Here is a 144,179-nt window from a genome sequence, read left to right as displayed (position 1 = left end):
CCGCCCGGGTGGTCTTGGAACATGTGTTTCGAGTCCATGGTCTGCCCAGGGATATTGTGTCAGACCGAGGTCCTCAATTCTCTGCGGCCTTCTGGAAGGAATTCTGCAACCTTCTTGGGGCCACCGCCAGTCTGTCATCGGGATTCCACCCACAGTCGAATGGTCAAACGGAGCGCATGAACCAGGAGCTGGAGAAGGCACTGAGGTGTGTGACCTCACGCAACCCCTGTGCTTGGGCCCAACATCTTCTCTGGGTAGAATATGCCCACAACTCACTCACCAGTTCTGCCACCGGACTCTCCCCCTTTCAATGTGTTTATGGATATCAACCCCCTCTGCGCTCGCCTATGCCCGCCGCTGCCACCGCATATGGGCCCAGGCTCGCGCCACACTCCTGAAGTCCAGTGCAAGCTATGCTATCGGAGCTAACCGGAGGAGGACCCCAGCACCAGTTTACCATGTCGGACAGAAGGTCTGGTTGTCGGCTCGAGATATACCACTGCGGGTGGAGTCGCGGAAACTGGCGCCTCGCTTCATTGGACCCTTTCCCATACAGAGGGTCATCAGCCCTACGGCGGTCCGACTACTGCTACCCAAGACCATGAAGGTACATCCCACCTTCCACGTCTCCAAGCTCAGACCTGTACATGAGAGCCCACTGGTCCCAGCAGCACCACCGCCTCCTCCTCTGCGCTTCCTTGACGGTGGCCCCGTCTACACGGTCCGGCGTGTGTGTGTGTGTGTTTCAATAAATCCTTGATCTCGAAATTGCGCTCCTGGGTCCTCGTCTGTCTGTCCTGACAATATCGGGAGTCACTTAAAATATGTGTTTATCACTACAGGTGATTCTCATGCGCCGCTCTGCATAATATACAGGCTCGCAAATGAGGCAACGAACCCTTCATAAGGGCTTCGCCAGCACCCGGCATTAAAAGACAAGTCCTTGGAGTTTTTTGAAAGAAAACATGAACAAGAAGGACATAAACAATTACTGATGGTCACCACATCAACACATGCGAGTGCACTGAGAGGGTCATACTTAGTGACTAACTGTATCGCTAAGAGAAGAAACCTTTTACTGTTGGTGAAGAATGTATACCCCTATATTGGACCGGCTCTTTGCAGAGACACAAGCTCAGGGCTCACACTCATTCAGCGTAATGGTGAGTTTGTTATGCACTTTAGATTTGTTTTTATGCACTTTATATTTGTATTCCGTCATATTTATCCCCCCCCCCACTTTGAAGGCCGGTCCGTGAAGATATTTTCGTACATGAAACCTGTCCGAGGAGCAAAAAAGATTGGAGACCGCTGCTCTAACTCGCTCTCCAAAATTGGCGTCCATTGTTGTGCACACCAAAGAGCGAACATATGTTTAAACTGCCAGCTCTCAGCTCTCAGTGATCTCATTGGGTACATTGGGTGTTTTCACATGTGCAGTTGACTAATAACTGAGTGTGTTAATTCAGTGGCAGTCAGTGTTTAACACACACAACACAGAGGCTTTTAGTTTTGAATGATGTGTCTAATGTAGATAAACATGTAGTTATTTAGTGTAAAGCAGACTATGTGCTTATGGTTCAGCATACCTGCTCAACAGATGATAGGCTACATGAGTTTCAATAATTGCCACAGTTATGCCACAACTACCAATGTTGTGTCTTGACAATTGTAAAACACTGTAATTAAATGTGTGCAATACAAACAGTAACTAACGTACTGAATAATACTGAAATAAAAGTTTGTTTTATGAGAGTAATTGATTATCAAAAGATTTTTCTGTCAATCGACTAATTGATTAGTTGACTAATTGTTGCAGCTCTAATGTACTGCTAATCCTGAGTAAAGCGAGTATGATGTATGGATCAAAAGCCATGTGTCATCATTTATCTGTCTGTCAATGTGTGTGCAGTGCACAAGGTCAAAAAGGTCAAAAACAAAACTCAATGAGGAGACAACAAAAAGTGCAAAATATACAGAAAACTATGGTGAGTACTGGAGGGTTACCAACATTTAAATCAGCCGTGTGGCAGCAGGTGCAGCCATCTCACTACCAAACACCATGGAGTATTGAGATGTGATGTTGAACATCCTTATTCACAGTTCAGTCCTGTATGTCCACATCAACATCCTTTCCTCTGTCAGATTTAACTTTCAACAAAGAGAAGTTCCTGCCTCATTGCTACCTGGTTGTCGATGCATCTGAACTGCCAGGTCCAGCGTGTGTTATAGAGGAAAGGGCGGTGGTCAAAGCGGTTGTCATCAGGGCTGTAGCTCTCTGCGTGGTAGGACGGCGTCACCGTGGTCATCTTGTGGCGGTTCACTGAGTACATCCGGAAAAAGTGCTTCACCTTCTGGGCCACCTGAAGAAAGGCGGTCAAAGTGTTCAAAAGCAGCTTAATGCACAACATTTATTATCAGTGTAGGGTTGCTGAAATGTCTCATTCAACTTTTAATCATTTCATATCAGGGTTTCATGCTGCTCAGCTTGGAAGTGCTTTACAGCGGTCACTAACATTAAAGCAGCTAAAGCGTAGAGCTGTTAACTGTTATTAGGAGTTATCAGACCAAACATATAACAATATAGACACAACACACTTGTCTAAAACCAGCAGTTTTTATATATATATATCATTTATTTTTATAAAGACACTTTGTATTGAGAAGATATGAATGTAAATATTTGAGTATATTTGAATACTATTGAGGAATGTTTAGTTTACCAGTACTATCTAAATACATTTCTCCAAAGAAAATGAGTTTACTCAGTTGACTTTCCTATGAATATATCAATTATATTACTTTATCTGATTCTACTGCAGAAAGAATTTAAATGCATCATTATTCTTGCTACAAGTACACCACAGATTAAGGCCAGGAGTCCAATGTATAGAAAATAATTGCAATTTAAATAGTTTTCCCAATATTGGTCAGGAAAATAAATTGCAATTAGATATTTTCCTCAAATCGTTGAAAATCTGCCTCTCTTCACCTACAGATCAGAAAGTTCATGAAGGACACAGCGATGCCATCCACACCTGGCCTGAAAGTGTCTGCTCAGAATTTTTCTATGGCTGAGTTTATAAAAAAAAAAAAAAAAAAAAAGGACACCACATTATTCCTCTAGAGGCCGACGACACTCTCCTTAGCAGACTAGCACAAACATGTGCCACACTGTGAAGGGGTGAACTGACCTCTGTGGGTGAGAGCGCATCCTTCCACATGTGAAGGAGTTTACAGAACATACTGAAGGGGCCACACTTGGAGATCTTCCTCAGTCGTCCAATCACAGATAACTCAGAGTAGGTCATCCCCATGTCTACCTGAGGTGTGGGATGGGTTGAAAAGATGGATGAAAAACAAAGCAAATGGCGGCCTATGATCCCATGTGCAGAGTCATACATGCCATCATGATAACAATAAAGCTACATGTCCGAGGCAAAAGGTCCACATGCTCTCCAGTTGATGTTCCATGTAGAAGACATAGAAATAAAGCAACGGCATTCAGAGCCACCTGAGTAGTTTGCAACGATGTGTAAAACTATTCCTGGTCAATATCTTAACAATACTAATATAATATGTATAAAATAAAAAACATTTGATAAGCCTCCGGGGGCTGAACGTCACATGGCTTTATTGAAGAAGCAGCTCCTGTAATGCTCCACCTATTCTATTCTCATTACTTATCCTCAATCCTCACCCACATGGTGCTTAGGTCTCACTGTTGCAGTCAAAACAATATTCCCACCCACAAAGTAAATCAGAAAGTCTGTTACTGATGTGCATTATATGTGAAGAATCTTCCCCGGCACCCTGTACGATGACTGTTTGGTTCTTTTTATTGTGAGTCGGTAAAAGATTTACAGCTACATTTCCATTTCTCACCTCATCTGTTTGCGACACCTGTCCGTCTGTGAGAGGCTCCAGTTCCGCTGTGGGCGGAGCGGCCAGGATGCTGCCGAGGGAAACAAAATCACAAAACATGTTCTGTTTGAAGTTTGTAGTGTAGGACAAAGTCTTTATGACCGGTGCATGAAACCTTAACAAACATACACTGAATATAAATGTGCTGTTTGTATTTGTAAACACATGGATCATCGTCAATTATATAAAAGTAAAATATACTTAAATCATGGCCAAAAGCATTCAAGCCGATATCTCACGCTGGTGTTTCTGACATATTGCCCATAAATCCTGGTGCTGCTTTCACTTCTGCCTCTGGAAGTTTTAGTTTCAGTAAAGAGGGTAAAATACTGGCCTGATTACTGCTTCAGCCTTTTAATCCTTGTTCTCAATGCCAACAGGCACATTACCCAAATGTCTGTCAGCGGACCTCACCCTGTCAGAGCGGAGAGCTGGAAGTGCTCAACACAGTAGAGCAGGAAGCTCTTCAGGTCCGTCTTGCTGATGCCTCCTATTGGGTTGATGTCAGCACTGGAGCAGTCATACTTTGTGAAGTACCCTGTCAGACTGGGCAGGAAAAGTTGTTTAATATGAGAAAAGTTTGGCCTTAATTATTCTCCACAAAGAAAAAGAACACTGTTACCAGGCGTTGAAACAGAAAGCAGAACTGTTAAAAACACAAGTGCTGTGGTGGAGGGCGCATGTTGTCTCAGGTACTGGTAAATCAATGAAATGAGGGGCTCAGTTTAAGGAACATAAACCTTCAAACTCGTATAGATTCAAAACTCTACATGGCAGTTTATAATTGAAACAGGATTTTACACGTTATCACTTTCGCAATGGTTTTATCCTCCCCGCGTAGTGAGATATGCTACCAGATATGCGTGTTTGCATGTATTTGATTGTCTAATCAGCGTATGTCATATTGCTTTGTGGCAAAACTTGAGCCAAGTTCAACTTTTTGGTCGGCAAGTCAAAATGTTATTCCTGTAGCATCATTGAAGTGAATGAGGAGGCTGCATTTGTTCATGCAGTTCATGTACTTCTCTCAATTGGAGGCGAGTCAGATTGTACGATGAATGTCTGTCATGTAAAAAGAGAAAAGGACATGAGAGCAAACATGAGTTTGCTTCAGCTCGTATGTTTCCAAACTGCAGCAGAACAATTATAATGTATTATTATGACCATGTTCTCTTCCCTTACTCACACAATCATATACATGTGTGCCATATGTAATACAAAATGGGCAATTACACTCACCGTTAAGTAACAGTAATGTTAATTTGTTATGTTTTATACATGTATTGTGTCGAGTTCTGTACGTCGCCTTCTTTTCTTTATTGTTTGGACTTTTTTACTTTCTTTGTTCCTATCATTGTTGCAGCTGTAAAATCACTACCGTTTTGTTTTGCACTAATAAAAAGAAGAACAATAATCAATATTTAGCCACAGAGCTGACGCTTATATGCAGTCAACTTATTTTACATTTCACCTCCATTGTTAAGGTTTCTGTGTGCGTTTATTCTCAATAATAGCACTTACATATGAAATGTAGCTCTGGCCAGTGTATTCTGTGTGTGTATTCATGTTGTATTGCTTGGTTGGTTTGTAGCAGCAGTACTATTGTAAGAATTTGGTCCTAACTTGAATAATTTTGATGCAGGTTGTCTTTTGTCACCAAAGCTCTAAATCAACCGTTGGTTGGCGTGTCTCTCAGTGCCCAAAGACTTTCCCACGTTTCTCTCACAACACAAAACCACGGCGTGTAACGGGGCCTTTAGGGCCTGGGTCACTTAATTACAACAACATTTTTAGAAAACATTTTTTACAGACACGTCTGTGGTCACGTAAGAGCTGCAGTAATACCTCTCATCTACGTTGGCTGAGCCCAGAACCAGCAGTCCACCTGGCTTCCCCCGGGCCCACAGGCTCAACTGGGCAAACAGGTAGGCCAGGACCATCCGAACTCGAGCCTGGACACACACACACACACACACACACACACACACACACACACACACACACACACACACACACACACACACACACAGTGTGAAGACTGTGGTTAAACTGTCATGTTGTTGACCGAAACCAAGAGTGAAAAGTGATAAACTGCATCACGGAAAGAATAAAAACAAAAAAAGAGTAGTGGTAAATAAACTGTCATGATAAAGCAGTATACTGACACAGAAACAGAGAAATAGACACACACAGAGACACAGACACACACACACAGATACAGACAGAGACACAGACACAGATACAGACAGAGACACAAACAGAGACAGACAAGAGACAGAGACACAGACAGAGACACAAACAGAGACAGACAAGAGACAGAGACACAGACAGAGACACAAACAGACACACACAGAGACACAGACAAACACACAGATACAGACAGAGACACACACACAGATACAGATACACAGAGACACAGACAGAAACATAGACAGAGACACAAACAGAGACAAGAGACATACACAGAGACACAGGCACAGACAAGAGACATAGACACAGACAGAGACACAGATACAGAGAGAGACACAAATAGAGACACAGATACACACAGAGACACACACAGAGACACACACACAGATACAGACAGAGACACAGATACAGACAGAGACACAAATACAGACACACAAACAGAGACACAGACAAGAGACAGAGACACACACAGAGACACACACAGAGACATAGACAGAGACACACACACAGACTCAGACAGAGACACAGACAGAGACACAGACACAGACAGAGACACAGACAGAGACACAGACAGAGACACACACACAGAGACACAGACAGAGACACAGACAGAGACACAGACACAGACACACACAGAGACACAGACAGAGACACACACAGAGACACAGACAGCGACACAGACACACACAGAGACACAGACACAGACAAGAGACACAGACACAAACACAGACAGAGACACAGACAGAGACACACACAGAGACACAGACAGAGACAAGAGACACAGACACCAACAGAGAAACAGACACACACAGAGACACAGACAAGAGACACAGACACACACAGAGACACAGACAGAGACACAAACAGAGACACAAACAGAGACACAGACAGAGACACAGACACAGACAGAGACACACACAGAGACACAGACAGAGACACACACAGAGACACAGACAGCGACACAGACACACACAGAGACACAGACAAGAGACACATACACACACAGACACAGACAAGAGACATAGACACAGACACAGACAGAGACACACACAGAGACACAGACAGAGACACAGAGACAGAGACAAGAGACAGAGACACAGACAGAGACACACACAGAGACACAGACAGAGACAGAGACACAGCGACACAGCGACACAGACACACAGAGACACAGACACACACAGAGACACAGACACACACAGAGACACAGACACACACAGAGACACAGACACACACAGAGACACACACAGAGACACAGACAGAGTGTGACAGATCGTGACTGAGTGTCTAACCTGGACATTCTGCAGAGCCAGGTTTTCTCTGTGGCTTCCTCCATGGGCACGAAATTTAGGCCAGCTTCCAGTCACCACAGAGAAGATACCCAGAATGCCTTTCACTGCCATATCTATGTTAATATTCATGTGTGTACTGCAAACCAAGAGAGAAATGAATGAAAAGCAACTTTAGGGACAATAATTCTCCAGGAAATAATAACAATACTAATAATAAAACTACAGCTATGTGTTCATCCACACAACTCTGAACCGAACAGAACAAGGCCGACATATATACTACAGTCCTTATTCTGGTTTGTACAGGTAACTCTGTTTCCAGGCCTTTTACTTTTATGAAGCTGCACTGTAAAGCATACCTTTCTGTGTTAATAAATAAACTATGATAAGATCAAGATTCAAACCTTATTTTGAATTCATAAAATGAATAATATAATGGCCTTATTATATATTTAACATATTCATACATTCTTTATATAAACATGGATATTACCATTTGCAGATATGAATAATTGTATATATTCATATATTCCCTTCATGAAATCATATTTATATGATATATATATCTTGATACCGACCGTAGCATCTGACAATCTCTTTTAACAAGAAGCCCTTCAGGTAGAATCCAGCCTACCTGCCGATCTGATTGGCCAGCTCTTTGGCCCTGCTGCAGGTGTCCTTGGAGGAGTTTTCACTGGCCATGTAGCAGGTGGTGAAGATGCGCCCGCACAGTTCCTTTGGGTGTTCAGGACGGTAGGAGTCATCCCCTACCACTCTGCGAACATCCTCCAGTACCTGGCTGTCTGATGGATGGTGAGAGAGAAGAAAGGGGGGGGGGGGGGGGGGGACTTTTTAAAACATCTGTTGTGTTAGAGTGAAGACTGAAAGGAAAGATTCCCAGGCAGGAAGGTATAGTTGTTGCTTTACAAAAGCCTCATTCAACTTATCCACTTTTATTATTTCTCCTGTTACTTTAGCGTGCCGGTTTCCAACATATTTTAGGATTATCTCTGCCAAGGAAGTTATGTTTTCGGCTCGGTTTGTTTGTCAGCAGGATTACGGAAAAACTAGCGTTCCTTTCATAAAAACTTAGCGAAAGGGTTTATGTATGTAGTGTGGGCCGAAGAAGAACCCATAATGTGAATGCGAATCACGGGGCGGATACACAAATTATGCATCGCTTGCATTTGTGCTGCATTCAGGTGGTGTCGGAATAATTGGACAAATTAGTTCCCAGCAGGGAAAATTCACGTGAACAACCACTCAAGTCGGAACAGCAACTCGGAAAGTCTGCGAAAATGTTGGAATACACTTTCTTACTTTTCTACCTTGTCTGTGGCTCCCAGGCCTCAACAAAATAGTGTTTCCTTTTGTGGAAATTCCTAAAAGAGTGGTTCACTGTATGTAGTTAATCACACTCAAACAGGAGGAAATGGTGCATTTGTTGGAGACTATTTTTAGTAGTGGATTAATCCAAATGTTATGCTGTAGTGAGTATTTGTGGCAGCAGGACACTGTATGTGGGATTGAGTCAAAATAAACTGCAGTGCACACACAATATTTGTAAGGAGATACATTCATTGTTGGTTTGCGTCTGAACAGAGAATAGAATATTACCAGCCTTATCCTTTACAAGAACATGTGAAGTCACATTGAGATGAATTGAAATAAAAGCAAACTGAACACAACTCACTGCCGTCCTCTATGGCTTGGCAGAGCAGCACACACATTGAGTGGACAACACAGGCGGTGGAGGAGCTGTCGACACCTCCGCTCAGAGGCAACAGGAAACCAGCCTGGGACACAAATCAGAACATCATAAATACCAAAGTCTAATAGCTTCTTAATTTCAGTTATTTTAAGGCCTAACATTCTAAATGAAACACAAAACATAAACCATTTCTTTCAGTGTGTTCCGCCTCACCTGTCCACTTCTCCTCAGGTAGTCCCACAGCCAGCAGGCCGGCCCTAGACTGAACAACACAGGGAACAACTGCTGTTGTCATTTCTGCACAGGGTCTTTCTGAAGATATTGGATGATACTGGTTTTCTGTTCATAAGAAAGCGCATATTTTGTACCAAAACATTTTTTAAGTGTTTGTACCTGATCTCTTCCTCTGGTGTATGAAAGGGCCATGTTATTGGTTGGTGGGTAGGGAGGTAGATATCATCACCACTGGATAAAGAGAAGTCAACCTTGACCCTGTGGCAAGTTTTGTGTTCACTTTCCTACAACAGAGAAGTACGGGAGGAAACAGGGAGACAAAGGATCAGAGATCCGAAATGGAGAAAGGTGCTCTCCGCTGAGTCCATCTGAAGTGTCTCTACAAGCGTACAAACTGTCTGGACCAACTAAAAAGTGATAGAAAGTAAAGAGAAACTTCCTTTTGTGGGCTGGAAACGAAATGAGTTCAACAAACATACAAACAATACTTATTACCAATCATTTGTAGCTCTGGATTTATCTAGTTTTGGAAACATTTGGGATAATGCAAGTACACAACTCAACAAAATATATTACATAGGTCTAAAATGTTTTTACACCTTTTAATGCGGAAATGTTACATATTATACGTTTAACTGTCCCTGATAAAACAAAGCTAACCAAGGGTTAAACTGGAGGCCAAGAGTCACACAAGCAGCTGTTTGAGGCTGATGGTTGGAGTCTGTATCTGTTCAGCAGATATTTAGAAACCAAAGTATTGGACAAATTGACATTTTAACCTGGTACGACATGGTAATAAGTGAGCTTTAGAGGTGATGGAAGGACGCAATAAGTAAAAACAGTAAGTCATGATTCACCAACTTTGTACATTACAAAGGTTAGAGGGTCTCACCATGTCTGGCTGGCACGCTTCTCCTCTGTAGCTGCGCACATCCTCAAGGTCAAGAGTCGCTGTTATCACCTCCTACAACACACACACACACACACACACACACACACACACACACACACACACTCACATCACTGATGATTTCCCGTTACATAAAGACTTATTTCCAGATGAGCCGGTTCTGGTTCTTCTCAGGTCCATACATACCACATCATTAAGTGAGAACTGTGCTCCCTGTGCCACGATGTCTCCGTTGATGGCCACCATTGCACAACCATCATAATAGACACGGTCTCCATCGCAGCCCCTCTGGTTGGCATACAGATAGATACCTCCACTCTAGAACAACACCAACAATAAACTTAATGCAGAACTGATTACAGAACTAATTACAGAATAGTTTACAGTACTGATTACAGTACTGGTTACAGTATGGTTTATAATACTGATTACAGTACTGATTACAGTATGGTTTACAGTACTGATTACAGTACTGGTTACAGTATGGTTTATATGTACTGATTACAGTACTGATTACAGTATGGTTTACAGTACTGATTACAGTACTGGTTACAGTATGGTTTACAGTACTGATTACAGTATGGTTTACAGTACTGATTACAGTATGGTTTATATGTACTGATTACAGTACTGATTACAGAACTGATTACAGTACTGATTACAGTACTAATTACAGAACTGATTACAGTACTAATTACAGTACTGATTACATAACTAATTACAGAACTGATTACAGAACTGATTACAGAACTAATTACAGTACTGATTACATAACTAATTACAGAACTGATTACAGTACTAATTACAGAACAGATTACAGTACTGATTACAGTATGGTTTACAGTACTGATTACAGTACTGGTTACAGTACTGGTTACAGTATGGTTTACAGTACTGATTACAGTACTGATTACAGTATGGTTTACAGTACTGGTTACAGTACTGGTTACAGTACTGGTTACAGTATGGTTTATATGTACTGATTACAGTACTAATTACAGAACTGATTACAGTACTGATTACAGTATGGTTTACAGTACTGATTACAGTACTGGTTACAGTATGGTTTATATGTACTGATTACAGTACTAATTACAGAACTGATTACAGTACTGATTACAGTATGGTTTACAGTACTGATTACAGAACTGATTACAGTACTAATTACAGAACTGATTATTACAGAACTAATTACAGAACTGATTACAGAACTGATTACAGTACTGACTACAGTACTGATTACAGTACTGATTAGAGTACTGATTACAGTACTGATTAGAGTACTGATTAGAGTACTGATTAGAGTATGGTTTACAGTACTGATTACAGTACTGATTACAATACTGATTACAGTATGGTTTACAGTACTGATTACAGTACTGATTACAGTACTGGTTACAGTATGGTTTATATGTACTGATTACAGTACTAATTGCAGAACTGATTATAGTACTGATTACAGTATGGTTTACAGTACTGTTTATAGTACTGATTACAGTATGGTTTACAGTTCTGATTACAGTACTGATTACAGTACTAATTACAGAACTGATTACAGTACTGGTTACAGTACTGATTACAGTACTGATTACAGTACTGATTACAGTACTGATTACAGAACTAATTACAGTACTGATTACAGAACTGATTACCGTACAAATTACAGTACTGATTACCGTACAAATTACAGTACTGATTACAGAACTAATTACAGTAAGGCTTTGTGTCAAGCTATTGCATACTCCGAGCAGAGTGTGTGCTAAGAGCCCAGGATGTTGGCTGTGTCTCAATTCAGGGGCTTCGGAGGCAGCATTTGTAGACCGATTACGTCACAGCGGGCGCGATAGAAATGTCCCATTTCGGCGACTCCTTCAAATGCAGCCGACAAATGCGGCCTTCTTTTCCCGGATTTGGAGGACACATCTGATGTATCCTACACGTTCGCAGGTATCCCAAGATTCATTGCGCGCCCAGAGAAGTTTTTTTCTGACGAAAAATGGCGCCCCTCGACCCGCCAGTAACGGCAAATGGATATACTTTTAAATGTAAGTATTGGGTTTCAACTCTCTCAAATAGCTAACGATACAAATGTTATAAAATCAAAGGACCTTAAAACATAACATTTTCGCTAAAATGACGGTTAAGTTACGGGACGTTAGTGCCGATGCTAGTTAAGCTAGCTGCTCAGCAGCTGTTAGAAGCGGCTGCTTGGCTGCCGCCATCCGACCTAAGTTAGCCTTTTAAAGTAGAACTTTTAAGACCTTAACTTTCAAACCTACGAGTTGTAAATGTTGATTTATGTTTTACATAGATTGTGGCGACTGTATAGATAATGTATACTTCATATTACCTGCTTGGTTTTGTGACAGTTGAATATCACTTAAAGTCCAGTGCAATGGTTCGGATTGATTATACATATTTTATTATTTATATTATGTGTACTTATTTTGCAACTTAATCTGCTTTTGTTTAGTGGTGTAGGCCTTTAGCTAAACCTGTTCTAACATTTTGTTTTAGGGAGAAGGAGACAGAGGCAGTAGAGAGGAGAGGGTGGAGAGCAGGGAGAGGATGGACAGACTCTTCTCTCTGCTGGAGACACTTGTTGACAAATGAAATGTAAATTAATTGAAATAAATAATATATATAATGATGAATATATATATATAAATATTTAATTTACATGAACTATAAATGAAAAGTAATGAAAACTTAATTGATTTCAAGGTTCAAGAAGGATTTATTTTGTACATATGATTTATTAATTTAGAAAACTACCTATCAATGAATGGAAATGATCGAACAAAGAAAATGATTGAATGATTATTATAAACAAAAGTATTATAAAACAATATAACATTTACAGTATATACAGATAAAGTTTGCTGCTGGACTTGGATGGGCTGCCACAATAAAGCCCATGGTGTCTCCTGATGGGGGGCATCATATGGGGGGGGGGGGTCTCCAGAGTGTGTATGAGGTGCCCCTCCACCGTCTAAAATACATTATCGCCGGTGATAAAGAATATCTTCAATCAATCAAAAATAAAAGTATTATTTCTGGTTCCGTTCTCTGGGAAAATGTTAAAGTAAGCCGTCAACTGCACTTGATAACTTCTGAGAGTTGCTAGGCGACGGGAACGGCAAAAGGTAGGGGCGTGAACAGCTGGTGACGTACCAGGAAGTCCCCCGTAGACCGGACCGTCTCATGTTGTAGACCGCTCGGTTCAGCCTTCGCGGTTTACGGAGGACCCGGCCTCTAAAGACCACGAAGGCTGCAGCCCCTGAATTGAGACACAGCCACAGTCGTTATGGTGGTACTGTGTCCTGTATTTGTGGTACAACACTGCCCTCTGGTGATCTCTGCTTTGCATTGCGAGTGTAGTGTAGCAAGTACAGGTGGGTGACCAAAAATAAATAAGCCGACATGGAGTGTGCTGGTGAGATGCTGGTAGAGCTGAATGAGTTTAGGAATATATATTATTGCTCATTTTCTGACAATTATGGCAATTTGGATTTTTTTTTTTCAACACTTGTAAATGAAACTCTAAACCTATATTTGTCTTCTACATAATCTACTATGTTTCTACTGAACAAAGTCACCAAGTCTCCATATCTTTGTGCGAATACAGCTGGTTAAAGTATACCTTGGTGGTGGCTGACTTGATCAGGTTGACCCTCTGGTCAGCTTTGCGGAGCTCGTGGTGGCTGGCAGACGCATTAGTGAAGATCTCCACCCCATCCAGACCCATCTGAATGTGTGGGCTGAGAGAAAGAAAAGAAAAGTTCATCAGGAGTTATTTCAGACAGTACACAGCAAACAACAACATCAATGCAATCCTTATACAATCCTCTGTTGCTCTACCTTCTGGAGCTCCAGAGCTCGGCGCAAATCTCACTGCCAATGCAGGTGTCGTTTGTGGACAGCACACAGTCACCGAAGGGGACTGTATCCTGATGAACACAGAGAGAAAAAACACTGACCCTCTCTTTGCTAATGTTTCCTGTGGAGAACAAACAGCCTCGGCTTTCTTTTAACTGATTTAACTAAACACAAATCATGATTTTTCTTACCTGCCCTGTTACCTCCTGGATCATTCTGGGCAGGTAATAGTCCTCCACATGCCTTGAAGAAACAAGCAAAAAGTACTTTCACTACCATCCCTGTGATTTCACAAAGATAAATAAAATAACTTTAGTGGCAAACAAAATGTTCTTATTGAAAAACATTTTTAAACGACCTCAATTAGCTCAAAGGCTACAATCATGGGGGAACTGTTGTAGCTTCTACAAAGGTGAACAAATACACCTTTCAACAAATCAGAATAAAGCCATCTTGTGTATTTAAGTGAGATATAGAAAATGAGATATTGTGGTTTTAGTAGCAGTTAGCATCAGATAATCCTGTCCTGGTGGTGGGTTTGTCATTACATTATTACATTACAGGTCATTTAGCAGACCCTCTTATCCAGAGCTCACAACCATCCGGTGTTGTATTCGGAAGCCGTAGCACTACAGACCACTCCATAACCCCAGATTGTCACGTGTGATCACCGTCCCAACTCTGACTCAAACGCAGCTGACTGTTGAACTGTTGAATGCACTGCAGGTGACTCGCCTGCCGGCCAACAAGCTCCATCATGTACAGAAGATGGCAGCTTTAAGGTTGTAAGAATGTATATCTTTAAACGTTTAGGTGCCAACGGTTTCTCCATGCTGCCAGTCTTTGTGTTAAGTCAATCTAAAGCCATGGTTTCTGTTTTGCTGGAATCACACTACTTCTTCTCCCACAGGTCAACACACAGATTGTGTCTCTGATTAGTTGACTGAACTTCCTGTCAAACATCTTTGTACTGCCATGATTATACTGAATATCAGGTGTAAAATTAATTTGCAAATAAAAGTAATGAATATATTAAATAATTTGATAATATTATCATATATCAACAAGTAGTGTTCTCTTAAAGATACACAGAGACTTCTGAGTGCTGACCGACCTTAACTGGTTCCAAGGGGAGAACCAGCGCATCTCTCGGTGGTTCCCGTTGTTGGCCATCATCATTTTAGGTCTGATCAGCAGTATCTTTCTACAAGATGGAGAACAAATGCTCAGCGATGAAATATATATACATGCACAGTAAAGTTATATAAATGCATACAAATAGGAAAAAAACAGCCTATCATTCATGAGTCGGGGGTGGTGTACTGACGTACCTGTTGAGGAACACGACCCGACAGTTGTAGCGCACATTACGATGCATGACGGGCCTGAGGGGAACACAATGTGTCACCAAACCAGACTTCCAGCCACACAAGGTGAGATTAAAGGTAAAAATAAACTTGTCCTGTCAATTTAAATCTGAGCAATCCTCTCAGCCAGGAATACTGACTGATTTATTTTTAAAGAAAATAAGAAGAAAATAAATACTTCACAGCAATTTGCAGCAACAACTGTTACCGTTCATGATTTATGGGATACTGAAGCCCTTTGATATGAAAAAAAACACTTTAATTATCTGCAGACCTGCAAAAAACTATGTGCTGCTCTGTTTACACAGGCCTGCGAGACTGAATGCTGCTTTAGGGCTGGTCTGACTGTTTGAAGGCGATACCCACATCCCCACGTCACAGATGATGTCCTGAGTGACAGGAGATTCTAGAAGCTTCCTCAGGACCTGAAAGCTGTGGAGCAATGTGTCCGACTCATGGAAGTGGTCTGCACAGCCATAACCGCTGGAAAACATGGAGTGAATAGCTTTTATTTCAATATGTGAACAGACTCATGTCAGTGTGAAACCTAATGAATGTTTTCCCATCATACCATATCTCCAGCTCTGAGCCCAGTCTGTATCTGGCTCCATGAGCTTTAGCAATCTCAATACCTGCAGAGGAACACACAGGCACACAAAAGGCAGGATTGTTGTTACTTTGTCAAACATCAGTGTTGCTTTTGTGTGCATTGACCAGTGGTTGAAGCAGACTTCAGGTCCTGTACTAGTTAGGGGTTTTCACTGATTACGCATTGAATTTGCGCAAGTTAGGAGACTTTGTGAGAGAGCGATAAAAAAAGGTCACAATCCAAGGGTCGTTGGGGAGTAATTTATTACATGTAACGGAGTTACATAATTAAATTGCAAAATAAATGAAATTGTAAGCACGGTTACTGAGAAAACATGTAATTAAACTACAGTTACAACTGAATATATTATGTTCAGTAAAAAGCTTATAAGTGGAATATAACATTAATTATGTTGCTCTGTTCCAATCTTAATTCAAGGTAAATGAAAGAACGTTTAATAAAAGTTGACAGGGATCAGTGTTGAGTAATGTGAGGGTTATACTCCCTGGCTTTCACTTAATGTTGTTAGGACTACAGAAAAGTAATCCAAATGATTTAAATGTAATAAGTAACAGACAGTAGGTTGATTGTTGGAAATGTTCAGGGAAACCTTTTGTTAGTTCAGAGCGCAGAACCAGCTGTCAGCTCCTATGATCCAGTTGGTGATCAGTTTGAGTTGCATTGTGGGATTTGGTGACAGCTGTGCAAACTGAGGACTTTGGATAGAATATGCATATTTTTCAGAGAAACAAAAGCTAACCGGTGAGCAGAGTCTCTCTTCATGTTCCTGTGTTGCTCATCAATAATACGTATACAATCCTGTATTGACACTTTGTCAGGAGCTAAGCTTCACCTGTGTACACTGCTGACATCACATATGAGGTTATGCACTACTGCAACACACCTGGCATTACAAACAGTAGGTTGAGAGCACATGCTGGCATTATTTATTATATTATTAATAGACCCAGAAACCAGTGACAGTCTATACTTGATACATTACAGGTGGAATAGCTTCAGACACCACTGTCTGTTCAGTAGTAACGGTAATATTCTGACTTACTCTTCAATATTCTCTCCAGGTTGCCTTCAAAGTCCAAAGCCCACTGATTGATTGAGCAAGTAGCGAGAGTTACTTTCCGCCCCATGTTCTTAACGCAGTCTGTGAGTCCGTCTCGTGCACAAACCAGGCGGACAATGCTAATGATATGGGATAGAACGTAAAACCTGCACAGGTGTAGCTATATCCTGTAGATGTAGGTGTATGTCCAACTGACTGTTATATATTGAGGTGACTCAACGTCGTTTTGATCTGGAGAAGTACAGTACACTGTAGTAGTACTTTCTTCTTCTTCTTCTTCTTCTTCTTCTTCTTCTTCTTCGTTGGCAGTTTAGACGCTTCTGAGCACGGTACTGCCCTCTACAGGATAATGGATGCACTACTTTAGTCACCGTGCAAACTGGAGAACACCTGTAGCTGCATTTGCAATCAGTGGCTCTGCATGCACTCAACAAGTAATGGACCATTGCCTTTCACCTGTGGAGGGAATGTAACTAAGTACATTTACTCATGTACTGAAAAATTTGAGGTACTTCCAAGATTTTCAGCTTCATACTTCTACTCTGCTTCTACCAGATGCAACTATTGTACTCCACAGCTTTAGTTACTTTTCAGATTACAGTTTTTCTTCCCCTTCTGTCCAGTGAAAAGCATGTAGGATATAATAGTAATAGGGGCAACATTACATACCATAGCATAATATAGTATATTATGATATATTATGGGATATGAGACATAGTAGGCCTATAAGGTTTAGTAGTGTAGTAAAATACAGTATACCATAATATATAGTATATACAACAATATAGTATAATATAGTGTAAGATATAATATATTATGTTGTAGTGCAGCAATATATCATTGAATAGAGTATAATGTTGAATATACTAAAGTAGTGTCAACAGTAATGCCAGGTACATGATCAGTTCAGCAGACAGATGAGTGTGAACCAGACACTGTGGAGGAATGGGTCTATAGACGTAATCAGAGTTTCGGGCTTCCGGTGGAATCGCAATGCATGCTGGTGTGGCAAGCCTAGAAAAGTGAGAACCAAATCTACAAGGGCTGCCATATTGGATTTCTTCTCTACGTGTCTACATTGTATTTAGCTTATTCTTCAAGCGTTTTTACATTGTATTTAGCTTATTCTTCAAGCGTGTTGTAAACAAACCTACTACTCTACAATGAGTTCTGAACTCCTTTCTTATGATGAGGTTCAGATGTGGAAAGTCGAAGCTTTGAAAGTATTTTGCCGCAAGCGGAATTTAAAGGTTTCAGGAACAAAACTGGAGCTTATTGCCAGGGTGTTTGCTGCATCAGAGATAGGCATTGAGGAGCAACCAACAGCTAACGAAAGACTTTCAATCACAGAAAAAGAAAAGACTAAGCTTTTGGAGCGGCGTTTCAGTGCCTGATCCCTTGACATTGCAGGATGGCTGGGTCAATGAAAACAACAGCATGACTTCTTGGCCGCCGATATACCTCAGCGATACAACATTATTTTTAATGTCTGACCACCCAGGGAACGATGTCGAGTTTCATAAACGAACTTTGAACGAATACAAAGAAGGCAAAGCATTTAGACTGTTTGACTCTGGCTGGTTGAAACAAATATCTTTCAATCCTCTCGCAGATTCTGAGTATTGCTTTTTGAAAGCAAAATGTTCTCATTTAATGAAAGTTTCCCAAACGCCACATTCGGCATGGATCTGCGCAGTCAAGAAAACTGACGATATCATAAGTGCTTATTGCAGTTGTGTTGCAGGGTAAGCTATTATAAATATATTCCTAACTTGTGTTTGTTAATTATTATAAAACTCAATATATAGAAAGTACATTTGTCAATATATAAATCAAGTAGATAGACTACATACCCCAGGTAGAGTTCAGGATCAGGGAATTAATTTGTTGGTTTTCCTTGCATGAAATGCTCACTGCAAATCCACGGAGATTTCTTGGGCTCCCAAGACTTCCCATTGTAATCCTGTCTCTTTACAGCTTTGGTCCATGCTAGCCTTCTATCATTGTTCTTTAGTGCTGTTGGAAATGGAAATAGTTTGAACGGGGGCTTGCAGTCGCAATTTTTGCAATCGTGAAGCTCACAATGAGATTCTGCCCATTTATTTATCTTTCTCCCACTGTTTGAACATCCTTTCACCACACAATGTCGGTGTCCAAATCCCATAACTAGAAGAGCGATGATTACACACTAAAAACTAGCCAAATACAATGTAAACACGCTTGAAGAATAACCTAAATGCAATGTAAACACATAGAGAAGAAATCCAATATGGCGGCCCTTGTAGAGTTGGTGCTCACTTTTCTAGGCTTGCCACACCAGCATGCATTGCGATTCCACCGGAAGCCCGAAACTCCGATTCCGTCTATATGTGTGTGGTGGGGGGGTTGTAGTCTGTGGTTTTCACTGCTGTTGTGCAGTCTGATAGCGGCAGATACAAATAAGTGCCTGAAATGCTCTGTTTTGCACTTGGATGGGAGGATGCAGTGGCTGAAAGTGGGTCTTTGGTGAAATGCTAAACAGACACCACTTTCTAGTAAGGGAATCCTTAAAAAACCCCACTGTATTTTATAAGCTTATCATATGTTTTTATTCCAAATGCAAAGTAACTAGTAACTACAGTTGTGAAATAAATGCAGTGGATAAGAAGGTTCAATATTATTTTGTGAAAATAGCAGAAGTAGGAGAAATACTCAAGAAAATGACTAAATGCTTTTTTACTTACCACCACTAAAAAACATGTCCATATTCTAACTTATACTTTGCAATAACTTTAACAATAATACAATATCCTCAAAGGTATTTAGGTAATTATCGTCGTCACAGGCAAATGGAGACAGCTGCAGCTGGAGACCACCGGACCAGCTGGAGTTGGACTCCATTCAGTGTTCTCATCATCCACACCTTGTTCCCACTGGGCTGAAGTCCCCCCTGGATCTGCTCACCCCTCACTTTCCCTATCCTTCTCACTGACCATGTTCTGCTCTGTGTGGGAGGGCTCTCAGCACTCATCTTTTATTTTGTAAGTAGTTAGAGTTGGGAAAGATACTGAAATGTCAGCCCTTCATGGACAAGTTTTAATATTTTCAGCACATCATAGAGGCATCAGTAAAGAAAGTCATGCCATAAGTGAGTTGTACTGGCTGGATATGTTCTTGCTAACAGCAGTATTTACAGTAATATTACAGTAAATCTTTTTCTGTGCTAATCATAGATTTGAGGTCAGTTTTCTTCTCCATCACACAAAATGTATATATTTCAGGATAAGGTTTGGTGTGAAACTACATCAGATCAAACTTTGACATATTTTATTTATTTTACATATTATATCTTTTAATGTTATTTCAGCAAACTTGTTAGCAAATAATTGATTACTTAAACATCCAGCATACATGGAACAACACGAACATTCATTTTAAGTTGTACTTTTAGCCACCTGCTGAAAGTTTAATATTCTCTGTGCTCTTCGCTCTGTTTTTGGTCTCCACCAACTTTTGATATTAATATTTGGCTCTGTAGCTGCTAAACGTTTCACTTTGTTCACCAGCTAGTCTGTAACTGTGTCTGTCTTCTGTTTTGTGCTAGGCAGGTAGTGTACAGTAGGTTTATCAGAGCTGTTTCTCTGAAAACAGCTGCTGCCAATTAATGAGATCAGTGAGACTGAACCAAAACAATAAAGTTACGGGCCGTAAAACCAAAACAATGAGATGCCAAAAAGCTCTGTAGAGCTAAGGATGATTGCAGCGTTGCGTTTTAATTCTCTGTTCATCTGTCACTAAAAGCAACATATTTCATTAATTTATTGAAAACGTACAAGCTTTTACATTAGCAGGATCTGTAGTGGGGCTTTAATGCCACCCCCAAACCATTGAATCAGTTGAAACAACATATGAGCATAGACTCAATCTTTCAACTTTATGTCCAATACTTTACACGTGACAGTAGTTTAAAAAAAGAAAAGGCAAAGCATTAACTAAGTCACATTCAATGGATTGACATCACAATGGAGAGCTACACCGTTAAGTAATGGACTTTATTTTTCTACAAAACATGCACTTGGTGTGGACAGTGTAAATGGGTGAAAACATCTTGTGATCCGTTACAAAGCTAAGAGGAGGTCATAGCCATTGATGAGAGCTGACAGTACCAGTGTAATAATCACAAACATTGACTTTAACCGTGCTCTGCTGCTAGAAAACTGTCTTTCTGGAAGTTTCCGTCCTTTTCCTCAGACATTTCCATCAATTCCCTCTTCCACTTAGCACTCTGTTGTATTACTTATATAACCAGAGGGGTGTTTTACAAAGCAACATCACCAGTAAAGCCAGACTCACCTCAGTAAATCAGGCTTATTTCCAGGAAATTATATCTTTTAGAATTAGGTTTGGCCAGCTCACCACTTTGGTCCAGACAGAAGTAACTCAACAAATATTGGATGGATTACCATGACATTTCACACAGACATTTATTATTCCTGTGATCCTTTTTCATCTTTTCCACCAGCAGGTCAACGTTTCACTTATTCAGTAGAGTAGCTCAAAATCTGTTGGATGGATTGACACAAAATGTGTTCTGGACATTCATAGTTCACAGGTGATGTATCACACTAACTTTGGTGAGCCTCTCTAGTGCCACCTGCAGGTGGACATTTGTGGTTTAGAGTGAAGTATCAAATAGTGGAGGGATTGCAAGGAAATTTGGTAGAGACGTTCATATTCATACTGTTACAAATTTGATCATCTCTGAATTTTCAGCACCATCATCAGGTCAAAATGTAAATAGGTCCAATACTTTGGTTTATGACTAAATATCTGCAAAATAAATAGCATTCCATCGGCATCAGCTGTACTTTGGTGCTGATTAGCACATGTTAGCATACTAACATGCTAAACTAAGCTGGTAAAAATGGAAATGAATACAGGTTAACATTGTTATTGTGAGCTTTCAAAGCATACTGACATTATCAATAATCTCAAAGCACTGTTCTCTTAGTCTTAGAGTCTAACCTTGTTTAGCTTTAGGCTGTTCGAGTAATGCAATGTAATCAAAGGTAACATGTTTGACCCACAGCTGTAGCTTTAGTGAAAGTAGCTTTTTCACCATGTTCTCTTGTGCAAATTAAAGAAATGAAACACATACCCAGAAACACTCGCTATCAAAACACTGGAGACAGACAGCCAGTGTAAAGATATTAAAAACTTTCACCATACCAAGGCTTTTATGTCACAACACTAGTACTGTAGCCTAATTCAACTGAATTTTTCTTCATAATATTATCTGTTTAAAATGTGTTGCTCTGCTGCTGCAAACATCAGTTGTATCTTTATATGCGTGTTTACATTGTTGGATTTATCTGTGCTTGATGTTTGAGGTCTGTGTTTCAAAATCACTACCGAGCTGTTCTTGATCCAGCCTTAATTTACAGTCTGACTTCATTAGATCTGAGTTGTCTCTATGAAACAGCATATTCCTGGTTCAGTTTGTTGAAGTCATTCAATAATTTTCACAATAAACTCTGCTTTTTCTGAGCCTACTTTATGAAACACCTCTCTGTAGGATGATACAGTTTCTTTACAAAACAAACAAACAAAAACAGCAGCATGGCATGTGAATGTGAATAATCTAAGGCCAAAAGGATTCATGCTGTGAGAGGGGACGGTGCAGAAGATAGGATGGAAAATGCTCTTGTTGCTCTCCCAGGTGCTGATGAATGTGTGAAGAAGTGTGGACCGGCTGTCATTTGCTTGTTCAACATTACAAGGTACAAAAAAGTGGTGCCTGCAGTTTCAATGAACACATGTTCCAATAATCCCTCATGTCATGCTCTTTCTTTCTCTCTCTTTCTGTCACACACACACACACACTCACACACATTCCATACAAAATAAATAGCTATATGTACAAAACTCAAGTTATACAGTATGTAAGCACACAAAACACATCTACACACAATACACAAATTACATCATGTAAACACCAACAAAATGCTTAGCCCTGTCATGTTAAAATGACATAAAAAAAAAAACGAAACATGAAATGTACAAGGATTCCAGCATTAATCAAATCTAGACACAATCCAGATACGAGGCATTTCACAATGGTGTAAAGGTGGTCGGTGTGTTCCCAGACGTCACATTGCTGTGGTAAAGTCTCCACTGTCATATTAACAGTCTTAAACCCTTATGACAGAATCAAAAGGCAGCAATCAAAGAATATCTCCCATGTGAGCACACAGTTGAGAAATGATGTTCTGGCAGCCCGTCCTTCCTGGCATGCTAATCATCTTCCTCCCACCACTACCTCACCTCTAAAGTGAAACTAAAGGAATAGCTAAGTTCTTTGTGAGACAAAGTGTAATAGAAGGCAAAGAGCTGCCATGATGAAAGACAACAGGATCTTTTTTTCTGTTTTTCTCATCTGACAGCCTCCTGAAATAGTCAAACAGACAGTTTGGGGTAGGCAGGGTCGGTAGGAGTGAAGTTTAAGGTTACGATGGTAAGGCTGAAAACAAATGACCCTAAGAATCCTTCATGTTGGAATGCCACAAGAAAATGTAGGCAGATGTGTTTCCCCGTACACGGGTTCAGTGACCTCCACTAATTGTGATACATTTTGACCAAATACTGCATTTATGACTTCCTCATATGCTAATAATGCTACGCCCCCTTGTAAATGAAAACATTATTGAAGGACAGTTCTGATTTCTTACAATTTGGTTCTTATTTTTATACATTCAGGAATGTTTATCTATTCATGATTTGAATCTTGTTCTAACTAAAATCATTAATGAGATGTCGGAACGTGGCAACAGGGCAAAAAACACCTTGCATTTACATGATCAAAGGGAAAACTGTTAACGCACAATTATAGTTCTGCTTGGGCCTAAAACTGAGAGCAGAACCCACCTCTTACATGCGTCTTTCACACCTGACCTAGCTGAAACCTACTGGTCCAACCGGTCCTTGGAATGCACCACCACATCATTGAACCAAAATTTCACCAAATACGGAGATGTTTTTATCTGGCATGAAGAAGAAGAAGAAGAAGAAGAAGAAGAAGAAGAAGAAGAAGAAGAAGAAGAAGAAGGAGGAGGAGAAGAAGAAGAAGGAGAAGAAGGAGGAGAAGAAGAAGGAGAAGAAGAAGGAGAAGAAGAAGAAGGAGAAGAAGGAGAGAAGAAAAGATAAGAATATAAGGAGCACGCGACTCAGCAATGAAGCGCCTCTTCTAAGCTCTCGCCTCCCATAAGCACGACTGCAGCTCCTTCTCAGCTCCTCCTTCTCCTCTCTCCTCCTACTCCATTCGTCTGCCTCCGCCTTCTCCTCCTTGCCTACACTCCGGCTCCTCCTCCTTCTGCTCCTCCTTTCTTCTCCTCCTCTTTTCCTCCTCCTCCCCTTCCCCCCCGCCTGCCTTGCTCCTCCCTCCCCTTCTCCTCCTTCCTCCTCCGCTATTCTCCTCCTCTTCGCCTCCTCCCCTCCAATCCCTCCTCCTTCCCTCCTTGACGACGGCAATCAATAAGAGGGAAAAATAGAAGATTACTGGTAGAAATTATGGGCAAAAACTGAATTGAAATCCAAGTCTCCCAGACTAGTTTGACTGAGTGCAAGCAACACAAAGGTTTAAAATAGGCCGCATATATGAAGCTAAAGGAACCCTTATGTCTGCTGATTACACTGTTATAATATCAGGACTTCTCTTTCATGGTTAATTTCTTCCCTGTTGTCACATTATAGGGTACTTTAGTGGTCCAAGTGCCCTTCAGGTTGGCTCAAATATTCCTTGCAATAATTCCTTACCCTTTGGGAGGAAGAGATGCCCCCATATCATTTCCACCTACGCCCTTTAGAGAGTCTGTGGATGCCAATGTTTTTCTATTCTTCTCTTGTGTTTCAGTAGAGAATTTACCATTTCAGTGTTTAGTGTTTTGTATTTTAAGTAATAAATAAATTATTAGGAAAAAAATAATATCTGGCATTCAAGGGGTCATATGTAAAGACACTGAATATCAGTTATTGGCGGGTACAATCTAAATGTATCATCAGTATGGGCTTTCAAAAAATCCCTCTCTGTTGACCTTCGACACTGTAACGCCCTCTTCCACTTATAACCCTTGAATAACCTAAGAAAATAAAAAGGTTGTGCAAATATAGCTCAATAGAAGCATGTGGCTACTAGGAGGTGTACTAGGATACATCCCAGAGAACGTCTGAAGCTCTGAGGGTGAATATCCAGTTGAGTACAGGATCCAATCCATAAAAATGAATCGATCACAGTTTCATTCCAAAGTTTCAGAACCTCAGCACAGCGAACAGATCCAGTAACGGCAAAGTCACATCAGTTATCAGCAAAATCAAAGGCAATGATCCAGACGCGGACAGTGCAATTGTCAAGTGTTCTTCAGACAAATGTATCCGCTGACACTGGGAACGTTCCACAAGGGAATCCTAGAAGTCAGTGTAATTCCAAGGATAGCACAGTCCATGTGGTGCTATTAAGGCACCATGCAGTCCTGCTCCACGCAGTATTCAATGTAACACACTGGGCCCTATTGACGTGAATCCCATGGCAGCCATTTGGAAATTGTGTCACTCTTGGGATGAGAAACTCAAGCTACAACATCAGATCCAGCATTGCTAGTCTACTGTATATACATTATATTAAAACATTTGAATTTTAAATTCCACTTTAAAAATCTTCCAAATCTATCCAGGTAGCTTGGTAACAAGATAGGTTTATATGAAAAGACTTTAATTTGCCTCAAATGAACTAGGTTTTATGATGTATCATTAAATACAATGCAAAAGTGTTTATATCTGTTCTGAATAAGTCATACAAAATATGAAATTGATGCACATTTTGACAGTTTCTCCCTAAAGGCATTCATGTTGTTGCACTAGGTTTTACTCATGAATACTGACAACAATTCTACAGATTTTAGTCGCTAAAGTGTCCAATTATGAATGATTAATATGTTAATATTTACTTGACTTTCAATTGTGCATTTCTTTTAAGGAAATTCCTATTTTCCCTATTATTAGGACCAAATTACATACGTCTCTCCATGGAACTTCCTAGTGAAAATGATTAGGTAATTATTCAGAATTCATGGACCCGTAAAATTCATTGTTAAAATGTTTTTATATATGTACACTATAGTAAAATCATAAAATCATTTTTCATGTGTTCCGCAAAACCGAGACATTGACACAAAAAAATCCCCACAAATTGTTCTTCAAGGCGTTTCACCCTTTTGGAGAGTGGCCATTCAGAACAGGTGGAAACTGCACAATATATAATACAACCTAGGTAGTTTAAATCATACTGAGAGCCTTCAGTCCTTACTTTAAACAGTAGGCAACATATACCAATCTGCCAGAGTTTCTCATCCTGAGTGTGGAAAAACGTCAAATATTCCCCGTCTACTGTGGAATCGTAGGAGCTGCAGTCGTGTAAGGAAGCTCCATCTCCTTGAAGTCTTTTGCTGAATTTAGTTTTCATCTCCTGCTTTCTGCATTCAGCATGGTCTGTTGGCCAGTGTTATTTCCACCTCCAACATCTCCTGTGAGGTGTAACGTTGGGCTGTGAAACTAATATGAGGAGGGACTGTGTGTTTCTTTCAGTGTGTGTGAATTGTTTGTGCCTGCATGCATGTGGGTACGTGTGTGTTTGTGTCTGTCCACATCTTCTTCCGTGTGTATGTGTCACTGTCCAGGGTAGGTGGGGTAGTGTGTTGGGGAGTGTGTGTGTATGTGCGGCTGGGACTGTGCATGTGTGTTTGCCATGGGCAGCGTGGCATGGCGGTCAGGAGGCAGGCAGGAGGACAGCAAGTCGTCTTCTGCAGCATCACCTGCAGATAGAGCAGAAATATAGTTGTTACTGTAGCAAACCACACACTGTGCTCATTGATGAGCTTCAGAAGTGCTCATATGTTCTTTGGACAGAACCAGGATAGCTGTTTCCCCCTGCTTCCTATAATGTTGCTAAGCTAACTATGTCCTGACTTCAGTTCTGTACGTAATACCCAGACATGAGATTGATATCGCCCACTCTCAGAAAGAAACCAATGAGTGCAAACTGTTGTACTATTATTTTAACACTAAATATGAGATATTTAAATGGCAATCCACAAGTTTGTTGCTTTAACTTATTATGAATATCATTATGAAGTGAATGTTGATGGCACAATGTAATGGCTGTAGAATAATGACACATCGGCTTTTAGATTAGTTATCTACTATAAGCCCCGCTTTCAATATACAATTATATCTGCCGGGGAAATTAAGGCTTGATATGACACAAAGCCGTGTAAAGCAAAATGCAGTGTGCTCTGTGCAGTGACTCTTTTCAAATGAAAGTAGCTAGCACTAACAGTTACCAGAAGATGTAATATTCTCATTTTGGTAACGTCATTGAGCAGTCATAAAGCATCTGTAAAGCTTAGTGGTTGTGTCGTTAAAAATGTGACGAATACTACTTTAAAGTTTTATCTTTAGTTATTTTAAATGATTGCTACAAGTTGTTAATCAACTGAAACACTGAAACAAAAGGACCTTCTTTTATTCTATGAGACGCTGTGAATCACATCATTGGTAAGAATCACCCATTGATGTAACCCAGCACACACTCTGCTAATTCTATAAAAGGCTGTATCTCAGTTTCTATCTCAGTCTTGACCTGATGGTAAAAAGTATATATTTGGGTGTATATATAACATGAAAACATAAAAATGGACTGAGAAATAAGATGCTTTTGAACTATGCATATAATATACAATATAATGCCTTTATAAGAAAAAGAAAGATAAAAACTGTCTGCAGGTCTGTGTGGATCCTTGCCTGTCTGGTTTCCAGTGATGTGGTGCCAGTAGACGGACCGGGGCAGGATGGCGGTGGGGGTGCAGGGGTAGGAGCCAGGCTCTGAACCCATAGACATCAACTGGGAGTCATAAACACGCAACATCAGGAATTTAATAAAGAGGACTGTATATAAGTCATTTCAATTCAAGTATCATGTACTGGAATTGAGCATTTCTATCACTACACTACTGAAAGCATTATCACAGGAAGCTTAATGTTGTGTTTTGGTAACACTGCTGAACTAGAGATGAAACGGTGTGAAAATGTCACATCAGGACCAAGATTATCACGGTCATCAGTATTATCGCAGTGTTGGGAAAATGTGCTGAAAATGTTCAAAAAGTAGGCCTACTGAAATTATTTAAGTTTTATATCGAGAGAGACACAGATAATGATCAGATAGTAACTGCGATGAGCCCAACAACTGACATATAAAAACAGAGGAGTCTTGTGTCGGAGTATATAATGTTTCTCCTTTTACAACCAATTTGACGACTGATGGATTTTAAAGGAACAAAATGTTTGTTTGGGTGATTGAACTACGTAACAGGCTATCGCTCACAATGCCTGACTCATACAGCAGCAGAACAGCGTGGAGTGTTTCTACAAGATAAGAAAGCTGTCACTGCCACTGTGATGCAAAACAACAACTTTGGTTGATGCTGAGCAGTATCTACTGGGACTTTTTTGAAAAAGCATTAATCATACACTGTTTTAATGCAAATTAAAATTGGAAACGGTATCATTGGTAAAGAACTGTCATGGCTGAATGTAAATCACTCGTTGCACAAACAGGATGCACATGTACCATCAGGGACATTACCCCCACCCCCCTACACTGTTACCATCAGGGACAGTACAACGTTTTTCACTGCATTAGAATGTAATTCTTCTAAATATGGCTAGTTTAAACAGTTTTGGGCCTTGGGAGAAGGAAATGTATATCTTATTTACACATACAGCAGAAACAGAGCAACATTAGCATTCATTTAGGGTCGTATTTCTAACCACCCGATAAATGTCAGGCCAACATTCACTCTCTTTCAGAAACGTGTGTGTGTGTGTGTGTGTGTGTGTGTGTGTGTGTGTGTGTGTGTGTGTGTGTGTGTGTGTTATCCAGGCTCTCACCCTGCTGTTTTTCTCCATCTCCAGCAGGACCTTCTTGTGCTGCTCTGCGATAGCCAGTGTAGAGGAGTGAACCCTCTGGTAGATCTGCTCCCCCTCTCTGGTCTGGAAGGTGTAGAGGCCTTCACCGCTGTCACACATCCTACACACAACAGCAACTCAGTATGAAGCCAGTGTACTAAACTGCACTGGCTAACATAATGACCAATACAGTATAACTGTAACCCAATGCTCCTTCTTATAGATGTGGATCAATGAGGGATTTTAGGGAGTGATTCAGTGTCCTCTGATCTATATGCAATTTCATCCTGATAAGAATATAAAATATAATGGAAACAAAGAGGTATTGTAAGTTTTAAAGCCATTCAGGACGAAAATTGTGACGGAAAAATGCAAGTGAAATGGACAGTTTTGGTGATGTCATCATCAACACTTTATGTATCGACGTGGGAAAAGGATTTGTTTTAAAACGCACACACACACACACACACACACACACACACACACACACACACACACACACACACACACACACACACACACACACACACACACACACACACACACAGGTATCCTTGGACTGACCATAACAACAAGACAAGACTTGACAAGAACAAACACACTTTGGTTGGGAGTTCCAATAAAGGAGCGTTTCATCTTACTGTGTAAATACACACTGCTCTAACAAATAATGTGTGGTCTCTAATTTTGTATGTGTGTGGCAACCCATGATGTACATAACCTGCATCTATCTGGGGACAGTCAGCAATCTAACATCTCCCCCTCCCCCACCCAGCCTTCTCATTCCAGGTCTCACCGGCCGGCTTCGAAGGTGAAGCGGGTAGCGTCACGTCCGTAGCGCCGCAGGGAGCAGAGTGGCCAGGTGACTAGCTTGGTGCGAGGGTTGTGAATGTCCCACAGGTAAATGTTCTCGTGGGTTATCTGCATCATGCACTCCCCATAGATGTCCAGGTTGGGACAGGGGAGGAGGAACACGTTGAAGCGTTCTGAGGAGACCAAGAAATAACAGGAACAATGTCAGAGATTTATTGACAGTGTAGTTTAAGTCAATAAAACAGATTACATGTGAGAATTAAATTGGAGCCCAGTTACAGTGCAGTGTAAGATTTGAATAAATCCAAAATTGAAGGTAATAAAAAGAAAACTGTTAGCCTGATCTAAGTTACTGACAGTTAGAGCAGACCTCAAGTTTCAGATAGTAAACTATATACTGTATAAACTGTATAAAACTCAATGCTGCTTCTCCAAGTTTAGTTTTGAATCTGGGGACAGGAAGTAGATTTGTCCCAGATGACCTTAGACTTCTGTGTGGCTAATTTGGGCCCTAACCATTCAGTACTGCTTTTAAAGATGCTTAAATCAATATATTTACTTAAGATATGGGTCAAATGACTATGTATAATGTGAAAAGGGTTGTTTGTAGGTGACAAACCCACAGAGGATTATAATCCAGCTCTACAGTTCCTCTCAGCTCTACGGAGCGCTTTAGTGTCTCTCAGTTTATTATTTTGTTTTTTTACGGCCCACATCTTTACTGTTTTATTTCAGCTGTTTTCATTACAAATCCTTCATACACAACATGCCAAGCACCAAATGACATATTTAGCGACTAGCTGGTGAACCTTTAGCAGCTAAGAGCAGAGTGAATGTTGGATTTACATTCATCAGGTAGACACAAACACCCAAATAATGATAATGATGTTTTGACCTTTGTGTTTGCTGGATGTGAAATAGGCAATTTTTTTGTGAACATGTTCACTATAACAATTTTATATAATAATATTGCAAAATTGTATGTTCACATGCTTTAATGTTAAAACAAAACACCAAGTCACGTCCCAAATCTTCATAAGTAAGTTGCAAGTCATTCCTTTCCTTTCAGGTCTTGGAATGCTGTCTATTAAAATGACATTTAAACATTTTATTATTTCTGTTTGACTAATTGTGTTATATACATAGCCAATTCCTTTTTGTGGAGATGCCGAACAAAGTTCAAGGTGTGGGGCTATGCAATGCTCACCTGCTGCTGTCTTATTTAATTGGTGCTGTTTCAGGATTTTAAATATTATTGCTCTCAGGTCTCAAGTCAAGTCTTTGAGGAGTCCAGAATCATAGTAGTAGTAGTAAGTCAAGTCTCAAATCCTAATTTTTGTAACTCCAGTCTGACTTCAGTCCAAGTCCCATGTCTACAGCTTTGTCTACTAATGTACTGGACAGTAACTTTTGAAAACCTTGTTAGAGTATTCTAACGGCAGTAGAAGATTGCTGTCATCAAATTCAGCACCCATGAGGCTTTGTTAGAGTTTCTGCGGTTGACGGGAGGCTCATAGGAAACTATGTTGAAAATGGCCACAGATGAACCACCAATACCACCAATGAAACAAGGATGAGATCCCTAAACCGCAGATCTGGAGTGGCGGCAGTAGAAGCTTAAAACTTAGAGATGGACACTTTTACTCTGCATGTTTGATTTTGTGTGTTTCAGTATGAATTACCTGTGTGTTCACACTGCACTCCAGCAGCCAGGAGATCAGGCTCCCCCATACTAATGTCATTGAGCCGTGTGCCCAGACACTCAATTGACAGCGTCTTAAACCAGTCCTCTGCTTCAAGCTCTGTAGAGAGAGAGAGAGAGAGAGAGAGAGAGAGAGAGAGAGAGAGAGAGAGAGAGAGAGAGAGAGAGAGAGAGAGAGAGAGAAGAGAAGAGAGAGAGAGTGATAGAGTGGGAGAGTGAGAGAGGGAGAGAGGGAGAGAGAAAGACAGAGAGACAGAGAAAGACAGAGAGAGAGACAGTGAGAGAGAGACAGAGAGAGTGAGAAGAACAAGGAGTCAAATGTCGGCCTTCTATACAGGCAGGTGTTTAGAAACTGACGATACCCTGAAAACTGTTTTATCTGCTGGGTGCAAACAGTTCCTGATGGCCAAACAATGTCCCGGAGGAAGCCTGGGGCTTCCGTCAGGAGCCTGGCCTAGAGGCAGTGCCCGACAGCGAGCGCCTGGTGCCTGGTGACCACCCTGCGCCTACGGGTTTTGGGAGGGAAAACTCTGACTGTTGTCTGTGCCTATGCACCGAACAGCAGTTTGGAGTATTCGGCCTTCTTGGAGACCCTGAAAGGAGTCCTGTATGGAGCTCCAGTAGGGGACTCTGTAGTTTTGCTGGGAGACTTCAACACGCACGTTGGAAACGATGGAGACACTTGGAGAGGCGTGATTAGGAGGAACAGTAACTCAGGAGGGGGAAGTGGGGAACCATCCAAGCTGAGTCGAGCAAGGGTGTTACCCTGCTGACTGAAAAGGTTATCGCGCCGTGGAAGGAGCACTTTGAGGATCTCCTGAATCTGACTAACACGCTCTCTATGGTAGAGGCAGAGCTGGAAGCTCATGGGGGACCATCGTCAACTTCCCAAGTGGAGGTCACTGAGGTAGTCAAACAACTCCACAGTGGCAAGGCCCCAAGGGTTGATGAGATCTGTCTAGAAATACTGAAGGCTTTGGGTGTGGAGGGTTTTGGTTGACATGCCTTGTCAACATTGTGTGGAAGTCTGGAAAAGTGCCTAGGGTGTGGCAGACCGGGGTGGTGGTTCCCCTATTCAAAAAGGGGGACCAGAGAGTGTGATACAGGGGTATCACACTTCTCAGCCTCGCTGGTAAAGTCTACTCCAAGGTGCTGGAAAGGAGGGTTCGGCCGATAGTCAAACCTCAAATTGAAGAAGAACAATGCGGATTCCGCCCTAGCCGTGGAAAAACGGACCAACTCTTAACTCTCGTAAGTATCCTGGAGGGTACCTTGGAGTACGCCCAACCTGTCTACATGTGTTTTGTGGATCTCGAGAAGGCGTATAACCGGGTCCCCCAGGTGATACTCTGGGAGGTACTGCGGGAGTGTGGAGTGGGGGTGACTTCTGAGGGCCATCTAATCCCTGTATGTTCAAAGCGAGAGTTGTGTCCAGATACTAGGCAGTAAGTCGGACTCGTACCCAGTGGATGTTGGCCTCCGCCAGGGCTGCGCTTTATCACCAATCCTGTATGTGATATTTATTTACAGGATATCGAGCCATAGTCGTGGAGGAGAGAGGTTGCAGTTCGGTGGCCTGAGGATCTTACCGCTGCTCTTTGCAGATGATGTGGTCCTGATGGCATCATCGGTCTGTGACCTTCAGCTCTCAGCAGGAAACTGGTGGATTGCCTACTCCGGGTAGGGAATTAGTCCTTGGGGTTTTGTTCGTGAGTGAGGGGACGATGGAGCGAGAGATTAGCCCGAGAATCGGAGCAGTGGGGGCGGTATTGCATATGCTTTACCACACCGTTGTGACGAAAAGAGAGCTGAGCCAGAAGGCTAAGCTCTCGATCTACCGGGCGATCTTCGTTCCTACCCACACATATGGTCATGAAGGTTGGGTCATGACCGAAAGAACAAGAACGTGGGTACAAGCGGCCAAAATGGGTTTTCTCAGACTTAGAGATAGGGGGTGAAGCTCAGCCATCCGTGAGAGACTCGGAGTAGAGCCGCTGGTCCTTTGCATTGAAAGGAGCCAGTTAAGGTGATTTGGGCATCTAGTAAGGATGCCACCTGGGTGCCTTCCTAGGGAGGTGTTCCAGGCATGACCAGCTGGGAGGAGACCCCGGGGAAGACCCAGGACTCGGTGGAGAGATTATATCTCCTCACTGGCATGGGAATGTAGCCCGGTAAAGGGAAGTTTGGGGTTCCCTACTGGAGCTGCTGGCCCCGCGACCCGACCCTGGATAAGCGGTAGACGATGGATGGATGGATACACTTGTGTTCATTATCCGTGTCACACACACGGTTTGTGAGCGAAAGTGGTATCGATACAATCACGAGACTAGAAGATAAAGGATGTGTTTTGTGATGTGGTGAGTGTTCAAGGTGAGTTCAGGGTGAAGTCCTGACAACACAGAGCTGTCAGTCTGTTTGTGTGTGTGTGTGTGTGTGTGTGTGTGTGTCCATACATTACCTGATTCACAGGTGAAGGTGCGTGAGGTGTCGTCTGTAAACACAATAGCCACTGCCTGCCGCTTGGTATCTCGAGGCAACCGTGTGATATTCTTCACGTTGCTAATCTCTGTCACCTAGGTAACAAGTTGAAGGCAAAATGGTTAAAAAAGTGATTATCAAGGCTGATTATGTTATATATTATTGTTTGATTAAAGTGATGACAAAAATCTGCTATGTTTAAGATGAAATAGTGACTATACAGGTGGAAAGGAGGATCAAATGTGATGGTTCGTTGTAGAGGAGTAACTGAGTAACCGGGAGATTCCCCAAAATATCACATTCATCAACATGGTGATGTGGAAAATAATAAATGATAGAGTTAAATTAAAGCTTCAGTTGGAAACTAAAATGTTTTTGTCATATTTGATGTATCACTATATCTTGACAGTAGTGCATGAGACATATAATCTGTGTTCCTCTGCCTCCCTTAGTGGTAATAAATTCATTTATAAGATCCCACCGCGCCCGAAGGGAAACAACCAATCAGATTTGAGGAGACTCTATGGCAGTATCAATCACTTATTGTGAATCTATTTCCTATAAAAATTCAAATAAAAAAGTTTGTGACCTGACCACCATGTTATAAACAGTCGAACTGGCCAGAGCAAATAGTCAATGCTGCAACAGAATTTTGATCAATATTTGATCGGCACTGCCTTATTTGGCAGTTTGATCTGGGTTCTGGAGCAGTGATTGACACTTCGTTAGATTGCTTGTTTTCCTTTGGTCGCCGTGGAATCTAGACATTAGAACCACTAGGGGGAAGCAGAGGAACAGGAAGTTTTCACAGATGCTCCGTGTCCTGCACTACTGTCAGGATATAATGACAGTTTCAGCCAATATGACAAAAGGGTATTTTTAATAAAGTTACCAACTGCAGCTTTAGAGTGTGAGGAGTATATATATATATATATATATATATATATATATATATATATATATATATATGCTTATATTTCAGCATCAAGTAATTCTCTCTTCATTGAGGTGACTTGAAGTTGGAGCACTTTCAAGGATTAGTCAGTTCTTTGGTTTGTATGGAATAAAACTTTTGTTTAGTACAAAAGGGAAACCTTCAAAATAAAACACATTCAAAACACTGGAAAAAGAATATAAAAATACAGTAAAGTCACTCTACAACGTAGACGTTAACGTTAAATAACATTAAATGAAGCAGTGCAAGTAGAAGGTCAAGTGAAGGAGAAGTGAATAAGATGAAGAATGAAGTATGCGTCAGTTCTGAGAGAGAGAGAGAGAGAGAGAGAGTCAAGAAAAAGAAAAGAAGGATTGTTGATTCTCGCTGAGCTCATAAGTAAAAGAATCAGATTTGATTTTAATGTGAAGGCTGACTGCTTTCATCACTGTCAGTGTCTGCCTGTCAACTCTTTGGCTTTGTTTTCTTTCCTGGAGAACAGAGGATACCTGTCACACACACACACACACACACACACACACACACACACACACACACACACACACACACACACACACACACACACACACACACACACACACACACAAAGCTACCTTGGGAAAGGCTCTGATGTAGGCAGACTTCTCGTCAGGGTATTTCTCCAGACGACGAGGTCCTTTGCTAGATGACTTCTTGAAAACCAGCCAGCAGCGCCGATAGATCTGTAATATACACACACACACACACACACACACACACACACACACACACACACACACACACACATACACAAACACACACACACACACACACACACACACACACACACACACACACACACACACACACACAGAAAAAGGATAAAAGTAATTAAATTGATTTACTTCTGTCAGAAACAGTTACTTGATCAAAACCCAAACCTTATGTGACAGAACAGAAATGAAGCACATCAAACCAACATGCACATGCAGCATCGGGGATTATTGTAAGACAAGGCCACTGCTAACTAGTTACAGAGATAAATGCTATCATATGTGGACTTTCTGGCATGATGCAATTTGTTTCCTCTTTGACCTCATTCATAATTAATTTATTGTTGATTTAGTTTTTTATTTTAGTTGTTTTTAGATCGGCTTTATGAATATGGTCATGAATAATAAAAATGTCAAAAGATATTCTTGAAAAGTCCACACACAAAGTCCTAAACAGTTAAGAACTAAGTGCTTCGAGGGAATTCCCATCTCCACTGAATGCAGCAAAAACAACACACATGTGCCCTCAATACAGTCAGCGGCATCATAAATGTAAAAGGATGTACACAGAGAAATCATTTTGATAAACCACATTTTTAAACTGCACTTGATGTTACCACCAGTAGTCAACAATGAAACTGGAATGGAAATCCTAAAAAGCCTATTTTAAAGGAAACCTGAAGGTTTGACTTCACAGTAACTTGCAGCTATTAAAGGGAACATATGCCTTTTTACTCTGATATTACATCTGTGATGATGGTTTATCATTTTCTTAACTGGTGATCCATTAATCTCCTTTGTGCCTCCCCAGATGTACCCACATGAGCCTGAAGAGCCCTGAGAACCACGCTGTGAACTTATTATTTCCGCTTTGGGTTTTATGTGAAGGCGGAGAGAGCAACACGGGGAAACCTTTTCCAGTGAAGAGAAAGTGACTCGCAGCTCTTTCTGAAAACATTGCATGTCCTCTGTCTGCATTGCATTCTGCTCTGTGATGTCTCTGAAAACACTACAAAACAACAACTGAGCTCAGAGGCGCATGAATGAAATGCAACTTTTCTTTATCATCTAAAATAGAATTAGCACATTTCATATTACTTTTTCGCTTAAATTGAGGGATTCATACAGGGTAAATGTGCAAGGCAGGACCTAACATGATTCTGAACCAACAGATGTCGGCCTATGTATAAGATCGGCATAAAAAATAAATAGGCTACATTTATTTTTAGCAAGGAAGCTGACGGATTTGGAGATTTTCAGAGTACTGTCTTGTGCGGATGCACACTGCTGTAACAGTGACTCACCCTATAGTATGCAGAGCATGAAAGGATGGAGGGGTGTTAAAGATGAAATATAAATAAAACAGCTGTAATAATGTATCACATTTCATCTAGTGTCATTTTTTTCATGTGAAAGCTACTCGGAGCACACACATGGGCTGCTAAGAAATGATATTAAGTCATTTTAGTTAAACTAAAGGGTAAATGTGTGATGAAGAAGAAAAACAGCTGACCATTATTCAGAATGCCCATGTATACATTTAAGTTTACTGCCGACACAGCACTCCAAGGTTGCACTAACGCCATGCCTGGTGTAATAACATAATTTCTGCACGCTTTAATGTGAGCAAACCCCTCTGGAATAACAGTAACTCCAAACTGTTTCACATCAGTTTCATCTTTGAAGATGTGAGAAGGGAGCAATTAGCACTTTCCATCTTTCCCCTGCCTCCCACCTCCTCCTGCCTCCTCTCTTTAACTTCACTTAGCGCTCCTCACAGCTAGTCTATCTGTTGAGACCCGATTACTTCAAACACAGGATGGTGAAGCGATATAGGGAAAGGAAAGATGAAGGGGAGGAGGGAGATGGATGATGTGCTAAAAAAGAGATAGTGCTGAGTAGACGGAGTAAAACAAAAAGTATGGCTTCCAACACACATTAATAAATACACATATTCTTATTCTCCCCCTAAAAGGTCCCCTTCATGGTACCCAACAATCCTAAACCATGAAGAATGAGATTGACTGACATTCTTATTTTATTACATCAATAACAAAACTGTTAAAGCAGCAATAGATGATATACATGTTAGCAAACAATCCAAATAAGGTAAGGTAAGGTACTTTGTAACAAAAGTAAAAACGTATATATATTCATTTTGGTCGTGTGTCTCCCGCTCTGACAGTTGAGCGGCTGTCTCCATCCTACCACAGCTACGCAGATGGTCTTAAACACAGGAGACACAAATCTCTCAGTGGATGTCTGCACACCACTTGAAACTCAACCTCAACAAGACCAAACTGCTTTTCCTTCCAGGGAAGAGCTCTCTCAACCAAGACCTTACTATCAACATCAACACCTCGGTTGTTTCCCCGACTCAGACTGCAAGGAATCTGAGTGTGACACTGGATGACATAATCATAAGCATATGTAATAATCAATACAACAAAAGGCTATAAACAAGTTCATGGGAAACAAAAAAGAAGAAGTAAATTCAGCCTGTATATGTCTTCACAAAAGAAAAGCAATGCAGTTGTAGCCTATAGTTCATGATTCATGGTGATAACAGTTTGTCAAGGGTCCTTCTCTCTGCTACTGTCACCAGGGAGTCCAGTACAAACGACTCTGCCCTTTCTTATGAAGAGTGTCCATGTTTGCAGTCCAGTCCAGCTTGTCGTCCAGCTGCAGCCCCAGATATTTGTAGGATCTGACCACCTCCACGTCGACCCCCTCGATGGACACAGGTTGCAGGTGTGGCCTGATCCTCCGAAAGTCCACCACCATCTCACAAAGTCCTCCACCAGGTTCCTGTACTCCCCCTCCTGTCCATTCCTGACACAGCCAACGATCACAGTGTCATCTGACTATTTCTGCATGTGGCAGAGCTCAGAGTTGTGCTGGAAGTCAGAGGTGTAGAGGGTGAACAAGACAGGGGAGAGTACCATGCCTTGTGGTGCTCCAGTGCTGCTGACCACAGTGTCGGAAGTGCAGCCTTAAATGCAAGCCTTAAATTAGAGACAAAGCGACAAACAAAGACCCCAAACATAAAATGCACCGCTTCGTCCAAATCACCGCCAGAGTAACCATCCCCAACAATATCACATTACCATAGCATGTCCTCTCCTCACCTCCATCACACCCGGCACACACGGGCCACCCCCAACCCATGTGTGCAAACCCAATGCAGCAACACAAAACCCATTCCAGTTCACAAATCAAGAAAGGGAGAATGAAAACAACGACCCACGGCAACCAAAAACAAGATATTCAATGAACAACTGGAGCACCAAATGACCAAACAAATAGAACCCCAAAAACACAGCAAAGCCGTGCACGAAACAACACCATAGGCCAACACGGGTCACCCTCGACCCATGCCGCGCCCCAGAAATGGGTTTGCATAGCTTGGGTATCAAAAGGGTTAAAAGAAAAAATTAAAAACTATCCAATAAAAACTTGTGCAAAGTATAATTCATAGTCACTGACGGAACAGATAATATTTTTAAAACACCAACGTTGTTTAAAAGTGTCTATGTCTCCTATATGTTTATAAAACCTGAACTCGAGCCAGAGTCTTGCTCTAATGTTGCACAGCCACACTGCTTTCGCCTCCTGCCATTTTCTGTTTTGCATTCTGTTCTTTCTTCTAATGTAAATCGCCGTTTTGGCTTCTCCTGAGAGGAAGTTTAGGAGCTGCCACTATTCTTAGTTATCTTCTTTGTAGGCAGCTCCCATGATAAAAACACTCTCAGTAAAAATAACATCAAAGAGACTAAAAACCAATGTTAAAAGAGATTAGAAACTTGTGAGTCTCTTACACTCAGTGAAAACGTGGAAGACAGTCTCACGTAAATTACAAAACGGACAATTGTTAAAAACAGCACGATTAATAACAGAGATAAAAGAATTCTGCTTTCTCCACCCAGTCTGTTGCTCCACACAGTGGAGGGTCTGCTGCACAGGCCTTTTCTGCAGATGCTTTTTACACAGTTCGCATATAAAGTTGTTTTGTCTGCTCTGTGCAGCGACAGTTTTGCCGGGTAAGTGACCTTGAGCAGGGGGCCGGTCAGTTATCCCAGCCCTGGGCTCAAGTAGATTTCTGGAAATGGGTCCGGTGGGTCTGGATCAGTCTTTCCCTGGCTGTAGTTAATGAGGAGGCTCCTCTCCTCTCCAGAGAGCCAATGGCTCCAGAACTGCAGGATCCTCTAACCTCTACCCGGCTAGAGGTTAGACCCAGCAGAGAGCCCAGGGCCCGGGCATTACTCAGTGCCGGCCCCACTGCATCCACCAGCTGTTGTAAGCACAGGGTCCTCAACCTGCACAGCGCCACCATCAGGCCGGGTGTGTTGCTGCTGCTGATGTCCAGCCTGGCTCCGTGAATTAGAGGCTCATTTAACAACCAGTGCAGAGAGTCCGACTTTGGGCACCTTTTATGGTTAAAAAGGGCCCAAGACTCAAAACACCCTGATAAAACGGAGGTAGCTTACTTACCTTTAAAACATTTTAATCAATTAAAAACATTTCCATTTGGAAATCCTCCCCTCAATCTTTTCAGTGATGAAAATATTCTCTTTTCCTAAAAACACACCTAGATATATTATTCCATCTCTTCTCCAGGTGAGGCTCTGGGGAAGAACTGGGAGACCGCCACGCCACTCCCCGACAGCGAGGGCTTCACTTTTCTTCCAATTCACCCTCGCTGCCGATGCTGTGCTAAAATCTTTTACAATATTGGTTAAAATATCTGCTTACTTCTGGCTTCAAATGACAAAAATGACATCATCCGCATAAGCTGATAAAACAATGCTGCTACTTAAACCAGGTAAAAACAGACCTTGTAGGTTGGAGTGTATTTTTCTGAGGAGAGGTTCAAGGGAAAGCACATAGAGCATTCCCGACAGAGCACAACAATGCCGGACACTTCTACACACTCTAAAAGGAGCACACAGACCACCATTGAACTTCAGCACACTCTCAACTTCACTGTACAACACCTTGATCTTAGCTATGAATCCAGGGCTGAACCCAAACTTCTCTATAACTTTCCAGAGGAAGTTGTGCTCAACCCTGTCGAAAGCCTTTTTCTGATCTAGAGAAATCAGACCAGTATTAATGTCCAATGAGCTGGCGACCTCCAAAACATCCCGAATTAGGTAGACATTGTCTACCTGTGCACCCTGTACTTTAACATCTAGCAGGTTGGATAAAGCCATTTATTTGATTTTGAGGATTTCAATATATCGTCGATCTCTTGTTGACTCACTGAATTTTTCTAGTTCCACTATATCATCCTCCAGGTCTTTCATAGATCTGGTGATGTCTTGTGTGACATTGAGGGTGTGCTGTTGACAAAGCATTTTTATTTCAGTCTTACTGTGGTCCCACCACTACCTAAGACTGCTAAAATCACCCTTCCTCTGTCTAAAAACACTCCAGAAATAAATAAGGACCTGTCTAAAATTCTTATCAAAAGTTAAAACTGAGTTAAAATGCCAATATGCACTTTTTGGCTTAACGTTTCTAATAAAAACATTACATAAAAGCAAGGAATGATCTGTAAAACCAGCCGGGACAATGCTGCACATTTTAAAAATATTAAAATGATGTTTAAAACAATAAATACGATCCAACCTGGCTGAGGAAATCCTATTATCTCTCATAGGGGACCATGTATACTGTCTAGCATCTGCGTGCATCCTCCTGCACACATGCACCAGGCCATGGGAGTGGACCAGCTGCCTCAGAGCATGCTGGGATGCTCTGCACGGTTGCGATCTAGAGATGCATTTTCTGTACAGTTAAAATCCCCTCCCAAGAATAAAAAAATCCTCCAAGGCACAGCCATTTAAAGCATCATTAACTTTTTGTAAAAACAGCTTCCTCTCTGCACCGATTGTTGGAGGTACGTATTTATAAAAACAGCTGTAAAAAGGTCAAACCTTGCTTTAACTACCAGTGAGACTGGAGTAAAATACTTGCAGAAGAGGAAGCCTACTCCTCCACTGAGATAAGTGTTATGGCTTAAAATGACTTCCCATTCCCACTCTCTCCACCAGTCTGTCTCATTAAAACTGTTGCTGTGCATTTCTTGTTAAAAGAAGCTCTGGCTCCATTCACATTTAAAACACCCACTATAAAAGTATTTATAGCAAGTGAGATGTTAAAAGCAAAAATAAAAACAAATAAATCACTTAAAACACACATCATCAATGTTCGTTTGTTAAGTCTAAAAAACTCTTGGTCATTGAGGCCAGACTCCTCTTTTTGACTCATATGGAGTCTGGCCGAGGTATTAAAAACTACCAAATCTGGAAAGTAATCCTCCACCTTTACCCCATGTTGGTTTTTAGTTTGCTGGAGGAACACTTTTAAACTTTCAGCCATGTACATTTTTTTTTCTTTCTTGCCTTCTTAGTGTCTGTCCCTCATCCCCAACTTTGCAGTTTTTTTTTCACTTGATGCATCTTTTGTTTCACTTCTGCGTTTTGTAGCAGGCTTTTGTTTCATCCCTAATGTTGTCGCCTCCTCGATCTCTGCCTCCTCGACCTGTTTGCCCCATGTCATTTTTTCAACAGTATCATATTCCTGTATTTCACCTGCCTCTCCAACCTGTGTTATACTGACTTCACCTGTCTCCTTCTGTTTTCTTATTTGTTCTTTACCATTTTTACCGGTTTCTTTGCCATTTTCTTCCCAACATTACTTTCTCCTGCCTCATCCAAAACACTCTTCTCACTTTCCTGTACATCATTATTAGTACACACACCCTTAGTGCAATATCACCACCTGCCTCGTGCACCAGGTCAGGACAGCAGTGGCGCAGCGCGGCGAGGTTCGTGGAGCCTCCACCCGCCGCCCAAGCGAAGTTATCGTGTCCGCAGTAGTGGCCACTCCCGCGGTTCAACCTCCGACAGGCTCTCACGGTGTGTCCCTCCTCTCCACAACCAAAACACTTCATAACTGATGAAGTTGCAAAAATCACATAGTCATAATCATCTACTTTAACATAGAAGTGGAGGTTGAGCTCCACATCCCGGTTATTGAGTATCATATATACCTGTATGCGGTGAGACACTACATGTTTCAGTAACTGAGACAGAATCTTTTTCACCGGGGAAACAACTTTCCCGTGTCTGGAAATGTTGATGCTGTGCTTACTCGTGAGACACTGGCAAGAGAAAACCCAAGTCAACTAAATCAAACTATCACCAGTGAATTAAATTAAATTAACACGCATTCTTAACAAAATAATAAAAAAAGAAGAATCGAAAAGCACACGCTCAGCGTCTCACTCACACACAAACTCCCAGCATGCACTGAGAGAGAGAGAGAGAGAGAGAGAGAGAGAGAGAGGGAGAGAGAGGGAGAGAGAGAGAGAGAGAGAGAGAGAAGGAGAGAGTTAAATGGTGAAATGACGGCCTATTCTACTAGTCATTATACTTAGTATAGTAAATTGACTTATAATTAAAAAGCCCATTAAATTCCGTCTGAGGAAATACAGAGAGGCTGCGCAAGGGAGGAAGACAGAGAACAGAACAGAGGACAACAGCAAGAGATAATGAAACAATAATGAAGGAAAGAGGAATAAATACATGCAGTATGTTCTGGTACAGGACTGCAGAGGAGTGCAGGGGGAGGTTTGTGACTGAGAGGGAAGAAGGGGGATAGAGAAGAAGACAGTGGTCAGGGTATAAAGATATACAGTATATCTCAAAAGTGAGTACACCCTTTAGATTTTTGCAAATATTCTGTTATATCCTTTCAGGGGATAACATTATCCTACTGAAACTTTGATATAACTTAAAGTAGTCAGTGTGCTGCTTGAATAACAGTATAGATTTATTGTCCTTTGAAAATTACTCAGTACACAGCTGTTAATGTCTAAACAGCTGGCAACAAAAGTGAGTACACCCCATAGTGAACATGTCTAAATTGTGCCCAAAGTGTCAATATTTTGTGTGACCACCATTGTTATCTAGCACTGCTTTAACCCTCCTGGGCATGGAATTCACCAGAGCTGCACAGGTTGCTTCTGGAATCTTCTTCCACTCCTCCACGACGACATCACGGAGCGCACGGATGTTGGACACCTTGCACTCCTCCACCTTCCTCTTGAGGATGCCCCACATGTGCTCAATTGGGTTTAGGTCTGGAGACATACTTGGCCAGTCCATCACCTTAACCTTCAGCTTCTTCAGCAAGGCCGTTGTCATCTTGGAGGTGTGTTTAGGGTCATTATCATGTTGAAAACTGCCCTACGGCCCAGTTTCCGAAGAGAGGGGATCATGCTCTGCTGCAGGATGTCACAGTATATATTGGAATTCATGTGTCCCTCAATGAAATGCAGCTCCCCAGTGCCGGCAGCACTCATGCAGCCCCAGACCATGATGCTGCCACCACCATGCTTGACTGTAGGCAAAACACATTTGTCTTGGTACTCCTCACCAGGGTGCCGCCACACACGCCGGACACCATCTGACCCAAACAGGTTTATTTTGGTCTCATCAGACCACAGGACATGGTTCCAGTAACTCATGTTCTTGGATTCATTGTCTTCAGCAAACTGTTTGCGGGCTTTCTTATGCATCGGTTTCAGAAGGGGCTTCTGTCTGGGGCGACGGCCATACAAACCGATTTGATGCAGTGTGCGGCGTATGGTCTGGGCACTGACAGGCTGACATCCCACTTCTGCAACCTCTGCAGCAATGCTGGAAGCACTCGCACGTCTATTTTTGGAAACCAACCTCTGGATATGACGCTGAGCACGTGGACTCAACTTCTTTGGTCGACCCTGGCGAGGCCTGTTCCGAGTGGAACCTGTCCTGGAAAACCGCTGTATGATCTTAGCCACTGTGCTGCAACTCATTTTCATGGTGTTGGCAATCTTCTTATAGCCAAGGCCATCTTTGTGAAGCGCAATAATCCTTTTTTTCAGCCGCTCAGAGAGTTCCTTGCCATGTCCAGCATTCAGAGAGAATTGTGCCCAAAACACCAAATTTAACAGCCCTGCTTATCATTTACACCTGAATCCTTGTAACACTAACGAGTCACATGACACCAGGGCGGGAAAACAACATCATTGGGCACAATTAGGACATGTTCACTATGGGGTGTACTCACTTTTGTTGCCAGCTGTTTAGACATTAACAGCTGTGTACTGAGTAATTTTCAAAGGACAATAAATCTATACTGTTATTCAAGCAGCACACTGACTACTTTAAGTTATATCAAAGTTTCAGTAGGATAATGTTATCCCCTGAAAGGATATAACAGAATATTTGCAAAAATCTAAAGGGTGTACTCACTTTTGAGATATACTGTATACAAGGTGCTAAGACAGGCGATACAAGCAATACAATATGGTATGTAAAAATTCCAATTTTAAATGTTTAATTTATTCATTACAAATGTCTATAATAAAGACAACAATGACAGCTTTTTACAAGGTAAAAGAGGTATTAGAAATTCTGGTGTGGATCATATGTGTATGGAAATGAGTTTATTCAAATTAACAGCTGCTGTATGACATGCAAACTCAGGAAATGTGACACCACAGGCCTTATTTTGATTTGTTGAAATACAAATATGAAATGTGAAAGGAGTTATCACTAAATAAAAGGCATCTTGCGATGGGATCACACCAGGGGTGTAAAGTGGCCCCTTCCCCACTTCCTGACCTCCTACTTTCGCTGCCCTTGTTTGGACCACACCCATCTGAGAAGCTGGCCTTTATTTTGATCGCAACTACACACCTGTAAAGTTTTGTGACTGCATCTTGCACGGTTGTGACACTATCACGGTGACAACATCCACAGACAGACATAAATATACAGTAAACATGTAGCAAAGTCTACTACCACTACCACAGAAGCGGTGTTGATTACACCACGTCTGTGGTAGTTCCTGCTACAGTTGGTGTCTCCAGGAGCGCATGTTGCCAGGATGACACACACACACACACACACCTATTGTTTCACAAGGTGAAAACAATACCATCGTCTTTGTCACGGCTCGTAATGAGCCAAGCTGCATTGCAGGTCACATGACACACACTTTTCCCAAAAATATATTTTCCCTTGGACAACCATCACAAAAAGAAACAGCTGTAAAGGGAATACAATTTTATAAGACTCACAAACACCCAAATGACTCTGTATTAAAGGATCATTTTCATGCCATTAACTGTGAGCCAGCAGGACGTCTCGAACACAGCTAAACAATAGATCTGTTTGCAACTTCATTAAGTGAGATGTTGGATATGAACAATGAGTCAGACGAATGACAAATAGTCCTCATAAAAAGTGTTCATAGTGATGTCTGTAGGTTGTGGTTGTGGATGGGAGGCAAACAAACCCAGAATCAAAACAGCTGTATGTGCACTGGGACACTGTGTTTGAAGTGGAACATATAAAGACAGGGACAGAGAAAGAGAACTAGAAATCCAGGGTCAGGTCAATTATTTCTGACCTTCTCATGAGATCAATTCGTCATCTCCCACCTCCTGCCGCCACAGTAACCACTCCTCCTTATGCTGCCACGGCAACCAAACCATCCCGCTGCCACAGCGTCACAATCCTGCTGAGTGCGCATTTCTTCATCAGCCCATCTGACATGGACAAAGTGAGAGTTGTGTTTGTGTGTGTGCTTAAAGTCCAACTGAAATCACAAAAGTAATCCCATTTTTGCAGTCAAAAATCATGTCAATGTGATTCATGAGATTTCATGAGTGTTGCGAAGTCCAAGAGTCAACATTTATTGAAAAAAAGATAAATGTAATCATTTCCAAAATTCACAACATGTTTTTTATTTAATAATATTCTGCTTCAATACATAATTGTTGAGTTAAACCTTTAAAAAAAATGTTTTCACTGCATTCGCCCTTTTTTTTTTTTGGGTGAAGACATCATAAATTATCACAACAGACATTTAAAGCTTCATTCAAAAGCCTCAATAGAAGCTTCAAATGGGTAAAAGCCATATAATCTACTATTTTTTAGATAAGTACTAATAGACACACCAGATGCTCCTTTAGAGTGTGTCCCTAAATGACATTAGCTAGAAATCGGATTAGGATAGTGGTTCAAAGCCTGATGATGTGTGTTGGCTGCTGTCAGTTAGATGACGTTACTACTTTTGTTCTTTAATTCAAATATTTCCACACATTGTCATCCTCTGCAGCAGCGAGAGGTGTTGGACATCCATGGTTCTGGAAGATTGTTTGGAATCGCTGTAAAGAAGTGGAAAATGTTCCAGCTGGTGATGTGTGATACTACTGGACTCATGCTGCTGACAATTGTCAGTGTGAAATTACAAACATGGTGTAAAATGTGTCTTCGGGTACATTAGCTGTGTTCTGAAGGAACTTTATTGTTGACCAGGACAGGTATCACCACACATAACATTTTATGTTTTAGAAGGCAGTGTGCCTGAAAAATATAATCACGGTCATGAAACTGATGACCACATGTCTCACATGTCTCACATCATGCCTGCTGTGTGCAACACATGCTGCTTTAAAGAATCCAACAAAACCCACATTTCCTGGCATCAAGCTAATAGGCAAATGTTTGTCACTGCTATTTTCTGACCATTTAAAGACTTTTAAATACTATTGTTAGTAGTATTGCCCACAATGACAGTGTTAACATGCAGGTAATGTTTATGGTAAACCACCTTATAGTAGTTAAGCATGGAAGAATGCTGACATTTCCAGAAGTCATCAGAATATACAGTTGTCAACAAAACCTTAACTCAAGATCCACTCAATAGTACTCTCGTGTCAATATCTTTGTAGTCAAAGCTATTTCCCCAAGGTTGAATGAAATTTCGTGCTCAAATAAGGATTCATCCTCTGCCGAACTTAAATACATGTATGAAATTGGATGCAAATCCATCTAATGGTCGTTGAGACATTTTCCTGAACCATAGTGGTGGACCGACATCTCCATCCCTAGAGCTCGGTGGAAGGGTGTAGCATGGGCCAAGAAAGAACCCATTAAATTTTAGTGCGGATATGGATCAAGGAGCAGACACATGCATTATCTTTCACTTATGGAAACGGCCTTGGCGCAGGTCTGCGCTCTCAGAGTGCCCTTCTAGTTTTGAATATTTTGAAAAGATGTTATAGATTTAATGTGTTGCGGTAAATTGCTTCAAAGGGAGTCTTAAAACAGAATTCTTCTTTACTAGTTCCTGTAAAGACGAAGGGAACAAACAGGCAGAGCTGATAGGAGTGCGTTAGAAAGTAACGGAGGTATATGGCTCTTAAGAGTGCTTCAAAAATACTAAAGTGAATGACTTGAAAAAAACATTATAAACCAATGAAATTTCTGTCTGTCAAATACAGGCTGTAGGCTTTGGCAGTGTTGGAAGGAGAATAATGGAATAATCTTCACCCGGTGAACCTTTTTATTTGTTTTCATATCCCCAACAAGCAGTTCAGGCTGGTTTTGGTGAGATTGAAAACTAAACTTTACTGAGAGACCAAAGTTCTTCCATAATCAATCAAGACAATAAAATAACATTTGTATGTAAAAACAACAAAACTATTTCTAATCATTAATCTCACACAAATAAATTAACAATATAGATATACAGTAAATAGGTTGATTCCTGCCTTGGGACCTTTGTTGCATGTTGTACCTCTCTCTCCCAATGTTCTAGTTTCTGTCTCTTCACTGTTAAATAAAGACAAATATGCAACATAATATCTAAAAAATGAAAAAGAAGACTGCTGCGCAACATAGAAGGCGGATCACCCGCGCTAGTCACAAAAAAACATGTCCTGCTATCATTTCAATCTGTAAGCTTGATGAGAAAAGGGAATGCATTTCTTGCCATATTTTAGTAGTACAATGGTAGGGTCGGCTGAGATTGAAAAGAAGTTGATATGAAAAGGTTTACTAGATTATTACGCTTCCAAAGCTGCCCCCACCCTCCCACGTCAAAACTCATTCTGCCGCTGTTGTCCTCTAGTGCATCTTGATGGTAGTTTCTGAAGAAGACAAAAGCACCTCGCTCCTCATCAGCACTCAGCCCGCCAATCACACTAGAGATTGGGGTTCAGTTCCCAGACAGGGAGGCGAGCTGCACAAACAAGTGCGACCTATTCTTATCTGATTAGACACATCTTTTCCCAGCAGGACAATCAGCTTTGGGCACGGCAGATCGATCTGCTGCTGCAGTGCCTCTGGGAATGCTGCGTCCCTCTCTACCCCATGTCAGAGGCATCATTAAAGATTGATGTGATCTTATCTTACCTGCTTCAGTAGGCTTTAGGCTCCCACCTATGCTGCACGGCCCTAACGCCTGCAGAATAATGGCAGCATATAACTCCTTTCAGCAACAGTGGCTCTGGAACAGTCCAGCTGCTATTTTTGGCAATGACTTTGGCCTGCTCCTCTCGGAAAGTGAGGTCAGTGCTAATAGCCACAAAGATAATGATTTTGAATGATCATCTGGGTGCTTCACTTATCAATGTGGAGGTGGAAAACGCATTCAGAGTAATTTCAATAGCTCCCATAACTATTCCATCATATGTGGTTGGCCAAAATGTGCTGCACATCACTGAGTAACTGCTGATGCATTGTTGACAGCAGCATCATCAGTCTGCACAGGAGAATGAGGAACGCGCTGCATCATGGGATGTGGGTCACTCAAAGACGATAGAAACAGTATGGGACATGTCACACCAGCTGCAGTGCATGTTGGCAACCACAAAACACATATTCTTTAAATGACTTTTAAAGTTATGAAAGAGAAAGAAGTAAACACACATTCACTCCCTCCACTGGTTTCTAGCCATACACAGAGTTTTGCACAGTTTTAAGATATTTCATATTTTTCAGAAGAGCCACAGTGTAGTAAAACTTAGCTGTTCTGTAATCAGTAATATGTAGGATAATATTTATTTAACTAACGTCATCCCCAGCCGTCCCCTTTCCACAAGTAAGATAGCACACAATTTGACAATATCATTTTTAAACATCTAGCGCTCACAGTAACATAAGCATTCATTTGAACAGATTTTTTGTCTAAGTTCAACAAGCTAGAGGGCGCCGTCACTTCAACACCAACACGTGTTGTTTTGTCGCTGTCGTTCTTCTATGAAGATCAGTTTTGTGTAAGTATGTGCACTTATGTATCTGAATGCAGAAGTATGTACGGCACATATATAAACCTATAATACCCCTACAAAAGATATTTATAGTGAATTCTTTTAGGAGCCAGAAGTTGTTGTTGTTAAGAAGACATAAGTGCAAAAGTGTGTGTGTGGGAGTGAGCGGGCGAGAGGCTGACAACCCAGTGTGCATGCATTCACACATGACATCTCAATTTTATAATACATGTATAAAGATTTGTAACAAAACATTCTGACTGGCTTTTTTTTGACCGGTCAATCTTCCATCGTATGACATGAGTTTTATGGTGAATAAAGTGTCGCCATAACAAATGAGCATCCTGACTGGCACTGGACGTGCATGTCACAGGACAGGAGGGCTCTGCAGCGGGGCATAAAGAACGCCTGGAACATTATTGGTACCCATCAACCGAGCATTAGGGATGTTGGGGAGAAGAGCTGCCTGCGCAGAGCCCAAAGACCATTAAAGGACAAAACAGCTACAGCCTGTTCCCCCTGCTGCCATCTGGCAAAAGATAGAGAAGTATCTGCCGTCGTACCACTAGACTACAGAGCAGCTTCTTTCCTCAAACTCATCTCTATCATCAAACATTTAATTTGTTTCTTGTGTAGCATAAAGTGAGCACAAGTTGCATTTTGTTGTGCAACCCTGTGTTGTAGAATGAAAATAAATGAACCTTGAACATCATGCTACGTTCAGATGCCTGATAGAAAATGTCAGAAATACAAGAAGAGTGCACATTAACACTCTGAATGAGAGCATCGTCACTTTGTGACAGCGCGGGTTGTCTGCTCTAACTCGCATTCTTACTTACAATTTCTTTCAACATGAATCAGTTGACTTCAAAGTGGTTCCCGAGACTCAAACTTCAGTGCTGAGTACTTCAATCAGAGTGAAGGTGAAGGTACAACTCACTGGAAAACATTTCACCGGCACATTGAAATTACATCTTTCATTCAAAACCAATATTTGTATTCATTACGAGTCTCTCCCAGCATAATGCCTCACAAGGTTCCAAAAGAAAGGCCTGCAGTCATATTTCTTTTTGTTTTGTGACATAATGAGCAGCTGCAAAGATAAATGTCATTTAGTCTGATCACAGCCATATAAAGACTCATGTGTCTCTGATCTTTGCAACACCTTGTGCACATTAATATTTGCACTTATACATCTTAATGCAAGCCAGCCAAAGAAACACGTTTCGGAGCAAAGTCACGACAAAGAAGGTTGTGAGAGCTGGTTAGAAATGTGCAGTTAGATTTCAAATTCCACTCGAATCAGTAAATTCTCTAATAGTGGCCAATAGTTGCCTTTGTTTACCTCAATTTCAGAGAGGCATGTCGTTCAAACTCTATGCATTATGTTTTATGTTTTTAATCATATTTAAGTTTGACATTTCTGTCTAAATTTCCCATATGAGCTATTGTATTGTGAAATATCTGTATTTGTTTGTGCCAGCTTATTGTGCCAGCTTATTATTTAAAATGTTGGCAATTATTTGAATATAAGCTTTTAATTGAGAATTTGCAGTAATGTTTTCATTTAATATTTACTTATGTCTCAAAAAAGGGAAGATGATACTGTGTTCTTTCTTAATGAAGTCTAAAGTCTATATCTGTCCAGACCGAGCGACCTGAATTTTCCTTTCGATAACCACGGCGCAGTCTCTGAAGAAAAGAAAAGGAGCACCAGATGAGGAGGAGCAGTAGCAGCGTGCTCAGCAGGAGCGGAGGAGGATATTGTGTGTGGAGGAGCAGGGGGGTCAAAGCGCCTGCAGCCTGAGAGGAGAGGTGAAGCTGAAAGCCACATCAGGGAGCTCAGACTGGATAGTGCAGACTAACCTATTAGCCTCAGAGGGCTGCTTACACCATGATGCCTTCAAGGTATATAAAACACATTTACAGGTTCTCTGGGCTGAATAGGGAAAGCTGGATGTGGCAGTGTGAGATTGGACTTCATGTACTTTAAATGTTTTTTTTCCTGCGCTCTGACTGATACAAACACTAGTTTTTGTGTGCAGTATAAAGGTATGTTAAAGATGATACCAAGTCTATATTAACTAAATGTTTGGATTTGATCATTAATGCTGAGCCTACTATTTAAGCTACACTAATCAATATTTTGATATTAAAATTGATTAAATGAATAAGCAGCTCCTCTCAGCTTTATGGAGTATTTTAGCATCTTTCAGCTCATTGTTTAGCTCCTTTGAAATTAGTTTTTTGTTCTTCAAAAGTCAGAAGAATGAAGAGACAAGCTGGTAAACATAGTGGAGTGTTTAGCAGATATATAACCAGATATATCTCTCAGGAGTTAGAGACCAAAACAGAGCTAAAAGGAGAGGGGATATTTGGTTTACATTTATCAGACCGACACACACAGCTCCAAATGAATAATTCTGCTGCTTCACGTCTGCTGGATGTAGAAATAAACAACTGAGGAGTTTGTTAATTTAACTTTATATAACTGAAACTTAGATGTATTTGTTTCTAAATAAACCGAACTGTCCTCTAACAAGTGGCCATCACAGATTCTTTTTTTTTTGCTTTGCACCATAGAAGCATACACACAGATGACATCACTGATGTAGGGATAGAGAATATAATTAGGAAATTGAATTTGAAGGACATAAAGTTGATGTATTGATGATGAATACTGATTCTGGGAACATGTGATAATCCGACCCCTGAAGATCATCATCACTGCCACAAACTGGTGCTGCGTTTGCAGACAGCTAAAGGGATTTGAATGGAAATAGTGTCCAGTGTGCGTGACTGTGAAACTCATCTCCTTTTCTTACAGATATCTGTGCTGGATAAGCAGAGATCTGAGGAGGCTGAAGTGATATATCCTGCTTGTTAACTGAGCTCTCAACTATGCATGTGTTGTCTCTCAGTTTACTCAGGCCTCAGGCAATGTCACATTTAATTCCCACTGTGAGACTCTTCCAGGACTCCAGGGCACTGAGGTAGGTGTTTCTCCCTCTATTAATCCATGTAAATAATTTACAGTTTGTTTTTGTAAACATAACATATATCTGCAGAGAGGCAAGATATAAAAAGGTATCAAACTAAAGTGTTGGAATCATAAAGTATAGCTGACCATTTTTGCTTGGTTGGTGAATGGATGCATTATTCAGGGTTCTCGCGTCTCTCCAGAATGTGCCATTACTGGAGATGATGTTCATGAACTACTTGGATGCTGGTGTTATGCATTAAGTAAAGCTCTCTCCATATTCCAATACACACCAAGGAGTGTTTATTTTACTAATCTCAAAGTTTGGAATGCATCCAACGCTTCACTTTGTGGATGCAGGACGGGAATGTATTTTACTGCGACATGCAGAATGTGTGGGGAAAACTACACAAGCATGTGTTTCCTCATGCACATAAGGCACACCCAAGCATATGGACAGATGGTACAAACACATCTCACATAAGCTTCTAGACTTGATCATTAGCAATCTTAGAGCCGTGCAATGACTGCATACTTAATAAGTGGGACAATGCTTATGGAGGGTGTGGGGTTTGAAACCGTTGAAACATGCCCAGAGGCCGATCAATATCAATCCTATCAATACAATAGTTCATTATGCTCAAAGGACTGTTGTAATTATAAAGCAGGAAATAGAAAGAGTCGTCGCGTGGAAACATTAGGGCTGCATGCAAGGTTAGTTTCTGTCAGTGTATGCTGGGATTTTGCGTGTCTGCGGCTTTTTCCTTTGGCTTCGTTGTTCCTGCTGAGGTAAATTAAGCATGACTTGGGTAGTGTATCTACCCAGCCTTGAGGGGGACCTCAGCTGTGCATGTCCTCTCTACCCTGAGGATGCAGAGACTAACTCAGATAATTCTTTTACCTCTCTTTGTATTCATGCCCTGCTCTCTACCCCCGTCTCTCGCCTGGGTTTTCTACAGCACCCTATTAACTCACTGACTGAAACTGCTCCCCCTCCAGGATATCGGGACAAATCTCAGGCTTATCAAGACTTTGTTATTGCTATCATAACTTCAATGTATCACCGATTCAAAAACAAAAGCTAGCACAACCAGAATGTTTTTTTCCATTTTAATGCTGCACTAATAAATATTGGGTAAAATGGCTATGTGTAACGGAAAGGTGTTGCTCATAGTAACAAGTCTTTACAGAGATTTTTTAGCATCTTTCAGCTCATTGTTTTGGTTTCATGGGACCACAACTTCACTGTTTTGGTTCACACTCAGTGCTCTCATTAAAGGTCTGATTGAGAACATTGGTGAGCTTATTAAATACTGTTTGATGTTCCAGAATCAAACAGTAGACAGACACAGTTAGTTAGTAGCTGTTATGTCTCGTCAGTTATGTTAACTGCACATCCGTCTCGGAGTCGTGCTTTTGAGTTCACCAATCTTGTGACAGAGTTCCTTCACAGTAGCTGGTTAACATAGTGGAGCTTAGAGCAGCTAAAGAGGCAGATATTCACCTCTGGAGTTGGTGAAGACCAAACCAATGGTAAAAAGAGAGTGGATGTCTTAAATTCATCAGTTGGAATGTACGGACTGTATATAAGCAGTGGACGTAAGTCACCATGACGTCACCCATTGGTTGGTGGACTACCAATTTTTAAAACCTTGAGTTTGGCGGTTTGGCCGTCCCCATCTTGTTGTTTTTGCAACCAGAAATGACATGAGAAGGTGGAGCAAAGCAAACAACCAAACGCTGATTCTTTTGTGTTTGTGTGTGATTGAGACCATAAACTTGTTAAATGTTTACTGAGGTAATAAATCAAGTGAAAAGTAGGGTAATTTTCTCATACACTTCTATACAACCAGACTTATTTCTGTCACCGGTGGAGTTGCCCCCTGCTAGTTATAAGAGGGCCGGAGCTTGTCAAACATGACTGATGAATGATAATGTTGCTCTGTGTCTGCTGGAAGAGTAAAGAGGCAGCGGTTGAGCATAGTTTTGTTTGCAGCTTGTTTAACTGCCCTGACCAAAGAAAAGCAATGAATGCAGCTTTAACAGTGCTAATGAACATTAGCACACACTGTATTCACGATGATGGCAGAACGGGGAAAAACAGGAAAACCTCTGTGATTCCTTACTTGGGAGCATTTGTGCATTGCTAGCCTTGTAGTAATTGAAATAAGATGCTTTTATTATGTTATATGTGTAGTGTTTGTTCACAAGTGAACACAAACAAAGTGCAATTGTTCATGGTTCATAGATGTCAGAAATTCTTGATACTCTAATATTAATAATTACAGCTACTGTAAGAGTCTTTAGCAGTTGTTTCCACTCCACTAAGTATTTACAGTGTATACCAAATTAAAGGAACACAGCAATAAGTATAGCAGGAACATGGAATCCAGTAGTTTTCAATATAACAAATAATATAAAGAGTTACTGACTTTTAATTATTATTGTAAAACCAGTAAGAAGCTTTGCATATTCAAAGCATGGCAAATGCATTTCATTGATGCAAAACTGTCTCTGTTTCACACATCACAACGTATGAGCAGACTGCGAACACAACTGGCACAGGGAGAAGATGGATTAAGAGAGCAAATGAAAAAGGGCAAAAGAGAGAGAGAGCGAAAGATGACACGGTAAGAATGTGGGGGAAGGATACAGATAATGAGGCAGAAAAGGAAGAATGAGATGTGAAGAATCAGCGCTCTGGGCAGAAAACCGCAGAGGGAGGAGAAGAAGACACAGAGCAATTAAATGACAGGGCCAGTGTGAAAACGAGGGGAAAACAAGACGGGGACAAAAAACAAAAGACTTTAGTGTTGAAAACAAAAAACGAAAAGATTCCCAGAGAATTCTCAGCTCAAATGTACGGTTAATAAGAATGAGTTTATAATATGTTCTATGAATTACATATTAAAAACAACGCTGGTGATCAATAATGCACTCATGTTCATATGTTGTCCTTATTTGTTGCACATTTCATGGACCAATCAGTTGGATTTCAGAACTCTTGAAACTCATCTAAAAGGGATTAGTGCTACCTGAGAAGGAAGATACAAATGGGGAAATGAACAAAAGCAGACGGACTCTTAGACCTGCATCCCTCAACTTCATGATGACAAAAAACAATCATCGTCAGAGCTAGACAACTTATAGAACTGTAGACAAATAGGGTTTGATTTCCTGTAGAGATTATAACTTTACCAAAACAAATGTATCATAAATTGCCACAAGTGGACAAAGATGTGTATTGTACAAGTACAAGTCCTGCATTCAAAATTGTACATAAGTAAAAGTACAAAAGTATTAGCAACAAAATATACTAAAAGTAAAAGTACTCATTCTGCACAACGCCCCATACAATACAAATCATATTATTGTAATATAATTATTGATGCATTAATGCGTCACTTTAATTTGACTATATATACTGCTGTGTAGCTTGTGAATTTCAACCGGCAAAAAATACATAATTTGTAATATTAATCTGAATCTGAATCCTCAAAGTAACTAAAGTTACCAAATAAATGTAGTGGAGTAAAATATTTGCCTCTGAATTGTAGTGGAGTAGAGGTATAAAGTAGCAGGAAATCCTCAAGTAAAGTACAAGTACCTCAAAATTGTACTTAAGTAAATGTGCTTACTGTTTACCACTATAAATATGTGCTCTACTCCATTTGTGGTCAAGTTTCATTCACAAAAATGTCAGTAAAGAGAACGTGACACTGCTGTGAGTCAAATGAAACAGTGTGTTGGAACAATCATCTAGTGAATGTTGAGATATGTTACTAGATAAGTGAAAGCTTTCAATAATGTTATTAGCACTCATCTTCTGAGGACTTTGAATATCAGTACAGAAGTTCATAGCAAACCAACATTAGTGACTGTGGCACTGGAAGAAAGAAGTCAGAGGATCCTCCTAATCCCCCAAATCCATCAGGATTCATTCTCTGGAGAAAATGAAGGTTTGTACAGAACTTCACAGCGAGGCAGCAAAGGTTGTTGAGATGTCTCACTCCGGACCAAAGTGACTGACTGAAAAACCACCATTGTCTTCACACACACACACACACACACACACACACACACACACACACACACACACACACACACACACACACACACACACACACACACACACACACACACACACACTGCAATCACCTTTGACTACCTATCCAGTGATAAGGTTTGGATCTGCCAGTAAAAGCAAGGATAAAAACACACACATATTAATTCTTCCTCTTACACACAGTTGTACACAAAGCACTTTAAGAATAAGCAGAATGGTCACTGTAGGTCAAGCACTAAAAAGCAAGAACATTATTTCCCTCAGGCCACATTAACGAGCTAAAACTTAGGGACAAGAAACTTTATTTTGGTAATATTCTGTGCTGAGTTCATGCTGGAACGGGAATGTCATCCGTCCCCTCAGAGAGCAGCGCTGTTCATTCGGCAGCGATAAGCAGAGGAGACCATTATTTGAAGTGAGCTGATGAACAGAACCTGGCTCAAATTGATTTGTGTTCGTTTCAATACTATGAGTCATGCAAAGTTGAATTCCTCTGCCTACGCCATCTGAATGTGACTCAAATTAACATTCCTAATGCAGCTCAAGCCACAGGCAGAAGTGTACGCACAACCGACAGTGTTCAATAAGAGGTCATACAAAATATACATCAGAAGGTCATTTTGCAACATACTTAGTAATGAAACCTTCGTATTCATAAGCCAACTGAAAACATATCAGCCTGCTTGCAATATGCTTAAAAGATGCAAACTTAATTAACTCCACATGGAAGGATCTTCTAAATGAAATATATGAATTAGAAAAAAATAACCATGAGAATTAAAAATCAAGTCTATATCCTGGAAGGAAGACGGGAAACATGTGTGAGCTATACAATGTGTGTGTGTGTGTGTGTGTGTGTGTGTGTGTGTGTGTGTGTGTGTGTGTGTGTGTGTGTGTGTGTGTGTCTAGGCGTAAAGAGATACTGACCAGATGTGTGATCGCTGCCATGTTGTTAATTCTTTATTGGTATAATGTATACTCTGACTTCAATTTATCAGCTATCATTCAACTATATCCTACCAACTGATATAGTATATATATGATATAATATAAGCTGTCATTTTATTTACTTTTTTCTCTCCTCTGTTTCTCTGATTCAAATTATTATTATTATAAAATATAATTCCATAGGCTCTGTAATTTTATAATTTCTTACAATGCAACATTTTTTTAAACAATATTAAACTAAATATGACTGATCTGCTGTATTAGCCTTGTTTCAAGACATCTATATCAATATCATACTTTTTATTATCAAAAACATATTTGTGTTTTTGGACAAAGAAAATCTAAATGAGTGTAATGTGTTTTTTGTTATTTAGATAACATTAACATGTGTCATCATAATGCAAGTATATACAGCTGATAAGTGGACAATGATGAATATTGTAAATATCAGTGGAGCTTGTTCTGTGCACAATGGCTGAAATATAAATACGTTATTAACGATGTTATTAGGGATTGCCTTCAACTGTTAAAACTTCATAAAGCATGACAGTTATTCAAATGAAAAGTCCTTACATGAGTTGACACATCAACGGCCTTCGTCACACTGTAGGAGTGGATACAAATCAAAGGAGTCTTTAGTAAATATCTTTCCGGATTATTCTATATGTGTTGACTTGTGTACAGCTCAGACTGTCCTTTCTTGATTGGTGTGATGAATGGAGAGACAACAGACGCTCACACAGACACACACTCACCCCCAACTTGCGGCTGCGCATGCGCACGTAGCCCTGCTTGACGATGTCGTTGAAGTTGGAGGCCATCTTCGGAGGGGGGGTAACCTGCTGGCCGTCGCTGTGGAGACCATCCAGATGTTTCTTCCCTCCCTCAGCCAGCCCTTCGCTTTCCCTTCCTACCTCTCCCAAGCTTCCAGCTTCTCTGTCCTGCGTGGCTTCCTCTCTTTCACTTTCAATCCTGTCCGTCTCTTTCAGGACTTAGTGTGCTTCCTCCCTCTAACACTTCCTGTTTCTATCTATCCTCGACTCCGTCTCTCCTCTTTCATGGAGCTCTTCACATCTTCCCCACCCTCCCTTTTCTCCTGCTTCTGTTTCCCTTGTGTTCACCTCTGTTGGAGTTTTTCTTCTCCTCCTTTGCCTCTTGCTTGTTTTTCCTCCTCTCCGTCCTTTTTTCATTCACTCTTCACCAGATGGGTCTTCCCTCAACTCCCTCTTTGGCATCTATAAGAAATGTACAGACAAAGAGATAGAGAGAAAGAGAGAGAGGCAGAAATGGATATATACTGTATATATATATTATTCATTGAAGGGTGAGGAGCACAACATTATCGTCCATTATTCATGCTGGTGGCACACGCACTAACTATTATTTCGGGCAAGTATTTGGGATTGCTTGTGACATGTCACTGTGCTGTAATGTACAGTTTACTGTATGTCTAGTTATTTTTCTTTGTCCTGAATTGAAGTAAATGAGCAGATGTAAGAGCTTGTGTCTGTGGCATAAAGCTGTAATGCTCTACCAAGGAGGCAGCGTCAATTAGAAAGTGCTGTATCCAGGAAATAAAACTGCATGGGGTTTGATCTGTTCTCTAATACGAGCTGCTTACCCGACACTGTGTTTCCTGCTTCCATCTAGTTTCATTTCCATTTCAAACACTCTGATCTCTTCATCCTTTCCTCAGAAGGTATTGTGTTGTAATGTCGCTGTAGATACAAGGTTAAAGTATTAACACCTTTGTGAGAACATGGATTTGGCGCTCATTCTGTTCCTCATTCGTTAAAGCTGCACCTTTTTGTATGTTAACAATCACTGTGTGATGTGAGGTGTCACTCAAAACTCTGCCGATCCCTCAGCTTTCTGCAGCCTTTCATCTCATTTTAGCGCGGATAAACCCACTGCAAACAGGCGGTAAAGCTGCAGGCCGTAAAACAAAAACAATGAACTGAAAGACCCCAAACCACTTGGTAGAGTTGGGCACCAAAGTCTGTTCTACCGAATACCAATTCACGTTAAATAAATCGCTGCCCAATTTGGGTAGCTGAGAGTGCATCTGGGTATGACAGTATGAGCCACTTGTGTGCACGGCAGAAAAGAAAGAGCGAGACTACGTCAGCTTGTACAAGAGAGTGGCAAGTTAAAAGCTCTTTTCTTTTACTTGACGCAGACAATGCACGCTGCAATATTTGTAATGCAAAATGAAAAACTGTGCTTCCTCAGACAGACTGACACACAGGAGGTTGTAGGGATAGGTTTGGGAAGGAAGAGGGAGGTCGGGAGGGGTTATATTTTGTGTTGTGTGTAAAATTTTCTAAATAAATAATGTTGACATTTAAAATTTGTGATTTTTGAAAGTTTGGATTTTGAAATTACATGTTTGTTATTACTGAGAAAGCACAAAAACGTACCGCTCAGAACCGGTACCGGTTGTACACCTAAACCATTAAAGGATCGGATCACATTTGATCAAATCTGGTTTACATGACATGTTAACTCAGGGGTCGGCAACCTTCACTATCTAAAGAGCCGTTTTGTCTCTTCCACCAAATAAGATTTGTCTGGAGCCACAAAACATATTAGATAACACAGCTTATAGCTTTATATATAGTTATACTATATTTGTTGCATTTATGAAATTACAGAATGACAATAAAAGAAACTGTTGAGATCTTATTGCTATTTTTATCTGTTTTAACAAAGCAAAACAGCAAACTCTTGTGAAGAGGAGGAAAACATACAGTGGCATGTTTAGACAGACTTTGAAAGACATTAACAGAACTATGCAGTCTATTTCAGTGCTGTCCATATGTGTTAAATCAAATCAAATGAATATAATATAAAAGTACCGGTACACAAAACAATAAATAAAATCTAAAAATGAAATGAATAAAAACAGAATCCCACTTAAAATAAAGAAAACGTATAGCTGCAGCCTAATATCTTAAAACGAGTAAACATAAAACAATCGGCCAGTTTGTATTTAATTATGTCTGTTCGTGTGTTTTCATCCACATGGTGGTGGTGATCATTTCTTTGGCTTTTAAATCATTCACAACAGCCTCACAAATGTCCCACAACATGTCTTTCAACATCACATTTTCTGTTTGCTCATTTCTCTCCACATATGGAGCACGCAGGTGAGCCAGCATTGTTGACAGGGAAAGCAAACGTATCTGTCCGCACAATTAAACAATTTTCCAAAACTTATCTGCTTTTGGTTTTATCCATGGCATACCGGGTTAGGCGGGGGTCTGCAACTCAAGAGGAGCCCCCTGCAGGGGAAGGCGCCGCGCCCGTAGACGCAGTAGAATGTGACGCATTCTTTAGTGAACAAAATGTTTGAAAATATATTTTATTTCAGCGTCACAATATCACCTGGAACTCCAAGATAAGAGGAGTTCCCTTTGAAGGATCGTCCACTGTGCAACAACACATACATGTTCCATGTTTGTTTTGTCAAAGCTACAGGGAGCCACTACAGAGAGGTTAAAGAGCCGCATGTGGCTCCTGAGCCGCGGGTTGCAGACCCCTGTGTTAACCCGACACTAGTGATGTTGATATGAGATTTTGATATAACGATTATTGTCAAAGGAATTACTACAGTTTCACATTTTCACAATTATTCATGAGGAAAGATAAATTATATCCCTGCAAGAATCCGAAAGTAAACAGTAACATGTTCTGAACTAATCCTGGCCAAGTTTGAACTGTAGATATGTAAAGTAGGGATGTCTCGAGATAAAACCTATTTTCTCGAAAACACAAAGATATTCACTTTAACATGATATAAAACAGAAAAGGAGGAACTCTCCATATTTGTGAGGCTGAAAACTGACATTTTCTGCTATTTGTCTGCAAGATAATCACTTTAACGTTGATTGATAATCAAATTGTTGGCGATTATCTTTTCTGTTGTCTGTCTGTTGACTTATCGATTATACAACAAATTGTTGCAGATCTAATGCAAATGGGAAACAGGTCATATCTGCACTCTGAAACTCTGTAGCAATGAGTGTTATGGTGGTCCCCTCTTTTATGGAGGCAAGAGCTCTTATATCATCAGTTAAACATAATTATGTATTAATATATGTAGGAACATCTGCTTTGATTTTGGACGAGATGGACCAAAACAGAGTTTATCAAACAGTCCAAGTTCATCACAGTCACAGTATCAAAGTCCCCAGTATACGAGAAATACACTACAGTACAGCAGACACCTACACACACACACACACACACACACATTTCCCCACGAGAGAGCGAGGACACTTGCCGTCTTCATTGACTCACTTGCGGTAATGAAACTGATATACAAGAGGTGACGTGACTTATACAGCCATTTATGCATCCTGTTCATGCAGATGAACATGTGCAACCAAATGTGTATGTGTGTGTGTGTGTGTGTGTGTGTGTGTGGGGGTGGAGTGTGTGTTTGCCATCAAGCTAGGAGCAGTGGGGCAGACATTCCCCAAAGGGCTCAGTGGTAAATCTCCCTGACAACAGTGGAACAGAGACATTAAACTTTAACAAGGGGATCATTAATACACACACACACACACACACACACACACACACACACACACACACACACACACACACACACATACACGCACACACACACGCGCACACACACGCACAAGGCTGGCGAGACAGGAGAGGCTTATCATTATGGAAATGTTGGTTTAGCTAAGTGGCTCAGGCACAAAAGACTATTAAACATTAAACAAACACACAGAATCAGACTAAATGGAAGAGCACACAATCATGCAAATGCACACACAGATGTCAATGACTAGAACAAACATTTATATAAATGTGTAAATACAACAATATTCTGTTTGTCGTGATGGAGGTTTTTCAAATGTTCTATTATGGATGCAGTGTGATCATGGTGTACATGAATTACATAAAACTTTAATTAACAGCACAGACTTGTATTTGCTCCAATCACTGAACTCATTCTATTGTATATTATACTAACTATTTGTGACCAGCCTTTAATTCCTTTCACACAAAACTCATTCTCAGAAAAGGGAAATACTATAGAATTGTTTATTCACACCAGTAGGCCGATGAATACAGTAACAAGAGTTAACAACGCTTGTTTTACAGCATATCCACACAACATCTCTCTCTATCCTCTTACGACACACAAAAGGAAAAGGTGTGAAAACTAAACGGCCAAAGATTCGGACATTTTTTATTTTGGAGCCAGCAAGGTAACGAAAACAAGCGTACCCAACAACACTTGGGGAGAAGACAAAGGGTTTACCTGCCAGTTAAAGTGCGGCAGACTGTGATGAATACACTTCAGATGACAAATTTCCCATCTTGAATAATTCTTTATGGAAAAAGGTTTCCCAAAGAATGGACACATATTCTGACTTTATGCTCGCTTGAAACGAGGGAGACACACACACCGTCTCTCCGGCTCTCCGGTGCGATCTGGGCAGCTTAGCACCAGCTCAAGCGGGTTGCCGGAAACACGGCGGGCTATATAAACTATAACATTTAGACTATAAAAATGTGACCCGCCATCTGCTTGAGGCTGCGTTTATTTGTCAAAACATGCGACCACACCGGGCGAGTTAAAGGGACTCAGCTTTTAATTGAGGTTTGACAGTAAGTCATTACTACAATCATTTGTGGAGATTAGCATGTTGTCTCTGGTTGGCCTCACTCTTACTTTCTCATAGAGTACCACCAGGTAGAAAGGACTAAGGATTTTGGGAAAATTTGAATTGTGATTTTAAAGGTATTATATCTAACATTTCCGGTATGGTATACTACATATACTGTACTACAATACAAACAAATGTATAAAGTACACTACATTCAGTATTCCAATAAAATATAACTGACATTCGAAGGTGGCCTTATATTTAAGTCTGGTCTGACATCCATCCATCCATCGTCTACCGCTTATCCGGAGTCGGGTCGCGGGGGCAGCAGCTCCAGTAAGGAACCCCAAACTTCCCATCCTCCAGCTCCGACTGGGGGATCCCGAGGCGTTCCCAGTGAGGAGATATAATCTCTCCACCGAGTCCTGGGTCTTCCCCGGGGTCTCCTCCCAGCTGGACGTGCCTGGAACACCTCCCTGGGGAGGCGCCCAGGTGGCATCCTTACTAGATGCCCGAACCACCAGACAGTCTGGTCTGACAAGCGTCTTTGACTTTCTAGAAATACAAATCTAATGTATTATTATTATTATTATTATTATTATTATTATTATTATTATTATTATTATTATTATTATTATTATTATTATTATTATTTTTATTTTTATTAATAATGTTTTGCTATTTTGACAACAGCTCTGCATTGTTGAGGTGCGCTGCGAAGGCTGACCAGCTGGATGAGCTACTCCACAGCAACAAATCACAAAGGTCCTGATTTGGAGCTTCTATGGTGATGAGTTTAAAACAATAATATGATGTGCAAAACGGTTTAACTGGTAAATTCTGAGTACTGTTCACTATCAGCTGTCTGTCATTCAACAACCAGCAATCTATCTGCCAGTGGTGGAAAGTAACTAAGTACATTTATGTAAATACTGTACTTATATTTCTACTCCAATGCATTTATTTTACTTTTTACTTCCTTACATTTATCTGATAACTTTAGTTAAACAACAAGTAATGTACAATGTGATATATAAATGCACATTACATTATAAAGTAATTCAAATCAGCTCTACGGTTAACAACTAAAAGATTAAAGTGATGAACACATTAATGCATCAACAATTATTATACAATATATAATACTCATTATTTTGCATAATTCATTCATAATTCATTTACTTTCCCTGCTAGCTGCTAACCAGGACTCAGAGTCAGTAAGACAATACCAGGATGCAATTAGCAAGATTGTTTAAGTAGAGAGAGTAACCGCGAGAAACCGTCACGTTGTCTATCTTCTGTGAACATCGTAATAGTATAGAGACGTCTTTCTTCTTTCTCAGATAAACCATCCTTTGTTGAGTGTACAATACAAAGTATTTATTCTGCCATGTAAAGAGCTTATTCACCAGAAAACAGCAAAGAGTTTAATTTCATGGAGTGTCTGACTCACAGATTTTATGGTCATTAACTACAGCTTAGTGAAGAAATCTGTCTGTTAAATAGTCACAGTCGCCGACTAAACCTTTCACCTCTAACAGTTTAAGAATCATTTCATTTAAATCACGGATCTTGTGATTTGAAAACTGCGCTCATTTAAATCCCCATTTTTATATCAACACATCTTTCAGTCTTCCGGTACTGATGACTGCGACACTATGGTGGAGAAGCCTTGTTCTTCCACACAACACAGAAGTGAGGCTTTGAAGGAACACTGAAGCATGAGAAAGGTGACGCTCCTGACATGGGTGCTTGATTTTGTACCATTGTGATTATGAGCTTATGAAACCAGACCACTGCATTTCATATTATTTTTTTAAGTATTCCTGTTTCAGGTCATGTGTCCCATACAGAACTCAATGATCCACTGACTGTGCTATGATAACTCAGGTTTGATGATATGCTGTTAAATCCACTGAAACGTAGCCAATGAACTTCAGTATCAGCATAAAAGAGCCATAATGACTGAGCTTGGATAAGCACCATCATGAGGCCTGAATGCATTTAGTGGCCTTCTCCCTAAAAACTCCTTTCCATATGCACACATATGTCACTAGATATACAATATTTGACCACATTACTGTTAGAAATATGTGGAAGTCTAAGGCTGTCAATATTAAAAAGTCATCAGATTAAATTGATATTTTTAGTTTGAGTTTTTTTTATTTCACCAGGATAATCCACCAAATATTAATGCTACTTTCAAGGGAGACCTGTATTAGACCTATATTAAATGAAAACATTTAACTTAACTCAACACAAATTATAAAACAAAAAGAGGCAGTATATCCTGTTTATAAAATGTTAATTTTAACTCAGTAATTATGTATTTTCAAACGTTTTGCAATCAAATGTTCTAATATATAATGTAAACATATAATGTCAGATTTAGATACAAGATTCAAGATCTAATTCATCACAAGGGCACAAAATCAATTCACTGATTCACCCTCATTGATCCTGATCCCTGTGTGTGTGTGTGTGTGTGTGTGTGTGTGTGTGTGTGTGTGTGTGTGTGTGTGTGTGTGTGTGTGTGTGTGTGTGTGTGTGTGTGTTTGTGCTGACACTGAATCAATGAAGTGTTCACAGTCTGTTCCCTGACAAGCCAGCAGCCCTCACAACAACACACATCCAGCTCCAACTCTTCTCATCCACACTGACAAAAGTGTTTGTATATCAATGTCAAACGAACTATGATTCATTGGTATAATGAGTGTGAACAATCTATTGTCTCTATCTATTACTATATCAAGTAGTATTATCAGTGGTAGTGTTAGGACTCTTACAAGTGCAGTCAGTAATTATTAGTGGCTCTGCATATTAAAACAATAACACATCAGCCAGAGTTTGCAGTTGCTGCACAACAACATCAGTCACTCATCTGTCATCTCAAAGGCTTCTTAACACAGCAGGATGACTTGGCTCTATGTATTTCCTGGGAATACTCTTCACGGTGTACACTCTACAGCACTAGTATACAAGGATACTGAAGAGCAGCGTACTGACGCCTTCAGCTGTCTCTCTCTGTCACCTGAGCCTCTCTTGCAGGTGGTAGCAGACACGAGTGTCCTATACACAAACGACCAATGATGGGTTTCATGAGAGAACAGTTTTCAACAGTTCGAGCTCCAGACTTTGAAAAATGTCCTTATTGATGAGGAGGACTGATTATTTTGTTGAGGCTAACATTAGCCATATAAGCTAGTTAGTTGTGTTTCTTTTAGCTTATTGTTAATGCAACATAGCAAACATCAGCTGACATACCCTAATAAAGAGGAATAACACATGAAGGTTGGTGGAGGATATATTAGATGGATTAAATTAGTTATTTTAAAGCAATAGTTTGACCTTTTGGGAACAATGCTTAATATCTTTTGACAAGATCAATATCACTGTGTGTGTCCTGAATATCAAGCAAGTGCCACCAGGAGGTTAGGTGACTTTAAAAACACAATTTGGCATTTGGCGTTGCACGGATTAAACAAATGAGATATAAAGTGTGAATAAGGTACCTTTACAGGTGTTAATAGGCATATGTTTTTGCCTTTGGACCAAGCCAGATTAGCTGTTTGCCCCTCCAGTCTTTATGCTGAGCTAAGCTAATGGCTCTAGCTTCATATTTAGTGTACAGACATGAGTGCACTCTTGTGTCACACTCATACACAAGCCCATTGGTTCCTATTGAGGAGGTACATCTTCAAGTCACAATTATAGTGTTACATTCTTCAAAAGGCTCAGTAACTTCCTAAAAAAGCTGACTGTAGTTTTTATCAAACAGGAAGAAATGGTGCATTTGTTTGGGACTGTTTTCAGCCACTGATTCATTTGCATTTGGGGCTTGCACGAGTACTCACGTTAATACCTCTGGGGGCTGCACAGTTGGCAGTTTCAAATTGTATACATGGGGCTTTAATTTTGGTACTTCAAAATGTTGATGAAGCAAGTTTTGGTTAACATTTCCCCTTTAATGTTTGCTCATTGAGAGAATGGTATCTGATTACAACTTATTTTGTTAATACACAATATAATTGATCTGAAGAATATACCCCACAATAAAAACGAGGAATACACAAAGCGATAGCTGAGAAGCATGTGAACTGGCTGACTGTTCAAGCTGTATGTGTACGAGTCGGCTGTTTGTGTGTACAAATCTGCATCTATATCTGGCAACCACAACGTTTCCAACAGACGTGTATATGTGTGTGTTCCTGTATGTTTGTGTGTTGTGACCTTTATCCTCTGAGTATTTTTACTTTCTTCTCAGGTTGACACTTTTGTACATCAAAGATCACATCTGGTCAGTATCTCTTTACGCCTAGACACACACACACACAGACACTCACACACACACTCACACACACACACACACACACACACACACACACTCACACACACACACACACACACACACACACACACACACACACACACACATACACACGCACACACACACACACATTAATATGATTACTGCCACACACACACACACACATCACAGTGAGCCATGGGGACACACATAAACACACAGCCACCTGTCTCTCTAGCCTCTCGCCTGCAGAGGAATGACTCATGAAATCAGTCAGGCAATCAGCCCCTATTCCTCCATGCCTGTCTCCTCTCTTCTTCTTCTTGGTTCCTTCCTGTTACTAAATTCCCTCTTTTTCTTTTATTCTCACTTATTCATTCCTTTTCTGAACATGTTAGTAAGTAGAGATCAGTCAGTCATTTATCTAAGGGGACATACACACGAACATGTTTCCGCTTTAAAACGCATAACTTCTGCTAAGTGTATGCCTAGCATCGACAACACTAACCCCAAAAGCAGAAACGTTTGCTGAAGCCTTTGTAGTTTGAAAACTCTGAGGTTGTGTTTTAGTCTCAACGGGTAGAAACAGAAACCTTTAAAAACGATGACGCAGACACATCGTTCACTTCTTGATTGGCACCAGCCCTGATTCGTTCCGTTCCTATCACATGACACTTTTCAGGAGGAAAACAAACGACACCAGCCTCGACTACCAGTGTCTAATTCCACATGGATAATGAATTACAGGCGTTGCTGAACTGGTCTATGCTAGCAGCTGTTTTATAATGCTAATACTTCCTACAGTACATGTGCAGGACAATAGTTCTATACAATAGTGAGCATGGAGGACTTTCTTTTTGTTAACTATGCTGGTTAGTGTGGCTGTAGCCCAATAACCTTGATAACACACCTGCTGTTTGGTTTACTAGTGTTTTTCAATCATTATTTCATTATTCTACAATTCAAGGTCAAATTCCCTTTGGTCACGCAGAGTATAACAGCTGCAGCATTCAAATCAATATTAAAATGAATTAATGTGTCTAGATGAAGACAGTTTGTATTCACAGCGGTCATCTATGTATTCACAACCACACACACACACACACACACACACACACACACACACACACACACACACACACACACACACACACACACACACACCTTTACTAATTAAGCAGAACTAATTACAAACCCCAATCTTCATTGATTCCCTTCACTGGTCCAATTTTTAAAAAGTGCAGCACACACACATCAAACATCCTAACCACACACACACAAATAAAAACATAAACACCAGAGAAATTGATCTGCAAGTCAATCAGGCAACTCTATCTGGATTAGATTGTGTTCCCAGTTTATTATTGGATCTGTCAATGGGCACATGACTGGCACACAGCGCCCAGCAGAAATCTATGGAGCATTTCACTTGGGGGATAGAAGCCATTATAATTCATTGGGGGTGAAGTTTATTATAAGGAATTGATTGGTGAAAAGCAGTCTACTCTATGACACCCTCTCCCTAACAACTCCCATATTTCTGTATATGTGTGTATGTGTGCAGCAGGTGTTCAATAGACACATGGATATCCTCTTTATTATATCTCATCACTCAATCAATCAATTTAATTTGTCACATCTAATCATAAAAGCGGTCCGTACTGAGGCACCATAACACTCCCGACACTACTGTTGTTTATTAAGAAATAATTCCAACATTTACCTTATTTTTAAACTAAATATTTATGTTCTTACATTTTAGTACTAATGTACAAATTAGTCAAAGCGATTCAACATATTAAAAAATGAGCTTTAGAACTTTGGACAGAGCCAACGTAGCTGTTTCCGCTTGCTTCCAGTCTTTATTGTAAGCTATGCTAACCACGCCTGTGTAACACAAAGAAATTAGGTTAATATTTGTATTCTCATCTCACTCTCTAAAAGACAGGAAATAAGCATATTTCCCTAAATTCCCTTTTAAAACTTTTTTATTGGTACTTTTTTGATTATGGTATTTCTTATTGGCAGCTTTTATCTATTTATTTATTTATTTGTATTATATGCATAGGATCGTGTAAGCTACTCGACACCTGAATTTTCCCAAAGGAGATGAACAAAGTATATTCTAGTCTAGTCTATTCTATTCTATCAGCAGCAAAGCTTCAATTGTTCTTGTAGTACTGTCAAGACAAAATGCTCCATAATTGATTACATGTCCTCTCGAATTTGCAAATCAAGAAGGAAGGAGTGAGGAAAAACAACAGGCAAAAAGTCAGATGGGGAGAGAAAAGCATAAACAAAGGGAGAGAGAAAGTGAGTTTGGGTTGAAAACACTCACCTACAAAACTCCATTGTTGTGTTGAGTGGTGAGAAACCAGTGAGGGAACATATCGTTGCTGGTGCCTTTGGTGGAGGCCGACCTCGAGTGATTCAGGGGCACAGAGCAGGAGAGGTGCCTAGAGAACATAAGAAACTTCAATCAGAGCAAATATTTCTTTTTCAAGTTCGGTATGTAACAGGTCTGCTTCCAGAAAATAGCCACCGCTTCGTACTTGTAAGACACAACTGGAGTACAAAACTGATAAAAGGTCTCAATTTCTCCAGACTACTCCGTCTTTATAATATATAGTAATAAAAGTATTACACCCTAAACCAGCTCACAAATACAAACTGTGTGCTGTGTGACAGATCTTAAACAGAGTGGAGACACATTTACCACTCTGGGTTTACTGAAAGTGCTGCGAACCCGTATACTCGACTCAACTTGACTCAACTTGGCTGCTGCTGATAACAGCTCCTATACCTACTCGCTGCCCTTATCACTTCCTGTGCATGCTCAAACAAGCTATAAACATGACAATGGTAAATTATAACATCATAAAATCATCCAGCAGACATGGTAGTTCTGGCCACTCCACTAATGTAGGTCCAATATTCACTTTTAGCTCTGTTTTGGTCTCTACTGAAATTGAGCCCAAAACAATGAACTGAAAGTGACTAAAATGCTCAGTGTAGAGGACATAAATGAATGGGAAGCGGTTTGTGTTAACCGGCTCCAGGAGCTCAGAAGGTCTTGTTAGAACTCTGTTCACTGCTGTTCTGCTGTGTGGCTGTAGCTGTGGCTCTGCACTACGTACATTTGATTCTTATTTGTGTTCTTTTTCATGGTTAGTAGGGTGACGTTTTATTTGTTTTGACCTTTAAATAATTTATGTTGTGCATGAAAATGTGGTTGTAATGTAATACACTGGAATAATTAACAGGATTGCAAAATATTAAATGGTGTGGAGGTCACTTTGCCCGATGCTTTTGTGCTCCCATGTCCCAGAGTGTGCTCAGGGCACGTGGTCATGATCCTCTGACCCTGACATATCCACAAACAAGCTTTTGGGGCCCCTGAGTCCTGGACCAGTTGACCGCTTTGCAAAGACACACTGAAACAAGTAATTGCTCGACTTTTGGGAAAAATGTATATAGTCATCGAGGAAACACCACTCTGATCTCTGTCTGTCTGCCGGTAAGCTTATTTTACCAGACTGGAAACAGGGTAATTAGGCAACCTGGTAATACAATCTGTTGGAAATAATTGTGTTCAGAGTCTCCAATTAAACGGTGAATTGTTGGTTATACCCTTCAGTTTTTTTTTTACAGATTAAACAAATGCTTTGCAAAATGGCAAACTATTTCTTTAATGTAAAGTAGGCAGACGGTCCTTTCAGAAAGAGAAAGCATTTCAATACTGTGAGACAGATGTGAGACAGAATGACTTGTGAAAATAATTATTTTTGCTGTGATGGAAGCAAAGTCAGACAAAAAGGAAACAAGTGAGAAAATCTAAAGTGGGGGAGTTTAAGATGAAACAGAACATTTCAGAAGTTCATTTCTTCCCCTCTCTCTCTCTCTCTCTCTCTCTCTCTCTCTCTCTCTCTCTCTCTCTCTCTCTCTCTCTCTCTCTCGCTCTCTCTCTCACTCACTCACTCACTCACACACACACACACACACTCATGTCTCTCCCCACCCCAAGGCTAACACTTGGGAAAGCGTCAGTCTGTCTGCTCATAACTATCTGTCACAGATAACGGTGGGGATAAACACACACACACACACACACACACACACACACACACACACACGCACACGCACACGCACACACAAACCAGCACTCCCATGCTCACCCACAAACACGTCCCTGGACAGCTGGTCCATAGACAGACAAGACACTCAGTCTCCAGCCCCATATCAGATGATTGTATGCACACAGTACAAACACACATACTCACAGCCATAAGCACTCACAGTTATCTTACACATCACAAGAGCGCCACAAGAAACAGCTCTCTTCAGACCTTCAGAGGGTACGCTGTTTAGATTTGTGAAATATTTGGATACATTTATATTGAAATAAAAAGACTGTTGTGGTCTTTTTATCCCTCCTCAGTTGCTCTCCCTGAGGTTTCTTCCATTTTTTCCCCTTTAATTTTGGGGTTTCTTTTAGGAAGTTTTTCCTTGTGCGATGCGAGGGTCTAAGGACAGAGGATGTTGTAACCTGTACAGTCTGTAAAGCACACTGAGACAAATGTATAATTTGTGATATTGGGCTATACAAATACATTTGATTTGATTTGATTTGTGGAGCCATAGACACAAAAGTAACTTGCTTTATCAACAACAGATGTGATTTGGTCAATATGACCATGCATGAACAGCACTATGTCACATGTTTAAATGGGGGAAGGGGGGGGGGGTCATTATGTCATTGAGTGAGACTGCATGAAGGCCTATATTCATGCAGCACAGAGTACAATAACTGTGATAGTCAAGTGACAATTATGTTCATTTCGCAGCTGAAACAGCGGACCAGAGGTGGGTCAATACAAATGGTGTGCTGCTGTGTGATGCGGGTATAAAACATTAAGCTTGAGCCTCTGCCTTGAAGCAGGTGCATTGTTTCATGGAATCAGACATAGAAAATAAATCATGAAATGCATGAAACATATGACTTATATTTCCATAATGTAGATATATTTCAACACTACAAGCAGGATCAGATAACACGCATCCTGTTAAAACACATTCTCATCATTTACAGCACCCAGGGTTCCTTCCATTATCAGAAGCCCCAGTGCACAACACAGCCATCCAGATCTTCAGGCTTTTCCTTCATCCCTTCATCCACCACCACCAGTGTCTAGACTCCATGGGGGGGGGGGGGCATTCCTGTCTACTCATGGCATCTCTATCCCCTAATTGGTTGGGTCTAACCGTCAAAGACTCACATCTAAACCTCTTGAGTGATTCCAAATCGAACATTTTTTCTCCGAAAGCCTTTAATATTTAATGTTCCCATGTGCCCAGACAGCTTTGATACAATATACTGTAGTTAGATGGAGAATACTTGCCAGAATTTAAGTACTGGCTAAACAGTTAACCTTAAAATCTGCCATATTTCTGATTCCATAATCAAAATAAAACTTGAGGAACTTTTGATTGTTTTTTAAATAGTTATTCAAAACATAATCACTAAAAAAACTGAATCCTACTGAATCCAAACTTAATCAATATTAAATTCCAGCATAATTGAATTGTATCAAATAAGCATTGAATGGCTGTGTATCTCATTGTTACAAATGTAACTGTTTCTGTTTTGCTTTGTATTAAATTGTGGACCACAAATCTAAACACATATCATCAAAGAGGGAGAGAGATACACCCATAATGAATACAAGTGCTGCATTAAACCTGTTCTGTGCACTCTGTGTGTGTGTGTGTGTGTGTGTGTGTGTGTGTGTGTGTGTGTGTGTGTGTGTGTGTGTGTGTGTCTTTGACAACAAACACACACACACACACACACACACACACACACACACACACACATGTGTGTATCAAAGAAAAGGACAGAGCCTCTTCCTCTGTCTCTCCGTGTCTCTCTCTCTCACATACACATACATGCATATCATTAATCTCACGGCATAATAGCTCCAGTGCTCAAGAATTTGGCAACAGCTGTGAGTCAGAGTTATCAGGGACATGGATTGACATTTTGGACGAAAAAGAAATCAAAGGTTGTAGGTCAGAGTGCTGCCTGCCTCTCCCCGTCTTCGCCTTTCTTTCCATTACCAGTTTCATCTTATACAAAACATTTGAATTATTAATGACGTTCTCATTGATTTTGACATCAAGGCAGTTGTCACGCTCTCCCTCTCTCTCAATTTCAGAGATTGGCACGAGACAGCGACTTCATCTGGAGCTGGGTCGTGGGGGATTAACCATCTTCAATATCTGTTGTTATATACTGTGAGGTATTGTGCTTTAGATACTGATGGGACTGTGAAATGACCGGCGAGAGGAGCCGCTCATTATGGAAATATGTTTCTTCACTTGTAATTAAAAATAAATATTTTATTAATGTGTCCTCCAGGAGTCTGCTGGACGATTTAATCAAACTACATGTTTATGTCATAGCCATCAATTTTAAATATTGATAAAGAAAATGTTTGTCCCTTTGGTATGCAATAGAAAGGGCAGGGGGATAGACAGCGGGGGACATAGCTGTAGAGACATTGAGTTGGTGATTGTTGAAACAATGGAAAGTCCTGACCAAGATGGGTTTGGTGAGTTTTATTTGGTTGCGGTCTAGTTTGAATGAACACATTATTATTAAAAGCGGCTCAATTACTTTCATGTAAGGGAGAGCAGTGTGTCATGCGTTCATCATCAGAAGGCTAAATCTAAATCCAAACGATGCTCCTCTTTCGTTCAGCCATCACTGCAATTATGTGTCATTTTACATGCACTAAGATGTGTTCACGACAACCCAGCATCTGTGCTAGGCTAAGCTAAACACATTGTGCTGTTGAGACAAAACAGTTACTAATCTTCTCATCTGACTCTCTGCGAAAAAGACAAACAAGCATATTCCCAAAATGACTGAACGTCCCTTTAAATTCCACTCCTTATCTGTAGTCATGCTGCAACAGAAACTCAGACACAGAGGCAGCAGCAGCTTTATCACGCAGCTCATCTACAGCGTGGTTGTAGGAATATAACAGGCCTATTATGATATAACTACTCTTCATGTGATTCTTCATCACGGTAATGTAACAACTGCTTATGACCCACAGTCACTAAAGCAGATTGTTATCAGGATAAATATTCCAGAGACTTAATTGTCAGCCCTAACCCACGAACACTGAGGAGGGGAAAGGAGTCAGATAAAGGTCAGTGATCACATACACACAAACACAGCCCACCTCCCTCCCACTCGTCATAACTGTCAAAGAGTAACGGGCCGTGACACACCAGAACCGACAGTAATCACAGTTGTTTTGGGGCTGGAAAGGCAGATGGAACAAACATAATACAGATGGGCATGGCGGCCACACACGTTCATGTCTATACACACCTACACAAAGAAACGGAGAGGAAACAGATGAGGAGAGCTGCTGTGTGGCTTCTGTAAGCCTGCTTATTACTGCCCTTTACTATACACTGTTTTTTAGACTTTCCCATTGCACCCCTAAAAGTTACAACTATGCACTCACTTAACGTCAAAAGTTATTTTGCTTCATTGCATTCGATTTTGCAGAAACCAAAACAAATATTCTGATGATCCTTTCACTGGGTTAAGAGCTGTGCTAGTACTAGTGCTCATGTGTGTGATCTGATACCAAATAGTGCTCTTGCTGCTCATGGCCTGTATTTATCAAACTGCTAAAAGTGAAATTTAAGCAAAAACAGTGAAAGAGATTACTAGAAACCTTCACTGTTACTCCTATTTCCAAATATAAAAAAAGCTAGTATTAGTATTAGTTAGTAAGTAATTGTAATGTTCTTAGACATTGGATATGAGTAGATCATACATGATGGCAGTAGGAAAACAGAGGTGAACACTCCCTCAAACATGTTTTGGAGTGATTGTGATTCTTAACTTTTAGCGAAACATTTTATTTACCCGTATATAAAGCCTTTATATCATCTTTTACATTATCATGCCTGTACATTCTTGTTCTGATGACCTGGCTCCCGCTGATAGAGAGGGCTGGTGCAATACTTTGGGAAAACATAGCCATAAGTCCCACATCAGCTCAACACTGGCCTCTCCTCTCTGGCATCCTGTCAAGCATAAATCATTTGTATCACACTTTGTTTAGTAAGACTGATTCAGTCTTTCTTTACAGCAGGGGTGGGGAACCTCCGGCCTCCGGGCCGTATACGGCCCGCGAGACCATTTGATCCGGCCCTCGTAAAACGCACGCAAAAAAAATCCACTAGCAAAAGACTAGACGGCAATATTTTAAACGGCCGACTGACTGTTTTTCCTGGCCAAAGTCAGGGTCCCTGAACACAACACGAGCAGTACATGTCATCACGTGCTCACGTCATGTCAAAAAACTTCAATTTTAAACGAGACTGTCGTTGACATCAGTGAACGCAGCATGGCGAGTGTAAAACAGAGAAAGCTGGACGCAGAATGTCGCACTTCCAGGAGAAATGGACGAACGATTATTTCTAAAAGGCCAGTGTGTCTAGTTTGTGTGGATGTACTTGTGGTGATGAAAAATAATCTCAAGCGTCAATACAGCACGAAACATGTCAAACTGCACGAGCTGAAAGGACGAGTGCGTTTGGATAAAGTTAACGCTCTTCGGCGGAGTTTGGCCTAACAAGCAGCTCTCTGCAGAGCGTAACATAACAACATGGAGAGATAGAGAGGTAGACCATCACACCAAGAACAGACTGTTCCACCACTGCTGTGCAATCATCACTGCCATGTGCAATACTCACTTTATTTTCTATCAACCACTTGGTATTTATATTATTTTTTATTTCTATTTAATTATTGTGTACTGCCTTTTTACTTCATATGTTCTTTTGCTGTGACAAGGTAAATGTCCCCGTTGTGGGACTAATAAAGGATTTCTGATTTCTGATAAAACAGAAAGATAGTGTGTCTCAAAACATTTTTGCAGAGGTTATGAGTTCAATAATTAGTATGGCCCTTGACATGAAAAAGGTTCCGCACCCCTGCTTTACAGCATCCTGTGAGCAGCAACTGGAAGCTTAAAGTCATTTGTTCTGTTCCAAATACATGCAAGACAAAAATACCTACAAACTATCATTTGTTTTAACGTCATTCAAAGCAGTTTTAATCTATATTTCTATATTAACAATGGATCAAATGACTTTGCGTAATGTAAAAGGTGTCACTGGTAGTAAGTGATGAGCCCACAGAGAATTATCCACAACCGTGCCATCCCCTCAGCTCCACACAACCTTTCTGCCTCTGTCAGTTCATTGTTTGCACTTCAGCATTTAGCTTCAGTCTCATCGCTCTCAAGCTCATTTCCAGCAGCAGCATGCGTCTATCTCTCAATTCAACTAATTCAAATGGTCTTTATTGGCATGAAAGGTTCAGGAAACAGTGCTGCCAAAGCATCAAATAACAACAATACACAATATCAATAATAATACAAATATTAACACAACATTATGCTCGCTCTCAAAAACGTATGTGCGATAGATTCAACCAGGAAGCTAATAATGGACTAATACATATGATAGTAAACAGTTCAAAATGTTAGCTAATCTTCTGTATATGTCATACTTGTGTCCTACACATATAGCCTGTATCCTATAGTTACCAGCCGTGACAGCCTTGTGAGTGTGTGTGAGTGTGTGTGTGTGTGTGTGTGTGTGTGTGTGTGTGTGTGTGTGTGTGTGTGTGTGTGTGTGTGTGTGTGTTCTTTGTAATATTGTTGCAACGATTGCAAAGCTTTACAGGTGTGTAGTTGAGATCAAAGTAAAGGCTGAGCACGAAGATGGGTGTGGTCCAAACAAGAAGTAGGGGGTAGGAAGGAGAACAGAGCTGGGCACAGAGAGACAGAAGCACGAGTATCAGGTAAGTTTGTTGAAAGAAAGAACCCTCTCCCCATTTAGACAGAGTTTTGCTGTTGTGTCACAGTCCGCAAGTTATTTACCTATCAAGTATCCAGTATATGAAGCTCAGCATAAGGACTACCTTTATGCTTCATTCATTCTCAATTCTCTCCCTCACTCCTCCAGCTGCTTCTAATCAGCTGACTATGGGTGTTCACTCTTTTAGTTAACCAACTGGATTTTGCCACGACCTCAAACAGCCAATCGTGTTGCTGTCAAACTTTGAATCTGTTCTCCTCTCTGCGATATGGCAGCGGCCCTCCTCCACCCCGTTCACCTCCAGGCATCAGATCCAGCAGCCAGGTCGAGCAGAAGTCCCAGCTCATCAAATCCAGATCTTCAGCTTTCTCTTCATCTCATCACCAACACCACCACTGTATAGACACCATTGGAAGGTTCACCACCCCCTAATATATCATGGTGGGGTCTGATTGCCATCAGATTGTACTCAATAACTGCTCTTCGGATATTTCACCAAACAGTGAAATGAAATATCCGCCCTTCACTGTGTCTGCTTACTTTTGATGCTAAGTGCATTTAATAGAAACCACATATGACTACCCTGCTAATAATTCAGATCGATGCCACTTTTGAAACACAATGTACAGAGTTCAGCAGTTTCTCGTATTGTATAAGATGTAGTGGATTCCCATTTCAGCCGGCAGCAGCTGAAGAGGCAAACCCTGGTCGAAAAACTGCTATAAATATTTTAGTATGCCATAAGCTGTTTCATCAATGTGAAGCTGCCACTGGTGTTCAGCTATCTGACATCTGCACGTGCCCACACACACACACACACACACACACACACACACACACACACACACACACACACACACACACACACACACACACACACACACACACAAACACTTTCTATCCCATCAATGCTGTGAAAACCTTCTCAACAAGAGATACACATGAAATGTGGCTGAACAAATTGGGAAATGTGACTTCTAGTCGTCCAGCACAGCAACACTGCCTTGCTGTGGTTACAGGTCCAAAGGAATTCATCAGCTACTACTCTGATCACATTTTTACTTTACAATCTTTACTTTACAATTCCTAACTCAGTTTCAAGATTTCAAAAGTGTGTGCTCCTTCAGCAGATAGATTTTATTCTGCCTCAGTATTTTAATTATACACTCTTCCAATGCTCTTGACGAAGGTCCAGAGCGGCCGAAACATTAGTATGATCAATATTGTTGTGATGCTGAGCAAGAGCAGTGTGCAGGGTCTTCTTTTCTTGCCACTCAAGTGATACTTTCCTTTGGAGAAACAAAGATGTTCTTCTCCTCTTGATTACAGGCTTTTAGTGTAGTCACTACTTGTCTTGAAAAATGTGTAAATTGTGTAAAACACTATCATATACTGTATATGTATTCTGCTTTTACAATTTATGGAAGCTAATAGTGACACTTGGACCTTGTTCAGTTGGTTCGGACCAAGGAATAAGAAAGATCCATTGTTGCCTTTTAGCTCTGGTGTGGTTCATGCTCTCACTGGCTTATTACAAACATTGGACAGTTTTGGTGATGTCATCCTGCATCATCAGTGCTACATGGACCAGTGTTAGGAAAACAAGTCCATGCAGCACTTTAGTGAACCCCATGTGTGTATTAATTCGGTGTGGTGTCACAAAGAGCTCACGGAGACGCCTGGTTATCAGCATTATTAGTTGAGACTGCAGATGAAGAAGAGCCGTGTTTAGCTGTAATGTTATCGGGGATAGTTACCGTGTGGTCACTCACTTTTTATTGAGGAACTGCTACATTCACAGAGTCAAATCCCTCAACTCATGATGAAGTGCATACATGTGAAAGCATTCTAAAATATTCAAACCTAAGATGCTATACATTAATCATTACTGTTTAGAAATATTGATTTTTTTATACATGGAATACGGCAACCTCCCAGAATTCAGCATGACATATTTGGTATCTTTATTTTCCATTTCTGTGCATTTGACAACAGATGTTTGTGAAAAAAAATGATTTGATATTGACTATGTTTTCTCTATGGACATTGTTACATATAGACTGAAGCACAGTTTGACACCGAGGACAGACGGCCAGGACCCTGCTATCCATCACACTGAGGAGGGAGACACCTGGGAGTAAAACTGTACAGTAAATCATCAGACCATAACACACACACACAGATATATTATAAACTTATATTTATAGAGGGTCGCCCATTAGAGTCAGGTTAGAATACATCTACCATTTCCATTAACACACACACACACACACACACACACACACACACACACACACACACACACACACACACACACACACACACACACACACACTTGTTTTAAGGTGATACTCTCTGAAGTGGTGGAAGACTGAAATGAGCGAGTGCTGAAATGTGATGGGAGGATAGTGAAGGTTGAACAACTTACACAGTACTTTAGTGGAGTACATTCCAACTAGAACAGAATACAGAGGTTTATCAAGTAAATCCCACTGAAGGAGTAGTTAGTTTAACCATCATATATGCATATAAAGATACATTCTGATCAAAAGTATGAAAGTCCTGAGCCTGTTACAATTGCAGAGGATTTCCACAGAGACCATCAGACCACAGTTACATGAAACAGCAAATGTAAAACCTTTTAGATCAGAGGTGGTGGTTGCTACACACAGGTGGTGTACTCAGTGCTTAACCTGCAGAGCAAAACTGCAGCCAATCATGCTACAATCTTTCATATATTCTATATTTCATATATTCAGTGGTGTTAATCTGTGTAAGAGAGACTTTTGTTCCAATTTCTCCTCTGAGCAAATCTTAAAGGATAGGTCCTGTGATAATTTACAGATTCCTTACTGTCTTATCCCATGAAAACACCCAAACCAACGAATGAAACTACTAATACATATTGTGTGTGTATCCATAGCCTGATATATCTTCTTCCCCTGCGCCATAGAGACCCATTGTTGTCCTAAAATGATTAAAAACACATCAATGAGACACACTGTTGCACTGGGTGACATGTTCCTTCATTACCATGAACACACACACTGTAGTTTATTTGTACTCCCACATACACCGACCTTGAAACAGATCGTTGATGTTTTGCCCTCATTGTTCTCCATGAAGTTTGCTGGAAGTGATGTAATGTAGCCCCGGTGCGCTTTATGTAGAGTGAGCACTGCCGGTCACATGGTAAATTAGGCAATTTGGCCTTGTGTGCTCTGATTATTTTGCATGCAGTTAAAACACCAGTCATAATGTGTTTTAATGAAAACTCAACTGGCATTTGTTCCTGGTGTTCTTCACTAATGTTTTTGAAGAAGAAAATAACGGGAGTGACAGGCGAACCACCTTTTAAAGGGATGTATTTTATTTTTAAGTAAGGGCTGTGGTGGATCTAGATTACATTTAATCTTTACATTTACATTTAATTTAAAGCTGAGTGTCCACAGTGGCGACTTTTTCCAATTGTTCCCAATGAGTAGAGAGAGTATGCGACACACTAGAGAAAAAGCTGCTGCATCCAGTGGACATGAAGGGTTAAGCGTAAACATCGGAAACAACAGTCTACTGGTTTTTGGTTTTGACGGTCATAGGTTATCTTCATTGCCTGTCGAGCTGAGTCTGCTGAACTCAGTGGCCTGTCAATCTCAATCATACAACTTGAATGAGAGGAGGGACTGAATAATGGGATAAGTGATGTTTTGTACGAATGATCACAACCCACCGCAAAACACAATCAACTTGTTATCACAGATCCTCCTTTCACTCCGTCACTCCACACTCTTGTCTTGCCTGTTTTATCTATGTCGGTTTGACTAATTTGTTTTCCGTCTTTGTTTTAGCTGTTTTAACTTTTAAATGCACTGTAAGGTGATCTTGGGTGTCCTGAAAGGCGCCTCTAAATAAAATGTATTATTATTATTATTATTAATTTTAGCTGCACAGTTACATTAAATAGTTGCTAAGGACTGACTAATCTGGCAACACTGTCTGCCTGCAAGCTTCATGGAAGGGTACGAGTTGGATGAGTGTAGTTAAAACACTAGTAACTAGCTCATTTTGCAGAGCTAAAAATATCAAGCAAACACATCGAAGCACATTAAGTTAACTGGCCTCAAGAATATTGTAGCATCAGGATACTAGTGAAGTAATCTACTACTAGGTCGTCCTCAGACGGGCCCTCCATCGGTGCTTCCAGTCATCCTGATCCTCCATTAAAACCAAAACCCTGCCTTTAAGGGAGCAGCCATTTCCACTCGGAAATCCTTCCCTCAATCTTTTCAGTGACGTTCTCCCAGTTCTTCTGGACTATATTCTCTTTTCCCAAAAACACACGTAGATATTTTATTCCATCTCTTCTCCAGGTGAGGCTCTGGGGAAGAACTGGGAGACCGCTAAGACACTCCCCGACAGCGAGGGCTTCACTTTTCTTCCAATTCACCCTCGCTGCCGATGCTGTGCTAAAATCATTTACAATATTGGTTAAAATATCTGCTTCCTTCTGACTTCCAATGACAACAATGACATCATCTGCATAAGTAGATAAAACAATGCTGCTACTAAAACCAGGTAAAAACAGACCTTGTAGATTGGAGCGTATATTTCTGAGGAGAGGTTCAAGGGAGAGCGCATTCCTGACAGAGCACAACCTTGCCGGACTCGGTGAAACTAGAGGGATAATCCATCTCGGTGACGTTTTGAAACCGAGACCGGACCAGTGCACCCTATACTTTAATGTCTAGCAGGATGGCTAAAGACATTTTCTTGACTTTGGGGATTTCAATATATCCTCGATCTCTTGTGGACTCACTGATTTATTTCTAGTTCCACTATATCATCCTCCAGGTCTTTCATAGATCTGGTGATGTCTTGTGTGACATTGAGGGTGTGCTGTTGACAAAGCATTTTTATTTCAGTTTTACCATGGTCCCACCACTGCCTAAGACTGCTAAAATCCCCCTTCCTCTGTCTAAAAACACTCCAGAAATAAACCACCTGCCTCTTTTACCTTCTCTCCTCCCAAACCACCTTCCCTCTCTACCTGCACCTCTTCTCCCTACTTTTTTTTTTTGACCTCACTTCCTCCTACTTCACCTAGAATATCTTGGTCATTTTTCCCCCACAATTATTAAAACCACATACCTCGTGCGCCAGGTCGGACAGAGCCCGCTCCGGTGGAGATCCCTGCAACGGAGCCACGGCTACCCTCGGCAGAGAGCCCTCCGCCGCAGTAGCCACCGCCCCTCCAGGACTAGACGGAGCTGGGTCCCGCGCCTCGGACAAGCTCTTGCGGTGTGTCCCTCCTCCCCGCAGCCAAAACATGTCATACCCGATGAGGTGGCAAAAATCACGTAGTCTTAATCATCCACTCTAGCATGGAAGCGGAGGTTGAGCTCCACATCCCGGTTATTAAGAATCACATAAAGCTGTCTACGGTGAGACATGTTTAAGTAATTGAGACTTACATCCAGACAGAATCTGAGAAACTCATTGGTTATAAACGGAGGGACATTTGAAATAACAACTTTGGTTGCCGGTTGAGTGAGTGGCAGTACCTGCACAAACATCTTGTTCACCACGATACCTGTCTCAATGACGCGGAGCACCTTCTCCAGCTGGTCCAGGACTTAATACTGCTGTGTCTGACTTTTTCTCCCATAGCTAAACCAATATCCTCCACGCTACACGGGAAGCCGGCAGACATTTTAATGCCATGCTTCCTCGTGAGCTTGGCGTATTCCCCATTTACCATGGCGTCAGACGCCGTCCGGTGTGACACTGGCAAGAGAAAACCCCACACACACCTCAAACAACCCACTCACCAAAATGCACCAAAAGTCAACTAAATCAAACTATCACCAGTGAATTAAGTTAAATTAACACCCATTATTAACAAAATAATCAAAAAAGAAAAATAGCACACGCTCAGCGTCTCACTCACGCACAAACTCCCAGCATGCACAGAGAGACAGAGAGAGAGTCAGCCTGGACTCAGTCATTTACAGATGTGGAATGTGGCAGTCGGTTGGCCTTGAGCACTAATTACAGACCATCTTTTTCTCTCTCTCTCTCTCGCTCTCTCTCTCTCTCTCTCCCTCTCTCGCTCTCTCTCTCTCTCTCTCTCGCTCTCTCTCTCTCTCTCTCCCTCTCTCGCTCTCTCTCTCTCTCTCGCTCTCTCTCTCTCTCTCTCTCTCGCTCTCTCTCTCTCTCTCTCTCTCTCTCTCTCTCTCTCTCTCTCTCTCTCTGTCTCTCTCACTTGCTTGCTGTCAAGGCCAGTCAACCAGAAGCTGACTGCACCCACAATCCTTTGCTCCGAGATCCAGTCCCCAGACACAGAAAACAAGCAATGCCCATGATTCTCACACACACACACACACACACACACACACACACACACACACACACACACACACACACACACACACGCACGCGCAAACGCACACACAGAGTGATGCTGGTGCTCCAGCTGCTGCACTTGAAGCTGCCTGTACTGATTATGATCCATTTACACAAAACCACCAACTCATTCATTTAATTAAGTTGCTGAGCTTGTTAACTTGATGAGAAAATAAAATGAAAACAAGCAGTCAGGGCGAGCTCCCCACAAACTAAAGCTACATTTAAAGAGTGAAAGAACACTACATGACTTTACTGAATGAGTCACTTTAAGTAAGTTATAGATCTGACCTTTAACAGCCATTACTATATTAATAATCATATCAACAATCTGTTTGCATGACCGAATGGACTTCCATGCCCAAGTATTTATTCATATTTCCAACAAAGTTCCCAGGATTGACTTCAAGCATCAAGAAAAGCCTGAACAGAACCAGGATGAGGTCATGACAGAGTTCAAACTAAATGAAAAAGATAATAAACAACGCAGAAGTAGAAGACAGGTATATATATTAGAGGGCTTCATGAAGACCTGGACCCCCAAAAAACCTTAAAGGATCATTCTGGTTAATTCATTTTGGATCCCTTCTGTTGGTTATAATAAGATCGTACTTACCAATGTAATTCATAAGCATTTTAAATACTCCAATAAGTCCAAAGGGGTAAAAAACACAAGTAAACAGACGATCAAGGGTTCCACTTGCTCAATACAACAAAACAACTACTGTACATATATCTGAACTAGAATCACTGCACTGTATTCCTCCGCCAATCAGTCAAGTTGCAATTTGCATCCAAGTTTACTCATAAACTATAAGAGCATCCAGCGACACATAAGTTCAACCAACCAATCAGCCCACAGTCCAGTCCAGAATCTGGAAGTGGTCATACTGTATCAATCAGGAAAAGGACTTTTGGCTTTTTGCCTTACCACAGAAGATAGACTGATTTGGGGAGAGAAAGGGGACGACATGCAGGTGGAATAAGGACACAGCCTTATTACATGGGAGGCCCTCTCTATCAGGTGAGCTTACATTTATCTTTATCAAACTAAGTGTGCCATTTCATAGGAATCTAGACTTGTCATGTTATGTTCTTTCTTTGTTGTCATCTATTGTATATGAGGCAACCAATAGGAGTCATCTGGCATCAGGACTTTAATTTTGGAGTTTCTTTTCAAAAGCACAGATCAATGTTCAGCACTCAGTTCCATTTCCATGAGAAAACTGTCCAGTGTGGCATGTGGATAGGGGAGAATATTTGCAGGTGGAAGGGTGGACGGTGTACATACTGCTCTGACAGCAGACATAAGACGCCCATAGGGTGCTACATGATGACATACTATCCTCTGTCATTCCCCGTTTCCTCGTCCATCTCTCCTTATAGTTTATTCTCTACGTCTTATCAATCTGCTCCCGTGGTGCTCCCACACACACATATGCTCATATTTATTTTTCTCCCTTAAGAAATTGTTTAAGTAGAGCAGCTTAATAGAAACTGAAGTAGAGGACACAACCAAATTGTCACAAACAAACAGCTTTAGTGAGACCAACGACTATGCCAGACATGTGTGCATGTGAACAAATGTGTGTGCGTGTTAACACACGTCTGGCAAACATCATAAACCAGAGCTCTGTCTAAAGCCTAATTGTCACTTTGTCCTCATGTAAAAACAGGCTGTGAGTTGTAATAAACTGAAATAATAGTGTGGAGGACAAGACCAACACACACACTCGTAATGTATCATCACAGGCAGGTGACTGAGCACACTACTTACATTCTTTGAGTTTGGACACAGGGGTTATTTTGGTGTCAACGCTCTGATCGTGCATTGGTTAACAGATTACCGAGGAGCTTGTCAGTTTCAGGATTTCATTTACACTTTTCATGCTTTGAAGGAAAAGTTTAATGTTATTTTTCTTATTGGTAACTAAGCCTATGAAAAGACCAAAACCAACAACTCTCAATACTTTCCAACTCCCCAACGCTGTCTGTGGCTCTCAGCCCCAAGCCCATTGGTTCCTACTGAAGACGTAAATCTCAAATAAAATATATACTTACATTTTGTTTTTTTGTTTTTAAATTTGAGTAATTTCCAGTGTTAAGAGAAGCTAGCAGCTAACTGTGGCTAGCGAAGGTACAACCTACTTCTTAAAAAAAGTTAAGCAATATTATTAATCTTATCCTTTATTTGTATAAAGCTCCATAAAAGATGTCATAATTAACAATTTTTTGATTGATTCAACTTTTCATTGACAACATATAAAGAAATATATTGATTGAGTAACAATTTTTAGAATTATTTTCATAATAAAACATTCATCAACCTAAAGAAATAGCTCAACATCTAGGGGGATACACTTATTCACTTCCTTTGTAATGACTGAATAAGATGCGTGAGATTACAAGATCAATATCAATCTCATGTGTGTTTATTAAGTACAGAGCTGGAGTCAGGACACAATTCGCCTAGCTTAGCATAAAGACCTGCAGCAGGGGTAAAGCAGACCAAAAAGAACACTTACTGAGGCAACTCTAAAGCAGATTTATTAACATTAACATGCCGTATCGTGCTTGTATATTCTGTACGCAAATACAGTCTGCACAGTGAGGTTGCCAAGTTAGGTGCTATTGTTCAGTGAACTACAACTGTGCTCACCAACCATATCTGGCAACCGGCACTATCGCCGGAGACACTGTGCAGAAGTGCTGGGCAGATGTATGAACTGTAAATAAATAGGCTGTTTGTAAGATCAAATGTTTTTTACTTTTTATTTTTGCAAAGTAGTTGAGTTTGGACTGATTTCTATCCACATTTTCTCTTTCAAAGTTCACAAAACTTTCCAATTAAAACTAATAAAATAAACATCAAATTAATATAATGAGCCCATGCTGCCCTAATTACTCTCACAGTAAACAATCTATGTTTTAGGTTGGTTTATAATATAAAGCGGAGGTATTGGATCATTAGCAAGACGAGAGACTGCTACAAAGAAGTCTGTAGTGAAACAGAACTGTACCAGTCTGACTGTAGTTACTGTAGCATCACCAATTAAGCCATGTTAGAGAGATAGGAATACTTAGTCTCTCTCTCCCTCCAATACAACGTTCAGAGCCTGAGCCAATGGAGCAGCTGTCAAAGCAAATTAGAGCAGGAAAAACAGTGGAGAGAAGTCTCCCTCCTCCTCCTCTGTCCTCCCCCTCCTCCTTTTCTCATTCTCCTCTCAACCTCCTTCTCACTATCCCTCCTTACTTTACCCTCCATCCCCATCTCCTCCTCACTCCCTCCATCCCCTCACTGTATTCCCCTCTCTCCTCATTCACCCAGAGACAGAGCCACAACACACACACACACACACACACACACACACACACACACACACACACACACACACACACACACACACACACACACACACACACACACACACACCTGAATACAAATAATGTAAAAGCATGCATGCACATTGTTCAGGATACAAACTAGACAGCTCCACCATGAGTGTGTGTTTGTGTGTGTGTGTGCATCATTAGCGCTATACAACAGATTACACACACATGACAACTGCAACAACTGATCCATTAGTAAGGAGGTATGCTCAGTAGTAGTAGTAATATGTGTGCATGTGTGTGTGTGTGTGTGTGTGTATGTGTGTGTGTGTGTGTGTGTGTGTGTGTGTGTGTGTGTGTGTGTGTGTGTGCGTGTGTGTACTTATCCTTATAAGACACAGCCAATGCCACCGAGGTTACAGTTATAGTTCATGAAGAACAGGGTCCACACAGTAGACACACATAACTCTTAATGAATGGTTTTGAAGATTAATATCTTCAACATATAGTAGTCATAACCACACTAGTATATATCGTCATCATGTGCCTCTGATGGTAACAAAGTGTGAAGTACTAATCCTTAGGACCCAAAAACTCCAGCATTATCAAACTCACCGACCAGGATATTAGCAGGTTCCCTTTATGGCTGCTGAGATAACAGAGACCTGCGCTTCACAGCACTAAACATTATGCAAAGGCACTTTTCAGTTAGGAATTCGATTATTGGACAATAAACAGACAGATAATAAAAAAGTGCAATAAACTCACCCCTCTTTACTACAGACAAACCAAAACAACTAATATTAATACATTAAGTCAGTGAAAACTGGACTCCGGCTGCATTTAATGATTTGCCTTGGGTTGATGCGAGTTGTTCGCATCATTTCCCCCCAATTAAGGTGATGAGAAGTCGCTACCTGAACTTGACCCATAGTTATTAAGAGCTCAGTGCTACACTAACAGACATGATGTTTGAAAGAAAATCCAAACAACTAACTCTGGAATGTCAGCTTGACAGACACTAACTGCATCTCTAAAATGAGTCTATATCATGGTTGGAAGTACAGGAGAGAAAATATTGCCTCACCACGGGGCATACTGTTGAGAAAAGGTCATTGTTTTTGTTTTTCAAATCAAATTATTTTCATGATTGTTAAATCTACAAATAACTTCTCTATTAATCCACTTGGTCTACAAAAAGCAAGAAGTTGTTTTTAACAACTTCATTTCAAAACAAGTTGGGCAGCTGAGGCCAGCTGCATTTTTGCTTTAAAGAATATAGATTTATTTGATAATTTTTTTTATCTGATATTAGCCTATTGCCTTTGAACAAATCACAGATTAGGAATAATTATAGTTATCACAGCAAAATACTCCTCTGGGTTTCTAAAGAAATATATGATTAAATATATATATTTAAAATAATAAAATAGACTTTGATGGAGCAGAAATATTATAGAAACTTATAGAAACTTATAGTGTGACGTAGTCCATAAGTGACTGTAAATGCCATGTGAGTGCCGTTTATCGTTTAGTGAATGAACAATATAAAGCTGGAGTGAAGTCGGACCTCCAGGCTATAGCAGCATTATGAAATTGCATTGGGCATCGCAGATAAACAATAATAGGGTCATCATAGCCCTCCATGCATGTTACCTGGATGACAGCTGACCGTCGGAGAGCTCCAGCTGTGGTGGAAGCTGCGGCGGGGCGGGCGGGGTCCCGGTGTTCGGACGGGGTCCCTGTGCCTCCTGGCTCCGCGGACTCTATCCTCCGCTCCTGACCTTTCTGCTGCAGTGGCTCTACCAGCTTTAGTCTGCCTCCTTCAGCTGCAGCAGACGCCACAGTAAATCCAACAGGACCGCTGGGGAAACGCTGCCAGTTGTCTGTTGACACACGGATGGTTTGTTTTGTACGCAGCGGCAGCGCTGATGCGGCTCGCCGCCCCTCTCTCTCCCTCTGTACGTATGTGTCTCCGACGATGAGCCGTGCGGTGGCGGAGCGGACAGGAGCCCGACAGGAGCCCGACAGGACAACACATACACAAAGACAAAACACGCCCAGCCGGCCAGCCACGCTCCAACACGACCCGCCTACTACCGTAATACTGAGCATAAAGCCTCCGTCTAAAACTGATCAGCACCTTCTTATGACAATTTGGCCCATCGTTAATATATTCTGAGACAGCAGGGCTGTTACCACATGTATTTCATTCTCCAGTGTGTGTTCAATTGTTGTCATTCATGTAGGCTGATCATTAAAACAACTGAAGCCACTGCATGACCTGGTAGTAATCAGCCATCAAACTTACAGCACCACCTATTTCACTCCAAATAGTTCACTGTGGCTTTTTACTGTGTGAGCTGGCTTAGGTGGAAGGAACAAACTCTGGGTCCTGAAGGACAGTTATGCCTAAAGTTAAAATAATAATCATATTAATGGCTACTTTTAAAGGAAATTTAAATTGGGGGAAATATGCATATATTTGCTTTTTTACTGAGAGTTAGATAATAAGATTGACACCACCCGCATGTATGCACAGTAAATATAAAACTCCCACCACCAGCCGGTTAACATCGCTTCGCATATGGACAGGAAACAGTTGTTCCTGTAGTCTCGTCGTGGCCGTGGGGTTGCATTCCACTGACTTTATTTCTGTTGTTTTTTTCATATGTAACTATTTCCATATACCTCCTTGAGGGGTTATTGCAAAATAAAGAAAATACAAAAATCAAAACAGTTCAGAGTCAAGATGCAAAGCACAACAGGTGGACCCCTCCACAGCCAACAGATGAACTGGAAAGTAAAATACCTGCAACAGAATAGTGAAACCATTGAAACCTGCGATAATTCAACTGTGCATGTAAGAACTCCACTCACCTGGGTAGATCTTTATGAAAGCACACAGCAATCTCCATTTGGCTGCCTTCAGACCTCCAATGAAAGCCCAGTTTTTCATTTCAGATTATGTCCACTTGAAAGTGTAAGTGTGAATATCAGGGGAACTTTGTTTCCTCTAATAAAAATGTATACATAAAGTATGTCTGCTGGAATGAGAGAGGTGGTATATGATGGTGAGGAGACAATCCATGTCATTTTAACCATTGTGGACCAACCACATGATATGCAGGTAGGTTATTATGGAGTTCCATTAGCCTACATGAGAAGGTCAGAGGAGCTCACACATCAATTTTGTGTGGCAACGGTACAGTTTAACTAATAGACGGTTTGAATGGGGTCAACTGTGAGACTCAGGGGAGCTGTACCAGTTACTATCAAAATGATAGATGAACACACCGCTCTGCTTCTCGCGCTGTTCACTGAGAAATGCTGATTGGGGAGCTTTCGGGTGTCGCATCAGTGCGTTACCTTGGATATGTTGGATATGAGCACCGACACCATCAGTCACCCTGACAGCCGATCAATCAGCCAGCCAATCAGGTGAGACTATGAGTGAAAAATGTAGGGTGGTGGCATGGCGCCTGGTGGTGCTGAAAGTGTACACCTGCTGTGCACTGAGCAGCTCAGGTCTGTCTGTGAAGGCTTCATCCTTTACACCAGGCCAATTAGGCAAGGTTTAAACTGAATGTTGGTCCTGAAAAGGGACTTGGTTTTTCAGACTGTTTACAGTGACAGTTTTACAGTTTTCTTGACAGATGTTCCCAAAGTTCAGCCACAGAGATTCAGACTCTGTGGAGTTATGGTAGTTGTCTCTTTGAAAACTCATATATACATTTCTTGTTCCAGCCGGGCCCCTTTATAGCTGACAAATGCTGCTAACTGCGATGTGACCGAACATGACGTTGTAGCAGCGCTTGCTACTGTGATGAAGTTAGAGATAGAGCACCTCCTGCATCAGGTGTGGACATCACCTTCCCTTTCCTCCTGTATCTTATCGTAGCATCCTATCAAGCATTTAGACTTTGGAACAGTGTCAATATGCTTTTCACCCAAGGATCGTCTATCGTCAAGACACATTCATTAACTTAAAGGTTAATGGTCCATGTACTAAACAGGATTACAAGTAGAATATCTCTGCATTGTGTTAGATTATCATTGAAATGTGAGATACGTGTAAAAATAGTGAGCAAGGTTGCAAAATAAAATGTACTGTACATACATTTAGACTCAGCAATATGTTGCTCTGAGCTGCAATCAGTTTCATGCATTCTATGATGATTCCACATTATAGTACAACTTCTTGGTCTCAGCTATTAAATCAAACAAAGATGTTTGATCACAGAACACTTTGTGATTATATAGACTTTATGTGCTATTTATAAGAAATATTAAGTCATATTAAAGTTCATATGTCATATGAATGTTGAAAGCAGAGTCTTATGCACCTGTGTGTAATAAGGTTTTGTCTGCTTGTCTGTTGGTCTGTGCTGACAAACTGACCGCTTGTGTGTCTTGCACTATGTAATTGGTTGCTGTCGGATTGATTGAAAGTATAAACCTGTTGATTGACATGTCACTACTACACCTTTGCTTAGCGTTTGGCTGTATTTCAAGGAATCTGCTGTTCATTTTTCCAGTAATTGTGTTTAGTTGTTGGGATGTTTTTCTTTGCTCCTCCAAATTAACATTCATTTAGATGACACTTTTGTCCAAAGCCACTTACAAATAATATCACAGCTAATTTGAATTCCAAAGCTTGTAAATACAGGATGACGACAACCAAAATGCCAAAACTCAATGCTTCATAACGGTAGTCCACAAACCGATCAGTGACATCACAGTGACTTCTTCGACTTGGTTGCTGAGTCTTTCACTGCTAATATTTGGGGAGAATATCAATTAATTTCAATTCAAAAGGCTAAAGTTGTAATGAAGTCACAAATCATCTGTGTTAAAGTTATAAGTATGTTTGATTCAGTGAAATGTATCAGATTAATGACTACAGTCTGACTTGAGTCCAAGTCATGTGATTCGAGTCCACATCTCTTTTATGGAGAGGAAGAATGATTACAGCAACCAATAACTCTTTCAATGTATTTGTAAGTATTTTGTGTGTTGAAAACAGTTCTTTTAAAAACGGCAAGATCCTCAAATGACACATTTGTCTCAGTGGGCTTTACAGACTGTACAGGATACACACCCTCTGTCCTTAGACCTGCTTACAGTAAAATGGAGGGGTGCTGTATTACAAGAGTTACGGTTGGGTTAATAACAAACCATCATCTACACATTATGTACAGGTTGTATGTGTGTGTGTGTGTGTGTGTGTGTGTGTGTGTCCCAAGGTGTCTGTTGAACTGTGTAGTGATGACACAATGGAAACTTCACACACACACACACACACACACACACACACACACACACACACACACACATACACACACACACTCACACACACACACACACACACACACACACACACAACTCTACCTCTCTCCCACGCAGACACACACACACACACACACACACAAACACACACACACACACACACACACACACACACACATACACACACAAGGCTTGGCATTGGAACTCCTTGGCACCTAAGATGTAGGATGTGAAGCGCAACAGAGCAGTCGAGTCTTACAAGTATAAAGAGGAAACAGACAAAACAACCCTCGCCCCCCCCCACCCCACTCACACATATACACACACAGTTTTAAGCTTGAACCTAACACCAAGAAACAAATTAAAATATGACAAAACGTTGTATCAGCTAATACCTTTTTGACCATCCTCTGAGTTTATGACAAAAAGAGAAAGAGAAGATTGTGTGTGTCTGTGTGTGTTTGTGTGTTTGTGTGTGTGTGTGTGTGTGGGTGTGTGCGTGTGTGCGTGTGTGTGTCTGTGTGTTTGTGTGCGTGTTTGTGTGTGTGTCTGTGTGTGTCTGTGTGTGTGTGTGTGTGTCTGTGTGTTTGTGTGCGTGTTTGTGTGTGTGTCTGTGTGTGTCTGTGTGTATGTGTGTGTGTCTGTGTGTGTGTCTGTGTGTTTGTGTGTGTGGGTGTGTGCGTGTGTGTGTCTGTGTGTGTCTGTGTGTGTCTGTGTGTGTGTATGCATGCATGTGTGCGTGATTTTGCATGAGTGTGTACGAGACAGAGAGGCTTGGTGCCAGTGAGCTGATAAGGGTGTGATAGCACTGACACGGGGAGGCACATGGGACAAAACACAGATATGAAGACTCGCACTGACAGGCCTTTACAACACACATTATAAACACACAAACAAATGCACACACACGGTGAACAGACTGCGGGGGTAAATGTTGACGCTTTCTTATTTATTACATGACATATGTTCTTCCATGCCGTCGCTGTGGTGCTATCAAACAAGTCTTTGTGTATGTGAGTGCCAGTGTATCATAAGGTTGTGTGTGTGTGTGTGTGTGCGTGTGTGTGTGTGTGCGTGTGTGTGTAGCTGATGTAGAACGTTCATAAATGGGTGTAATGGGCTCCATATGGTGAAGTCGGAGAGCTGGAGCAGAGTGTGTCTGAGAGAAATATCACCCCTGTCTCCACCTTTCACACACCGCTGAGCTAACACACACACACATACACACAAACATACATTATTTCAACTTCCTGTAGAGATAAAGACGCTGTTTCTCCAGACAGTGTTTTCGTGTTAGTGCAACGTGTTGTCAAGTGGAAATGATACCATATGCAGTGCTGGTTGGTACAGAGCAGAGAGTCATCAGTTTATGATGCATTTTTGTGGATTCAACTTCAAAACTGTAAAGTGGTTCACCTCCACCTCAACAGTAAAATGTTACTTTTATATTAATGCATCAGTAATAATAATCCAATAATACACTGTAGTATACTGTCATAGTATAACACTCACAGGGGCCATTTTGTTCTGCATTATGAATAGTACATTTTGTCAAAAATACTTGTGTACTTTTACTGAAGTGACATTAATAATGCAGGACTTTTACTTTCTTATCGCAGTATTGCTACTTCTAAAGTAAACGATCTCACTACATCCATCATCAAACCATTCTGGAAAACCAAGGATAATGTTTAGTGACGTTTATTTTCCCCCAGTGCCAATATTTTTTATAGTTCTGCACATGGCAACAACCTTATGGTTAAAGTTATGGAAATATCTTGGTAATGGTAAATGAAAAGTGAAAGTGCACTGTAGGTGTGTAGTGGGATTTAACCTCCAGTTTAATGAAGCAAACCTGCTACATGCCCATCCCAACCTCCACACAATTGTGAGCTGCAAAATTGCCCAACATGAACAAGTACTACTGGGCTGGGTGCTGTTGGTTTGATTAGTATTAAGATGTGTTCCCACTGAACGTGAAGCCAATTTTAGACGCGATCGAATTGAGAGACCTAAGTGGGCGTGAATTCACTTTAGGCAGCACAAAGTGAGGTGAAGATGAGTCCAGGTGATGTTTCAACTTGAGCAAAAAAGGTTTGCGCTTTGTTCTGAATATACGATCACATCATCATTTCTGTCACATGGATTGTCTATGTTATATTTTTACTATGTTGTTTATCCTGTACACACGTTATCTATTGCACGTCTGTGTGTCCTGGGAGAGGGATCCCTCCTCAGCTGCTCTCCCTGAGGTTTAGAACATTTGTTCCCCCTTTAATTGTGGGGTTTCTTTTAGGAAGTCTTTCCTTGTGTGGTGCGAGGGTCTAAGGACAGAGGGTGTCGTATTCTGTACAATCTGTAAAGCACACTGAGACAAATGTGTCATTTTTGATATTGGGCTATATAAAAAAGAAGCTGGAGTTCTGAGATCAGTCCGAACTGTCACACAGTCACTGAGCACACACAAGGTCAGTCGGTTAGCTACAGCTAATGTCTGTGTGGAAAGGTGCTACATTGTCTGCGCCCATAGATGCTGTGTAGTAACATTTTTGAGTAAGCGCTCAAAGCTCAGCTATGTCAATGCAACAAGTTAAGATAACAAGCCTCACACCTGAACAACATACTCGTTTAGTTTTCAGTGCCTTCCGAAATGACCCACGGCCCTTACAAAGATGATTCACATGAGCCTTCTCGGAATCTCTCTGATACTTACTGCGTATTACATACTCAATCAGAATGCACTGTATATATATGCACTGCCTACTAAACTAACCATTAGACTAGATTAGACTGTTCTCACTGAAGTATACTCAAGCAGCATGTCCTCTGTGCATCACCTGACTGTATGGATCACAATGCTACGGGTCCAAGTTACCATTGAATGACGATTGCAAATGAATAATACACAATAGTTTAGAGTAAAATATGTATTTCTACAGTACATTATATGTGAGCGCCTGTGTTTTTACATCACTCGCTGTCTATTGAGAGACATTATTCACAACACCACTAGTGGATGCTCATCAGGAAACTTAAACATTACTTGTTTTAAGCAATTGATTGATGCTGTAATTTCTCTGGTAGGGACAGTCTTTGTTTTTTGTGAGGCATATTTTTATACATGCAGATACTTTTGGTTTTATCTGCTGACCATGGTAGACCAGAGTCCCTTGATTTTTTTATTTGATGTTTTGGATACAAATTAAACAAACTGAATTTGAGCATTGACTTGAATATTTTGAATAATAGATACTTTAATTTTCTACATGCATTTTTAAACACAAAAAAAATACATTCAACACAAATTAATTCAAACAAATGGTTATTTAAATTATATAAATTCAGTGTATACATTGCAATGGATACTATACTTCAGTTTGAGGTAGGAGGATGCAAAGCAGGTCACCTTCAGTTGTGTCTTGAAGCTGATGAGACACAAAGTCTGGAAATAATCTAATTTGAACGTTACATCTTAATCTGCATTCTCTTTTACTGGTAACATTAATGGCACACACACACACACACACACACACACACACACACACACACACACACACACACACACACACGCACAGAATTGAAAAAATAACAGGCATAAAGAAGAACGGAGGGCAATTTGTGCTTGTATTAAAATGCAGCATCTCATTAGCAAGGTTGTTCCAGAGTTAGCTTTCTTTATTTAAACGCCTGCCGAACAAAAGCCTCCATTCAGCACAGGCACTCCCAAAGCCCACAGCTAATGGATTGTAATCTAAATAGAACACACTCACACACACAGACACACACAGACACACAGACACACACAGACACACACACACACACACACACACACACACACACACACACACACACACACACACACACACACACACAGAGCAATATTTCAGTTATATCTTGTTATACGCACACACAGCAGAATAAAAAGTGTTCCACGCCTGGGAAATGCCCAGTATATTATGATGCAGCTCCAAGTAGTCTCTCACCATGAGCACAGTGTTGATGAATCCCGGAGCTAAAGGACATAACAGCACTATTGGGTTATCTATTCAACGTGTCTATGCATTAAAGTCATTGAAGACATTACTTGTGAGTGCTGGTAAACCATTGCGTCTCAGTAATGAGTAGCTCCAGTGGAACTGGATTATCAGAAAGACATGACTGGATGTTTCAGAAGTGTTTTTCAAAGTGTGGCTCCAACAACCATCAGGGATCCTGCAGGAAGACACCAGGCGTCAAGACGCACTGCTTTAGTCTTGCTTGGTAGCAGGGGGGAGCATGTGGTTTGTGATAAGCACATCTCCATTCTCGGAACCCCTCAGCAATGATTTCTGGGGTTCCAGAGTGGTTGAGCACGGCTCAGAGTGACTACCAGACTCCAGCAGGCTACTTTTTTCAGTGAAAAAGCTCTAAAAAAAACAACAGAAGACAGACACTAGCTGGTCAACATAGTGGAGCATTTAGCAGCTAAAGAGACAGATATTTTTCTCAGGAGCTAAAGGAAGAGTGAATATTGGACTTATGTATATACTATTTGCCAGGTAGACACCAAAGGAATGCCAATGTTGCTCTGTATCTGCTCAATGTGTTAACAAGCACTAGCCTGCTAACACATTCACTGAAAGACCTTTACAAGGTGATAATAGGTCAGTGTTGAGTGTATAGCTTATTCCAGCGCCCTCAAGTCGCTATGAAAAATTTGTAATGAACTGGAATTATTTTATAAAAGCTGAAATTAAAATTGTACATTGTTGTACAACAGTTGCTATCACAATTGCCAAAATGGTAAAAAAAAAAAAAAACATTAACAAACATTATTGGCCTAGTTTTACACCATTCATCCAAGAGTCTCTTCAGAGTGGGGGAGTCCCAGAGACCACGCTTTACCACAGCCACCTTTCACCAACATGCAGGGAAGCCTTCAGGCACAAACACATCAGCATCATAGGGTCAGCCAACAACACTGGAGAGAGGCAGATAAAATTAACTGTGCACATTTTTGTTGCCGTTTCCACATTGCCTCATTGAAGGCAATATTGCCGAGCATGGCCTTTTATAAATGGAAAGCAGAGAAATATAGATTCCGGGAGCACTGTTGGATATCAATCCCATTTATATCAGCAGCCATGTCAATTCAATCCACCAAGAGATTAATTGTGTATGCAATATTTGTTTGTATAGTCAATTCTTCTTTGCACACTTCCATCTCCTCCCTGCCCCCTCCATTATGCGTCCTCTCACTGTTTACATCCACAGTAAAAGGCAGCTCTCTGGCTGTGGGTGTACTGCTATGAGGTTTGGTTCTCTCTGGACTTGGTGGAAAAATGCCTTTTTTGTCTTAATCATTCCTCGTAATTGAAAAGCTTGCCATACAATGTGCCAAACTGCTCATCATCTAATCTAATGGTTATTCACACACACACACACACACACACACACACACACACACACACACACACACACACACACACACACACACACACACACACACACACACACACACACACACACACACTGATGGCTGTGCCTTCTGAAACAATTTTGGGTTCAGTTTCTTGCCCAAGGACACGTTGACATGCGGACTGGAGGAGCGGGGATCGAACCCGCACTGCCTCCTGAGCCACAGCCCCCCGTCATTTAGTATATTTCAAAGCAAGAAAACTTTGAAACTTGAATTTATAGTAAATATTTCCATCTGAAAAAGTGATTTATTGCAGTATTCAAAACTGATAGTGAGGAAATAATCCTACGGAAAATAAGGAAGTAGGATTTTGGAATAGTTTGGACACATAATTCTTGAATTATGCTGCACAAACTGTAGAAGAAGTACTGGAAGAAGATGAAATCATGGGTAAAAACTCACTGTTTGTATTGTTCCTACCTACTTCAAAGGTATTTCATTGGACATGTGGGGAGTAGATTGTGACTTCCTTTTTGTTTTGAGGTGTGCTATACTTTTAAAATTGACAATTTTTGCAGCATAAACAGAAGTGGCTGATAAAACAATGAAGCCTTACATTCTATCCCTTACACCGCGGGAGCAGAACACTGATTCAGCATCTTCTAATCCTCACATGTATCCCTCCCAAAATATGTATAGGTACTTTTACATGGAAAATGATACAGTGGACAAAATATTTCTAGTAACAACCCTGGATTATGATATGCAATATTTGAAACACGATGGAGACGATTACCAAAAGGCTTGCTGAGACAAAATTGAAATTATAAAAAAACATCAAAACATCAAAACATCAAAACATCTTAAAACTCATTTTGGTGTGGTAAAACAAACATGATAACAATTGTTAGTGATTGAGAAAGACTTGTTATTGCTTATCTCTCTCTCTCTCTCGCTCTCTCTCTCTCTCTCTCGCTCTCTCTCTCTCTCTCTCTCCTCTCTCTCTTCTCTCTCTCTCTCTCTCTCTCTCGCTCTCTCGCTCTCTCCTCGCTCTCTCTCTCGCTCTCTCTCGCTCTCTCGCTCTCTCGCTTCTCTGTCCTCTTCTGTCCTCTGTCTCTCTCTCTCGCTCTCATCTCGCTCTCTCTCGCGCCCTCTCGCTATCTCTCTCTCTCTCTCTCTCTCTCTCTTCTCTCTTCTCTCTCCGCTCTCTCTCTCGCTCTCTCTCTCGCTCTCTCGCTCTCTGTCTCTCTGTCTCCTCTCTCTCCCTCTCCCTCTCTCTCTCCTCGCTCCATCTCTCTCTCTCGCTCTCTCTCTCTCTCGCTCTCTCTCTCTCTCCTCCTGCTCTCTCGCTCTCTGCTCTCTCTTCTCTCTCCCCTCACTCTCTCTCCCTCCCTCTCTCTCTCTCGTCTCTCTCACTCTCTCTCTATCGCTCTCTCTCCTACTCTCTCTCTCTCTGTCTCTCTCTCTCTCTGTCTCTCTCTCTCTCCCTCTCTCTCTCTCTCTCTCTCTCTCTCTATCTCCTCTCTATCTCCCTCTCTCTTCGGCTCTCTCTCTCTCTCCCTCTCTCTCTCCCTCTCTCTCTAGCTTCTCTCTCTCCCCTCTCTCTCTGTCTCTCTGGTCCTCTCTCTCTCTCCCTCTCTCTCTCTGCTTCTCTCTGTCTCTCTCTCTCTCTCTCCTCTCTCTCTCTCTCTCCCTCTCTCTCTCTCTCTTGCTCTCTCTCTCTCTCTCTCTGTACGTTCTCTTGCGGTGTCTCGATGAGTTTCTCAGACACGAGAAAGTTGTTTCCCCGGTGTGACGACCCTCGTTAGTATGGCTGCATGTCTAACTCGGCTCTCTTACAGCTGGGCCGGTCACTCTCACAGCTGGCCTCTCTCAGCTGGCCTGCTGTAGCATTTGTTACTTTACAACACACATTACACCATATTTTCACCCATCCACACACTACTAACACAACTGATGACCATACCTGGTTACACATCCCATTAGTTGCTTTGTCATGCTTTGTTAGTTAAATAAACCTTTTTTGATGGTTATGACTGTCTCAGTTACTGAAACATGTCTCACCGTAGACAACTTTATATGATTCTTAATAACCGGAATGTGGAGCTTCCATGTTAGAGTAGATTACAACTACGTGATTTTTGCCACCTCATCGGATATGACATTTTTTGGTTGCAGGGAGGAGGTACACACCGCAAGAGCTTATCCGAGATTATGATTTTTGAATTGTGATGATCAAGGCTTTAATGTGTATATTTGTATTCTTTGTTTTAAGCACTTTATTTTATTGTACAAATGAAACATATGTAAATAAACTTTTTTTTGAAAAATCAAAAAATCTCTGTCTGTCTCTGTCTGTCTCTGTCTAAATATGAATATATAGTTTCATAGTCTTTTTGTTTTTGATTGTCTTCATTATGTTCTCCTCTTAATATAAACAGTTGACTGACTATTTGTTGTGTTTGTTGGACCACAAGTTTGGGAGTGAATAAATGTAAAGTGGAAGCAGATAAAGCTGAGCAGGAAAGTGTAAGTCTAAACCATCTCCAACGCTCTACAAACTCCCCTGCAGTTTGATTTGCTTCTGGAATTGATCAAAAACTATAACAAGGTTGAACACGGCAAATTACAACACCACTATCAAGATAATGGCATTTAATTTAATTTGCCTTGTTAAATTATGATTTATTCCATATTATTTCACAATTTGTTCTCATTGTTTTACTGTTAACCTTACAGAAATCCAGTTTTATTTTATGATACAGTAAAAAAAACGAATCTCCTCTGTAGTCTGGTGCTACGGCAGCAGATACTCTATTATTCATTACTGCTATGTCCTTTATTGCAACACATTTTTTTTTTATTGACTTAAAATTGAGAACAAAACAAACGAATAAAACAATTCTAGAAGCATGGCTGAATTAACCTGATTTATTTCAGCAGAAGAATTGGATAAAGACTTACAGACAGGCAGGTAGGCATGTTAGCATGCAGACAGGTGTAGGGCAGAGTCTGGATAAGGTTCAGACTCTGGAAAAGTTATGGTCTGGCATGGTATAAATTGAACCGGGCCGGTATATTAACTGAGAGGCTGATGATTGAATACGATGCAGGTGAGGAGGTTGGCAGGTAGGCCAGGCAACTGTACATGGGGGAAGCAGGAACAGATGTGTAGATGAATTGGGCCATTAGGTGATTGGGAAAGTCTTTGATAGAGCACACCTCTATCAAAAGCTACAAAAACAATTCTGGAAGCTGGTACAGTCACCATTTCTTGACATGCATCATGGCCAGGCAGCAACTTCCGGGTCTCAAAATGGAAGCAAATTCGGGAGTGCCATTTAGTAAATGATGGTCTTATGCTCCAAAAACCAAGATGGCAAAAGCCAAAAACCAAGATGGCGACGGCCAAAAGGTCAACCTCCAGGCTTCAAAACCGTAGACCACAAACCTATGGGTGATGTCATGGTGACTCTACTTCTACTTCTTATGTATAGTCTATGATTAAGATTGTATTTGATGTTACCTCTAAGGAACTGCAAGAACATTAAATGTATAATGAAAGCCAGCGACACCTTAACATGCTGTCATTTATGGCCCTCTAGGTAAGAGCCCTTTGTGAATTTGGGCCCAAGGTCATGGTAATCTATTCATGACAGGATTAGGTAATGATGAACAACCTGCCTTAACTGATATTGTTTCTTAGTAGTGGGAATTTTAAGAAAACATGCAGTCAACATGGGGCTGCTGGGACCCGCTTTGACAGGTTGGTAATTATTGGGTAGAAGACATGATGGGCTTCCATCCACATTTAAAAAGTGTCTACTGACTATCAACTTCCATAAGAAATGTGCAGTTGATATTGATGAGTTATTCTTAAGGACTAGAGAGCTGTTTTAAATTAAACTGCAGGATTACAATCCCAAAAGCAACATCCACAGCAACCAAAGCAGACAAACCCAGACTGGCAGCAACAGTAGTTGTGTCATATTGTACTTTATGTCTACCAATTCAACAGTCAGGATGATATTACACTCTGGAGAAGATACTTTACTTTTGCTCTATAAACCAAAATTGAGTTTTTCCAATTTTTCTTGACTGGTTACTTGGCAAATGGCTCTATATATCTATTCTCCATGGTTTGTTAAAAGTACAGTCAAACACATTCTGTCTTTATTGTTTCTTGTATTTTATCTTGATCTGTTTTCTTCCACTATTTCCTCCTTTATCGCTCTAATACTGTTTAACAGAGGAGGAAACTGGACTGAACTAAGATCAGTCAGTGACCATATTTCTTGTTTTTACCTTTCTTTTCTCTTACAAACAAGTATGGAATCAAAAACAAAGAAAGAAATGGAGGATTGAAGCCATTTCATTTAGATGTTTAGCCATTCTAGTGGCATGGCTGGATGGATGGCAATATCTGTTTCTCGGTCAATATGGAAACTGCTGACTGTGTCAATGTGAATGCTGTAAGTAATGAGAAGTTGATAACATTCAGAGTAACATGTTGGTGTGGCAGTTGAGAATATGGATGCATGTTTAAGCGTCATATTGCAGAAGTAGGAGCATTGACATTTTTATTATTTGATCATGATTTTGTCCCTTACTTTAAAGCAATAATTCAACATTTTGGTTCTTACCAAGTGGAGCGATGAGATTGATGGCAAAGAGACAATAGCTTAGGTTAGCATAAAGATTGGAGGGGGAAACAGCTAACATGGCTTTGTCAAACAATTCTCTTATCAACACCTCTAAACCTCACTAATGAACATATTTATGTTAAGTATAAATATTCTCACAAAATCCATGAGGCATTATGTTGTGCCCGAAATGTATACATTTCTGATTGTAGTTATTCTTTAGATAGTTGCATATGAACAGAGTTGTGTTTGATGTTGACATATTAATATATAGCTGGAATATGTTTAAAAAAGGACTGACCAGATAAACGTAAAGAGAATGTAACAAACTGAATGTGCAGAGCATAACACAGTGAAAGGCATAAACTGATTGTGAAGATATTGTTGTATATTTTGTACTGACAGTGCAGATGTTGATGTTCAGTCTTGTCCTACTGCCAGCCCTGAAAGTGCAGCTTTCACCTGAGCTCATCAGCCAGATAAATGTCAATTAAGGTAGCCTGGCCCAAGACTCCTATTTTGTCCCCTCCATGCTGTGTCTTTGTCAGTAATTTTAGTCTCTGTGACAGGGGTTCTGTTTTGTGATCATAAGGGCATCTGTGCTGTATAATTTACTATGTGTGTGCCTGCAGATGATGGATGACGAGAGAGGAGGAGAGCTACTTCTGCAGCATTATGTATTAAAGAGGTTCTTGGCTGCAGAGCAATATCCACTTACTGGCACTGACTGCTTTACTCAGATCTCTCACACACACTCACACACACACTCACACACACACACACACACACACTCACACACACACACACACACACACACACACACACACACACACACACACACACACACACACACACACACACACACACACACATTCCAGTTTATTCTCATTGCCTTGTCTTCACTTCTCTGTCATGTCTTGACACATGCACACTGACAGTGTCATTGGCACTTAGGGACAGTGGAACAAGTTGTAAACACAATTGATATAGTATCACCAAATAAAGTGGTTATAGCAAACATGTGGCATTTACACATCCAGCAGACAGAGTGGAATTAGCATTTATTTGGAGTTGTTTGTTATCTATAATTCACATGCCTTCTGATAAATATCAGGTAATTAATATGAGCAAAAAACAAAACAATGGTCTAAAAGAAGCTAAACGCTGCAGAGTATGATCATTCTAATGGGTGTGGCACTATGACTGATCTGGCTTCACAATATACAGTCAATTAATTAATAAAAAATAAAATAATTGTAGCTTGAAGCTACTCTGTGGAGTTTTTGATCGCTATGGAGCAATGTTTTTACAGGTCCTGTAAAAACATTAGCTGCCGTGCATATGCTTGATGATTGACATGCATGACCACACTGGTGACGCAATACACAATCCTGCCAATTGTTTTCATATTCTAATCTACTGGTAGTGGGAACACTGCAATTGTCACGATACTGGATTTGCGTTTCCTGTTTTATTTTGAAATGTTCCCTTCCCCTTGTGTCATGTCTTGAATTACTTCCTGCCCTTGTGTTTTTGCCTTTCTCCCCCAGCTGTGCCTCGTTCCCTCGTTTAGTGTCTATGTGTATATATCCCTGTCTGTCCCAGTGTTCTTTGTTGGTTTCTCATCCTTGTTACACCCATGTTGCCTTGTGCCCCCCCTTGTGAATCTTCGTGCTATCTTGTGTCAACCCTGGTTCGTGTGTTCAGTTCTATTTGTTGTTTTATATATTGGTAAGCTTTGCTAAATAAAGTTCTCTTTTTGTTAAAATTTGTTTGTTACTGCATTTGGGTCCTCCCCTATCCAGAACCGTAACAACAATGTGCCTCCAAAGGCCTTTAACAGTGCGGTCTAATTACATGCTAATGCTAACAGCTACATGAAACATGAGCTGTATAAACCTGGTGGTCACACTTTATCTTATGGGTCCATCATTTTCTGAAAATGTTGAATAATTCTAAATTCCATCGCTGTTTCCAGGTTACTTTGTGGGGAGTTAAGGACCCTTAAAATAAAGCGTTAACAAAATACAATAATGTTGTGAACACAATTTTCCACCATTTTTTAACACAATTTAATCTTTAGACGTAATCCATTTTATCATATTTTGACACAATGGTCTGTGTACATGTTAATGACATGTAGAAAGAAGGACAACAAATTCTCTGTCTCTTCCCTCATCATGCCTGCCCGTTGTAAAGGGAGACATTGGTTTGTTTAGTTTTAATCCTTACCTCTCCAATAATGCTTGTGTTTTATTATCCTCATCCTTAAGCAGCCCCGGGGCTAAACAGCTAATGACTGTTCACACAATCCTGGAGACACAAGGCTAACACGCTGGACAACAACAACACAGGGGTAGATGTGTTTGTAGATTAGGCAAGCATTCAATTACATTTCCATTACTGGTGCGTACAGCATTACGTATCCGTGCAACATCCATTATTCCATGTGAGATATCTACCTATGATGGGTATCTGCTGAGAATAATGAGTACACACTGGTTTACATAATACATTGATGGCATTGATTGAAGCCAAGTTTGAGGAGTAACAAGTGGAATTTTTAAAATAGGGTTTTATTCCCCCAGAAAATCTAATCTTGCATGGGTGTAAAGTGGGGCAGGGCAATGGCTCCTTGGCCCCCCTTGCTCGGACCACACCCATGTTTGAACTTGGCTTGTGTATTTTGATCTGAACTACACATCTGTAAAGTTTTGTGACTGCATATCACGGTGACAAAATATGTCCACAGACAGACAGAAATTTAACACCTTGCAAAGTACTCAAAACCTCCTCTGTGGTAGTTTCTGCTATAATAGTGGTGTCTAAGGGCTGGTAACTAATTCTAAAGAAAATAACGACATAAACTCCCTCAACTAAAATTCCCAATTACCACCATGATGTGGTGAGCACTTGGTACAGTCTGATTGGTCACTTTTTGATTTTGACTGCTTTAGTGGTTGCATCTTTTGCTCAGGCCTGACACAATGTTCCTCCAGCAGCAGCAACCAGCAGCGGTTACCTCAGCACTGGTAACTCAAAATAAATTAAAAACATTTAAACAACTTTAAGATCAAAGTCTACTAAACCTTTGCACTAAAAATGACTATGATGTCTTAAACCGAAGCTACAGCATGTGTCATCCTGTATCTGTTTGCTGATATATGCAATGTGAATGTGATAATAATAATAATAATAATAATAATAATAATAATAATAATAATAATAATAATAATAATAATAATAAGCTTTATTTGTATGGCACCTGTCATACAAGAAGTGCTTCACAGCAAAAACATAACCATTAGTACAAGATTAGACAGAATAAGCGCATTTACAGTACAAGAATCACAGTGTAGATGTAAATGAGTCTGAAGTACCATTGTAAAAATAGCCAAATTAAAATAGTATATAATAGCATATAAAATAGCAGATAAAATAAGAATAAGAATTAGTGATGTGCATCAACTACATGAAGAGAAAATCAGCTACTAAGTACACTAATTTACCGATATTTACCGATATGTGATGTGACTGTGTCACAGTACAGATTTAAACACACACACAGATAGAATACATACCCATACATCAACACGCAAGTGCTCACATGTGAAATCATGGAAGCAAATTAAATGTCACACAAATTCAAACTTGCACTCTGTTCTGCTGGTTTTTTAAATCCTATTCCCAGGCTAATTAAGAACATTATATCATACCATAGGTGCTGGGGGCTACACCAACCCCCTACCGAACTCCACCCCCACCCCAATGAAGCTCACTACGACAGTTTAGACAGTCTGCTAACAGAGCGAGTCAGCTGCTAACTGGTCCCACTGGGCAAAGAAAGACTCAGCCACCACACAAACACACACACTCAGACAGGCACACAAAGACAAAAGGGATAACCGCAGGCATCCCATGACAGAGGCAGAGCACACTACAGCACAAATCATATATTTGTAGATATGGAAGCAGACAACTGAAAAATTAGCATATATAAAAAACAATCAAGACATTTAGTGACAGATGCAAAGTAGCATGGAGAGCAGTGTCTCCAGAAGGAGAGTGTTCTCTGAACTTTGGCTTTAACTCAAGACAAAATAGTGGATTTGTGGGGAAAGGGAACAACAGCAGTGTGGTCTGGTAACCCTTTCATGGTATTACTACTCTCAAAATCAATTAAACAACTAAAATCAGATTGCATTTTTTAAGAAATGCTCACCTGTCTTTTGTGTAAAAACGGAGCTTAAAGTGTGTCCAGCCATGGGAGCTGCTCTGTGAGGCTGTACTTAGGCACAGCTGTGTTTTTATATAAATGCTGATATCAGTGTGTGTTATGTTCTGTTTACCATTCCATATCTTAGCTACGCATGTTAGCATGCTTTTATTGAGAAACACACGTTGAACACAAAGAACAGCTGAGGATGATAGGAACGTCATCAGTAGCCGACTGAACTAATAAAACATTTGAAGTGATGATGACGCTAGAGGAAAAGTCAGCGAATCACGAAAGTGATGACATTAATAACATTATCGATGGCTCAGTTACATTACGTGTCCCAGTAAGCTGTTCCAGAGAACTACCATGCACAATAACAAGACCTCCTCTAAGTGGAATGCAGCCATCACTAATGCTATTAAATACATCTGAGCTTGATCAGATATGACATGTCAAATTGTCTGAAAGAAAACTATTAATTCTTGGGGGAATATGAATGTGTATGCCAAATTTCATAGCAATCCACCTATTATTTGTTAAGATATTTCAGTCTTGACCAAAGTGATGGATTGACCAACAGACAGACCCAAATTGCCATCCATAAAGAAACGCTGCAAGTGTTGCTAAAAAGGAAGAATTAATTAATAGGCTTTATGCCATGGACACAGAAAATACTTTCACCTTCCTGACAGGTGTACATGAAGGTCACATATCTATGAAAATAATTTGTTGTCATGGCAAAAACTGGAGAAAGCCTTGCGACTATAGCAGCTACTAAAATATACCATGCCACGAACCCCGATGGATCCAAATCATTTTCCCTGATGTCTCTTCCCTCTTGAATGGATGGTAAAAGCAGGGCCCGGCGTCCTGTAGTGTGCGACCAACCTTATACTCACAAAACATAGTTTAGTGTGTCAGTTCATGTAGATTACCAAACTAAATACTTCAGGGATGAAGGCTATTCCTCACTGTCCATCATCCATGCGCATATTGGGTAATGCTCACCTTCTTGACGTTTGGCAACCAATCAATAGGACAATGACAACCATGTGACCGTGACAGTATTGAAAACGGTCTTGAAAAACATACCCCTGTGAGAAATGGCCATACACTGTTATAAGAAAGTGCTTGGCAGAAGCCTAATCTTATATTTAAGAGTCTGAACAGTATAAACTAATCCCACCCAATTTCCCCACAAGTGGGATTCATATTAACTGTGGCTCACTTCCCAAAACTTAAGTGTGTGCATCAATATCTTGAGTGTCCCAATTGATGGAGCCCATGGAAAGGTAAAGTATAATTTTACAGCACTGCCAATCATAGAGTAAAGACAAATGCATCATCTGGATGAACACAGATGTTTTTTTAGTTTGAAGTCTTTTCAGTATTTCTTTTTTGAACTAAATACAATCTTTTACCTGTTGTAATTACATTGAGCACCAGCATTTGCCATGGGGAAAAGGGCCGTCAACCATCGCTTTTGCAGATGTTTTTATCCCCAAGCAGGTGGCATCCATGTGGAACATGATTATGCTCAAATAATAGTTTGTTCTCGCCAACAACCCTCGAATCATGTCTGGATCCACATCATTTGGCCACAATATCAAGGATCATGTAGTTCCAATACATAAGCACTTGGGTGTTGATGCTGTTATGACACTTTTAATAAACATAAATGCTCACGTTGGTGCTCGGAGCATAACTTTCACATAACTTAAAGGCTGAGTGATGGGGAAATAAATACATTATGCACATTTTCTGAGGAGCTGTGAGAAACTAAAGCTTGAATTAATTTAGCCAAAATGTTGTTTGTGAAAGATCCAAATCATCACTGTTGCAAAGCATTGCATGACTCTGCCTGACCAACCTCTCCTGTCGACCTGTAGCAGGTTAGAACACCGCTGAAAATTTGCTATATCAGCATAGATAGGATACATTTCTTTTAAAAAAAACACAGTAAATTAAAAAATATCAATAAATGATTCACTGGGTCAAACAATGCAGCCTTGTCATTCGTCCCAGTGAGCATATCGTGTTGACACAAAGACAGGGTCATCTGACAAAAACCTTGGTCACATTTGTGTCATTGAAACTGAGTGGACTATGTAGCCTTACAGTGTATAGCAATTTGGGCATAATTATGCTATTGATCAAATCTAATAAGCGCATACCTGCTAATGAACAGATGATACCAGTTGAAACAAGTCATACATGACATGAGCATGTAGTCAAGATGGTCTGCTGAAAAAATCCAACAGATCACTTGTGCACTTTAGTAGTTTTGGTGATATGAGCTGTTGGCTGGTTGAAGAAGAGACTTGCTGCCACATTTTGGGCCATTTACAGAGGTTTTACTGTCCATGCTAGCAGCCCTGTCACTAACGCGTAACAGTCTTCTGAAGGATGTCAAATTAGTCAAAGGCGAGAGATGTCCAGTTCTTGTATTCAGTCAGATGAACTCTGATGTTTCTGAGTGACAGATGCAACAAGCTCAGTGAAAGTTAGTTATTAAAGTTAGTCAGTCATTAATCCTAATGTCTAATTTCTAGCTGACTGTGTTGGTGCGAGCAAGGCGGAGCTGGATACTAATGTTGTGCTGAAAAGAGGATTTGCTGGGATCACCAGGAGTTCAGTCGTTCAGGAGTTGAAAGTGTCGTTCCATCATCATTGAGGCCGGCTGATATCTGTGCTGAGACAGTTGGGTATCATCAGCATAACAATGGTAAGCAAAACCATGTGAGTGGCTAATTGGACCAAGGGTGGTGGTGTATATTGAGAAGAGAAGGGGACGAAGCACAGATCTTTGCAGCACCCCAACGGAAAGAAAGTGACGCTTGGCAGGTCACTTTCAATGATAGTCTTGTGAGTTACCATTAAAAAAAACAAAGATACAGGGATACAAAGATAATTTATGGTCAGTGTACAAAACAGGATTGTGGAACAAAATGCAGTTATAGTTACATTCTGCTACATAATAAAAACAAAAAAAAGGTGGATTGTGGAGGATGAGTTCAGGTTTCTCATAGCCGGAGAAAAGAAGCTGCTCTGACGTCTAGTGGTACCTCTGAGGATACTTCTGTATCGCTTGTTAGATGGCAACAAGGTGGACAGGCTGTGAATGGGGTGGAGGGGGGTATTGTCCTTTAATATCCTTTGGGCTCTTCGCGTTCACCTCTTTTCACCAATATCACGGATGTTCAGTAGATGAGTACCATTGATGTTCTAAGCAGTTTTAATCACCGGCAGCAGAGAACTCTACAAGAGAGGCCTAATTCAGCTGAGATGGGTAGGAGGATTTGATGGTTCATCGTGTCAAAGGCTGCAGACAGGTCAAGCAAGATTAGAACTGATGACTGGACAGCCCTTTTTGCTGACCTCAGGGTTTCTATCACTAACACTACAGTGGATTGACTGCTCTTGAAACCAGACTGGTAGTGGTGGACTGGTGATGAAATAGATATATTTCAGAGACTTAGGTTAAAAGATTAAAAGCTGTAGAACCTTGAATAGGAAGAATAGTAGTGAGACCTCATAATCATTTTCTTGACGGAGAAGGTCAACATGGCGTCTTGCATGGTGAATCTGGATGAACTCTCTGAAGAGAGGTTTGTAATTGCATTGAGTCAACTAGTTATGGCCAGTGGTCCGGATCCACATGATCTCCTTCTGCGTCTGCTAAGGATTTTAATAAGTCTGGATTATATTTTATTATCTTGAACTTTCTTTTGATGCAGGTGAGCACAGGCTTCTTTCAGTGTGCAACAGGTGAACACGATTTTCCTAAATATTTTTGGGGAGAACGTGATCATTGACCTTTTTTGGTGTTAAATGTGCCATCTTCATTTTCCTGCCTCTTGGTAGAGTTTCTTATTGAGTTCTAGTTCAGCTGTAACATATGTAGATATTTTCCTTTGAGTAAAATATACAAACATATTTTCTTTTCAGCTATATTCGTCAGGATTGTTATTTTCTGTCATTTGATCCTGTCAATATAACCAGAGCATTATTTTCTTCTACAAAAAGAAGCTTGTATAGCCACACATACAATTGATTTTACAGTGCGCAGTCCACTCTGAAAAAAAGTGTATAGACCACCACTGGTAGCACTGCCCCCCTTTTTTTGTCTTATGTTCTTATAAGACAATACAATGAAATATCCATTGGACATCTTTGTTTATCTTTTTTCTTTAAGAAAAAAGATAAATAAATTCATCTACATGGTAATATAATTCTTTGAGGATTCTGGAAATATCCGCAGAACAGAGGCAAGTGTGGTTAAACAACATTTTACTATGCGTTACCTTGTATTTATTTTTGTGATAATTGGATGCTTAACTCTCACTGCCAACTATCTCTGTACAGAATGAGACATGGAAGAGATGCATGTTTTCCCTTATCTGAAATATATTAAACTGCTTAAATCAAGATTTCAATTGTGTCCGACCTTGCATGACTGATGGTGTGAGATATAAGAATGCACCATTTTCTTGTTTTGAAGCCACTATATTTCTGTCAGTGCAAAGTGCACATGTGTATGCAGCTGGATGTCTCTGTCAAGTTTAATGAGCATGCACAATATAAGCAGATTACCAGGCCAGTCCCTTCGGATGACATGGAGATCAGCAGAGAAGGGAGAATTTATGTCCATGGCCTTCAGAATACTATATTCATTCCAGCAAGATTGTTGCTGGGATGTTTCCTTTGTACTTATTAACAATAAATATCAATCTAACTTGTACAAAATTAGTTGCCAACCTGTGACAATAACAACCCCTGTCTGATGCAATGTACTGTTTGATGTTGATCCATATTACTTTAGATGAGAAATGACAAATTGCAGGTGTTATCCATCCATCCAACCACCGTCTACCACTTATCCGGGGTCGGGTTGCGGGGGCAGCAGCTCCAGTAGGGAACCCCAATCTTCCCTTCTCCGGGCCACATCCTCCAGCTCCGACTGGGGGATCCCAAGGCGTTCCCAGGCCAGTGAGGAGATATAATCTCTCCACCAAGTCCTGGGTCTTCCCCGGGGTCTCCTCCCAGTTGGACTTGCCTGAAACACCTCCCTAGGGAGGCGCCCAGGTGGCATCCTTACTAGATGCCCGAACTACCTCAACTGGCTCCTTTCAACGTAAAGGAGCAGCGGCTCGATCCAGTGACTGTTGAAGGTCACAGACCGATGATGCCATAAGGACCACATCATCTGCAAAGAGTAGCGATGAGATCCCAGGCCACTAAACTGAAACTCCTCTCCTCCACGACTACGTCTTGATATCCTGTCCATGAAAATCACAAACAGGATTGGGTAACATTCACTGGGAATGAGTCCGACTTACTGCCGAGTATCCGGACACAACTCTCGCTTTGGGCGTACAGGGATTGGATGGCCCTCAGAAGTGACCCCCTCACCCCATACTCCCGCAGCACCTCCCACAGTATCACCCGGGGGACCCGGTCATACGCTATCTCCAGATCCACAAAATACATGTAGACCGGATGGGCGTACTCCCAGGCCCCCTCCAGGATCCTTGCGAGAGTGAAGAGTTGGTCCGTTGTTCCACGACCAGGACGGAATCCGCATTGTTCCTCTTCAATCAGAGGTTCGACTACCGACCGAACCTTCCTTTCCATTACCTTGGAGTAGACTTTACCAGGGAGGCTGAGAATACCCCTGTAGTTGGCATACACTCTCTGGTCGCCCTTTTTAAATAGGGGAACCACCACCCTGGTCTGCCCTGGGCTTCCTCCGGGCAGGGTCTCTCCTTTGCTTTCTATCATGAGGTCGTTTTTGAACCATTCTTAGTCTGGCCCCTCGCCTGAGACCAATTTGCCTTGGGAGACCCTACCAGGAGCACTAGGCTCCAGACAACACAGCTCTCAGGTTCATAGGGACACACAAACCTCTCCACCACAATAAGGTGATGGTTCCCAGAGAGGAAGTGCAGGTGTTAATCATCCTTAATTTGGGAGTATTTTCTACAATATTGGGTCAACAATGAATGAACAAAAGCTCAATTTGTCTACAGTCTGGCCAATTTTAGAGTTCCAAAAGATCTGGTGAAAAATAAAGCCCCTGCTCTGCATGCCAGAATGTTTCATTTCCCCATCAAAGAAAAGACAGTACAGAGCCAAAACAACAAACAATATGTTGCTGTCAGAATACTTAATGACTTTTTTTAAATATAATTTACATACAGGCTTCCTGACAGCCTCAGGGCAAGAGGCTCTGTGCATTTGGACAAAGGGAGAGGACTTCTATTGGCTCTGCGAGAGTTTTAACAAGAAAAGGACTTGCTCAATATTTCATACCCTTATTGCTGCAGCAGTCACACCACTCTGCACTGAGGGCAATCTCACAAGACCAGATCAGGGGGTGGAGGAGACAGAGAGCAGGCAACGATAGCAGAGTCAAGGATATGCCTTCAAATTCATTGTCATTTTGCTAGTTCATATAGAGCTTAGAAAGGTCGCGTTGGAAACTTGTGTTTTCCGCTGGCTGGCTTAGCAGTTCAGACACTTGAATGATTCAATACATTTGGGATCAGTGAAACTAGCTTTGCTTCTGGTCTCTACCAACTTTAACTCTCAGAGCAGACGAGAACACTGCTATGAGTGGTGAGAAATTGTCCTGGACCACTACGAGCGGGAAGGCTTCAACTTCCTGTCCAACGTTTTTAATTTAATTTAATAAAGTTGCAGCCGGACAGACACTCACTATTCTCTGAAGGCTGAGGGGAGCTGCAGAGTCAGCTGATCATTCTCTGTAGGTGCATCACTACCTGAGACCCCTTTCACATCGTCATTTAGGTTTTATATTACATCTGTTACATTGTTGTATTAAAAATATGAATCATAGCTGCTTTATTGCATTGACTCAGGTGTAGTACACTCAGAACGTGTTATGTAGTTGTGCAGTGGTCACAGCTGTAAGTGTTTTTCCTCATTCTGTATTGAAAGGTTTTCTTTAAATGATTTCCTCGATGTTACTTAACATGGACAAACTCTCCTGGATAATAAAACTGTCATAGTTTTGTTTTTAATCATTTCCACTTACAATTATTTCAACTTTGTTTTGGAGAAATCATGATCAGAACATAATTTTGGATCTTTTTGTCTTTTACAGGAGCATGTATGGCATATGTCAGAGATACACTTGGAGAGCATGGTGATTGGATTCAGTATAGCGGATCACAGCAGGACCGCAGGACGCAGGACGCAGGACCGCAGGACCTTGATACTGAAGCCGCTAAATGGAATTCAGCCATCATTGAATTTTATAATTTGCACTTGACTTTTTCTACGTGACAAGTCTAAATGTCTGCTGTGGAACCGTAGCTCTCTGTGTGTTCACAGCTCTAGTCACCGGGTCCTCACACCCACCTGTACAACTGTAGCCTATACCCAACTGTGTTTTTAGGTTGAGGAAATTGTGGAGCAACAACTCTGTTTCAATCATGTTTTGTAAAATGAGACCCTGAAAGGCTGCACCAGGTACCATCCCCTCCAAATAACACACACAGGAAGCACAGATGCATTTTTTCTGACAAACTGGCAGTTAGCCGTTCTTCACTGGAGAACTACTCCACGTTAAGTGTGTTAAGATTATTTTTACTAGTAGTTTGGTTTCTTCAAAAGGCAGACTCCCATATGTGTGCTGGACAAGTTATTCCACATCATTCATGGTGACAAGTTATGTATAGGTATATCTAAATACTAACTTCTGCATGCCTACAGGAGTATATCATTTTTTTTTTATCTAGATAATAACGTTGAGACATAAACTATAGATATTTACGGTATAGAGCATTATATTTTCTCAGTAACACATAACACAAGTCGAGTGTTTTCTTATGGAATCACATCCATTGCTGACATCCTGAATATCTTTGGCTCAGGGTTTTAACTGTTATTGCTTTCCTTAAATGGATAACGCGCTCTGCCATCAGTTAGCTGGTCTCCATCCAAACAAAATATATTTTTCAGACAATGCTGCCAATATTGTCTGTTACAAAGAACAATAGGAGGGAGGAAGGTGAAGAGTGCAGTAATTGCAGCACTTTAGAGGTGCACTGAGATGCAGTAATAAAGAGCATTGTGGCTCATTTGTGGAACGTACACACACACATGTACACAGATGTTATTACTCTCTGGGAGAATGAGTCATCCTGGCCCACAGAGAAAAGAAAAAGAGGTAAACTAATACATGACAAACAAAGGGATGAAGGGATGGCAAATGGCTGGACTGGAGGAAGCAGAAGAGGAAGATGGTGGTGGTGAAGGGGAAGAAGATGAATATCAGAGGAAGATGGAAACAAGAAAGTTATTCGATAGAGGAGGGGTGCCTTTCCTATCAGGTTTGACTCCTGCTGTTCCTGTGTGGCTTCAAAGTCAGCAAGTTGAAATGAAGTGAGCGGGGGAGGAGGAAGAGGGAGAAATAAGGAGAGGTGGAAAGGTTGGAGTTGTAATTAACCTTCAGAGTCAGCATTGCTCTAGAATAAACAACCCACCTTTCTGTAGCACTACAACTTTGTTTAACCTCGTCTGCAGCTTTCTCTGCACTGAGTTTATCCCCTATAAAATACTAGACGGGGTTAAGGGAAGGTTTTTCTTGTTGTTCTCTGTTCAATTATTTATGTATCTTTACATACAGCTCCACAGACTGATCGTTGTGAATTTTGGCAAGCTTCAATCTGGATTAATGCACTTTGGTTCCCATAACAAGTACCACCGACGCCCATTTTCTAATTAGCACTAAAAAATAATTTGGTCATAAACCAAAGTATTGCATATACAGTATATTAAACGTTTTGACATGACGATGCTGCTTTAAAAAGTCAGAGGATCACCAAAGTTGTCACAATTCATCCTGAGGAACATAAATGTGTGGTGGAGACATTACACTCAACACTTTAAACATGTCAGTACAAACATCTGCTGGTGCCAATCCTTCAAGTAAATGCTGAGGTTTAGTTCAAAGTAAAACATTTGACCTGCATGTCACACTTTTTACTCTATTTACGCCCCAGGACATGCACATTTCTTGCTGATGCCTCTTTGCATCAGGTCATTCAGCTTCGGGGACATTTGCATCTGAAAGCAAATTTCCATTGACTTGTGAGCAATCGCCTGCCCAGTAAATGTCAACATGGTTACATGGTTACATTTGTACGCCATGTTTCCCACATGCTGACATTAAAAATGAGCAAAGGATTGTAAAAGAGAAATACTTTAATCACTTTAAACAGAAGGAGATAAATCTCCTATATGACTGCCTCATTTACAGCTACTCTGTTGCTCAGTTCACTGTAATCATCAGGCTACATTTTGGATGTCTGCTCTGAGCTTTGGAAGCTCCATCAGGATCTATTATCCCGCTGCCCACACACACATGCGCAATCACGCACACCTCCATGTATCTCTGAACACCTTTAAACATTGTTTAGGTCTCACAGGCATCAGTGTAGTGATGTTTTTTATTTATCCGTTTATTTTTCTCAGTAATAAATGGGCTGAATGCGGCAGTCAGCGCCATCTGTTACTGTTGAGGCTGATAGCTGCTTTAATGGGCTGGGACCAAGGTCCACCCTGCTGACACACACACACACACACACACACACACACACACACACACACACACACACACACACACACACACACACACACACAACTGGTGATAAGCTGGTGTCTCACTACATGTAACCAACCACACGTGTAACCACACACCCCATGAGGAAGTGTTGTTCCACTAAAAACATTACCGCAAAAAATAGAACCAAAGCCTCTTTATGACATACGTTCATTTTACTTGGTAATACCTGTCACCTACATTACCCACAATGCAACTCAGGTGAAAGATTCAGGTATGTTATGCTAATAGCAGCGAATATAGCCTGGAGCCTGCAGCAGTAATGAGGAGCAGGTTACAGAGTTCAGTCTAATTACACTAATTTACAGATTATCTTCATACAGTATTGTGCACAGAGAGCTCTTATTTCCCACCTGTTAGATATATTATCTATCACCCGCCACTAAAGGAATGTGGCTTTCATCAAGAATGCCCCAAAACACCCTGCCTGGAGACATTATGGAGGAAAACACAGTTGCCAGTTTCATGCAACTTTTAAAGACATATTTGTTTATCCTCACAGAATGAGCATTACTTAATCCATATTCTCATTATATTGACGCTGCTTTCACAATTTACTTCTAATTACATTATTTTTAACCTTAACAGATATTGTTTAAGTTTAGTTTGTCCATCCTGGGATAGCCTACTTGGTGATGTATTTAATCACTAAGTAATACTTTGATTGTTCTCTGCTGAACAACGCGGCTCCTCAAAGCTCCTACAGAGTCCAGATTCCTAATCCACTCACCAGGAAGGCTGACGGGTGAGGGTCAGTGTGAAATTGCGTAGGATGCAGTAAAGAGATCGCTCTCAGCAGTGTCATTTCATTTTTTTCATGGGAGCATTTAGAAAAACATATTTAATTTCAATTTCCGCAATTATATAACAGCTACCAATCAAAAATGTCCTCTCACTTATTTATTTGCAGTAATCTAAAACCTATTATCCACCTTACTGCCCTCTCGTGCTATGTAGATGATACATGGTAGAAGTGACTTTCTCTGGGCTTTAGTATCCCCAAATCAATTCTTTCCAACAGAAATGCGTTTCCATACTGGGCAGAGCTGCAACAGGAAAGGTGAGCGCTGGGACCTGGAACAGAGAAGACAAAGAATAGGTGAGGCTGCAGTTCACGGGTAAACAAACCCACATTCAGTACAGTACCAGTGTGAATTGCATTTGTGTTTTTACAGTCTGTTGTTTTACAGTAATAGCCATAGGAAGATCACTTATGTGAACATTGAGATTCAGTAGTTTTAAGGCAGAGTCAGTATTTATTGTCAATGTTTCAGAGTTTGAAGTAGAGGTAAGAATAAACATTTTAACATGTGTTTCAGATGTGGCAAACTGGTTCTAATCTCACACCTGTGCATTAAAGCTGGAGTGCTCTCTGTATTTCACAGTATACCGGAGATGTGCTCTCTGCCGTCTGTGGAGACTTTCCTACCAAAGCGCACGCATGGCTGAAGCTGAGCTCGCTGCATCTCCCCCGTCCCCAGGAGCGCTCGCTTCCAGTTTTCCTGTGCACTTGTATTTCAGAGGTCAAAACAGTTTTACACACAGGCCTAACCTGAAAGTTGGCCAAAATTACACATTTTGTTTCAAAAAAGCTCCAACACTCACAAAGCCTTAAAAACATCCATCAAAAGCAAACATTTCCATCAAACAACACAGCTTGTCATTTTGATACAAGTGAATGAATCAAAGATTGTGCCTCCCTCTCTAAAAGTACATGATTTCGTCATATATATATATATATATATATATATATATATATATATATATATATATATATATATATATATATATATATTTAGTTTATTATTATTATTTATTATATAATTGTTTCTCAACAAAGAACATTTGATGTACTGTATGTGAAATGATTTTTACCGTACTTAATTTGGCTGTAAAATGTGATATTCCCCCGAAGAAAAGGATGAGCTGCATCGTGTGCAGGAGCAGGACCTTTTATCTGCACAGTTGCTCTCTGCTGTGATAACACTTAAAATGGAATTTCCTCTCCAACCTGCCGTTAAATCTGTTGCTCTGACCTGGCTCCCCTCTGAGTGCTGGAGCTGCCCCTGTTTTCCATGATGACAGTAGACATCAGGTTTTGTTTGTGCTCCAGCTGTGATTTTCATGTCGATCCAGCTGATAAAAACAGCTTGTTGACCTGCAGCCTACATGGCTTCCTTTTGCTCGGCTCACATCTAGAAAAAACTAATTTTCTGCTTGCTGGGGATGTAATGTTTGTACAAAGGCTGAAACCATTCCTTGAGAAACTCGATTACTAAAACTCACACCAACCTCAGGGCTTGCTGTGACGTAATGAACAGATTGAATTGAAGAAGTTAACATTAGCTGTCAGCTGTAGCAGCGCAGTCTTTCTAATGTTAGCTTACATTGTGATTAGTAAAAACAAGTAGTGGGCAAAGATCAATTATAACCTTATAATGATGTTTCACAGCAATATAAATTATAATATGTACTGTTTACTTTCCTATAACGCTCTAAGCAGCTTATAATAAATATTTAAAACTACTAATGCCAAGATTGTTTTTTAATCACACCAAATATTAAACCATTAAACCATTTGAATTGTGTGTTTTTCTGCAAATAACCAAAAGTCAGCCTTGAAACCCAGAATGTATTATGGCACTTGAATGCATTTAGTTTTGACAGATAATATTATTATCGATGCAATTTAAGCAACACTTCAGATCAGGCCAACTCATTGTGTTTCTATGGTCGATGTGCAGTGCTGGTGACCACAGCGAGCAGTTTAGCGTCTCATTCTATTTCTGTGGTCTTATCAGTAGAAGTGATGGAGGAAGTATTCAGATCCTGTACTCTGTACCTGTAAAGTAATAATACTACATAATACTGTAAAAATACTCACAAGAAACAGTCCTGCATTAATATTGTTACTGAGGTAAAAGTATGTAAGTATAATCCGGGAAATGTACTTGAAGTGTTGTTATATACTATTATATATTATATCATTAGATTGTTTAAGGCCCTACGAAATGATAAACATGAATTTCTACTGATGATAGTAAATGCTATTTGTGGTGTAAAATGATGTGTTATTTATGACACAATGATCGCAGTATTTAATAAATCATGATTTAGTATGTCGACCACCGATGTTTACATTGCCGCTACCGGAAACACCCGACGCCGTGTTCTGACGTCACAAGTAGAATACAGTCCACCAGTTGAATACACAGACAGCACGGCAGAAGCGGCAGAAGCGTCAGACGTGGCGATGTCGGACTCTGGCTCGGATATTTCGACAGAATCGAGTGACTGTGAGTCGTCAATAGACTCGTTGCACCTTCAAGAAGAGGAGTTTATTGAAGAGGATGCCGGTGTCGTGGATTTAGATCATGCGGGCGAGTTTAACGTGGTGGAAACAGCAGCTGGAGACACAGTATTCAAGATGGAGACACAGACGGGAGCGAACATGCGGATGATGGTGACGGTGATGCTGGATTTGGCGGAGATCCTGTGCGACAACAGAACACAGCCAGGTATATACATTTGATTATAGTTCATAGAACTTCTCAATATATAGTAAATACATCATAATAAAACGTAACATTATCCTTGATCGTAAATAGATCGCAAGCTATCGATAGCTTGCTAGCGAGTCGATAGCTTGGTTTCCTTGAATTGTTATGAATCCGACTAGTTGTCCACAAATTGCTCGATCCCTAAATATTCAATTATTTCTCTACTTGGACACATCGACGTCTGTAAAGCTTGATAACTTGATTCTTTCTCGAAGTTTCTGCGGTTGAGGTTCTATCGTTGTGTCTGATGTCAAATGTCCTATATTACGAGGCTGTATATAAAGCATTAGCTATTAGCTAACAAACAGACCGGAGGACAGCGCTGGTTTATAAAGTATAGTCTGTATACTGACCGTCTCACGGCTGCCTATAGTAGCCGGAACACTTACCAGATGTTCATGGAAGTTACGATGTCGTAACTTTACGAGACTTACGTGAAACGGGTAACAAGTTGCTACTAGATAGATCCGACCTCCGTACGACCATAACAGGCTTTGTGTGAAGCAGTCGATTATGTACAATTATGGAAGCAATTGAAGAGCTGCTGCCAAGAAAAGGATGTCATGGAGGAATTCAACGAATATGAGGGACATGGTGCAAACATAACCTGCATAACAGATCACCCAGGATTCCAATCAAAGTGTCTGGATGTTTGGGTGTTGCAGACAGCCTACCAAAGGTATTCGAAGAGGGACAGACAACAAGCAGGTGATCAGCCACATAATGAGTAAGTTACTTGTGTGCACAAATGTGTAGAGCTCAGAAACTTTGATGTATTTTTGGGAAGTCGAATGGTCACTCTGGCAAAGTTACAGAATACATAGATAAATAAGCAAATAAGGTTGAAGTGATTACCATTGAGATGTATTATCTTGTATGTTACAGAATGTATCACTATGTGGCATACCGCCAGCTGGTGAGATTTTGTTGGGGAATACTTGGTAAGAACCATAGACTGCCATCATGTGCCATTCAAAAGATCTGTGCTACGTTTCCATCTGACAACTACACATCATTCAAGTATCCAGCACTTTATTAGAGTCAATAACAAAACACAATGTCAGTTCAGTGATTGAATCTGCTTCTATACAGCACAACAGTATCCCTCTGGTTTGGTTCTGCCACCGACTGCTGAGTGGATCTGGGACTTCAAAAGGTTCCTCATCAACATTGTCTTGGCACAAAGCATTGAGTCTCGGTCAAGAGTTCAGTAACATACTCTGCAAAAAAGATGTTTTCTAATCAAGCATTATATATAATATATATATATATATATATATATATATATATATATATATATATATATATATATATATATATATATATGTATATATGTATGTGTGTATATATATATTATGATGCTGACCTTTGGAACAACCAACTTGGATTGGAACTTGGTCCAGCTGACCTCACACGTGGTCGCGCCTGCATGGACTTGTGGTGTATCCGTGGAGGGGGATCCGTCTGCACAGCAATTTCTTTCTGACATGTCTGAAATGTACAAAACACAACTTTACTAATAAATCTTTCAAACCAGCTTGAAATTGTATTGCATGTTTATACATGTATGCGTAAAGAAAATATCTAATAACATTCATAATAAAAGATGTGGTTGAATTGATTGAGAGAGCAATGATATCAAATTAAACAAATATATGAATTATCTACATGCATGTGGTGATTGTGTTTTTAACACGTCATGTGCAGCTCTACTGGTACTACAACTGTAATGTACAGATGACGTACAGTCTGTATACTTACTGGTGTACACACAGCTTCCTCCCCAGTGTGGATGTCCAATAGATGGTTGCTGATCATACAGGTATCCTCAGTTCTGTCAGTGGCTTCATTCACCAATGTTTCAATACCTATGTAATAATCGGGTGATCGTTAAAAGTTAAATAGACTCACGCTTTTACTCAAACTACAGAATAAAATGGGGAAGCCTGTTATAAACATTACATCTATACTTAATTAAGCTAATGAAGTGTAATTAGCTAAAGTTATTAATACTACAAACAATAACACACAGATATTGGCTAGGGCCTGGTGTAGGTAGGTAGGTAGATAGATAGATACTTTATTCATCCCGAGGGAAATTTAGGAAACATTTACATTACAGTTTACATTTGTATGTCAACTCGTTACATACAGTAGGCCTAGACCGATTATGGCTTTATGCTTGAAACAATAAATACAGTAAACAAGTAGCACGGCTTACCTTTGCTCTCTCCCTTTTGGCGAATGCATTTCGTCGTCTCTTTGGTGGAGGACTCTGCACCGGCGGACGTGTCTGAATCGACGTGCTGGCTTGTGCTGGCTTGTGCTGGCTTGTGCTGGCTGGGGTCTCGGCAGTATTGTAGGCACAGCATTTGCGTTCAGTTTTAAATTATTTTTGAATCTCATTTCCTTGGCGAGCATAGTTTGTTCGAAACACGATCTCTCAAAGTGCTGCCCACAAATCGTCGGTTTCATCGACGCACTTGTCTTGTCCTCAAACGCAACATTTTATCATCTTTTGGCCACAGAAAGCTAGATTTGGAGACGGCCCCACATCCCCATACAACACATCGCTTCACATTTATCCTTGACGATCGATTGTTGTCCGTTCTTTCTCGTAATAATTGACAGCAGTCTTTGCTGGACGCTTCAACGCAGACGAACACTGGCGGCGGCTGTAACGCAGACGAACACTGGCGGCGGCTGTAACGCAGACGAACACTGGCGGCGGCTGTATTCTACTTGTGACGTCATCGCCCGAACATTGCCGAAGTGGATGCTCTCGGCGCAGCGATCGATTGTTGTTAGCGGAAGTCATTTTTATGCTGTTATGATCGTGATTTATTACGAATACATCAATATTAAAAATATATATATATATATGGCACATTTCACAATAGATATGCAACCTCTATCATATACCAAGGCCAATAACACTGACGATATATCATTTCGTACGCCCTTTAATAATCATGCATTAATTATTATTATTGTTATTATTGTTATTATTGTTATTATTGTTATTATTGTTATGATTATTATTATTATATTAATGAGAATCAGAATCAGAAATACTTTATTATTATTTAAATACATAATAATAATAAATCAGGATTTTACTGTTGGTTGAGGTTGGAGCTCATTTTTTATATTTTGTATAAGATGCTAACGATTATTTTCATTATGAATAATATGTTGATTACAACCAACAGTTAAAACTTCAAAATTAATAATTAATTAATCTGATTTAAAATTCTTAAATGATTAAAGGGAGAAGCAGAACATCATTATATTTGAGAAGCAGGAATCATGAAAAATGACTAAAAGATGATCAAAATAGTTTAATCATTTCAGCTGTACTCTGATATGTTTATAATCTGAATCTGCAAAGTAATTAAAGATGTCAGACAAATGTAGTGGAGTAAAAAGAACAATATTTATCTCTGAAATGAAATAGAGTAGAATTAAAAAGTGGCATGAGAAGAAAATAGTCAAGTAAAGCACAAGTGTCTCAAGTTTGTATTTAAATACAGTACTTGAATACATGTACTTAGTTACATTCACCACTGCTCAGTAGAATATGCAGTATACAGTAGCTCAGTCCGTAGGGACTTGGCTCGGTTCAAGTCCCCGAACGGACCAAGTACGAGTGTGGACTTGTACCTGGAGTCCTCCCAGTTCACCTCCTGGGCACTGCCAAGGTGCCCTTGAGCAAAGCACCCCCCACACTGCTCCCCGGGCGCTGTATATATAGTAGCTGCCCACTGCTCCTCACACTATCGGGGGTTAAATGCAGAGTCTAAATGTCACTGTGTGTGCGGTGCTGTGTACATGTGTGACCATTAAAAGAGGATTCAAACCCTCCATTTCCATCATTACATGGGTCCACTTCCACACAGACAAGGGGGGTAAACTCTTGGTGCCTGTCATATAATGTGCCTGTCAAATAAGCACAATGCACATGTTCATCTCTTTTATTCATATTTATGTCATCGTGCTGTTGCATCTGTGTCACATTTTGGTCATACAAACATACACAAATAAGGCTCTAATGGAAACCTTCAAATAAAGGCCACTATTGGAGAGTTTATGTTCACATGTTTATAGCACAATATAGTTGTGGCTGTGTGTCTTCAGTCCACACAGGGACACATCATCTAGTGCTGCTGATGCTGTCAGGACGGAGGACAGTTTGTGTTTTTACTAGTTCAGCAGAAGCAGGCCGCCACCGTGGTGAACGTCAGAGCTGCTAAACATCAGCACTGTCATTGTTAGCTTGTTCCCATGCTCAGGTTAGCTCAACACATTAATAGTAGGTAGCATGGCTGAAGACTCAGTCTTCCCTGAGACAATTACCGTGTAATGTTGTGGAGAGACTAAGCCTTCTCTAATGCATGCTTCATCCTGGTAGGTTTCATCATGAAGTCGTCCTGTCAGACATCCCTGTGTGTGGAAGGCTTTGGTTGGCAGCTTCTCCACCCGTTGAATTTAGAAACTAACTGGAAAAATATTCAGTCAGAGTAATTCAATCTAACACACAGCACTTCCTTCTCAGGTGTCTCTGTTCTTCCGTTACCTCTTTCTTTCTTTCCCCTCAATCAGACCTACACACAGATGCCTGGTGAACTGTGAATGTCTTTCATTACTTTGATTATAAAAGCAATGTTTGCATTCAACTGTCAGATGAGACAATTTGGAGCTAACTTGTGAGGAAGAAAGTGTCGGAGTCACACAGGGTGGAACGATGCCGCTCTGTTCTCCAGCATGTTGCCCTTCTGGCTACAAACCAAACAGTTTATATATTTAGATACAACAACAGGAGCTCTGGAACATGTCAAACATTAGGTGTTTGAATCCCAATGACTAGCCAGGCTATGTAAAGGGGCAGTCCAGCAATTTAGTATTGGACTTCCATAAAGTCAGCGGACAAGCATATGACAGACTAAAATGGTCCAAATTGAAATTGAAACATAGTTTTCCATGATGCCAGCAATATAATACTTAGTGTTCGACCCTTCCTGCCTGGTAACTTCATACCTCCACTAGTTGCTGTTGTAAATTATAATCCTGATGACATCATCGGGGTTATTTTCTCAGCCTTGTACAAAGTTTATTCGAGAGCCACTGAGAACAATATTCAACTGCTTTCACAAGCTGAGCATTACTTGCCATGCAGCCCAGCATCCACAGGACTTCATTTATATTGAACGATTTACATCCAACGCTAACGTTCAGTGCTGGAAGTAAGTATTCATTACATCAACATTTTTTTCAATAAAGTATTCAAAAACTCTGCTATGATTGTTTTATTGTTGAACACAGTTTTCCCACATAACTCTAAAAAGACGCTGGAAGCACATCTACTCTTCCTTCCTCACTCGTTCTGGATCCAGCCTCGCCCTGCCCACTACCGCTGCTCGCACTGGGTTGACTGGTGCGATGGCTCCCCATCTGCAGGAATAGCTTTGCTGTGTGTTTCTCCATTAGAGGATAAATGGGAGCAATGTAGTCATACATGTTTGACTCAGATTAGGAGTCAAAATTGGCGACGAGCAGACGCATTAGAATGGTAGGTGTAGTTAGCGTCTTATATTTGTTTATGTTGTGTGTTAGTTTGTGATGGCAGGGTCTGACACTGCATGAGTCTTCCTCCTGCCTGAGATATACAGTACCATTATATGAATATTTGTTTCATATGTCAAGCATTACACCTGCTGTCTATCGTGTGTCTGTGTTTCCTGTAGTATATCCCCTACAGAACTTCTTTACAGCACTGACATGCATTATTCTACCTTTATCAAAGACTGTTTCTAATACTTTTTGAAACAATGTAGAAATGTAGTTGAATGATCCCCCCCGACTGAAAGTTTTAACTTGTTTTAGATGAAATGTTAATGTTGGATATGAGAACAAAAGGTTTGTTAACGTGGGCATTTTCTTTTTAGTGCAGCTCGCTCCAAAGCCCTCGGCTCAGGGAGAGCCAGTGAACGAGGTAATTAGTATCATAATGTAGAATTCATACAAACATGAACCTCTAATCATAAAGTCTCTTGCAGACTTTAAGTGCTGAGATGCATGAGGCTTTAATGGAGAGAATGAAACGCGCGTGCACACATACACATTAACAGGAACATTAGCACGCATAACAGAGTGACGTTAAGGCTGCCATTAAATGCTCTCTAGCAGAGTAAACACAGAGGCAGTGCTGGGAGTCGTATCATATCCCCTCCACAGTGAACAGATGGACCAACAACTGCAGCCTGGAAAGCAAAAAGAAACCCTAACAGCAGCTAATAGCCTCCGAGGCCCTGCTATCTGTGTGTTTCAACTCTTCTTTTTATTCTTTCTGGCAAAGTTGACTGTGCTTTATGCTCTTTTCCCTCAACCTACTGCCTCATACAAACATTCAGACCAAGCTGCCCAGTGTGACCACAGTCCTCTTCTGGTGGCCAATGAGAAGCTCCATCAGAGCACAGTCACACACATGTTTTATAAGGATTTGAACCTCTTTAAAACACAAGCCTCTCTTTGCATGATCAGGATCATGCCACTGAAACATCTTGGCTGTTTACTACATGGTTTCTTCTTTTAAAATTAATCTATTATAAATTGTGATTTCAATTCATATAATAAATTGTATAATTTCTCTTAGAAAAAGAAAATCCTAAAATTGTAATTTTATGCTATGCTAGTATGATTACTATTTTCTTGAAATTATGAATTTATTACAATATTCTTATGACATTTCACAAAATATTTTAACCCTTGTAGTCAAGTAACGTTCACAACAACTGCTGTGATGATATTATGATCATATTAAGCTGCATTTGTTTTGGCTGCGACAACATACACGTTCTTCTGCACACCACTGTGTTCTCCTTTGAGAAATGGAGAAATGTAATATTTAAATCTTTTGGTTTCATGATGATGCATTAATTTGACAGATAACTGTAAGGTAGTCCCCTTGCCGGGGCTTAGCCTGCCAGCTGATGTCAATCAAACACACCAATCTAGCAGGCTGAGACAAAAAGGAGCATTTCTGATATTTTCCCAAAGACCTTTTTTCTTTCTTTTTATAGTAAAGATCTCAACAGTGAGGTTGTGGAAGTGAAAATCCCATTCATAATCTGAATAGAAGATTTTGATTATTGGCCATAATGACGTAACCATCCAAAATAGATTTACCACAAGCTATAAGAAAGTCATAAATCCATATGATATCAACCTTGTTTTAAGAATTTTAAGAAATACATTTTATTTGTGATGTCATGGAGAAGTACTACATTACACTACCCACAATCCTAAAGGGGAATAACGATGTCTCTGATTGGTGGAACTCGCTGTCACTATGGAAATGTTTATCGGACCCGTGAATAAGTAGTGAGGCCGGGTCATTACATCACATTACGGGTCTCCTGGATTTCAAACTGAACCAACATGGCGGCTTGTGAGGAAACTTTCTCTTATATTACAAACTTAGTTCAAAGAAATGTGTTTCTGAAAACATTTGAGGTGAGAAATAGTCTTCATTTTAGATTGTTACAGTTAGTTTAGTAGTAGTAGTAAAGGTTCTTCAGGATTTTCCAAATCGCTATTAGTTATAATTTATGGGATGGGTCGTTTGTTCATTCTTAAAATAATTATGTACACAGTACACTTGTACCTTTGCATTTTTTTCATTTTTTTCCTCTATATTTTTACTTTGAATCAAATGTTTTATAGTCACGATTCATCTCTTAGTTGGTTGGCTTGGTTCCCTGCTTAAAACTCTTTATACAATGATTTTCTGAAACGTCAATGGAGTAATTAAATGAGAAATTTGCTTCGTGGCATGGAGCCGTTCAAAAAGTGGGGGGTCATTGTTGAGCACTATTTCAAGGTACTTGAGTATTTGGGCCAATAATTCCACAGTATTTCCTCATGAGGTGCATTAAAATGTTATGTATGTTCAGTATAAGGGTATACAGAGTGTGTATTTACATCATGTGTGTGATGTAAATACTGTGATGACCTGTGATGTTTGGTAAATGCAAGAGCAGCAGTCACTCTGATAATAGAGTTTGAATAATATGGATTTGTGTGACCAGTCTTTGTTAGCTATTGTGTGCGTGTGTGCGTGTGTGCGTGTGTGCGTGTGTGTGTGTGCGTGTGTGTGCGTGTGTGCGGGTGTGCGTGTGTGTGTGTGTGTGTGTGTGTGTGTGTGTGTGTGTGTGTGCGTGCGTGTGCGTGTGTGTGTGTGTGTGTGTGTGTGTGTGCGTGTGTGTGTGTGTGTGTGTGGTAATAGTGGGTTAGCACAGCCAGGTGACAGGACCTGCAATTACAGTCAGTGAGACCAGACAGCCTGTCTTCTCCCTGCTAAAGAAAGACAGGATAAAAGACAGGACAGAGACGTGCGCATACACACACCGACTGGCCAAATGGATGTGTTTGTGCGTCTGTATGAACAAAGTAAATGAAAACACTCAAATCAATGAATGGAAAGTTTCTGATAGTTGTCGGTGCCTACACATTGTTTAACATGGAGGCCAACACAGTCCTGTAATCACAAGTTGCATTTTTAATTTAACTGTGTCTTTTTTTTGGAATCCGTGAGCGTCTGCGCCAACCGTCTGCGTGAAGCCCAAAATGTGTGTGTGTGTCAGGTACATTACAGGATCATTACAGGATCATTACAGGATCATTACAGGATCATTACAGGATCCTGTCGTGAGCAAAGCTGCCAGAAAAGCAATTGTATGTGTTGTCTCATCTGCCCGTCAGACTGTTACGCTCTGTCCTCTCTGCTCCGACAGAGGCACAATTATTGTATTGCCTGCACTCCCTTCTTCATTCCTTCTCAGTGTCTGTGTAGACATCCCAGAAGACCTTCTCCTCCTTCTGTCAACAGCCTCAGAAAATGATATTCTCATACCTCTGTGTATTGTCTTAACTCATTATTCACCTGAGGCCGTGGTTATGAGGATGATTTATGACCATATTTGTTGCCAGCATTGCAGTATGTAAGAATAGATCATGTCCAAGCTTATGAACCTTGAACTGAATATGGAACAGTTCCAGCTCTGCATCCCATGAACAAACTTTAATGTTACGTTGTAAAGCTATTTCTTTATTTGCCATGTGTGAAGATCTCTTACTCATAAAGTCATTTCCCTATAAAAGGTGACATAACTCAGCCTCTGGCAGCCATATTGGCAACAGCACTTACAACAATGGAGGGTGTTGCTACACATAAAACCTGCACAGTTCTACAGTCCATTTCTGTTCCATAATTAACTAGAAACAGATCATTTCATTATTCATCTGTGGTTCTAATCTGCTTCCAATCCGCTTTGTTGTAAACAAGTAATCATTAGCACTCTAAGATAGATCCACACAGCTTTAAAACATTACCGTTTGTACTTTTTAAACCTGATTCTAGTTTTGGTCATATTCCAATGCATTATAAAAATGTCTTACTCAGTCAGATTTAAAGATCTATCACTAGACACGGCTATACACCTGAGCCTGTTGGGGCGGTAATACAACGCTTTAAAACCCAGTTTATCCTATGTACTCTCCAAAATCCCCAATAATTATAATTTTTTATAATTTTTTGAGTGAGCAACATGTTGTGTTTTCTGAGCCCAAGTTATATACATTACAGCTGACCAACATCCAGCCCTTATCCCCAGGAATGATGTTCATATTGAACGAGTTTGCTTGTGTTATTTTAACCACAACCACCATTTTCCCTTTAACTTTAAGGTTCTCTATAAGGAATTCAGAGCGGATGTGTGACTGACGGATCAACATGGAGATGGCTGAGCTGGCGGCTAGCAGCTAATTGTGCTAACAGCATGAACAGTGCAAACAACAGCAAGACTGACAGAGCTAACAATTTATACTTGAGAAGGAACCGCAAGGTGGGCGTAGGGCTACCTCGACAACAGTGTGGATTGTGACAACGTTAACGGCTGTAACCGCCGTATGAGCGCAGCGTAGAGCGGCGGCCATTAGCTAGCCAGTGGGCCACACATATAGAGACTCACATGCATGCGCTGCCAGCAACCATGTGAATTAGGAGTCTCGTGTGGAGTGAAGGCAAAACTTGTCTGACATTGTTTTTGACCAACAAAATGTCACAGCAAGAAAACTATGTTGGTTTCTTTTAACCATGACCCTGATACTAATCTAGCCTAACCAAGTGATTGTACATAACCATCAGGGAAGATAGTTGGACAAATAAATCTTAACTGAAGGTGCACTTACTACCCTTATATAGCAGGGACATCTAGACAGACTCTTTAAGTCTTATTTATAACCATGTCTCTATTATTTGCAGCCAGAGTTCGACTAAAGCAAAGTTCAACCACAAATACGCTGACCTCCACAATGCACACCCAAAGGGAGTTTGGCCTTGACTGGAGACAGACGTTTTGGTACACAAACAATAGATTTATTTGTGCCATTTTTTGCCTGTATTGGATAGCATACAGTATAAAGATCAACAGACAATTAGGAGGCAGAGAGGGAGGTATGGCCACAGCTGGAATAGAGCCAGGGATGTTGCAGTTATTGAAAAAACTCCATCTGCTGATGAAGACCAGTAAATGCGACTAAGTGCTCCTTGAGTAAGATTTAATCCACTGTTTCCAAGTCAGCCAATGAGGATGAAAATAAGACGTTTAAAGAAACTTGATTGTCCTTTAATGACTCTCAGCTAGAAAACCAATGGTAACGACCTGCATGTGTGTCAGGATCATTTATTGGCTTGTTCAAATGCAGTCAAGCTTAAATATGTTTATTACAAAAGAGACACCAATTCAGTGCAATACAAATGAATAGAAAGGCAGAGGGAGCCTGTCATCACAGCAACAGTCGATGCAGAGAAGGAGAAGAAATCAAACAGACCACTTTTCCACTGATTTTCACAACACAAGGACATTGTTTGTATTTTGTTGTGATACATAAACGTGCACGCTCACACACACATACAGGACATGTATACAAGGAGAGGCTGTGATATCTGTGGAATAATTATAGAGGGATCAATGTAATGTTCTGCCTTCCTGCTGTCAGCCATTACTGGCCTAATAAAGGCGCTGAGAAAATGAACATCATGAACTCGGCCACAGGTCTCACACATCGGTGGACGTCACATAGAAGTAACATCCAGCTCCAACACATACACTGCACACCTCACACACCCTCAGCATTACAGTGTGTGGCATGCTAGGCCAACAGTTTTCAGAATTATCTTCTCTATTGTACTCATGGGATCGAGCTAAACATTAACACACACACACTCTCACACAAACACACACCATTATCCACAGCTCACAGCTTGAGTGTTTGGGCGTGTTGTGTGTTTGCTGTTATCCCAAGGGCACCATAGTGACCACTTGTACAAGTTTGTATATCTAAACTGCCAATATACAACTATCTGTTTTTGCAAAGTAAGCAGACACACACACAATGTTGTGGCTATGATTTCAGTCATTTTGACTCCACACAAGGGTAAAACATTCATTATGTCTGGGCTTCTCTCTCTCACACACACACACACACACACACAGTAATGAATATGATCTCAGAGGGAGATGCGAGCTGTTCCCCCATGCTGTGTGTGGGGAGTCAGGCTGAGGTTCAATCTCATTACTGCGTCTACTCTGTGCAGTACACCACAGTCTGCACTGCCAAACACCACAAGAGTGTGTGTGAGTTTAGCACTCTCTCACTCACACTCCTTTGTCTGATTTTCTAACTCTCTGGCTTTCTTACCCTCTTATGCTACAGCAATCATTCTACCGATTATTAGCCCATGGAGGTTAAATGTATTTAGAATGATCTTTAAACGCTTTTAAAAGTGTGTAATGTGTTGTACATAGTGCTTTATTTATTAAGCGAATGCAAAGATCCTGAGCCAAGCAGTGTCCTCCTGGTTTGCTGTGTGGGGGGTAAAAGCTTCAATAATGTGTTCCATTGTTTGCTTCTCTACATGGTGCTGAAATTACCCAACACTGTAGCTCATTTTTTTGGTTTTTCACTAAACTGTATTCTCATCAACCTTGTTTCCAGCTACAGGCAGCTGTTTTCAGAGAAAAGGCTCGGATGAAGCCTCTGGACACTTCCTGCTCTGCAGCAGACAGACTCAGTTACAGACTAGCTGGTGAACATTTAGCAGCTACAGAGACTCTTCTCAGGACTTGGTGGATACCAAACAAAGAGCTAAAAGGGAGTGAATAGTGGACTGATATTTACCAGCTGGAAAGCAAAGCACTCAAAATGAAAGATCATGTTGCTCTGTGTGTGTGGGATGTATAAAGGTTGTATCTGTTTCACGATTGATCCTACTGTATTGTGTGTATCAAAGCCTGATATAGTCTTCCTGTGCCATCGCGCTTCACTGAAACTATTAAAAACATGAGCCTCACTGTTGCACTGGGTGATATGATCCAGACCATAACCCCATAACCATGAGCACACACTGTACTTCATTTTGACTCAATCAACACAAATACTCACTAAAGCACCAAATGTGCTATAATAATTTAATAAAATAAGTTTATTAAAAAGTCCCTGACAGATGCACGATTTCCTCCCGTTTGAGCAACAGAGATGAACACGCTGTTGGTTTTGTTCTTGACAATAAGAACAATATAGAATATCAGTACTATAGAGTATAGACTACTACAGTTAGGTCCATAAATATTTGGACATTGACACAATGTTCATAATCTTGGCTCTGTACACCACCACAATGGACTTGACATTAAACAATCAATATGTGCTTTAAGTGCAGACTTTCAGCTTTAATTTGAGGGTATTTACATCCAGATCAGATGAATGGTGGAGGAATTACAACACATTGTATACGTGGTATCCCCTTTTTAAGGGACCAAAAGTAATTGGACAATTGACTGTTCAGCTGTTCCATGGCCAGGTGTGTGTTGTTTCCTTGTTAGTTCATTTACAAGGAGCAGATAAAAGGTCTAGAGTTCGTTTCAAGTGTGGTATTTGCTTTTGGAATTTGTTGAGGTCAACTCTCAATATGAAGTCTAAAGAGCTGTCACTATCAGTGAAGCAAGCCATCATTAGCCTCAAACATCAAAACTAAACCTATCAGAGAAATAGCAAAAACATTAGGTGTGGCCAAATCAACTGTTTGGTACATTCTTAAAAAGAAAGAACGCACTGGTGAGCTCAGCAACACCAAAAGATCTTGAAGACCACGGAAGACAACTGTGGTGGATGACAGAAGAATTCTTCTCCTGGTGAGGAAAAAGCCCTTCACAACAGTTGGCCAGATCAAGAACTCTCTCCAGGAGGTACAGTGGGTGTATCTGTGTCAAAGTCAACAATCAAGAGAAGACTTCACCAGAGTAAATACAGAGGGTTCACCACACCATGTAAACCATTGGTGAGCCTCAACAACAGGAAGACCAGATTAGAGTTTGCTAAAACGCATCTAAAAAAGCCTGTAAAGTTCTGGAACAACATCCTGTGGACAGATGAGACAAATATCAACTTGTACCAGAATGATGGGAAGAGAAGAGTATGGAGAAGGCAAGGAACTGCTCATGATCCAGAGCACACCACCTCATCAGTGAAGCATGGTGGTGGTAGTGTTATGGCGTGGGCATGTATGGCTGCCAATGGAACTGGTCCCCTTGTATTTATTGATGATGTGACTGCTGACAAAAGAAGCTGGATGAACTCTGAAGTGTTTCAGGCAATATTATCTGCTCATATATACTGCGAAAGCAACCAAAGAGTTTGTTAAGGCAAAGAAGTGGAATGTTCTGCAATGGCCAAGTCAGTCACCTGACCTGAATCCAAGTGAGCATTTCACTTGCTGAAGACAAACTGAAGGGAAACTGCCCAAAGAACAAGCAGGAAGTGAAGATAGCTGCAGTAGAGGCCTGGCAGAGCATCACCAGGGACCAAACCCAGCGTCTGGTGATGTCTATGGGTTCCAGACTTCAGGCTGTCGTTGACTGCAAAGGATTTGTAACCAAATATTAAAAGTGACAATTTGATTTATGATTATGCTACTTTGTCCAATTACTTTTGGTTAAAAAGGGGACACCACGTATACAATGTGTTGTAGTTCCTCCACCATTCATCTGATCTGGATGTAAATACCCTCAAATTAAAGCTGAAAGTCTGCACTTAAAGCACATATTGATTGTTTAATTTCAAATCCATTATGGTGGTGTACAGAGACAACATGATGAACATTGTGTCAATGTCCAAATATTTATGGACCTAACTGTGTATACTATAGTACTTTAAGTAGACAATTGTTCACAACGAGCAACTGATATGGTGATACTACAAATGTATAACAGAAATGTTGCACAACAGACGAGGGGTGTTGCATTTAAAATACACAACAGTACTGAAGTTACACACACACACACACACAGTCTCCCTCTATTCAAGTTCATTCATTCAACTAACAAGAGCTTCTCCTCCTAATCCACTTTGGTCTCTGTTCGTGTTTGATGAACACACTGGAAAATATCCTTACAAATAAATGTCTGAACTGCGATTAGGATTTGATTAACATTACCAACATTACCATGGCAACTTTATCAGAATCCTGCCTATCTGTGAGATCTCACTCACTCCTACTCAGACAAAAGGTTTGTTTTTAGAGAAACCTTGAGGACTTTGAAGTATCGAGCACTGAGTGGTTGGGAAAGTGTAAAAGTCAATATTACTGACACACATGTGAATAAACAGCATGGAGAGAAATAAGACACACACTCATGTTTCTTTATATGTACAGTTGACATTTATAGAGCTAATACAAAACCACTGTGGTACAGATCATTTATAAAAACTAAACCATAACAACGACAACATAAATAGTTCAGAATCCTGATCAGTAAAAATATCTTGGTCCCCTTCCAGCGTGAGCACTGAGGCCGAGGCAGAGAGTGACTGGATGGTGGTGGAAGATAAATGAATGTTTTATTGCTTTCACAACAGCATCTGTCCACTGCTAGACTGGAGCTCTTCCACAGGCGGGAGATTTGGCCAAGCAAAGTTTTGTACAAATAAATTATCTCTTCAGTCCAACACCCAGCGTATCCAACACTCCCCCCACTGTTGAATACATGGGCCGTCTTAAAGGAGCCCCTGAGTATTAAGCCTGCAGGAGCTTTACTGGGTTTCACTGAGTGTTTCATTATCCCATGATGTCTAAATGAGGTGTTTCCACCACAACTGAATACAGTCCTAAGGGAATCACAGGATATAAATACTTGGGATTTGTGGGATTTCTCCCCAGGAAAATGACAATATTTTAAAATACTGAACCTCAGCATAAACACAGCATAACAATCTTACCTGCAGCAACACACTCAGAACAGAACAGCAGAACTGTGAATGTATTTATAGCCTTTTCTGTGTGGAAGGTATACTGTAGTTCTGAATACTGTGGAAAAGAAGCTTCTGTTTCTACAGTATCGGACTGCGAGTGTAGCTAGAACATACTATACAGACTGGAACCTATTCAAAGAAATCCAACCTGAACAAAACCTAAACCTTTAACCTTGAATGCATCAAGGAATAATATTACGCCTTAAATCTGTTCTTCTCAAAGCACAACCACTGACTTCCAGCTTCAGAATAAGATGTTTCAGAGTTCACACCGGAGAGAGACGTGACATCAATCTCTTTAATCGGCTTGAAGACAGAGACTGCGTGCAGGGTTAGGTGGGGAACAACTGTAAGTTGCGAGCTAACCACTAAAACGCTATCCAGCTGGGAACATGCTAGTGCTAGCCAATCATATTACCTCTCTGATCTTCTTCATATTTTCTCTCTACTGTGCTGTTTACCCCCCCCTCCCCCGTCAAGTGTGTTTCTATTCAAGAGAGAGAGTTATTGAAGAGGGGGAAAGTAAGGTTTGTAACTGTGAGCTCCTTAGTGTGCTTGCTTTGGGTAATACCAAGAAGGTAACACAGTGTATTAACATTAATTCTGGTCTCCTTCCACTTCAGTGGAGCAGGTTATACTTAGACAGAGGAGAGCGGATGGTCACTGTCTGGCTCTATGTTCCTTCAAGGTCATCACTGAGACACTTTGCTATTGGTCAAAGTTCACCATGTCAGATTCCATTGGAATAAATAGACATTGTCATGTGATGAAGCGGTTTGAAATGCTGATGTGAGCGGGCCTTTAGTGGACATCCACTGGTGCATATCCCCCTGCACATAAGCAATAAAGAAGATCATTTACAACTTACCCATTACATCCCACAATCTCTGCTGATGATGGACATTCTCTCATGTTTATGTACATATTGTCTAAAATGTACTGTTACATTTCATTATTGTCGAGGAGCAGCTCCAGTCATGCTGGGAACATTGCAACACTGCAGGTTGTGATGGAAATACAGCTTTTGTTTTAACAGTACATCCGTTTCCCTCCATGTTACAATGCACACCATCACGTTCAGGCTAAGCAGATCCATACAGAGAGTAACAGAACTAGTTTGAGTAAAGCCGGAAGCTCCTGCTACACACATAATGTGTAATTCAACTTGCAGCTATAATGAGTTCTAAAGGTGGCGTAGTGGGCTCCCAGCATTGGTTGTGCCATGTAAATACATGGGAAATAGACTGTGAATCTTCAATATTTGGGAGCAATTGCAGGTAAAATGACTGATAGTCTCTTGTAATATATCAACACTTTCAGGCGTTTCTTCACAGCTGAGAAAAGTCTTAATTCTGGTGATATAGATGTGGGGTTGAGGAGTGTTTGAGTACAGCAGCACCGCTCAGATGGGACAGGTGTAATGCTTGTGCTGATATGAGGTAAGAATGAGTGAAGACGTTGAAAGGATGATACGTGAAAGTTGAAGAAAGATCCTTTCATGCAGCATTACGCTGTCTGGACAGCCTGCTAAAGCCCGTCACACGCCTGCTGTGTGTCATGTCGTCGCTGTGTGTCTGAAAATGCAAGTATGTCACAGCATGTGTGTGTGTCTTAGTGTGTATGAGAATGTGTGTGTGTTCTGCATAAGGATTAGATGTGTGCTAATCATATTTCTGCTGGGTGGAAATTGTCATGTTTAAACTCCAGATGAACAATTGTGTGGTTTCTCTAAGTCTCCTTGTTATACAAAGCTCGCTTTGTTCTTTTGTTTTTTATTATAATAGGATTATTGATCATTAACATGAGCAGCAACAAGGATGTGTGGATGCAGAGAGATACAAATGATCTTGACCTTTTGCTCTGACTCTGGTAAAATATCTCCCATAATGTTGGAGTGGTGCTTTAAGAACTTGCTGGTTGAGCAGGAGACAGCTGCTTCCTGTTGCAAAATGTTTCTTCTTCCTGTGACTGCTGATGTTTGTGGAAAAGTATATCCTGTATGATTATATGTTTGTGTGTCATGGGATCTGGAGCTGCAGCTCCTCCTCCTCCTCGTCCATGTCGCTGGCCGGACCGTCTGGGTTTTCAGGACTGAATCGAGTCGATCGTATCTTCCCAAACAGACCAGGATTCTGCTGCTGCCGCCGCAGTCTGGAGGGGGGGGGGGGGGACAGACAGAGATGGAGAGAGACAGAAAGCATGGTGTTAAAATAGCATTACACAGCATATTATTTTGCATTAGACAGCCTCTGCCTCAGTGTGTGTAGGTGATTGTACATCTATATGTATACATGTGTGTTGGGGATTTATACATAATTACAAGAGAAAGGAAAGCCAAATTAGACAGATATGGAGGTATATACTATTTTGTGTGTGCAGCAAAGATTCAATGTATCACAAAACATGATTCAGTTCTAACTTATAACAGCTGAGTAAAGAGTAAAGGCAAGCGATGTGAGGCAGTCATTACATGCTGGGAAACGTCAGCCGAGGTCAATCACTACATATTCAGAACAGAACACCTTTTTCTGTTCACTCTTACTTCTCGTGACACATCTGTTAGTTATTACTACACAAGAAAACTTCTTACGAAAATATCCTAAATAGTTCAAAACAACCAAGTGTCATCAGTTTCCAGAGGTAATTGCAGTTCCATAGTTACGGCTACAGGAATAAATATTCATCTCTATCATTTTGGAGTTTGTTTTGCACTCATCATTTCCTCTGAGTGACCGGAGCTGCTGCATGTTCTTTGTGGATGTTGCTTGTGAAGTTTTGGAGATGTTGCTATTGATGGATTAGCACTGATTAAGTTTTAGTGTTGTCATCTGTCATCATCATCAGAACAAACTGGGAGTGCACATTGAATACTTGCAGAAACATTTCTGTTGACCAACCGACCAACCTGCTTGTCCGTCTCTAAAGCATGCAGAAATAAAACAGCTTTAAAAATATATTCATCTAAAAAGTGCCAAAAATGTATTCAGTCATCAGAGTTATGACAGGCCCCATAATAACTTCAGTAGTGAATACTGTAGCTCAGCAATGAGGTGAATTGATTGGGACAACCTTTAAAGGAGGGGTTCAATCAATAATACAGGGGGAAGAAGATCAGTACTGAATCCTGTTCAGCGTTTACATATGTGGAGAATAAAAAACTGACATATCTGCATATCTCTGGGTTTATTTATGCTGAGGACAAATACAAATACCACAGAATATGTGATCTACATGCCAGAGTTCATTTCAATGAGCCTCAAAATGAAAAAAAAGATTTAATTTCACCCTGAGCTGTATGCATTTCCTATTGATTTAAAAAGGCAATGACAATTGATTTTCTTTCTTTTTTCAAAGATGCAAGCTAGGTCTATGATGAAACAAACCCTGAAGAGAGATTTGGCCACACTTGATTCTCATTTTCCGTGAACACACGAGTTGACGGGATAGTTGGATGGCTCGAGGGACCAAAACTTCAGCTCTCTGAAAGGCGGTCAATTTAAATCCTCTTATGCATTTCAGTGGGTGTCTTCCTGACCCAAGACCGTTTGAACCCTCTAGATATCTTCAAAGATGCTCATCAAATATTCTAACTCATTTTTGAACTCGACAACCTCCATCCGGCTTTGAAATATCCCAGTATGTAGAACCTGTTCTCAGCTGGCACTAACATGTGTCCTCTGTGATCCGATCAGCAGTGGACAGTATGAGTAAGTATGTCCGTTCCAAGCTGGTGTCAGAATTCGTCTTCACATGCGTCTCCAGTGCCCACTTGTGATCCGATCTCACATCCTTTATGCAAATAAATCATTCCCTTTTCTATTATGAATTAATTTTTTTATTATTATTGTGTGTGTCTACATTTCAGTTGGTACTCTCAAATAAATGATCCATTGTTACAGAAACGTGCAAAAACTAATGAAAAAACGGAGCCGACAGTCTTGTGTGTGGGCCGATGGGCGCGGCGGCGGTATGCCTCTGAGCGGCTGGATCTGAACGCGTCACTAAAGACGCATGTTAGTGCCAGCTGTGAGCAGGGCAGAACTCCATGACCTCATCCTGACCACAGGTAAAGTAAAAAGCCACAGATACCTGCCGTACTGCAACTCAGAACTGTTATTTACTTTGCACAAATAGAGAAACAAGCTTTGAAGATATAGCGGTAGAGTTTTGACTGAGTTGAAGTTTGTTTACAGGACAATTTATTATCTTGAATTTACAAAACATACGTGTGTGTATCTGTGTGACACTGTCTCCACAGTAATGGCCGAGGCACACCAACAGGAGGCAAACCAGCACCAGTGTGTGTGTCATCATTCAAACTCTGAAGGGGACCAAACAGCTGGACTGACGGCTTTAGAAGGTCTCAGTCTCCTTCTGAACAAACTGCGGGTCGTCGTGGTCACAAAGCAAACACAGTGTTTATAATGCAGGACGACAAAACAGTCTGATGAATGAGTTCACTGTCCCACAGTAATCCTGTAACATTGATGTACAAGACGCCTCTTTTTCCTGCCGTCTCCTCCCGTTATTTTACCCATTATTAATAACATGTGATCTGCACTCTAATGAAACCAACAAAGCTCATAAGTAGTTGTTTCCTCTCGACCTTTCTGTGACACCAGAGAACATCAATACAAACACAAGAAGCATTGATTCCTGAATTTGATTATCCCACATATTACTGGACGATACGGCCAAAAATGTTATAATATGTTTTTAATATTGATCGATGTTGATAAGTATCATGATATAAATGTAATAATAATAATGGCAGGTTTTTTTTATTTGCTTATCTTTTCCCCCTTTTGCATTCATCATGGCTCACACATCGGCTCTGCATTTAACCCATCCTAGCATTGAGAGCAGTTAGTGGGGTCTGGTACCTTGCTCAAGGGCACCTCGGCAACTGGTACCTGTCAGTCTGTATGATTCATCTTTACAGGTCCTGGTTGGACACACCAGACCACAGAGGAGGAAGACTGAACATCAAAACGACTTCACATTTGACAGCTGTGTGGGACACTACATCAGTGAAACAGCAAGGACCCTGGACAAGATGCAGCAGGAGAACCAGGAACACAATACCAGCTGTCTGTGAACACCAGAATAAACAGTCAGCATCCACAAAGGTCATGGACCAGGAGTCAGTGAACAGAGAGAGATCAGGGAGGACATTCACTTCCCACATTAGAGGCCATCTTTGAATAAAGACAGAGGTTACCATCTTTCCCTCATATACAACCACCTACGTGAGCAAATGTCTACACACTGAGCTATCTCCATGACAACTCAGCAAACCATATCACTAGTTTGGATCTCCCACTTTCCTTTGGTTCATCTCTCTTTATTGTTTCCTTCACCTCCCTTTCTCCCTTCACTGGCCTTCAGTCTCTCTCTTTCTCTCCATCTCTGTCTAGTGTAGACATTTGTCAGTCAGCAGGACGGGTCAGGGTCAGAGCAACTGGCAGATAAACCATCAGAACATTTGGACCACAACAACAGCTCAGCCACAAAAAGCTTTTCCATTGAGCCCATAAACACTTAGCAAAGTGACAGACATGAATGATTTTCAATCTACAGAGAATTGAGTTAGGAGGGGGAGGAAGAGACAGAGATGCCTGCCATCCATTTGTTTCAAGCTGTGTTGTGGTCACTCCTTCAGTGAGCAATGAGGAGGATCGATGGCTTTCGCAGAAACACCTGCAAGAGCGTCAGTGTGGCCATGATGCACCATATCATGTTCCACAGACGGAAATGAGAGCAACCGCTGATTGAGAGGCAGTGTGTGTGTTTGTGTGTGTATCAGAGGACTTTGTGGTTGCAAAACAGTTTCAGTGCTGAGCAGCTTAGGCGATCCCAGGGGACAGCTGTGCCGCCCTCAGGGCCCAGTCTCACCAGCATCTACTTGGTGTCATCTTGTGCTTAAAGGCTGGTGTCACGGTCATTTCGATGGAATCACCGCAATCAGTGGATTCCCTTTTTGGGGCAAAAATAAATGCAGTGTCCGCCAAGCTGCGTTGAATTATCAATTTTGAATTGAATATATGGATTTGCAACGTTGACAATTGCCAACTGTCTGGACAGTGTTGCTCTTTAAGGGACCGGAGCCAGAGAGAATGGTGAAAGCTGTTGTAGCTTATTAGCTGTGTTGTACCCTCCACTTGTATTTAACCTCCTCCATTGGAGTGTAAACTGCTCCACAAAGAGGCATGCTTTTACAGTTTACAGACAGGATTTGATGGGATTTACGATGGCAACTCTGCTGTGGACGATCCTACGATATCAGAGACCTTTCCCCCCCCCCCTCGAAACACATGTGAGGAAATTCACCAGGAGGGCAATCAACCCTAACCCCTGGATGTGATCCCCCACTGGCTTCCCACCTTCAAACACCACTAATTGTATTTATGAATTTGCCCTTTCCCATGTGCTCCCTGAGAAATTCAATTTCACCTGCTGAAAACTTGAAGGTTCACTTCACCTTGGGAACACATATCTGTGGTAGAATAATGTCATTTCCTGAAGAAGGCTGTTAAATGTGGTCGAAAGCCCTGGGAAAAGCTAGTCTTGGAATATTTGATCACAGATACTGAAAAGTACTTCCTTTAGGTTAGTGGAATTACTCCCGACAGATAAAGAAGAAAGGTCAAAATCGATACGGTCGAGATATCCTAACAGTCCCTAGTACGGTTCAAGTTCCAAAACACTGGGTCCTATATTTCACATAATTCGACTCCAACTCACCTGAGACCCACCTGCCTGGTCAATGACCACATCAGCCAAAGTTAACTACAAGGCTTTGTTATAAAACAGCGGTGAGGAGAAATACTCCTGAAGTAACACCAACTAGAAAAGGACTTAATCAGTCTCAATGTCCTTTGACGCACTGACTAGGATATAGGCACACACACACTCTGTATGCTACATGGCATGAAACACAGCGACAGGACAAAGTCATGTATTCAGAACAGAGCCATCCATCAGCATGAACACACACACATTCAGGCAGAACGCACGTCAAGCAGTCTCTGAGAAACTGAATGAAACAAATCCTGAATGAAGAAAAGCTTAGGCTACACCCTCTACAAGAACACACACATTTGTGTCAGTGTCTGAGCCGTTACCATGCCAACACGCCTGTCACTCCTCCACAGAGCAGAGCAACAAGAGAGCTCTCTGTTACTAGGGTAACCCGCGATTGGGAGCTCTGCGATTGGCTGTTGGGTGCCAGAGCAACGACGTGGAGAAAATGGAGAGAATGCAGAGAGCAAGGAGCTGAGGACTGTGCAAAGCTGATAGAGAGTGTGTGTGAGAGTTAAACTGAAACACACACACATGCACACACATAGATCTGAAGAAGCTAATCTCTAAATTGTAAGAGAAGTGAGTGCTGAGGCTCACAGTGAACCAGCTACAAGTAGGCTGTCACACACACGAACACGCACACACACACACACACACACACACACACACACACACACACACACACACACACACACACACACACACACACACACACACACACACACACACACAGTGTGTTTTCAGTAAGTGCCTTTATGGTTGTCCAGGCGTGTTTGGGAGTGTGAGTGCTTTTGCTAAGCATGGAACCACTCATGCTTAGAGAACAAAAAGTCCATATATGCATAAGCCTTTTTCTAAGATATTCCAACGTCTTTGTGGGTTTTGATGAGAAGATACTTGTGTAGAATATGTTATGGCGCTGGAATTGTAGAGTGAACTGGTAGGGCAGCCAACATACATTTTGGAAGCAACCAGTACTAGCAGTAATAGTGATGCAGTGGTGTAGTTGTTGATAGTTGGTAGAAATAGACTGCCAGTGGTCCTGGAAAAAAAGAATGAATGAACAAATCTTTAGTTCTTTGAGTTCAGTATGTCCTGTATCTGCCACATTCTGTCTGCCACTGACAACAGCTCTCACCTTCTCCTGCTTGACTTTAATATATTTAAAACTACATTAATAGTGTTAAAAACTTGCTCCAGCACTGTGTGTTAAAGTTTAGCTTCAAGCAGTGTGAGTGGTGACTGACTGACACATGTTTACTCCTCGGGGCTTATCGGAGCTGTTCACTGCGGAGTTCTCTCAGTACAACAGACGTATACTCATCTCCACCTGGCACAGCTGCTGCTGATAATAGTTCTCGTACATACTCGCTGACACATACCGAACTGCAGCCCATATGCCGAAGAACACCAAAGATACCACTTGGAGGGCTTCAGGGCTCGCCAGATTCATATACCAGAGTCAAACTGTGGACTTAAGTCTGTGAACACTATTCCTGGCTGCCTGCAGAGTCACTGCTGCAGTTTGGTTGGTCATTAGACTAGTGCTCATGTTCCTTGTTGTTTTGAGTATTGATTTTAAAATGATACACTGTACGTTCGTAGCTTTGGTTTATTTGTTTGATTAATTACTTCACCTCATGGGTCATTCCAGAATTGGAGGACATTTCATGTCCCCCATATAAAAAATCTAATAATCCAT

General features: G+C 40.8%; 3 protein-coding genes and 1 long non-coding RNA gene across 7 annotated transcripts in view; all 4 read right to left on the bottom strand.

Moving 5' to 3' along the window:
* Window positions 1-17,451, bottom strand: part of nadsyn1 (NAD synthetase 1) — a 22,024-nt gene extending 4,573 nt beyond the window's left edge. The window contains exons 1-20 of the mRNA XM_029455195.1: window positions 17,160-17,451; window positions 16,079-16,139; window positions 15,874-15,990; window positions 15,472-15,525; window positions 15,255-15,344; window positions 14,332-14,383; window positions 14,123-14,211; window positions 13,905-14,022; window positions 10,448-10,579; window positions 10,244-10,315; window positions 9,511-9,635; window positions 9,331-9,379; window positions 9,100-9,202; window positions 8,041-8,209; window positions 7,407-7,542; window positions 5,770-5,876; window positions 4,339-4,470; window positions 3,886-3,955; window positions 3,195-3,323; window positions 2,187-2,363 (exon numbers count right to left, since the gene is read on the bottom strand). Coding sequence (XP_029311055.1) covers window positions 2,187-2,363; window positions 3,195-3,323; window positions 3,886-3,955; window positions 4,339-4,470; window positions 5,770-5,876; window positions 7,407-7,542; window positions 8,041-8,209; window positions 9,100-9,202; window positions 9,331-9,379; window positions 9,511-9,635; window positions 10,244-10,315; window positions 10,448-10,579; window positions 13,905-14,022; window positions 14,123-14,211; window positions 14,332-14,383; window positions 15,255-15,344; window positions 15,472-15,525; window positions 15,874-15,990; window positions 16,079-16,139; window positions 17,160-17,244 — 2,067 coding nt within the window. The 5' untranslated portion in view covers window positions 17,245-17,451. The remainder of the gene's footprint in view (window positions 1-2,186; window positions 2,364-3,194; window positions 3,324-3,885; window positions 3,956-4,338; window positions 4,471-5,769; window positions 5,877-7,406; window positions 7,543-8,040; window positions 8,210-9,099; window positions 9,203-9,330; window positions 9,380-9,510; window positions 9,636-10,243; window positions 10,316-10,447; window positions 10,580-13,904; window positions 14,023-14,122; window positions 14,212-14,331; window positions 14,384-15,254; window positions 15,345-15,471; window positions 15,526-15,873; window positions 15,991-16,078; window positions 16,140-17,159) is intronic.
* Window positions 17,452-24,717: 7,266 nt separating this feature from the next.
* dok4 (docking protein 4) lies at window positions 24,718-89,538 on the bottom strand. 3 transcript variants are annotated; one of them, XM_029454859.1, is made up of 10 exons: window positions 89,203-89,538; window positions 70,241-70,358; window positions 58,719-59,198; window positions 35,716-35,823; window positions 34,148-34,262; window positions 31,670-31,789; window positions 29,971-30,160; window positions 29,157-29,295; window positions 28,008-28,107; window positions 24,718-27,019 (listed from the first exon to the last, which is right to left on the bottom strand). In XM_029454859.1, exons 3-10 carry the CDS (start codon window positions 58,782-58,784, stop codon window positions 26,874-26,876), a joined length of 984 nt encoding a protein of 327 aa, XP_029310719.1. In that variant the 5' UTR covers window positions 58,785-59,198; window positions 70,241-70,358; window positions 89,203-89,538; the 3' UTR covers window positions 24,718-26,873. The 3 variants fall into 3 exon arrangements, with proteins under 3 accessions (XP_029310719.1, XP_029310710.1, XP_029310728.1); XM_029454850.1 differs by having other exon boundaries at window positions 59,085-59,198; XM_029454868.1 differs by lacking the exons at window positions 70,241-70,358; window positions 89,203-89,538 and adding an exon at window positions 59,585-59,609.
* A 31,781-nt stretch (window positions 89,539-121,319) lies between these two features.
* Window positions 121,320-121,704, bottom strand: LOC115006345 (uncharacterized). Its single transcript, XR_003832051.1, has 2 exons — window positions 121,671-121,704; window positions 121,320-121,524 (listed from the first exon to the last, which is right to left on the bottom strand). It is a non-coding gene; the product is annotated as an uncharacterized LOC115006345 (long non-coding RNA).
* A 13,363-nt stretch (window positions 121,705-135,067) lies between these two features.
* The window catches only part of ccdc102a (coiled-coil domain containing 102A), a 68,483-nt gene continuing 59,371 nt past the window's right edge, over window positions 135,068-144,179 (bottom strand). For both annotated transcript variants that reach the window (XM_029428567.1, XM_029428569.1), the window contains exon 10: window positions 135,068-137,824. In XM_029428567.1, the coding sequence (XP_029284427.1) occupies window positions 137,692-137,824 (133 nt within the window). In that variant the 3' untranslated portion in view covers window positions 135,068-137,691. The remainder of the gene's footprint in view (window positions 137,825-144,179) is intronic.

This window comes from Cottoperca gobio, chromosome 3 (assembly GCF_900634415.1).
Source record: "Cottoperca gobio chromosome 3, fCotGob3.1, whole genome shotgun sequence".
NCBI lineage: Eukaryota > Metazoa > Chordata > Actinopteri > Perciformes > Bovichtidae > Cottoperca > Cottoperca gobio.
This window is presented reverse-complemented; position numbering and strand designations above follow the sequence as displayed.

Coding starts and splice junctions, on each gene's coding strand:
- dok4 (XM_029454850.1), bottom strand. CDS start 59,153: ATGAAAAAAGGACGGAGAGGAGGAAAAACAAGCAAGAGGCAAAGGAGG. Junction 29,296..29,970: donor TTCACCTTCGAAGCCGGCCG/GTGAGACCTGGA, acceptor TGTTGTGTGTAG/GATGTGTGACAGCGGTGAAG. Junction 27,020..28,007: donor CATCACTGGAAACCAGACAG/GCAAGGATCCAC, acceptor CTCTATCTGCAG/GTGATGCTGCAGAAGACGAC.